The sequence below is a fragment of the Xenopus tropicalis genome, chromosome 8 (assembly GCF_000004195.4).
Source record: "Xenopus tropicalis strain Nigerian chromosome 8, UCB_Xtro_10.0, whole genome shotgun sequence".
NCBI lineage: Eukaryota > Metazoa > Chordata > Amphibia > Anura > Pipidae > Xenopus > Xenopus tropicalis.
In genome coordinates this window covers 88,183,342-88,327,520 of record NC_030684.2, presented here as the reverse complement: position 1 = coordinate 88,327,520, position 144,179 = coordinate 88,183,342, and the positions used below count along the sequence as shown (strand labels likewise).

Here is a 144,179-nt window from a genome sequence, read left to right as displayed (position 1 = left end):
TTAGTTCGCCGGCGAACAGTTCGCTACATCTCTACCAAGGGGTTGGTGAGCAACATGTTGCCCCCGAGTCACTGGTTGGGGATCACTGTTCTACCTACTCTAGAATCTGGTCTGAAAGCAGTGCTCTGTACATTTGGAAAAAAGGGGGTTGGTTCCAATTCAACAAAAAAAGAAAATAAATTGCATATGCACAGAACAAACTATCCCATGGGGGTAGGAAAGTTTTTCACATATATTTTTGTTTTGTACCTTTAATTAATTGTTTTAAATTGCATGTATTATACTGAAATGGCAAAAAATAATAATAAAAACTTAACCTAATATGCTTTAACATATTTAATATTACTGCAAATATTGTTACTGATTCACTGAATTTCCTCCTCCCCTAGGCAGTGCATAAGGTTCTAGTAAGCATTGATGAAACAGGAACAGAAGCTGCAGGAGTTACAGTCATGGAAATTGTGCCCACAATGTTACCCCCTCGCATCGAATATAACAGACCCTTTGTGCTGATGATTTATGAACCAACGCTAAGAGCCAACCTTTTCATGGGAAGAGTTATGAACCCTAAGGAATAGTTTCAAATAGATGTTTCTTTCTAAATAAACTGGCATCTCCAAATTGTGTCTGTTACTTTTTGTCAATGAAAAAAACGTACCTTAGAAATACTGAATTGTTTCTCATGTGTGAACAAAGCATTTACTTCTGCCTGTACTTTTAGTGACAATGTATGTGCCTTTTGCTTCTCACAGTAATATAGCTCACAATTGTTGCATTGTCCTGTAGTGACGAGCAAATCTGTCCAGTTTTGCTTCGGTGAAAAATTCCCAAAACTTTGAAAAATTTTGTGAAACAGCCAAAAATTCGTAAAAATGAAGTTCCAGACAATTTCTTTGACGCACGTAATTTTTTTGTCTGTGTGTGACTTTTTTTGTGGCAAATTTTTTCAGCAAATTTTTGTGGCTGCTTCACTTTTGTCCTGCTATGTGTGGCACTGGGGGGTGATATATAGCCATTTATTGGGGATCTCCTTGCACTGCTAGCCTGCTCTATATTGCTCTATTGTATTATATTGCTCTCTCTCTCGGATTTTAGGCAACCACACATATAGACACACACACAGGCAGACACACAAACAGACACACACATACAGGCACTATAACAAAGGCAGGTAGGGCACCAGTTACTAAAGATTCACCCATATTGCTATCTTAGGCTTCATATAAGGGCAAGACAAAGGGTGTACAGAGTGTAATACTACCAAACCTCTATACTCTGTTTGTTTTAGTGACTGGTTAGTATTATATTTGTAGCATAGGATTAGGAAGTTTTAAATTATTTGTAAATTTGCTGGTGAATAACTACTGAGGATGCAGGGGCTGTAACTGCACTTGGCTTAGGGATCTCAGGAGGGCCCATGGACATTAAGAAGTAATTCTTTCCCATTCATCCTTCATTAAAAATGTAAGTATCCTGACAGGTAAAGTTGCCAATGCACAACAATAAACCTATGCTAAAGGATATGAGTTGATTAAGTTATATGGGGCTTGGAAGTTAGAGGGAACCAAAAGCATAAAAATCAGGGACCCAGTGTGGTGTCTATTAATGCTGATCCCCTTTGCTGTCAAAAAGTTGGTAACTCTCCTTATTTTTAAAGGTTACACTAATAATGAAGTACCAAGGGGATAGAGGTAGTATATATTAAAGCCATACAACTTTGTGCACTCATTTATGCTTGATAAATTCTAGGATGAACAAAGTTACTTTTGAAAATATATAAACTGCTAAGTAGATTCCCATGGTAATTACCAAGTGAATACAAGGTTTGGCTTGTACTTCAAGAATGTGTTATGTTGAGGAAGCACTATGTATGCGTGGGGGGCTATATATATACATACAGTATATATATATATATATATATATATATATATATATATATATATATATAAAATAAAACACAGCCAACACCAAGGGTGTTATAGTTCAAAACAATCTCAAGTGTATTGCACGTATAACCGACGTTTCGGTTCCTTCTGGGACCTTTCTCAAGGTACAAATACATACAACAGTTCAGTTTAAATAGCTTCCTCCCATGAACCCAGGGAGTATCAGTGACATCATATGAAAATTAACCCCTTGTGACCAACAACCCCTGAGAGTGTCCAGTTAAAAAATTCACATATCACACTGATATATAAGTGCACCAAATATTATCCCTGCTCTTAAAAGCAGCACATTCACTTGATTTCCCCATACAATATAAAGTGCAACATTTAAAGTGCAACTTTGTTTAAAAACTTGACAAGGGGATCAATTGCCCTTCCCCTTCAGCCATCCCTCTGAACTCCATTGTTACATACCTTAATAAAACACCAGGAGCCGGAAATGGGTAAAAAGAGGACACAGCATTTATTTACATTTTATCAAATAAATAGGACCTTGCCAGCCTCACCCCAAGGCAATATTCAAAGCCAAAATTCCATAAGAGATTGCTGCTATACTCTGCTGTTCCTTACTGAAGACTTGAGATCAGCACTATGTCATTATATCCACCACTGAGTATTAGGCTGCCGCTACCTACAGAGAGGATGGCCCCAAACTCTGCTACCAGCAGGAGCTGCATCTCCCACCATGAGAGAAGTTCAGCAGCCCTGCTGCCAGTCCTGAATCTGCAGTGCATCGATAATAGGAAATCCAAGCAGGCTGTCACCTAGCACAAGCAGTAGTAGCGTCTGTATCAATCAACCTACCGTGCAGTCAAAGGAGAGAAGCTCCTTTCTCCCTCTTCTAAAATTTCCTGTGCAGTACTCTGGCAAGGTCCTACCGCCACATCGAGCCCAACTGAAAACCTTCAGTTGGGTTCGTCCCCACCATAAATTTATAACTATGTTATAAAACATTTCTTTTTGTATCACACATACTGTACCACAGGATAGAAACAAAATTGGCCATTAGCTCTATAGTATGAATATATATCATTTTTTTTTTTTTTTAAATATCATATGTATGCAAAACATAAATAAATACTTTACTTTATTGAAATACCTTTAAATCTATGACCATGTGCAATAACCAACATGGCCAGCTATGGATGTATATTTTTTGGACATGTTACAGCAAGACAAAACTTCCCACTAGGATGCCTGGCATATCAGCCCAAATATTTCTCAGCTAGAGGATTTGATGAGTACAAAAAACAAAAACCACTGGAGCATTGTATTGGCCAAGAGACTAAAACTTTGTAGCATTATTTTGCTGCAAATTACCATGTATTCTGCCCACATGGTAGACTAGGATGCAAACACGGCTTTTCAAAGGCAATCTGATTCCATCCTGGATACCAAACTTGCACTTCTATTAATAACAATGGAGCACAAGTCAACCAACCACTTACCATGCCCTCCAGCTGTACACGCCTAGCTCAGAGGGTAAGATCAACCAACCACTTACCAAGCTGCTCCCATAGCTGCCTGTCCTCTCTGTGGAGACCTCCCTCCGGCTGTACTTGCCTAGCTCAGAGGGTAAGGTCATCCAACCACTTTGCCATACTGGTCCGGTAGCTGCCCATCCATACTGTAAAGACCCAGCTCAGACACCCCAGCTCTGAGAGTAAGGTCAACCACCACTCCACCATGCTGCTTCCATAGCAGCCCTTCCACACATGTGGAGACCCAGCTCAGAGACCCCAGCTCTGAGGGTAAGGCCAACCAACCACTCCCCCATGCTGCTTCCATAGCAGCCCTTCCACACATGTGGAGACCCAGCTCAGAGACCCCAGCTCTGAGGGTAAGGCCAACCAACCACTCCACCATGCTGCTTCCATAGCAGCCCTTCCACACATGTGGAGACCCAGCTCAGAGACCCCAGCTCTGAGGGTAAGGCCAACCAACCACTCCACCATGCTGCTTCCGTAGCAGCCCTTCCATGTTGTGGATGCCCAGCTTCGAGGAAAAAGTCAAACTGCTCCTGTCGCTGTTACCTTAGACTCGCTGCTCCTGCACACACTACCCCAGCTCTGAGGGTAAGGCCAGCCAACCAACCACTCCACCATGCTGCTTCTGTAGCAGCCGTTCCACGCATGTGGAGACCCAGATCCGAGGGTAAGGCCAAACTTCTCCTGTCGCTGCTCCCTTAGACTCGCTGCTCCTGCAGTAGCAGCGTTTTGTCCTCTGAGCATGACCTGAAATCTGTGACTCAATAAATTAGAGGTAAGGATCCTACTAAAGGCTGCTAAATCGAGAACTATATCTATAGAAATACCATGCAATGTACAGACTTCTTAAACCAAAGCCTGAGAAAGTTACTATATTCAGGCTTTGCCCTATTCCTGACTAAGCTCCTCTCTGTAAACTCAAACTACTGCTCTCTGTGTACTTTGATGAGTTGCAGTAGCAGCAGCTCAGTGTCACAGCCTGGATTTCTATATTTAATAGAGAGGATGCCTTTTTGGACCCAGGCTGACTCCCCTGCTGCCCAAGTGACTACAGTGCAATTAACTGCTGTAACAACAACAAGGAAACGACTATTGAGCAGCCTGCCCAAATAGTTCTACCCCCCAATGCTAGCAGTATAATGAGGAGTAAATTTGTATATACTGCAACTAATAACATTATGTAAAAGAGAGAGGTCTGTACATGGTTCATGATACACTCACAGGGGCAATTGTACTTTAATCCCCTCCTCCCTCTCTCTCTCTCTCTCTCTCTCTCTCTATATATATATATATGTGTGTGTGTGTGCCGAAACATAGAACTACTTCTGCCCTAGGTACACAGCCTGAGTGACAAAGTGTAGCCTCTACAGGAATGTTGTCCATATAACTAGATGGCTATCTGGCAGGTTCTGCATGGGTTAATAATATATAGATAGATGACATCTGCAACTGGATCAGGCCCAGTAAATTTAGAGGTGAAACTCTGACTGCTGAATCAAATGACTATATCTATAGAACTACTGTATAATATGTAGTGTTAGTAAAGCAAAGCCCAGGAAAGTTACTGAATTCAGGCTTTGCCTTATTACCAACTGAGCCCCACCTCCAACTACAGCTCTCTGTATACTCCAACTACAGCTCTCTGTATACTCCAACTATAGCTCTCTCTGTATACTCCAACTACAGCTCTCTGTATACTCCAACTATAGCTCTCTGTATACTGTAATGAGATGTAGTAGCTGCAGCTCAATGTCATAGCCTGGATTCCTATTTAATAGAGAGGGTACATTTTTGGGCCCAGGCTGACTTCCATGCTGCCTGAGTGGCTACAGTGAGATTAACTGCTGTAAAACTGTAAACAAACAGCAAGAGCCTAACAAGCAGCTGCCCAAATAGTTCTACCCCCAAAGCCAGCAGTATAGTGAGGAGTTAGTGTGTATATACTGCAGCTAATAACATTATATTACAGAGAGAGCTCTGCCTCATGTTTCTACCTGTTCAGAAGATAGGAAGTGAACTCCTTCTTTTGTGACATCACATCCCTATCCTTCTCCACCCCCCGGCCCAGCTTTTCCCCTCCTTAACTTATTGTTTCTCACCCAATCACAGCTGCATCTGATTTTTCCAATCTTTAAACATAAACCAGTGTAATCTGGCTGCTGGTCATTCGGATCCCTTGTCATGCAGCCCCTGCGTTTATAGCTTCAGGGCTTTCCTTTCCACTCCAGTGGTTGATTATTTGTGTAACATTGTAACAATCTCTATCTATGTGAATATTATAAAGTGCAACATAGTTAAAAACAGTTTTAAAACCATTCCTAGTCATACATTCTATTATGTCTGAAATTCTGAACCACTTCCAATGCTAACCCATTAATTACTAAACTCCAGCGATTCCTGTAATGCAATCATTATTTTCATAAGTAATACATTGATACAAGTAGTAGGGTATGCATTGTAGAACCATATTTACATCCTTATAAGCATCACTTTTGTAACTGTAGTGTGGTGTTAAGTCCCCTGGGCGCAACACATCCCAATTTGTAAGTCCAAAATGCCTCCTTTTGTAACAACCACCAATTAATATCGCCTCCTCTCCTTGGGACCTTCACACAATCTATCGGCATACATTTAATGCAGAAATAGAGTGTTTTGCTTTTGCCCAATATTGTGCAATTGGTTGTTTCGAAATATCCTGTTTCCCCTTCTTTTTACCATAATTAGGGTCCAGTGCTGCTCATTGTGGATCTGTGCCTACTGATTCTGTCCTTCAATTGTCTGTTTGTTTTTCCACAGTATATCAACCCACATGGGCATTTTATAATGTACACCACATTCTGTGACAAACACGTTAGTCTGTGCCTAATTGAATAAGATTTTCCAGTGTGTGGATGGTAAAATTTATCACCAAGAATTTCCACACTTAAACACCCCACATTTTTGAGAGCTGTTTCCTGTAGTTGTTATATACTTGCCCACCGGATCCGCTGGTGTCAGTAGCTCCCTCAAATTTTGATTTTGTATATATCCAAAATGTGGTTTCTTGTTAATCAGTTTGGACAATTCATTGTCAGTATGTCAGTGAGAATATTTGGTGCACTTATATATCAGTGTGATATTTGAATTTTTTAACTGGTCACTGTCAGGGGTTGTTGGTCACAAGTGGTTAATTTTTATATGATGTCACTGATACTCCCTGGGTTCATGGGAGGAAGCTATTTAAACTGAACTGTTGTATGTATTTGTGCCTTGAGAAAGGTCCCAGAAGGAACCGAAACGTCGGTTATACGTGCAATACACTTGAGATTGTTTTGAACTATAACACCCTTGGTGTTCATGGGAGGAAGCTATTTAAACTAAACTGTTGAATGTATTTGTACCTTGAAAAAGGTCCCAGAAGGGACCGAAACGACGGTTATACATGCAATACACTTGAGATTGTTTTGAACTATAACACCCTCGGTGCTGGCTATGTTTTATTTTGTATTTTGTAATCCGTGCACATGGGCGGCTATTTATTAGCATTTTGGAGAGAGGTGCTGTAGTGAGGAATTTTATATATATAGCAATGATTGAACTCTGGGCATTTTACTTTACAAAAAATTTGTAAAACCATTACATTTTGCTGAAATGCATTGGAGTCAATGGGAAGGAGAAATTACATTGTGGTTAAGGCAGGGCTGCCATCGGGGGGGGGAGTGGGGGTACAATTGTGTGTGGTCTCGTGAAATCTTCCTTTGTAAGGGGACCTAGTTGTGTTGCGAAAGTAATGCAAATTGCATAACTTACACATAAAGTTTCCCAAAAACTTACACAATTTAACTAACCTCCGCAAAAACTGCTTAGAAAACTACATAACTTGCCTAACTAGTAAAATCACATTCTACTCATCATTTTCAAGGAGTCTGCCAAATCTTGAATACATCTCAAAAACTTAAATTAATAGCCTGAATTTTGCTAATACATTTCCCATTGACTTCTACATGAACTTGCAGCTTTAAGATGTCAGATTTGTTATATTCCAGTTTTTGCATTTTTTTCCAACAATTGCACTTCGCAGACCACCAACTAAATTCACATATTTCTCTGAAAAATTGCGATAACATTTTGAATGTACATAAATCTGCCCCATAGGGGCCCGTTCATGAAACCACAATTTTTTTTTTCAGAAAAAATCGTATTTTTTCTACAAACCGGATTCCAAAAAAGTTGGGACACTAAACAAATTGTGAATAAAAACTGAATGCAATGATGTGGAGGTGCCAACTTCTAATATTTTATTCATAATAGAACATAAATCACGGAACAAAAGTTTAAACTGAGAAAATGTACCATTTTAAGGGAAAAATATGTTGATTCAGAATTTCATAGTGTCAACAAATCCCAAAAAAGTTGGGACAAGGCCATTTTCACCACTGTGTGGCATCTTCTTACAACACTCAACAGACGTCTGGGGACCGAGGAGACCAGTTTCTCAAGTTTAGGAATAGGAATGCTCTCCCATTCTTGTCTAATACAGGCCTCTAACTGTTCAATCGTCTTGGGCCTTCTTTGTCGCACCTTCCTCTTTATGATGCGCCAAATGTTCTCTATAGGTGAAAGATCTGGACTGCAGACTGGCCATTTCAGTACCCGGATCCTTCTCCTACGCAGCCATGATGTTGTGATTGATGCAGAATGTGGTCTGGCATTATCTTGTTGAAAAATGCAGGGTGTTCCCTGAAAGAGATGACGTCTGGATGGGAGCATATGTTGTTCTAGAACCTAAATATATTTTTCTGCATTGATGCTGCCTTTCCAGACATGCAAGCTGCCCATGCCACACGCACTCATGCAACCCCATACCATCAGAGATGCAGGCTTCTGAACTGAGCGTTGATAACAACTTGGGTTGTCCTTGTCCTCTTTGGTCCGGATGACATGGCGTCCCAGATTTCCAAAAAGAACTTCGAATCGTGATCGTCTGACCATAGAACAGTCTTCCATTTTGCCACTCTCCATTTTAAATGATCCCTGGCCCAGTGAAAATGCCTGAGCTTGTGGATCTTGCTTAGAAATGGCTTCTTCTTTGCACTGTAGAGTTTCAGCTGGCAACAGCGGATGGCACGGTGGATTGTGTTCACTGACAATGGTTTCTGGAAGTATTCCTGAGCCCATTCTGTGATTTCCTTTACAGTACCATTCCTGTTTGTGGTGCAGTGTCGTTTAAGGGCCCGGAGATCACGGGCATCCAGTATGGTTTTACGGCCTTGACCCTTACGCACAGAGATTGTTCCAGATTCTCTGAATCTTCGGATGATGTTATGCACAGTTGATGATGATAGATGCAAAATCTTTGCAATTTTTCGCTGGGTAACACCTTTCTGATATTGCTCCACTATCTTTCTGCGCAACATTGTGGGAATTGGTGATCCTCGTCCCATCTTGGCTTCTGAGAGACACTGCCACTCTGAGAAGCTCTTTTTATACCCAATCATGTTGCCAATTGACCTAATTAGTGTTATTTGGTCTTCCAGCTCTTCGTTATGCTTAAATTTACTTTTTCCAGCCTCTTATTGCTACTTGTCCCAACTTTTTTGGGATTTGTTGACACCATGAAATTCTGAATCAACATATTTTTCCCTTAAAATGGTACATTTTCTCAGTTTAAACTTTTGTTCCGTGATTTATGTTCTATTCTGAATAAAATATTAGAAGTTGGCACCTCCACATCATTGCGTTCAGTTTTTATTCACAATTTGTTTAGTGTCCCAACTTTTTTGGAATCCAGTTTGTAATTTTTAGATTTTTTTTGTAATGATCATTATAATATTGTTAAAATAGTACGACTTTTTTGTAGTTTTCATTAACTTCAAGTTAATGTTGTATTTTCCCCAAAGACTATGACCAGTTCGGAATTCATTCAAGCTTTGGTATCGTGACTATCTTTTGGCCAGGTTTGAGCTGCAGAGTGCCATTGAGTCCTATGGAAGGCTTCCAAAATCATGCATTGAAGTGTCAAATCAGAAAGACTTTTGTGCCGTTTAAAATTGTTCGGATCCATAAATTTTGTGACTTTCGGATCACAACCACAATATTTTTCTACAACCAAGAAAATCATTTTCTCGCAATTTTCGCACATCAGAAATTATCATGGTAACTCCGAATTTTTTCCAATCGTGCTTTTAACCAGCGAAAATTTGTGGTTTCATGAATGGGCCCCATAATGTCTTTTGTTGCATTACCCCATAAAATTGCAATGCTAATGCTAAAAATATCTCAGAAAGTGCTAAGTTTACATTAATTGTTTTGGGCCTAGATCCCTTTTAATTTGAGGTTGTGACAAAAATATATGCTGCACCAATATATATTTTTTTTTTAGACAAAAACTAAGAGCCACGCTTTTTTCACCTTTTATTTAATTAAATAATAAAACCCTTCTCCAACATGAATGATATTTTTTATAAAATATTGTTTTAAATACTGACTGGGGAAGCAGTAGAGTTAAATCAACAATATTATAATATTGTAATAACTGAAAGATTGAATGATTTATCCAGCCTGTTCTTTGCTGGGCATAAAGTCAGCTATTGGCAGGCTGAAGCTGAGTAACCTGTAGGACATTTAAGAGAGGATATTTGTAAAACCTTCACAGGCTGAGTGAACTGGAAAAAGTCCAGTCTTGCAACATGCCACTTTTCAAAAAATATTTCAAAAATATTGTTAAACCTATTTTGAGGACACATAGGTTTGAATGCAACAAATGGAAATGGCACATTTATGGAGGAGGCAAAGTGATAATCCTGATCCACAACATTACATTATCACTTGTAATAGAGCTGGTCACGTTTGATCCCTATATTCATTGCACTTACATCTCTATTCCACTAAACCAAATACTATTATCAGATCCCTTGTAATGATGAGTGAATCTGTCCCATTTCACTACGCCAAAAAATTTGCTGGAAAATTCAAGAAATTGATGAAATGCAGGTACCACACGACTTTTTGACATGTGCAACTTTTTGACGTGGCCATGCCCTTTTTTGATGCAACTGCGCCTCTTTTCACATGTACGCGCCTTTTTTTTCTGTGCAACCATGATTTTTTTCATAGCTAAAGTTTGAGGCAGTTTCACGAAACAATTCAGCAATGGCAAAATGTGGAATTTTGCTGCAAATTGACTCATCATTAATCCCTTCCCCAAAAATTCGAATTCATGTCTGTGTACAATAATTTTCACAAACAATTATTTTTCTTATTATTTGTAAACTGTCTGCTGAACATTATAACTATTTTATATTACATATTACATTATAGACAATGCACATGCTTTAAATTCTCTCAATGACTCATTGAGCAATGCAGCACTTAGGTACAGCACCCTCTTGTGCTTTGCACCCCTCTGGGGCTTCTTCCTTGTGCTTTACAGATGATGTACAAGGAAGGAGTGTTCCCAGTGCGCCCAGGTTCTACCCACCCCTGGGTCTCTGCATCCACAAACAGCAAGAATTCCCTTTACTTCATTCTTGGAGAGCAAAGAATTGAGCCTGCAATTATTGCTCCACTAAAGGGACTGTGTTTGCCTGCTCAAAGCCATTAAACACACTTGGATGTGCTGACACACCTTGTTTTATTATTGTGTAAATTTATTAAAACATATTTTTGTCCTGACAGTAACATTTTCAACAGTCAGTGTTAATAAATGGGGTGAATTTCAAAGTGCTGGAAATCCCTTTGGATTACCAAGAACAACATTTTATAAATTTGCCCCTTAACATTTTTTTTTAATTCTAAGACATTAAGGGATAAAGTACTTTCAATATGAATTAATTTCTCCACAACAGCCACCTGCTGGTCAGCACCATGCACTACAGCATTATCACTTATGTTCTTAGAGGCCTTAACTCATTATGGCACATCCTATATATAGGATCCTTGATAAAGGTCCTAATGTGGACCAAAATGTTGGACACAAGTGGTATGTAAAATAAAGATATTTTGTTGTTTTTATATTTGAGAGTGCTGGTCCTTACCAAACATATGTATTTATTTGACCGTACACCTCAATAGAGCGTTTGGAGAAGAGAGCAGGCACATTTTCTTTGATATATTTATATATATCATTGTTCTAGCCCATGATGTCACCACCCGCCCCCTGCCCGGGTTTCAGAAGGGGGAAAGGTGACAATCCTAGCCCATATTTTCCTTTTGTACTTAGGTCTGGTGTATTTTTCACCTTCTCTTCTAAATATATGGGAAAGTATATCAACACCCATTTAACTGCTAATTATGTATCATTATGTGAAAACATATACTATAAAATGATTTTATAGCAATCCATACTTCATATGTAATAAAAGGCATATATTTGCCCAGGAGCAGTAACCTATAGCAACCAATACGATATTTGCTTTTAAACATGTAACCAGGGAATGCTACTAGAATTCAGCCCCATATTTGTCAGTGTGCTCATGAAATTTTTTTCAAAGCAAGGAAACTAATAGTTTGATATGATTATATTTTACTGATAATTGGTGCTTTATGTTTAATTGTTTCTTGCAATTAGCACCTGGTAGTTGTAGCTTATCAACACAAAAAGGGAGGAGTTCCAATTAAATAAAGTTTGGAAGATGTTGTGGAAAGTTGTGTGAATGGGATATTGGCATGTCTATTTAACTAGTTTCTCCTCTGTAAGGTATAAAGGGGCCAAGGTGGTTACCGTGCATGCTTATCCAGCTATTATAGAAAATCTTTGTGACATGCAAGGGGATGTTGAAGGAGAATACTGCATTAGATTTGCTTTTTTATGAAAAGTGTATAAACATGTTTTCAATCAATTTGTATGATTTTAATGATCTACAAATCACTGTGACTGGTATCCTTTGCCATGTGTGTGTTTTTATAAGCCGTATGTTAAGCATAGCTTGGCACCCACTGCATTTATTTCTGATTGCAGTTTTCACCTTGCCTCCACCATGATAAATGAACCCTTAAGAGCTGACAAAAAGAGTGACGTTTAAACATTTTCAGTAAAGAAGTATATTTGGGATTATAACACTTTAAACATGTGAAAAATGTGGTTTTAATAAAAAGGCTCCTTTTCTGTAAAGATTATTATTTAGTAGCTCCATCCAAAGGAGATCTTGCAAAAGACTAAGCCACATATTAATCTCTACCTAGAATGGTGCCCTCATCCTGTAGGTGACCAATTGCGTACATTAGCCTTTAGAGTGCAAAGGGATAAAAAAAACTTCAGAAATCCAGGTAAATGATTTACAAATGGACAAAGATAAAATTGAGTAATGAGATTAAGTAAATAGATTTTCAACAGAGAATTTAAACAAAATGATTTGTCAGCTTTATAATAGTGATTTTCTTCTACCTAAATAATATTATTTTTGTGTTAGCATTTATGGTTGGGAAATAATCCACTAAAACATATAAATAGCCTTTTATTGGGTGAAGAAGTGCCTGGCAGCCCAAAGAGGATCTTTGTCTCCTGACGGTATTTAAGCCTTTGGTATCATTATTTTCTTAATACCAATGTTAATTGTATTGAATTTTGTTACAATAGTTTATGCATTTAGCAAGGTATATTTTGGAAAATAAGATGTTTTAAAATAATTAACACATCAGGTACATAATTGTGCAGATATGGACTTAATGAAAAAAGTGATGGAACAGTGTATTTTTATGCAAGACACACACATTAAACAACATGATGCTTCTTCTCTGGTATTCTCAAATCCACTGGAGATACACTCTATCTGGAGGAAACATTATGAGTCTGGTTTTCTGATATTGTCATCTGTTGGAAATTATTAAAAATAACAAAATAGATTTTTGTGGTTTTAGGGTGAAGAAACACAGCTACTATTTCACGGCCACTAAACTCCAGAAACTTCGCTGCCATAGACAATACTGAGAATTACAGTACTTCTGCTAAAACACACGTAGAGACAGTTATCAGTAAATGATCAGCATTGTCTATTTTAGTAGCCACTACAAGTAGCTGCTACTAGTTGCTCCGTGTGTCTTCGCCCTTAGGAAACAAAAGAATCAAATTCCCTTACAATTTTAAATGTTGTTCTCTTTCAATATTCACTACTGCCTATCCCATATTTTCCTTCCCACCCAGATCTGGTTTTTACCTACATCTTCTTCAAGATTTAGGTACATGGGCAAGCACCATTCTTTATAAATACCTGTTCAAATGTTTACTAGGCATCACTAAGTAAAAACATATACAGGTATAGGACCTGTTATCCAGAATGCTCGGGACCAAGGGTATTCCGGATAAGGGGTCTTTCCGTAATTTGGATCTCCATACCTTAAGTCTGCTAAAAAATCAATAAAACATTAATTAAACCCAATAGGATTGTTTTGCATCCAATAAGGATTGATTATATCTTAGTTGGGATCAATTACAAGGTACTGTTTTATTATTACAGAGAAAAAGGAAATCAGTTTTAAAATTCTGAGTTATTTGATTAAAATGGAGTCTATGGGAGACGGGCTTTCCGTAATTCGGAGCTTTCTGGATAACGGGTTTCCGGATAAGGGGTCCGATACCTGTATATATATACACTATATATTTTCCTTGTTCTCACAAAACATTACATGAACATTACATGAACATTACATGAACTCATATTTAAATTCAAATCCTTAAATAAAAAAGCTGATTCATTTGCTATGTTTATTTTTGAATATATATATTATTATACATGATATATTGATCCTTTCTGTTGTGTATTCTGCAGGTGTATCACAAGTGAGAAGAGATGAGGGGTCTTCCTTACATTTTGTTCTTTATAACCTGTATATTTGCATCGCACAATGATAATTCACATCAAGAACATGCTAATGGACATGCTGGAGGCAAGATTGCACAAGAAGCACTTGGGTCAGCAAATATAGATTTTGCACTAAATCTGTATAAACACCTTGTTACTAAAACACAAGCAGAAAAAGAGTCCACACAGAAAAATATCGTTTTCTCTCCTCTTAGCATTTTAACAGCATTTTCTATGCTTCTGTTGGGAGCCAAATCTGAATCTCACCAACAGATCTTAAGTGGCCTAAGCTTGAACCAAACACAGGTTCCAGAAGAAGATATGCATGAAGCATTTGAACACCTTCTACAGGTCTTAAATAGACCAAAGAGTGATCTGCAAGTCAAAATTGGAAATGCTGTCTTTGTAGAAGATACATTAAAAATCCTAGACAGTTTTGTTCAAGAAATAGAGCATCATTACCATGCTGAGATTTTCCCTTCTCATTTCAAGAACCCAGCAGAGGCTGAGAAACAGATCAATGACTTTGTAAATAACAAAACAGAGGGGAGGATACAGGAGCTGGTCAAAGACTTGAGTGAAGCAACTAAGCTTGTTGTGATCAACTTCATTCTCTTTAATGGTAAGTGCACTGGTTCCCTAAGCAAAATAATTAGTGTAAACACAAATGACTACAAATTACTACTCCAGTTTTTTAAGTGTGTATAAATGCTGCTAGATTAAAGGCAAAGTTCTGCTTTAAATAATCATTTACTATGTTGTGTACTATGAGATGGGCCAGTTCTATAAAAGTTTTCAGCAGGCCTTCAGTACTTATTGTGCCTGGTTTTTAATTTATTGGAATTCCAATTTTAATTTTTTTCTATCCTGCAACTGAAAATATCTGTTTGTTGGTTGTCAGGCTTTCCTATTAATATCTCATTCTTACTTCTAAACTGCTACACAGTTGCTAAGGGAATTAACCCTAAACAACCAGGTAGCAGTTGCAAATACAAACCATTGAGCTGCAGAATAAAACCCACAAAATAGTTAAAAATAAAGACTAAGGGGCAAATTTATCAAAATGTGCATTTAGAGCTTAATACATAAAAACTGACCCACGTTCTATTCATTCCTATGGGATTTGTAGAAGTGTATTTATCAAATAGTGAGTTTGAACTTTTACCAATTGATAAATACACTTTTAAAAATCCCATAGGAATCTGCCCCTAAAAGTTAACCTTAAGGTGAACTAATTTAAGAATGAAAGCAGAAGAGACACAAGGTGCACTAGATTTAACTATTTGATAAGAGAAAGGATTTTCAAGCAATACATTCATTCAGGTAATAAATGGCTGCAATTAAGTAGTTTATCATACATATCTTTTGACTAGAGTGTCAATTGGCAGCATGGAAGAACACACAGTGTAATGTTTGCTTTATTACTATGATTCTCATTTCTATTCATGTAGAAAAGCAGCACTTATCCTAGCAACGCAGGAAAAATAAAACGGTTGTTTTTTTTTGTACTTGCAGCTGAATGGCAGAATCCTTTCAGTTCATTTTTCACACATTCAAGGCAATTCTCTGTAGATGAGAATACCACTGTGGAGGTTCAAATGATGTCTAAAACTGATTTATATCAATTTTACAAAGATGAAAAGATTCCATGTTCAGTTCTTCAGTTGCCTTATAAAAATAATGCATCTATGCTTATCATTGTACCTGAACTGGGAAAAATCCACGAAGTAGAAGAGGCACTGTCTGTAGAGACATTAAAACGATGGACAAGTTCAGCAGAGAAAAGGTTGGTAGCAATTCTAAAGCTATGAAGGCCTCCTTTGCTGAGAGATAGAAAGGTATAAATGTTTGAAGACTGAGCATAGCATGACTGCTAGGCAACATAGCAACATATTCTACCCAGTTACCTTATTAGTGTGCACAGTGAAAACTATGTGAAACTATATGACCCTGGGCTATTGAAGAATCATTGCTGTTTTTAAGAACCCATTAAATTATATTTATTTTTATTTAATTTGGTAAAAACACAATAAATATAACATTTTGGTGTTATATGGTGTTATGGTTATGGAGTTTTGCATGTCAGCAGATCTTCCACTCATGGTATCACAATATAAGCTTCTCCTATTTCATCTTACCCTTCCCACAAATGATACCACTTCTTGGCTATGGTGATCCCACTTCTGGTCTACACGGACATCACCTCTGGTTTTATGGTGGCCAGTAGGTAGTGGGTCAGGTTTGTGACAAAAAAGCAGTTGTGGTTCAGGTGCAGGTAAGGAGTAGGTCTACCCAATTAAACCCACCCAAAATATGTCCTGCATATTGTAGTAATAATACCAGACATATGCCCTCTTTTTGAATCAAGCTACATTATAAACTCTCTTTGTCTGTCTGTTATAGTTCTATTTGTAGCATTAAGGATCCAGGTCATTGTTTCAAAAAGACCAGCTACAATTGATTGGACTTGCACCACATATATAACTATCTTCAGAGTGTTGATCTAAAGTGGCAGTAGTCTTTTGCCTTTACACATAAGTTGAAATCATATTCTTTTGGATTTCTACTACTGTATTATATAACTAGTGATGGGCAAAATGTTTCTCCAGGCATGGAAAAATTTGCCGCGCATCCAAAAATTGTTGCCTGGGACAAAATAATTGTTCGCTCATCACTATATATAACCAGTGACCAATATTTTAAATGATGGGTGCTTAGCAGCTGATTATGACAATCATAAGAAAACATGTTGCGAACCCTAGCTTCAAAATAATCCCCAGGACTCACCTGGCAATAATAGTAGGTGACAGAGCTCTAGGTTGAAGAGAAAGGTAACATACATTTGAGTTTTGTTAGCAAACAAAGCATTAACAAAAGTTTGTGTTACAGTCTGATTTGTAATGAGTATTTATCCACTAACATCTGCTAATTAGAATGTGTTGCCATATTTGTACTCACAGCATGTGCTTTATATTTGCTTTGGGTTCTGATATACAGTCACATTTGTAAGTAGAGCTCATGCAGTTGTTTAGATCCACAAGAAGCACAGTAGCTCTCACCTCTCACACCACTTAACCCCATTTTCTCTGCCTCTTAGCTTCTTTGAACTTTTCTTGCCCAAGTTTTCAATCAGCTCCTCTCTCAAACTGAAAGACATCCTCACTGACATGGGAATGGGAATTATTTTCACTGATGCAGCAGATTTCTCTGGGATTTCAGAAAACAGTCGTTTGAAATTATCCAAAGTAAGTTACTGTCTTGGCTACATACTCAATACTAGGGTATAGCTACTGAAAATACCATATCTCATTCATAATTATAACTGAAGTGTTGGTCAATCAAAATCTTTGTTTTAATGGGTATTATTAAATAGATATAGATTATTGTACTATTGTACTGTAATATTGTCACTTTCTAATGTTTTTATTTTCTACCCACAATGCATGTTTCTTTCCATAATTACAGTGTAACTGTAAGTGACTGTAGAAACCCTGAAGCTACCACCCCTTTCCTAGGTGGCAATGGGTCAATAAAATGCACTGCACTTAATTTGGAGCATGGGAAGCGACAGACCTAGCACACCAAGCACATCTATAGAGAAGTGCAATGAGCATTTATTTATATATATTGGGCCCCTTAGGATGGGTTCCTTTATGACAGGCACTAGAGGACGGCCCTGTGATATTTGGACACCTAAGGTGGTCCTGTGTGTTTATCAGTTAAAATGGAGTTTTCCTGTAGTTCAGGCAGCAGCCACTGGGTGGTGTGTTAGGATATAAAAAGGGAAAGCTCCGATGTTGAGCAGGTTTTCCAGCCCAGGACCTCCCTCTGGACAGAGGTGTATAACGGGCCTGTGTTAGACAGCAGTGTGGGAAGTAACAGATCACTCTAGGAGTGGTAGATAGATTATTTAGACGGCAGACATCGCCCCAACAGGAGACAGTGGGATTAAGATCCCCCAGCACTACATTGCTGGAGTCAGGGTGTATAGTGTTCAGTTTAGGAGATTCCTAATCCAGTGGGTGCTCAGACGTGAGTACCGGGGTGAGGTCTCAGGGGGGTGTCTGCCTGGCGGGAGTACCGGGGAGAGCCCTTGAGAGGGTCTCCTGGCGTGAGTACCGGGGGGAGCTCCCAAGGAGGGTCACCTGGCAGGGAGTACCACGAGTAGCCCCAGGGAGAGAGGTTCTCCAGAGGAGAAGTGTGTTACCTGACTTGTAATTGTGCTTCTGAATAACCTGCCTGTCTGCAAATAATTAACTAAGTTCCACTGGTTCAACACATCAATGTCCTGGTCTCTTCATAAAAAGAGGATCCTCAACTGCTCGGTAAGCAGCTACCCCAAGGGAAGGGGCAAGGTACCGGGAGTTGCAGGGAGTCCCTGACCAAGGAATACAGTCCAGTATCAAGTTTCCCAGGGAGGGGAGTTATAGTCCACCTATACCTACCCTGGGTGGAGGCACGCCATTAAGTTAAGTAACACCTGTTCCCCCAAGTAAGCGGGGGCTCAGGGCTCCTGTAGCACCAATTGCATCAGCAGTAGCGGCACTGTCACGAAAGTGAGCTACATATACAGTATATATATATTTATCTCAGAGCACAGCCCTTAGCTCTTCTTTTTTAAGGCAGCTATATTGCATTCTTTTCTTTTTCTGACACAAAGTGATTTTTATCACTACAACCATGGGTTTTCCACAAAAAGAAAAAAAAAAAAAGATTATAAACCACAGATGGTCACCCTACAGTCCTACAATCTTTTCAACTAGAATACCCAGGACACCTGACCGTCTCCAGTTGTTGTTTTGAATGCTAGAAAATCCCTTAGGTTTATCAATAGTATAGCATCTTTGTTTTACCTTTAAAAAAATCTCAGCATCCTCTTTTCCATTTCAGTTTGTTACTTGGCTCTGATTTGGTACCCTATTACATGATAACATATAGGCAGTAGTTATAATAAGAACACATTCTTAGCAATGCTATACTTACTGAGAACTGACACATGCCTCTGCCTATGTATGCACTCTAGGTTGTCCATAAGGCTGTACTTAATGTTGCTGAAAACGGCACAGAAGCAGCAGCGGCCTCAGCAGTTGAAGGAGTTCTGACATCACTAATGGTGCAATTTGTGGTCGACAAACCATTTATCACCTTGATCTGCAGTCAAGAACCATATTCCATACTCTTTATGAGTAGGGTTATAGACCCAACAGAGAAATAACCAGCTACAATCGGTTTAGCCAGTGATCATATTCATAGCAATATAATAAATAAGTCAAAAAAATATTGTGTGTATTACTTTTTTAATATGTTATACATTTATAAATGGATTATCTATTCAGTAGTTATATTTTCTACTACTGAGGGGACAGTACACACAAGGTTCTTTGATAAATTCATATGTTACCTTACTATAATAACAAGCCTGAGTCCTTGGCCAATCTGCAGGGCAGAAGTTCCACAACTTGAACAACCTTATAACTTAATATCTGCGTACATATGTGATGCAGCATACGTACACATTCATGGCGCACTTCCACATGCCCCGGCTTTGTCGCGGCCCACCGGAAATCCGTGGGGGATCGACTGGTGTACTGTGATCGATGTCTTGGCCACCCCTGGGTTAGGGTGTGTTTATGCACAGTCACAGAGCTTTTTGCTATTCATTACAATATACACATTACATTTGAGCGTTATTAATCTTTATCTGTTTCTGTGTTGTTTCTTATTTCTGACCACTGATTTGTCTTAATGATTAATGTGTCTAAAAGAGCTACTTTTAGTACTGGCCAAAGAGATAGTATTATGGGGCTCATTGCTTAACCCCAATCTGAAGTCAATCTAGAGCTCATGGCATGTCATCATTTGATTTTTAAAAATGCATGGGTTAATATGCACAAAAGATAATTGCACAGTATTACATGTCATTTATATGTCATTGGTAATATTTCTAAAGCTCATTGCATTGTACTGATAGCCTACCATATGATACTTTGGTATTATATAAAAATAGTATGATTATTATATTGGTCTTTTCACATTTTTACTGAAACATCAAATGAACAATGTATTTTACCTTAAAAATTAATTATTTAGGAGAACTGTTCTATCACATTTTATATAAATACAGTCATAACACTGCACACTTCACACATCATCTTCATCAAGGAAAATTCTATCAAGGGAACATTCACTCACCCTCTCAAATTAGTGTAAAACTGCTCAGTTCTCTTGTGGGCACTTTTTGCAATCTACATTAATTATTTTTTTCTTTTGATTTTCATAATAATAGCAGTTTTTCACTGCTGATATCATGAATTATATATATATATATATATATAGTAAACTTGCGGGATCCACAACAGACATGTTCTTCACTTTAAGGCAATTTTCATCTTTAACACGGGGTGACCATTTCAGCATACAAAACATAAATCATTAAAATAAATCCTTCCCTCTGGGAGCTACCTTCTACCTTCACACATTTCATGAGTTCTCTCACTACACTCAGCCCCTTGTAGACTACCAGCAAATCCACACCAGTGGTTGGGTTGCACAGAGCAGCAAAATTGCTACTAGTATAATGGTATAATGAAGAGTGTACCATACATGGACTGATGATCTTTAACTTAGTTTGGAAATGTATCAGATGTTCTGGAGTTAATGCATGATAGGCATTACACTTTGGACAGCGGTTCTAAACATAAGGCAAAGACCACTGCATAGAGGGGTGATTTGAGTGATCTTGTTGAAAGGGCTTTGAGCTCTTCCCTCTAATATTCTGAATTTTAGTGCATATGCCATGAATCATAAGAAATGAATACAGGGGGCATTTTCAAAGGAACAGATCTTAGCTACTACTGAGTTGATAAAAAATACCAATAACATCATCAACAAATATCAAAAGCTTAATTAAGGAGCAAGAAAATACATGTACAGATCTCTTATAAGGCCTCGCCTTGAGTATGCAGTGCAATTTTGGAAATTGGATATTAATGAGCTGGAGAGAGTGCAGAGACGTGCAACTAAACTGGTAATGGGGATGGAAGATTAAAACTATAAGGTTAGACTGTCGAGGTTGGGGTTGTTTTCTCTGGGGACATGATAACTCTGTACAAGTACATTAAAGGGGATTATAGGCAGATAGGAGATGTTCTTTTTTCCCATGAAAAGGATCAGTGCACCAGAGGCCTCCCCTTTAGATTAGAGGAACGGAGCTTCCATTTGAAGCAGCGTAGGTGGTTTTTCACGGTGAGGGCAGTGAGGTTGTAGAATGCCCTTCCTAGTGATGTGGTAATGGCAGATTCTGTTAATGCCTCTCTGGTGAGAGTGCAGAGACTGCAACTAAACTGGTAAAGGGGATGGAAGATTTAAAATATGAGGTTAGACTGTCAAGTTGGGGTTGTTTTCTCTGGAGAAAGGGCGCTTGTGAGAGGACATGATTACTCTTTACAAGTGCATTAATAGTGATTATAGACAGATAGGGGGTGATCTTTATTACACATAAAAAATTAGAAAGAACCAGGGGCCATTGAGGCTGTTGTATTTTTTTGGAATAACTTCTTAGACCAGCATAATATCCAGGGCTATAGTGATCTTTAGATCTGCAGATAGTTTAGTATAGGTATGTGTATAAATATTTTTATATATGTGAGTCTACAGATTGCCCTGTATGTATAATGGAATGTGCACTGGGGGTCCTATTGAGTTGATAGACTTATCTTTTTTGAATCCGAATTAACTATGTAGCTATAAGTAAAGATAAACAATTTATATAACCCATCCACCCAACCAAATCCATATATAAAACGTTGTTTAACTTGTTTAGCTGCCTCTGTAGTAAAGAGAATCACTGCAGTCCTTTAATCCACAAATCATGGACTCTATGATCTGTGGCTCTAAGAACTTTATTTATCTCCCTCAAAATAATTGCCACAATTTGCCAACAGAAAATGCTTTAAAAATGTTGAAAAGGATTATTTTGTATGATATTCCTGACACAATACATACTGTTGCATTGATTAAAGCCATAAAAAAAAGATAAGAAGACATTTGTTACTAAATAACTGCAGACCTCTTTGGGGGTTCTTCAAATGCAGGACAGTAACAAGAACAGCGACAGGAAGAGACAGCTGTGCAGGCATAGAAGCTTCAGGTGTGACCAAACTTCCTGCGGAATAAGTCTTCTAACATATACTCCAAGACTTAGGTATATTAAACTGTAATGGAATGGAAAAAACTGTAGCTCTGTTTTTACAAGCAACATTCAAAAACCCTTTTATTAAAATACCCAATCCCCCTTCAAATAGTTAAGCAGATGGGAACATTTCAAACATAAATAGCTTTATGAATTAATTAGACTAGCCTAGTATTTTCACAAGCAAATATCAAGCCTACCATAATAGATAAGCCTTTGGAAGCCAAATATCTACTCTGCAGCACAATGTGCCTTCATCAATATGCTCATTAGGATGTTCAGTGATGTACAATTACAGCATCTAGAGAGCCAGGTGTTAGCTATATTGACTATAATGTTTTCCTCTTCTTTGCCTATGCACTGTACTGATGTAAAGAAAATAACTGAAAATAAACTGAGATAGATAATTAGATACTAGACAGACAGAGATAGATAGATAGATAGATAGATACTGTACATGATAGATAAATATATAAACACTTTTTAAACGTAGTTTATGCCATATTTTTGTTTTTTATCTTATCCTGGTTATTTAGTCAGTGTCATTTGTGGCATGGAGTTAGTTCTGCAAGGTCAGGTCATGATGACACATTGATAAATAGCTTTATGTAATTGTTTGTCAGAAAATATAAAGAGCTTATCCCAAGAAGACAATTGCTTTGCAGTCAGAGGATTTTCACCAAACTGAAGGTATTTTGCCTATCTTCTTTTAACATAAACAAATTTGTTTTTATCTTCTGTTTTCTTAATTCATGCTTTACTCTTATTAAATTATTAACATAAAATGTGCATTTGAACCATATGACATGAATTTTTATGTTCAGTTAAAACAATGGACTTTTTATTCAAACTCAGAGCACTCATTCTCCCTTTTGTGCAAACTGTAAGCTAATCACGAACTGGGGATTCAAATTCCGTATTTTAAGATGTGTTTTTACTTTATAAAACACATGTATTTACAGACATAGTTTGGATACAGTTAGGGGCTTACTGCCCTAACTAATACTACTAAATATTATTTCACCTTGCAAATTAAATTCCATGGCTTGGTTCAGCATACTTATGTGCAATTATGAAATTAGTTCGAATATTTAACCCCCAAAGTGGTTTTGCTAAAGTTAAGATTAGTAGCCGGCAGACCACCTACTCCATAGCAACGTTCAATAGCAACGTTCTAATTAATCATTTTCCCCAGTAGTATCTTCCCAGTGCATGAGTGAAGAAAGAATGATGGCTGGGGAAATGTTTATTCAGCTGTGTTAGATTTATTATATATATATATATTGTTCAGAGCATGGAAAGACCCTTAAAGTTCTCTGTAGTAAAATACATGACCAACCAATTAAAAATCAAAAACCCCCAAAGATCAATTTATTCAGACTATCATTATGTTCAACATTATCCATCCCCAGTGATTTTCTGAACTATTATAGTTAACCTTACAGTATATTGCATTAAGGGATGTGCCCTAGAAGATACCCCTCTTTTGCCATTTTCCTCTACATACATACAGCACTTTTATTGCATTCAGCCACAATAGTTTGTTCCTTTGTGTATATAAAAGATGATTTATACGTGTTTTCCTTGAAAAATTATTTCTCAAAAATATATTGTAATGATGCATATCACAACTGGGAAGGAATTGACTAAATTCTGTTAAGGCAAATTTGGACATAAATGTGAGTAATATATTAGTTTAAACAGAAAATCATTAAATACACAATCGTTTGCATGCCAATTTTTTTCTTACTCTACCCCAAAGTCAAAGTGTATTTTTTTACATGTAAAAGTTGGAGTAAAGCAATTTCACCAGTTTAAAGCTACCTGAATTTGAAACAAGACTTACACCAACTTCAAATTGAATCTGAGATTTGTTTGAAGCACTTTAATACTCCTTTTTGTGAATACTGCCGTTTTGTACACTTTGGAGTTAATTTAGCAGATTGCCACTGAGTAAGACTTTTGTAAATCTGACATTCTATAATATTTCTTACTCCAATTTCAGTTTACTTCACTTTTGTAAATTACCCCTGTCCAGATATTTTCTATGTATTTATTCAATATTTAGGGGACATGTTATAGTAAAAATAATGCCATACAAAGACATCTATGGTGTCTGTTATTAGTAACAAAAAAAAGAGACTTATTAGTTCTAATACCTTGCTGCTTTTTTCCCACTATTATTTGTATAGACTCTATCTGCAACATGACTTCATACTTACATGTAAAAAAATCTTTTTATTTCACATTCTCTTTTACATCTAAAAAGTGCATAGCTCTAAGCTATGCAGTAATACCAAGTATGTATACTCTTTACTTTTAGTAGATAGAGACTTAAACAGTCTCTTATCATTTGTTTTATACCCCCCTCCCCATTCCTAGTTAAGATCTCCTTGATATTAACAATATTCTGTACATTTTCATTATTAGTGCATTAATTCAGAATTGTTTGAATTATTTACAGGTTTATTCACTCTAAGAAGAAATGTATCTTTTTGTTTATCTCTCATTATTCATTGCTCTGACACTTGCATCGGTCACTGATATTTCCCTAAATAAAAAGCAAGGGAACAAACAACAACACCATCATGACAATCCTAAACATTGCCACCAAAAAGATAAACAAGACCAAACTTGGAAAGCCGAAGGGAAGCTGACAAAAGACAAGGAGGTTCTGTCAGAGGAAAATTATGATTTTACTTTTAACCTTTTCAATGAACTTTCTGCTGAGTGTAAACGATCTCCTAAACAAAACATATTTTTTTCACCTATAAGCATTTCAGCAGCTTTTTATATGTTAGCCTTGGGGGCCAAATCCAAAACTCACCAACAAATTCTACAAGGTTTGGGCTTTAACAAAAAGAAACTTAATGAAAGTCAAGTGCACGAAGCATTTAAGGGTCTTATTGAGGACTTAAATAATCCAATGAAGGATCATCAATTCACCATTGGAAATGCTCTTTTTGTAGAGCAGACCGTGAATATTCTCAGAGGTTTTGAAGAAAATGTGAAACATTACTACCAAGCAGCAATCTTCCCTATAAATTTCAGGGACCCAGATAATGCAAAGAAACAGCTCAATAACTATGTGAAAGATAAAACACATGGAGCAATACAAGAAATGGTCCGAGATCTTGATGCAAACACTGAGATGGTTTTGGTAAACTATGTCCTCTTTAAAGGTATATACATGTATATTGTGCTTTACAGTAGCACTGCAGAATATAAAGTATTTTATCCTACCTCACATTAGGTTGGGGAAAAAAGTAAAACTAATTTGTCCCCAGAATTAAAGGGAAAAGGTCAAGAGTATTATGCAATAATGTAGTACCTAAGCCAGAAATGCAGAGTTAGATAAATACTCAAGTATAAGCCTAGTTTTTCAGCACCCAAAATGCGCTGAAAAAGTCATCCTCGGCTTATACTCGAGTCGGGTGCCATGGGTCCCTCCAGACTAGCACCCTCTGTCTTTTGTGTGCAAATTAGGCCACCGGCAACCAGACCCTCCAGTGCCCTGGCCTAGGCTCCCACTAGCAATACTTATTTCCCCTTACATCCCTCCGGGACCGCGTCTGCTGCCAGTTTGCCAATGTGCAATGAGCTTGGGGTAGTACTCATATTGTTTTTGTTGACCCTCTTCTCCGCTTACAGAGCTAGTTTACTGTTTTTCTTTTAAATAAATATTGAAAAACAAATACCCCACTGATGCCTCAATTTATGTAATTTTATTGGTATTTATTTTGATGTTAAAACTTAGCAGTAGATGCTGCATTTCCCACCCTTGGCTTATACTCGAGTCAATAAGTTTTTCCAGTTTTTAGTAAAATTAGGTACCTCGGCTTATATTCGGATCGGCTTATACTCGAGTATATACGGTACTAGTTAAATAACTGATTGCTACATTGCATTGATTTAAATATGTAGATAAGTTGTGAATGGATTTTACTAGAAAAGTCCCACCACATGAGCTTGCAATGTTATATCTGGCAACAGTTGTGGCCATAGATCATAATATAATTCATCATCTCAGGGTTTGTGGAAAGACCAAATATTCAATAGTAAATAGGCAAGTTGGGGACAAGGAGGGGAATAAACCCACAGCACCTCTTTTTCACCTTTCTAACCATAAGTAAATATATGTTTTAACACTATTTCCCTTCCATTGATAATATCCTACCAGGTTCAGCATGCTTGTAAACCCCTAAATGGTTTTACCTTTGCAATAACACACTGCTGAGTAGTTTTCTGAACTTACTGCACAATCTGGAGTCTGATATGAAGGCTTGTGATTTGGGGGCAAACAAATTGCAAATTGAAGCTCAGCATCTTTCAAAACTTCATGGTACTTGTTTTGTCCTTCACCACAATGTGCTGCTGGGTATTTTGTTGATACAATGCAATAGCACAAAGTCATTGGTCAGATGGGAATTGCTGTTACATTAGGGTATTAGGGCAAATGGGTGGTAGACAGAAGCTCAGGACCTTTGAAAACCCATAGGTACATGTTTTGTTTCATTGTGAAATCTAATATCCAGATAGATTGGTGGACCTCTGTAGGAAGCGTACAGAGGTTTTATGAACAGGAAGTAATTGTGACTTCCTTCTAGATAAAAGGAAACCCCCCTGCTGCATTCCCTATACAAATTGGATATGTGTTAACATGAAATAACTGCAGGTGGGTGCCCAAGATACATATGGCTATTGCACATAAAGGCAAGTAGTGGGTGATCTTCTCTTAAGAGGATAGTCCATACGTTTATGTATAAGATATTCTATATATTTATAGTAGGCTTAAAAATGAAATCTGTAGTTTTATAGATCTGGGCCAGGCAATATTAATTGTGTGCATTGGTAAATGATATATATTTGGTGCATTTGTAAAAGAAATGCTAGAAAAAATGTGCTCTGATTTAAGAGTTCTCTTGCATTTTCAGGAGAATGGGCTGATACCTTCAATCCAAGTCTTACTCAGAAGAGTATTTTCTCAGTGGATAAAAATACCAAAGTTACAGTTCAAATGATGAAGCGCTTTGGTCTTTATAAAACCTACCGAGATGAAGATTATAATTGTAAAATTATAGAACTGCCATACAAGAATGATTCAGCAATGCTACTTATCGTTCCTGAACTAGGAACAATCCAGGAGCTGGTACTGACACCCAAATTAGTAACCCACTGGTATGAGTCATTAACAAATAGGTGAGTACCCCATTCCCCAGCTGCATAAGTGCCCCATTTCTCCACTAGCTGAGTACCCCATTTCCGTAGCATTTCCAATAGAAAAGTCTCAAGCACAGCTACTGGGCACTTATTAAACAGATATGATGTTACCGGAAAAATCTGCTCTTTATTTACATTTTTTTCTATTCCTTTGTACTTTCCTTCTATTTTTTATCCCATTTTTTGTTATCAAAGGTAGTTCACTTTAAATTTATTCCACATGGGGTGAATTTGGGGCCCTTGGCCTAATGGCTTTTTCTGTAATTAAAACTCTACACCAAAACACCCTGCATTGCTGCCAGAGTAGCCACATAGCAACCACATAACAACCACATAACATATTAAATTCCAACCTTTAGGGGCAGATTTGCTAAAAATCAAAATTTTTTGTTTTTAGAAACTCACATAAACTCCTGAGAGTTTTTTGATTAAAAATATACAATCAGTGATGTATGTATTGTCGCAATAATTTGTAAGTTGATCACATAAAAGTTTCTCAAAAATGCAAGAATTTTGTTGAGAATTTTACAAAATTTTCAAAAATATATTGCCATTTCTCTAAAAAAATCATGAAATTTAAATGGCCATTCATTTCCTTGAATCCTCTTTATTTTTCCCAAACAGGAAGTGCTCCAGCGGCCATTTTAGGAGCATTGGCACTCATTCTTGGAAAACAAAAATGTGTTTACATTTCACTTGAAAGTGTGTGAAATAGAAAACAATGATGTGATTAACTTCCCCTTGAAATTGTGTGAAATAGAAAACAATGATGGGAAATTTCACAATTTTGTAAAACTTTCACCAATATTTTTAGATTTTTTGAGAAACTTTTGTCCTATCAACTTACAAGTTATCGGGACTATTAATAAATATATCACAGATCAAATTTTTTCAATATAAAAACTTTTAGTTTATGTGAGTTTCTAAAATAAAAAAAATCCGATTTTTAGTAAATATGCCCCTAGGTGTACTGAAAGAAATTATAAGTACAAACACTTTTTTTCTCTTTCTGCTATTTAATAAGTTTTATAAGGTTTTTATTTTGGTGCATTTAAGATGCAGGTTTGAGTGCACTTTAGCAGTTATTTGACTTCATTTCATTCTGCCTGGTTTGCCCTTAAAGGAGAAAGAAAGGTAAAAACTAAGTAAGCTTTATCAGAAAGGTCTATGTAAATACAGCCATAAGCACTCACAGAAACGCTGCACTGACTTCTCTGTGAAAAGATTTCTTGTGTCTGTAATTCCTGTGCCAGAGACACGCAGCTCTCTGCTTTCTCCTCTCTGCTGCTCCCACCTCCCTCAAAAATGCTAAGAAATCACTCCCCCCCCCTTAGGAATGTGGATCTGAGCCAATCAGCAGGAATCTGACTCTTAGGGGCTGATTTACTAATCCACGAATCCGAATCCCGAATGGGAAAAAATCGGATTGGAAACAAACATTTTGCGACTTTTTCATATTTTTTTGCGATTTTTTCGCCACCGTCGCGACTTTTTCGTAGCCATTACGACTTCCGTGAATTGTCGCAACTTTTGCATAGCCATTATGACTTTCGTGAATTGTCGCGACTTTTGCATAGCCATTATGACTTTCGTGAATTGTCGCGACTTTTGCATAGCCATTACGACTTTCGCGAATTGTCGTGATTTTTTTGTATTGAGCGCTCGAAAAATTTGCGACAATTCGCCAAAAAGTCGCAAAATACCGATCATTACGGAAAAATGCATTCGGACGCTTTTCGGACGTTCGTGGATTATGTGCCCCATAGTCTTACTAACTGAGCATGTTCACTTGGTCTGGGTGTCGGTGCAGGAGTGAGGCATTATGGGAACTTTCTTTACACAGCTTAGCGTTTTTTCTTCCTGTTTGGCTTTCAGGTGAAATATGGGGAGACTTAAGGGCACTATTGAGAGAGGTATGCCTGCAGATGGGTCTGCATTTTAGAATAATTGTATTTGATTGCAATGTAATTGCAAATGTAACAAGCTTGTAAGGAGCTGAATTAAATTTTATTGTACTGACCATATTTAAGTGTAGTTTCTTTTGAAGTAGGTTGCAGCAACCACAAAGATTGGGACTTGATTAGGTCTTTTACATAGGCTAGGGCACAGCTAGAAAAGGGGAGGACCAAAAGGTTTAGATCCTATATAAGGGGCATGGTGCTTTTAGAATTTATTCATCTTCAACAGAGAAATCATTTTTGCTTTTTACGTGGGCATAAAATAGATCTTTATTTCAAAAGAGTATTCATCTCCCTTTACAATAAATACATTTCTTCTGTATTTTATTTTCAAAAGCTTTGTGGATCTTTATATGCCAACATTTTCTATCAGTGGAAAAATTGTTCTGAAAGATACTCTCCACAAGATGGGAATATCAGATATATTCACAGATAAAGCAGATTTAACTGGGATTTCTCAACAAACCAAACTGAAGGTCTCCATGGTAAGTTTTTCTTGCTGTTGATATTGCCAAAAGTTGACATTATTGTAATGTTGTAATATTTGCAACTGATTCAAGGCATATAAAGAGGGTTGCATTTGATGTTGTATTAGGAGGGTTTTATAAGGTGATCTGGCTGGTTGTACAAACAGTTGCAATAGGGCATTGAGGAGCTAGGTTGGCTTATGATCTATTCTAAATGGATTTTTGTGGTTGCAAGCAACACAGCTTGATAGCCCTATCATCCTATTTGGCAGTGATGATTGTCAAAGTGTCCTGCTGCCCCACCATGAACTCTGATTTTAACCCAGTAGTCTGTGCCCCCCCCCCCCCCCCCCCATTTCTCATGGCAGCTTGCTAGAATGTGTGCTTTAATGGGTCAAAGTTTTAAAATCTCCTACAAATTGAAAAATAACCCTCCCAAGACCAAGATATTTTATAATCAGAGCTTTTTTCTAATTCATTCAGCAACAACAATCAGGTTTTGCTTGCGTATGGCAAAAGGCATTTATAATTTCATCAAAATGTATACTAAAATAATGTTATAATATATGTTACAACTCGTTTGAGATAAAATCCTAAATTGTTGTTGTTGTTGTTAGAAATAAAATCTTTGTTAGATGAAAACTGGTTTAATAAGTTTCAAACAAAATGAAAAATAAAATCCTTGTCCATTTAAATGATTTCTTTATTTCTTGTTTTCATAAAGGCTTCTCACAATGCTGTACTGAATGTTAATGAATTTGGAACAGAAGCAGTCGGTGTGACATCGGCCCAAGCTATCCCTACTACATCATTTCCACCATTCCAAATAGATAGTCCTTTCCTAGTGTTGATTTATAGCAGGACTTTGGGCAGTCAACTTTTTATGGGCAAAATTATGGACCCAACTAATGCAAAGTGATACAAAATTGAGATTTGAATGTCACACCCATAAATCTACACATAATCCTGTATTGTGTTAAATGTTTTTGAAACATCTAATCTTGAAGGATCTGAACCATTTCATTATTAAAGCAGACTTAACCATGCTGAATGTCTCTGTGCCTTTCTCATTAAAAATCCCAGTGTAGGACTTTTCTGTTGACTTTTTTTTTTAATAAATGTTGGTGGCAAATAAAATATGTTGGTTATTAACTGAAGTCTACCATATTAGGAAGATATATATCATTATTTTTCTATGTGTGTAGGTTAATGTAGGCTTTTATCTATAAAATAAAAATACTGAAAAGATTGTGTGAAAGTTGGGAGCCATGACTGAACCCTTGAAATCATATAAAAAATGGACATCATCATAGATGTAACCCAGTGCTGTCCAGCTTCTGTGGTATAGACGGCCAGAATTTTTCCGGCCTACATGATGGAGGGCCGGTAATGGAAGCCTGTTTTGACCACTCCCCTTTTTTTTAAACTGCACCCACTTCAAACCATACCCATGTTATCATAAGCTTTTAAGACCATGCCCACATAAATGGTGGTAGCACAGCAAAAACCCAAATGATTGGTGCTCACTGTAGCGATATCACCCTTGATTCAAATGTGAAAGAATTATATTCGGACACACCCTCAAATCCATATGCCTCATCCTATCCTGTGGATAGCACAGCAACCTTTAGCACATAAGTACCTTAGGGACCATATAATGACTATTTCCAAATGCTAACAAACTTCCAGAACAAAACCCCTGCCAGGTTCACCTGCCACAGGCAGCATAGGGCAGGCAGAGTATGGCACACATAGGCAGCATAGGGCAGGCAGGGTATGGCACACACAGGCAGCATAAGGCAGGTAGAGTATGGCTAACACAGGCAGCATAGGGTAGGTATGGCACACACAAGCAGCATAGGGCAGGCAGAGTATGGCACACACAGCTAGTATAGGGCAGGCAGAGTATGACACACACAGACAGCATAGGGCAGGCAGAGTATGGCACACACAGACAGTATAGGGCAGGCAGAGTATGGCACACACAAGCAAGGCAGGGCAGGCAGAGTTTGGCACACACAGGCAAGGTAGGGCAGGCAGAGTATGGCACACACAGACAGCATAGGCCAGGCAGGATGGGCTGCCAGTTGGACAGCACTGTCCAACTGCATTATGGGGTATATATGGATGAAAATGCAGCTCTTCATAAAATAACCCCCAAAACATTCCTACACCCTGTATAATTGTATGTAACACCCCCAGAGTCCTTGTGAGACTCATTCAAATCAATGGTAAAAATTCAGGCATCAAGAAAATACCAGCATAAGAAACCATTTAAAGAAAGAATGTATAAAAACCAATTATGATGAACAACATTTTCTGCAAAGCAATGGCCACTGTTTATCTTACAGCGGCCTTCGTGCTCACCTAAATATACCAGCCCAGATGTATGCTGCAATGCTTGGTATTCAGCCATTAATGTGGGGTGTAGTCACCTTAATTTGGATTGTAATTGCTTAATATAAATGTGGCCTTATATGTTGTAATATTTCCCCACATAGCAGGTCCTATACATGAAAAAAAATAGCTATACTCATACACCAGGACCATCCACTGGAGTCAATTAAAATCCAATTTTATTTGCTCATTTAAAACAACAGATGAAATGCGTAGGCACACTTAATCATAGGCATAGCAGGTCCTGTTTTCTAATCTATATGTCAGCGATCCCTAACCAGTGGCTCGGGGGCAACATGTTGCTCACCACCCCCATTGATGTTGCTCCCAGTGGCCTCAAAGTAGGTGCCTATTTTTAAATTTCTGGCTTGGAGGCAAGTTTTGGAAGCAGAAACACAATTAGAATTATCACTTGCCTTGAGCAAATGTTAGTCCCATGGTTGCCCCAGTTAAAGTATATGTGACTAAAACATAATTTGTTAATATTATGCTAAATGACAGGGTTATAATACTAAATGACACAGTGTCCTGTAATTACTAACTGCATAGTCCTGATACTAACACCATTATTATTATTATTATTATTATTATTATTATTATTATTATTATTATTATTATTAATAAATTGTGTGCCCTGGAATAAAAAGAGAAAGAACAGTCCCTCTATTTCTTTTGATCTCATTAGAAAGGGGGATGAACCTAAGAAAACATTTGTTTATGTTTGCTTATTCTCTTTTGGATTTGTATTAACTGTCACTTGCCACAACAGTAAATGGGCATAAGTTGTTCTCAGAACACAACTATATTAAGTGATGAAACCTTCAATAAGTGAAGTATAGCAATCCTGTAACATGCAAAGAGGTAATAATGGAAATCTATCTACGTATATACAAAAAAACTGTTTTTGATGTTGTTATTAAAGGGGGTGGGAGTTATGGGGGGGTCTCACTTTTTTATACAAATGATTAATGGTTGCAATACAGCATGATGTAAAGGTACAAAAGTGTATTCTAGGTTGGAGTAAAGGACAGTTTTCTTTATAAACATTCAACTCTGCAGGCAGTGGATAATGGCAGTTTTTTTTATTATAGTTTTTGTACTTATTAATTGCATAAATGTTCTACACTGATAAGAACATGGTTGAAACAAAGATCTGAAAAACAGAAGTTAATAGTGCATTGCATGTTTTTATTCACACTTATTATGGTGCATTACTGAATAATTTCAAAGCAAGACCAGGAGATGTTACTGCAACACTAGCAGTACTTAACTTGTAGCTTGTGAGTTGGCTGGCTGTTCAATGCACAGTTTACTATTTGTTGTCATAATAATAGATCCAAAAGTGAATTAGATATTGCACAATAAAATAACATAGCCATTTTTTATCTTACTTATTCCAGCCACGGTTTCTGCACTGAAAAAATGTGTTAAATATTAAAAGTAAAAATAGTCTACAAGGCTCTCTTAAAAATTGTTTGACTCTTTGATGTGAACCCAGGAGGTTTGTGTACCCACTGCAGCTCTTTAATAGAATACTGAAGCGCTACTTATTAAAACAATACATTAATGGAATAGAAGTGGAGCAGTGTATTCTTTGCTTATTTAGCAGCCATGATAAAGAGGACTGTTCAGGATTAAGTAAAACAGGACTGCATACCAAATAAATACCTGTCATAGACAATGATAGGTGAATACCTATTACCAAGAGGTCCATGATATCCTAACAGTGTCATTGGGCATCAGGTAACAGAACCATAATTTAATGTAAATATAGAGAAGACAAGTTGCAAAAGTGCACTAGGACTAGAGTATACAAATATAGACCTGGCTGCTCTGGGGAAACTGGTAGGTAACTACTAACAATACCCCCAAGATAGAGACAAACATATGACCAATTTTGACAATAACATAAAACACAGGGTGTAGTTTATGAACTGATAAAAGTAGAAAATTAAGTTTCCCACAAATATATATATTTAGTCAGTGGACCTAACAGTCTGCAAAATTGGTTTTATGTTCTTATAATATCACCATTAAGATGGAAGATCATCATGCAATACATTCAGAGTATAATCCAAAAGTGTCACAAAGACCCAGGTGCTCCAGATATCATCTGAAGCTAGGCTATATCCTGCAATACCATAGCATATTCTAACTTGTTTAATCCAGATTAAAAAAGTCAAATTTGTGTAATAGCAAAAATCTCACCACTTAACAGAAAATGGATGTCACTCACTGCTCTTGCACTGACTCTGCACCATATGCTATGGATCTGCCAGGTATCATCGGGACTTGAAAGGTCTGCTCATCAGCCACATGACCCTGCATGATGAGGATGCCAAAACCACCACACTTTAATATATTGTATCATGATCTGCCATCTTAATGGTGATATTATGATATCATGATATTAGTTTGTACACTGCTGGTCCCACTAACTAAAGATATGTAGTGGGGGACTGATTAGTGGGAAACTTTATGACCTCCATTTACATCAGTTCATTAGCTACACTCTGTGTGTTTTGTATTATTGCTTTTAATTATGTATTATTATCACGATTGATGATATGTGTTTGGCTCTATCTTGGGGGTATTTGAGGGTGGCTGCATCCAACTGACTTCATCACTTGACATTAGTATTTTGGACATTTGCTTTTGAATTTGTGTTGGACTTTTGATTGGGACTTTTCTTTTGTTTTTTTGAAGATTCATACTGTCTCAGATTATTGGACAATGTGTATATTCTGTTGTTCTATATAAACTTTTGACTCCCCCTTCTCTTGTAGAGGCAGAACCTTCCTGAATTTTATGCACCCCAAACATTGGATTGGATTATTGTGTTGCTTAAAAACAACCCTCTCTCTATCTGCCACTACCTTGCGTGTCATTTAGGCGTGCAAGGAAACAAGTGTCAGAACGTGCAGCCTGCCTCAGGGCCCTATTAGAGTGTGTAAGTACATGACTATCTGTTTAGTACAGAAAGGCACTGTCAGGATGCACATCGCAGCCCTGTCCTTACCACCTGTCTCAGGACAGACTAATGCGAGCTGCTCTACATGTCCTGGTGGTGCTCTCTGTACTATACGCTGGGATTTTCATGATCCTTATAGTCATGATATTATACCATATAATAGTCACAATCTCTAATTAAAATATTTTTATATCAATGTAAGCACAAACACGCACCCATACACATAATCCTACCTATGCAGTGTTTCTTTTGGCTAATCCTGCATGTGGAGGACAGGAAGGGCAAATTAGACAGAACAAAGTAAATTATTTACAACTTGGCTAATGTAAAAACATGGGAAGTAAATATGCCTTTCATCCCAGGATTTGATAAACCTCTGTTTGCTTTGTAAAAAAAAAATAATTGAGTAGTTTATTCGTTTTAAAAACACAAAAGATACAAAGAGACACCCTATGAATAATAAGGCACCAGCAGCAGTGGAGGAGCTTTTACAAGTGACGGTATTCTTCTCTTCTTTTGCTTGAATTGCACCCTCTTATGCCTGATACTGACTCTCTCTCATGCAGATTCACACACTGACAGTAGCATTGCCCTTACTTCAGTGCACCATCCACAGTGCAGACTGATATCCTTCATTATCCCTCACTATTCATTTATATATGTATCCCCATCAGTGTTTTTGTGCAGATGTATAGGCTGAGATTATTTTGCCTTCTCACAGGCTGGCTTATATTTGTAGTGCATGCATACCAATGCTACTGGTGGCTCAGGCAAGAGAAGGGACTGTATATGATTACAGGAAACAATGACTATCAGTAGGAGTTGTCATTTTCACTCTATTTGAGATTTATTGAATTTGAACTGATGCACAAAAATGTTCACTGGGTAAAGGCAAATTTCCATCAAAAGCACATTCATTTTACTTAAACCTTTGATCTGTAGTTTATTGCCTAATTAGAGAAATTCATCTGTAAGAGCAATGTCACATGAGGAAATTAGTCACCCCACGATTATTCTCTTCTAGCAGTGGCAACTAATCTCCTCTGAATGCTTTCCCACCAGCGAGAATGAAAATCACCAGTAGAAAAACAGATGTGTCACTTCGGCTTTCTGAAGTCGCCCAAAGTTGCCTTGTGAAGAAACTCATGCATATGAGTAAGTATATGTTTTCCTACCGGCAGTTTACATTCTCGCCGGTGGGAAAGCACATTTAGTCACCATCGCTAGAGGAGAGTAATTGCGGAGTGACTAATTTCCTTATGTGACATTGCCCTAATGTAAAATTTGACAAATCTAAATGGCTGCAAAGATTAATAGGCAGATTTACTACATTTTAAATTAGGAAGTCCTAATGAATTACCAGCACTTTGCTATCAATCACATTTATTAACTTTTATCAGCCAGGAAATGTGAAAAGTCGCATTTACATTGGATCTCCTGCTGTGAATGACTTCTTTAATACTAATGTTATAATTGCTGGGGAATGCCACTTTATTAGGCACCCATCAGTGATTATAATCACTTACCTGAGACCCTGGGCAAGTGTTTCTGTTCAATAAAAACTGTACCAGCCCAGAATACAACTGTAGAAGCACCAAGTCGACATCTTTTTCTCACTCCCAGGGTCCCCTTGCGGCTCCTGTGTGCATGCACAGTAAAGGGAAAAACTTCTCTCTCAGTTGAATTCAATTCTTTCCTATGTCGTGTTTTAGTTTAGCTGCAGCAACTACAACACCCAAACATATCAGTGCTTTCGTTTCCACTTCTATCTGAAGTAGCACAGAAAAGATATTTGTAAGTATAACAATTTATCATTGTTACCTCTTTGAATTCAGACTTTTTTTATATCTGTTCTTTTGTATATCTAAGCAATTTAAATAATGGTGGAATATTTAATGGAGCAGGAAAGGTAAAATCCTTGTGGTGCAGAGTTTTTGGGCACCGCCATTGAGTCTAGTAGCTTACCTGCTACCCCAGGGTGATGTTCCTCTCAAAAAAACACCCAAAGAAAAGTTTGCTGAGCACCACGCCACCTTCTTCCAATATTCCTGGAATACCCATCGGGCTTTGGCAAGGGCATGCGCAGTACAGAACTTTTTCCAAGATTTCTGTACTGCCCAGGCGCCCTCCTAGAACTCATGCAGGGACACCTGGATCACCATACTATGTCTATTTATACAGATAATTATCATACCTGTCTTCATTGAAATGAATGCTGTAAAATGTTGTGTTGTGTTGCAACCGTAGTGGTCAACATATGTTTTATTTGTATCCTGCTTGACTTATACTCATTGTAATATACAGGTACATCCTTAAAGAAGAAATGAAGGGCATTTGTCTTGTTCTGCTGATCGCTGTTATTGTAGAATCGGACAATCACGATGATGGAATTAGTGAGGATAACAAGGAACTCAGTGAAGAAGAGCTCAAGGAAATACTTGCACAATTAAATATGCATTTTGCTGTCAATATCTATAAGCAGGTTGCTTCTTCAGCCCTAAAGGAGAAAAATTCAGAGCCAAAAAACATATTTTTTTCTCCAGTAAGCATTTCCACTTCCTTGGCCATGTTAGCTCTAGGAGCAAAAGCTGAAACGCGCCACCAAATTCTTAATAGTTTAGCCCCAAAAGAAACACCCATTCAAGAAGTCAAGATACATAATGCCTTTAAGCATTTACTCCAGACATTAAATAAACCAAAGAAAGACTTGAAAATTACAGTTGGCAATGCTGCATTTGTAGAAGAGGAGCTAAAGTTCCTTAAGAGTTTTGCTCATGAAGCAGAACGTTATTACCAAGCAGATGTTTTTTCCACTAACTTCAAGAATCCTAAGGATGCTGAGATACAGATCAATAATTATGTTAATAACCAAACAAATGGCAAGATAAAGGAATTGGTCCGAGGTCCAAGCATGGATACTAAGCTGCTACTGGTGAACTACATCCTGTTTAAAGGTAATGAAATTAATTCTGTGAAGGCAAATGTCATTTGGACATTTCTAAGTATGTATGTATGCATGCATGTATTTATTATTATAGTTCTAATTGTGTATTCAGTACTGTACATTAAAACAATACAATAATAGAATTGGTAACAGTGCTCAGAGATAATTGGAAGAAGGTACTTGTTTAATAAAGCTTACAACCTAAATGGGTGGATAACATACGTTATAAATTGCTGTAAACATTTGTGGTAATGGTGTCACTTGGAGCACAGAATAGAGGGGTGATTCTAGCCCAGGAGCCACCCTGAGGCTGCCCCCACTTACCCCCACTCTGCGCTAAACGTTTCTGCACTGGAGGGGTCTGGGGGGCCGCATCACTAGCTCAGAGAGTGCAATTGTGCTCTCTGCACTGGAAGTGCTGAAATTGCGGTTTAATAAGCAGAAATTCAGTTCTTAAAGTTATCCTATTTGGATGGAGTAAGTCAGTAGTGCCTACTAACACAACAGACTAGTAAAACCCTCAACCTACCATCATGTCTAAGCTGGCAGTAATTCTATGGTTCCCTTGCATCAGATTGTTCTCTTGTACAATGGACATGGTGCACTGATGCTGACTCCAAGTTGCTAGGAGCATGCATGGGCATGAGTATCCTTGTGAATGGTCTCAACAATCACACAGTTTTTGTGTTCATTTTAGCACTATGCCCATTAGACTGTAAATGAGACCTTTTCTAACCTCTAATCCTATGTCTTATGATGTCCCAGCCTTTGAGGTGACTTTCAGGTATATTCAAACTGTGACCTTCTTGTTGTTGTTAACTACCAGTCACATATATAAATTAAACAACAGTAGAATACAACAAACCCCATATAGTATTGTACCTTATAAAACCTTATTGAGAAATATCCAGTTTCTGCAGGATACACGTAGAATCAGGATTATGTCCAAAAGGTAAAAATATTGCCTTAACTGAGCAAACAGCTGACTGATGAGAGCAAACATCTTACTACTTTGGGTTCACTGTAATACTGGTCATTACTCTGACTGTCCTAAGCAATCATTTTACATTCAGTGGGAAGATCTTATGACTTATGATTTATAACTCCAAAAGGGGCCTAATGCCAATGAGGCAACAAAGGTTTTAATATCATGGCATGCCTTTATTTTGCAGAAGGCAGGACAAGATGTGTTTATTTAACATTTGTTTAAATTTCAAAGCTGTGTGATTTTTCCACTTATTTTATAGGAGAATGGGAGTCCCCTTTCAGTCCAGATTTTACACGTTTGAGTGTGTTCTCCATTGACAACAGAACTAAAGTGGAGGTAAAAATGATGTCCCGTATGGGTCGTTTTGATATTTTCCTGGATAATGAGCTTCCCTGTACTGTACTCAAACTGCCATATATAGATGATGCTTTAATGCTTCTAATTATGCCAGAACTAGGCAAAATCCAGGAGGTAGAAGCAGCATTGTCTAAAGACACCATATTAAGATGGAGAAATTCAACATCTAAAAAGTAAGTGTTGGGTTTCAATCACTAGCAAACTACTCTTTCCTAGATTATTCAGAAAACTTGTGAATCTATTTATAATATTTCTTTAAGAAAGGCAATGTTCCTAATACAGTGCTAAGCAACCTTTCATTTAATTTAAAAGATGCCGATGATGTTGTTTCAATCCCTATAGATTTCTACGCCTCTACATGCCCAAATTCTCAATCAGTTCCTCTCTTAAACTGAAAGAGATCCTCAGTGACGTGGGAATGAGCAACATATTTAGTGACCAGGCGGATTTCTCTGGGATTGTGGAAGATGGGAAACTGACGTTGTCTAAAGTAAGTTATCTTGGTATATTTTGTTACTATAATAATGTTTATAAGTGACTTACAATTTACTGCATTGACAATTTGTTTCAGTGAAAAATCCCTTGTTTTACAAACCGCAAGGTTTTCTATATTTTTCCTCATCATGCAGTATCTTTGAGGATGCTATAAGTTATTTGTGGCTGCCATATTATTGTCACACAAAAGTAGCTAACTCAGAACAGATAATTGAAAAATAGTCCTTATTAGAGTATTCTTTTGTATGCATGTTATTTAACCCACCTACATAACAAGCAAATCAGGGACTGGGTAAAATGCCGAAATCAAAGCTTTTTTTTGAGGTAACCTTCACTGATATTTTTGTTTCATAAGGAAAAATGAACACTGAATATACAGCCCCTTTAACATCATATTGGCATTGCACAGATGTGATTGTACCAAATTCATAAACTTTTTTTTACACGTATACATAAACAATCTCAGTTGGGCAGTTGGGAGGTACTGAGCTGGATGGTATATCAGATCCCCCTACCATATACCTTTTTTAAGAAATGGTAACAAATGCCAGGTTTCAACATTAATTACTGACCCCTTCTCATTTTGAGATCCCTTGTCCACTAGGACCCTGCAGGGGTCCTGTCAGAAGTAAAGCACTGAATCTAGGGTTAAAAGTGAGGTCAATAGACATTTCAGGATTTTTTTTCTTTATAATTAGAAAAAGCCCAACACAAAGACACATAATAGAAATAAAATACCACAATCATGTTCTCTTTTAAGAATAAAAAATAATCACTTTTCTTACTGTATGTGCTTATAGGAGAAATAGAAAATGATCTACTAGAAATGATGAGCTGCTAAAGTTCTCCTTTGCCATCTACAGAGTAGAACCTTCCTATACCTCGTTGCCAAGTTAGGGGTTAAATGGGTACATTGAACTGGGTGGCATTCTTTTTCACTGTTACTAAAATAAAGTCAAGTTATTCTTTACTATCCCTCAGCAATCTGTCTCTCTACATGCAGATTTGTGTTGGAGTTGGTTATTTTAAAACAACTCTAATGCATTGTTTAAACAAGGGAAGCACACAACAATGTTTTTGACCTGTATAAGCTGACAAATAAATTGTATTTCCATAAGATGAAGCTCATATTAAGTATTCATTTTCATAATCCTTTTAAAGAATGTTACTTCTGTACCCTATCCTAATGAGGGTTAGCAGTTTTTAGGTAAGGTATGGGTAATTTTACATTTCAACCAGTACCACTTAGATTCAAACCCACCAAAGAGACATTATGTTACTGTAACCATTCTTGGGCATTTAATAATTTTCTTTACATTGCATTAAAGTATACCTGTAAATGCAAAGAACGCGTTAGCCAATAATCCAAGCATGTGTATTGCTATCTTTAAGCAAGCTAGTCTGACACGTGATCAATTTTTGAGTTTGCAAGTTTTCTCGAGTTTACTCGAATAAACTCACACTTTTTTAAGTTTTTGGGGCTTTTGCACTTAATACATTTTGGACATTTGAGTTTTGGAACCATTATCTCCAATTTTTTAGTCTTCTTTAAGCTGTATGCTATGGGTTAGCATTAAAAAAGGGATTGTCAGTTCTATATATTGCAGTGTCTATTTCCCATATCTGGCAAGCCCTTAGACATTAATACACCATTAATTTAGATTTACAACACCATTGTTGTAATGATTTATTTATTTATTTATTTATTTAAGCTATGTTGGATTGCTATCCAAAAATAAACCAAAGCATACCATAAAAGCATTTTCTTAAAAATATATCCTCTTGCTTGATGTTTCGTTTAATAACATATAAATATATACTGTGGTTTTGACACTGAACATGGTATGCTTTCCTGTAGGTGATCCACAAAGCAGTTTTGGATGTTGATGAAAAGGGAACAGAAGCAGCCGCAGTAACAGCTGTTAATGTGATTCGCTATTCACTATTAAAATCTCAGAAAGTTGACAGACCATTTTTGGTGGTTATCTGTAGCAAACAAACTGACACCATACTCTTCATGGGCAGAATCGTTAACCCAACCGAGAAGTGACATTTGCAAGTTGAATGGATCTGACTCCTGCACATAGTGGATTTAAGGCAACTGTAAGGTTCCAGATTATAGTGTTAACAACAAACATAGCTGCCTTTCTGGTGATACAAGGTCTAATTCCATTATCTATAAAATATTGTTTTCTAAGTGTTACGTACCAAAAGATTTATAAGAAAAACAAAATAAACATTATAAGACAGATAAGTGGTAGGAAATCTCTACTATCCTTACACCAGAGTTATATACTGGAAACAGATTACTTCTGTCTTATAAATGGTCCCACTGGTGCTCTGTCTTCGGTACCATGTAAGAACAATTGCAGAATAACTGCTATAATGCAACTTTATTGCAACCCACATAACATGTTTCGGGCACCACAGGCCCTTTTTCAAGCGTGTTCTGAATAGCGCATAAGCTTTACGTAACCACCACTTTTTTCAAGGGCAAAGGATCTAATCAAAGTACATTAAACATGTATGTTTAAACCAGGGCTTGAAAGACCTGAGCTGAGAAGATGGTGAAAAACATGGTGTAAAAATTATATTAACACACTGGGGGAGTAACTAGGACTAAGGAAAACAAGTGTAATGCAGAAACACAATAGCTTGTATGGTGTAAAACATAAAATGATTTCTGCAGGAATATGGCATGACATGTAAACCATAATAAAGTATATTGTTATAGCATTTAATAATAATATACAGGTAACTCAGACAAAATCACTTACAAATGTTTTTTGTAAGTTTTTAACCAATTAAACAAGTTGCAGATAAAACTTAGTCCTTATGAAAAATGTATAATGAAGCTACAGAATTCTTCAAGCTGGTCTAGTTGACTAGCTTGAATATATTGCAATTTATGAACAAACAATCCCTGGCAGGCTCATTTCAGTAACTTAATACACAAAATGTCTTAATGTTCTTAATATATTGAACCTCTTGTATTTGTCTGTATGAATTTTGGGGAGTCTCATCGCACCCCTGCCTAATAGTTTTTTGCTATAGTATATATAATAGTGGAAGTTTCTCTCTAATAAAGGGTACCATTTGACCTTATTTTTTTGTCATGCAGACTGAACATTTGCATATCACTACTAATTTTACAGGACAGGGTTTTGTAAATTATTAAATACAAGATACATTTTGTAAGATAAAGTACCTGCAAATGTTGAATGAAATCACCTATTGTGGTTACTATTGCAGTTGTTAAGATGATTTGAAAAACAGAGGCTAACATAGTGAAAACCCATTTAAGTTTTTGTTTACTTCTAAAGTATATGTATTTCATAACAGAGGATTATTTTGTCACATGTGCTGACAATGTAACAAAGCAGTTTATTCTGGGCTCTTGTGCAAGATATATATATATATTTATCAAATGTATGGTTTGGAAACTTGTAATTTTGTATTTAATAAAATTATTACAAAACTACTTTTTGCTTTTCTTCTTTGAATTAATTTTGTGTTGACAGCTGGAAAGCGAGAGAGAAAGTGCTGAGAATATAGAGTTAGACCTGTTTTTGAATATATTTATATTGTTTTTGATTATTCAGGTGCTTTAATGAGAGGTGTGCTGAAATAAACTTTAATATAAGTTGATTAATTGCAATTTAAGCTATATATTCATTCAGGTCTGGGGAAGGGGCGGGCCAGTCCATAGCATCAATGCCTTTGTCTTGCAGGAACTGCTGACACACTCCAGCCACATGAGGTCTAGCATTGTCTTGCATTAGGAGGAACCCAGGGCCAACTGCACCAGCACATGGTCTCACAAGGGGTCTGAGGATCCCATTTCATTATCTAATGGCAGTCAGGCAACCTCTGGCGAGCACATGGAGGGCTGTGCGGCCCCCCAAAGAAATGCCACCCCACACCATTACTGACCCACTGCCAAACCGGTCATGCTAAAGGATGTTGCAGGCAGCAGAACGTTCTCCACGGCGTCTCCAGACTCTGTCACGTCACATGTGCTCAGTGTGAACCTGCTTTCATTTGTGAAGAGCACAGGGCGCCAAACGTCCTCCACGGTGTTGGGCTGTAAGCACAACCCCCACCTGTTGATGTCGGGCCCTCATACCACCCTCATGGAGTCTGTTTCTGACCATTTCAGCAGACACATGCACATTTGAGGCCTGCTGGAGGTCATTTTCCAGGGCTCTGGCAGTGCTCCTCCTGTTCCTCCTTGCACAAAGGGCGAAGGTAGCAGTCCTGCTGCTGGGTTGTTGATCTCCTACGGCCTCCTCCACGTCTTCTGATGTACTGGCCTGTCTCCTGGTAGCGCCTCCATGCTCTGGACACTACACTGTCAGACACAGCAAACCTTCTTGCCACAGCTCGCATTGATGTGCCATCCTGGATGAGCTGCACTACAGAAGCCATTTGTGTGGGTGCATGCCCAGGCGTTGTAGGGAGGCCATACAGACTTTTTTTAAGGACATTACATCAAAGTTGGATCAGCCTTTAGTGCTTTTTCCACTTTAATTTTGAGTGTGACTCCAAATACAGACCTCCATGGGTTGATAAATTGGATTTCCATTGATAATTTTTGTGTGATTTTGTTGTCAGCACATTCAACTATATAAAGTACAAAGTATTTAATGAATTTAATGAATATTTCATTCATTCAGATCTAGGATGTCTTATTTTTGTGTTCCCTTTATTTTTTTGAGCAGTGTATATATATATATATATATATATATATTTTTAGTAAGAAAAATCTTAACTTTTAATTAGCATCCCCATCTCGGACCTTTCTCCAGACACAGTTTTCAGTTAAAAACAATAAATATATACATATTTAAAAGCAAAGACTCACCAATCATTGTGCAACATCCACCTAGGTTGTGACATCAGCAGACCCACCCACCTGATTAACAGAGGAAATGCCTGCCACCACAGGTGTGGAACACGTGTTAACTTAAAAGGGAAAGAGGCAAAACACATTATAGCAAACATCCACCAAGTATGAGCACGTTGCTAAGAAAACGTCCTTATGTAAACATTCTTTTTATCTCTGGTTTAAAAACATGAGAATGAACATTGTTCATTCAGACCATACGGTGACAATGTATTTAATTTTTTAATCCAGAAGACTTCCCTCTGGAGTAGTATTTTAGCATGGTCACCCCCACGTTTAAGTGGGGGGATACGGTCAGTAGCCATGTATTTAAACATAGGTAGCCTATGCCCTAGCTCAATGAAATGTTTAGCAACTGGCTTGGAAGTTTTCCCATCCCTGCACTGCATTTAGGGATGGGAATACCATGTGTAAACCATCAGGCAGGGATGCAATGGAGCTGTGAACACAAAATTCATACAAAGACAAAAGATCCTCTACACTCACCCATTATCAAAATAAACAGGACATTAAGATATTCTGTACATTAAGCTACTAAAAATGCCCTCCCCTTTAAGCAAAACAGTGATTGTTTGTCCATACACAATAATACATTCAAGCCAACTCCCTTGTCTGGCCAGACCTAAAGAGGAGGGCATTAATGTAATAAATGCGTGCAGAGGATTTCTTGCCTTTGCATGAATTTTGTGGTTACAGACTTATTGAACCCCTGTTTAATGGTTACAAAGTTAGCTGTGAGAACAAATTTCTTGTTTGATATAGTTTTTACAGGAGCAGGGGCCAGCTCCATGTTGTAGCTCCCACCCTTCCCAGCTACACTCAGGTGATCACAGTGGTGGGCAATAAAAAGGGAAGCCATTTGGCTTTGGAAAGCAAGTTGCAAGTAAAACTTAGTCCCTGTGAAAAAAGTACAATGTTGTAAGAGAATTCTTAAAAAAACTATATGGTATTAATTTATCATGCTTAGTCTCGGTATAATATTAAATGATTAAATATAGATATTGATTGAGTTATTACATTATTTCAGAACTAATCATTCCAAATCAATCTACATTGTAAATGAATTATATTTGTTATTTGGAAAGATAAAGACCAAACTTCTATTTTATCTTTAGGGGGGGGTCACACAAAGCTCAGATCCGCTTCTCTCAGCCCTGTGTTTTTCCATCAGGCTGAGAGAAGCTTTCCTACGCCGCCCATTTGCCTGCACTGAAAACTACAGAATCTGCTTCAGTGCAGCCACACATGGCGGCGTCTGCCAAAAAATGCCTGATTTTGCTTTTTAAAGGCATACCTACGCTCTGCCGCGTGTGGCTTCACTGAGGCGGATTCTGTAGTTTTCAGTGCAGGCAAATGGGTGGCGTAGAACAGCAGATCCTCTTCTCTAAGCCTGATGGGAACAACGCAGGGCTAAGAGAAGCAGATCTGTGCTTTGAGTGACCTCACCCTGAGAATCAAAAACTCTTTTTTTACTTAATCTTAATTAAGCTGTGGACTTTGATTAAAGATTTGAGTTGGGGATATGTTGTACAGTCTATCCTACACAGGTCTTTATGGTGATTATTTTTTTAACTGCTCCAAGCAAGTTTGATGTGTAAGCTATACAGTGCTGTAATATCTGTATTCTGAATATCAATTTTCACACAAACTTACATGGAAAACTTTCCCTTCTACATACAGCATGAATGGCTTGTTAGAATTCTGCTTTTCTGTTCATATTTATTAAATGTAATAAAATAGTTACATGGCGTAGGGTATTTAACCTCTTGATCCAAATCAAATGTTATCCAAATCTTGTTCCTGAATCTGCAAACAACAAACAAAGGCCAACTGCAGAACAAGTAAAAAATTGACAGGCTAGCAGATTGCACATGGGGTTACCGGGGCCATCAGTACGAGTTGGATTAGAAGGTTTCAAAATTCTCTCTCCTTATTTATTTAGCACTTACATTTGGCTTCCCAATAAATTTTGCTTTAGATTTACATAAAAAATTATTGTGAAACAACCGGGAACAAGGTATAAAGAACCACCACCTCCACTTTAAAGAAAAAGCACTTTTGCTGAAGAGGATATTTACCCTTGACGGTATTTCCATTATCACTTGTATAGCGATATTAGGAAGCCAGATGTCATTTATAAATAAATGTTAATAATAATAATAATAATGTAGCATGTTTTGTGCACTCTAGCAAAGAGAATTGCATGCGCAGGTGTAGAAATGTCTCTGTACTAATGTGAATGTTTTACCATTAGGGGCAGATGAGGGTTAATGTTGCATAGAATAATGTACTAAAAACTACCATTTTCTATTGCCTTTAACTCTTATGCTCCACCATCTAGAAGAATAGATTCAATGTTTAATTTTAGAAAAATATTTTCAGCAGTGTGGTTTGTTCTTGAGAAACTATGGGTGACAATTATTTAAATTGTGACCAAATTTTGTTTGCCACAGTCTTGCAAATAGTTTTAGAAATATTGCAAATCAGCTCATTATGATTAATTTGGAGTAAAATTGCAGTAAGTTACAAATCACATTTTTCCATGCATGGATGCTGGAGATACGCGCTCTATTGGCTTCTATGCCATCTCCGCAGATTTTAGTTTGTTTGATTTAAAATCTGTTTTTTGTGATCATATTTTTAACTTACTCAAAAAAGTAACTTACTCAAAACTTACTCAAAAAAGTATAAAAAGGACAATGTCCTGCAATGTTAAAGAGATTTACAAGTAGAGTTTTGCTGCAGTTCTGTTTGACTGGGATTTTTGTGCTGAGTTTAAGGGAATTGTGTGATTTCCAACTGCTTCCTGTCAGTGGTTTATGGCACAGTGTTCCTCATAGCCCCACACTGACTTTCACAATCAGCTGCTCTAGGTGCCAGTGCCCTGGGTTATCAAAGTTTATCAATGTCTTTCAGCATATTTTAGTAGGAGACGTGGGACATTTTTTAGCAACAGGGAAAAATAAGTCAGAAAAGTAAAACTAATTATCAATACATTATTTGCGTAGAGGCAATATCCTATAAGCAATTGCTTTGGCAACCAGCCATATCTAATGCTTTAAACCTAATTTCTTTAAGTGTTAAGTGTACATTCTTACCATGCTTTAAAATATGACCACCACCAAGGTCTCACACGTTACTGTAGTGTAGACTTTTAAACCTTAATTTAAGATATTACAGATGGCCTTCTCATCTCAGACATAGGCACCCAGAGTAACATAATATTATCTATTAATGATTACATTTTTCTGATCTGGGATTATGTTATAAAAGGTGCAAAGTTTGCTACCTATACCAAAGTCACCTATAGCAACCTGGAATAGTATTTACTGGTCACCTGTTTAAAACCAAACAGCTTATTGGTTGTTACATATACACTCACATACATACATGCATACATGCATACACTGCATGTAAGGTACTTAAGGCATAAACCAAGGAAGTTTTGGTGTTTTGTTTAAAGCAGTTTAATAACCATTATACCCAATATATCCACAGGTTTAATCTTCAAAAGAAGATATGAAAACTCTATTTCTGTTTGTGATATTGTTGCCTGTGATGTTCGCTACAGAACACAGCCTCTTTAACAAAACAAATCTCAAGATGAAGGAGGAACACCATGAACACAAAATCAGAGAGGCACAAGAAACAATAATACAAGCAAACAGGCATTTTGCTATAAATATGTTTAAACATATTGCTTCTGAATCCCCAAAAAACATTGTTTTTTCTCCTGTTTCTATTTATGCAGCCTTTGCCATGTTATCTATTGGTGCTAGATCTAAAACAGAGAGAGGAATTCTAGAAAGTCTGAGTTTCAACCAAACCCATTACCCAGACCAAATTCATCCAGGCTTTAAAGATTTTCTCTTAGCATTAAATAAGCCAAAACCCAATCTACAGGTCAGCACTGGCAATGTCCTTTTTGTTAAAGATAAGCTTGAAATACTAAAAAGCTTTTTGCAGAAAGTGAAACATCACTACCAGGCAGAGATTTTTACCTCTAACTTCAAAAACCCTAAAGAAGCCAAGGAACAAATCAATGACTATGTAAAGAACAAAACCAATGGGAAGATAGAGGAGCTGGTGCAAGACCTTGATATTGAAACTCAGCTTCTTGTCATCAACTACATTTTGTTTGAAGGTAAATCAATATATTTATTTTACATATATTTATATATTTTATATATAAAAATATAATATATTTTATATATTGAAACAGTTATTTAGTATTCCTGCTATGTAGAGCTTACATTACATTGCTGGTGTCTGAGGTACAGGGAGAATAACTGACTTGCTATAGGGAACTGAAATAGGAGACCTGACCAGGACAGGAATCCAGGTCTATCCAGTGACTTACCCACTGCAACATTTCAGTGAAAGGGCCACCCTATGATTTAATAATGGATAGTCAGCTGCAATTTTCTAGGTCAAGGGGTTATATAATGCTAAAACCAAATATAAATGCAAGTCTCATTTTCTTATAAAATTACCTCGAAATTTTACAAGTGAAGGTTTAATCAGGAACACAGCTGGATCACTAAATTTGCAGTTTCTGGTCAATATGTGCTGTTGAGATAGGTGAACCAAATAGTAAATTAAGTAAAGGGAAAAAAAGCCAGGAAAAAAAAAAGGAAGGAAGGTAAAACAGAATGACATGTTGAAGAAAGAAGTATACAATACATGAGAGGGGAAGAGGAATTACACAGAAAGAAATAAAGGAAAAGATGGCAACTAGCAGGGCATACATACTGGAATATAGGCAGGGGGACAGTATGGAGGAATAAGACATGGAGAGGGGGGGATGAGAGAAGTGAAACAATGGACAATAGAAAATATAGTACAGGTTTGGGACCTGGTATCCAAAATGTTTGGGACCTGGGGTTTTCCAGATAAGTAGTCTTTCTGGATAAGGGGTCTTTACGTAATTTGGATCTCCATAACCTAAGTCTGCTAAAAATCATTTAAATATTGAATAAACCCAATAGGGTTGTTTTACCTCCATAAGGATTCATTATATCTTAGTTTGGATCAAGTACAAGGCACTGTTTTATTATTACAGAGAAAAAGGAAATCATTTTTAAAAATTAGAGTCTATGGGAGATGGCCTGGATAACGGGTTTCCGCATAAGGGATCCCATACCTGTACTTAGAATTTACAAATATGTAGCAATATTTTATCTCTTTATTTTGGGGGGGACAATAATTAAATGTTGTTCCTTTTTCAAACTGTTTTACTTAAATTTTAAATTCCCACCTAACACTCTTCATCAGATCTTTATTTATCTGTTTATTGGTGCAGTTTCTATATACTGTGCCAAAGATAATCAGCATAAAAAGCTGTAAACTGACATTGAGATTTGAGAGGGGTCCAGTGTCGGACTGAGATGGCAGGGGCCCACCAGAAATCCCTGGACAATGGGCCCACTCTCAAAATTTTAATTCCTCCTCTCCTCCCCTTAAAACTCTTTATTCTCTTAGTCTCTTTTCTCTACATGCTATACTCTATTCTTCCATCCATCAAGCTTCCTTGTTCCCATACAGAAATAGGGAATGACCATGAAATTGGCTAAATAGTTAGAAGCAAGAGCCTGGCACATGGGCCCACCGGGAGTTTTCCTGGTATCCTGGCGGGCCAGTCCGACACTGGAGGTGGTCTCAAGATCTTGCCTGCATAAAATAAGCATGTAAATAGTCCTTCTTTGCATAGCTGTTATAGATACCTGTAGAACATGTACTTTTTACTTTACCTTAGCTCTTTATCATGTCCAAAGCTCTAAAGTCCATTCTGCTCATTTTTGCAGAAAGAACGAGACGAAAGGCACAAGGTTTTCTCTGACTCTAAATAGTGCTTTTTCAGACATGTACTTTACTGTACATTGCTCTATTTTTCAAATACCTGTTTCATTTTCAGACACACAACTGTAAAATGATATCTGCTTTGTTATGGCAGGAAAATGGGAATCACCTTTCAGTCCTGAATCAACACATCAAAGTAAGTTCTCTATTGATAATGCTACAACTGTGGAGGTTCCAATGATGTCCCGCACAGGCATCTATAACATTTATGAGGACAATAAGATTCCATGCATTGTTTTTCAACTGCCATACAAGGATAATGCTACCATGTTGCTCATTGTACCAAAACTGGGAAAATTACAAGAAGTTGAAGAGGCATTGTCTGACGAAACAATAACAAGATGGGAAAGTTCAGGGGCTAAAAGGTAAACCCAATAATTAAGTTTGAGTTGCTTCATTTGTGCAACACAATGTATAATTAACTACAGCTTAATATAACAATCCCCATACAGGGGAGAATAGAGAGAGAATCAGTTACAACTACATGAATAATTTTATGTACAGCTATGGGACCTGTTATCCATAATGCTCCAACCCTGGGATTTTCCAGATAAGAGAGTTTTCCGAAATTTGGATCTCCATACCTTAAGGGGCTGATTTACTAACCCACGAATCCGACCCGAATTGGAAAAGTTCCGACTTGAAAACGAACATTTTGCGACTTTTTCGTATGTTTTGCGATTTTTTCGGATTCTGTACGAATTTTTCGTTACCAATACGATTTTTGCGTAAAAACGCGAGTTTTTCGTATCCATTACGAAAGTTGCGTAAAAAGTTGCGCATTTTTCGTAGCGTTAAAACTTACGCGAAAAGTTGCGCATTTTTCGTAGCGTTAAGTTTTACCTTTACCTTAACGCTACGAAAAATGCGCAACTTTTCGCGTAAGTTTTAACGCTACGAAAAATGCGCAACTTTTTACACAACTTTCGTAATGGATAGGAAAACTCGCGTTTTTACGCAAAAATCGTATTGGTAACGAAAAATTCGTAAAGAATCCGAAAAAATCGCAAAACATACGAAAAAATCGCAAAATACCGATCATTACGAAAAAAACGCAATCGGACTCCATTCGACCCGTTCGTGGGTAAGTAAATCAGCCCCTAAGTCTACTAAAAAATAATTGAATCATTAATTAAATCCAATAGGCTTGTTTTGCCTCCATTAAAGGGGTTGTTCACCTTTAAATTAACTTTTAGTATGATATAGAGATCGTCATTCTGAGATAATTTGCAATTGGTCTTATCTTTTTATTATTTTTGTTTTTTAATTATTTAGCTTTTTGTTCAGCAGGTCTCCAGTTTGGCAATGTACAGCTATCTGGTTGCTAGGGTACAATATACCCTAGCAACCAGTGGCTTGAAAAAAGACATGAATATGAATAGAGAAGAGCCTAAATAGAAAGATAAGTAATAAAAAGTAACAATAACATTGTAGCCACACTGAGAAATAGTATTTTGTCTGCTAGGGTCAGTGACCCTTGTTTGAAAACTGGAAAAATAGGAAGTCAAATAATTCTAAAACTATACAAATTAAAAGATGAAGACCAATTGAAAAGTTGCTAAGAATAGGACATTCTATAACATACTAAGGATTCATTATATCTTAGTTGGGATCAAGTACAATGCACTAGGGAAAAGGGAATCATATTTAAAAGTTTTAATTATTTGCTTAAAATAGAGTCTATGGGAGGTGGCCCTCCCTTAATTCGGAGCTCTCTGTTAAATGGGTTTCAAGATAACGGATCCCAAACCTATACTTGAAAGTAGATCTTTTACCCGTAGCTATCAGAATAACTCAGTGTTGCTGAATATGTGGCCCTGTAGGGAAATGTTTTATATTTTTTCTCGTTTGAAGTGAAATTTGCATGCTATATCTGACCATTTAAAATGATTGCATTACCTTGTGGAATAATTTATAACCTCTATGTTAATGGTAGAGGAAAGGGGATGCCAATTTGTTAGACACCATCCAGTGACTATACTCACTTCACTAAAAAAGGTACTGCCCTGGGATAATATTAGTCAGGGCTGCACCACCACCTTCTCCTGTCCCCTTGTAGCTGTGTACATACACAGTAATATAAAATTGGAACTCAGGTGCGTAAAAGCCTAGGACTGTGGCAAAGATCCCAGGGTAAGTAGGGCCAAAACTAGGGGTAGGCAGAAAATTTTGCAATGCACATTCTTAGGGTGCAAAGGTGGGGGCACACGCTGGGCCCCCACTTCTTCTGCCTGAATTCCCCTTGGTTCGGCCCTTCTATCTGGAGCACGTAATCACCACACTCGTTGATATGCTCCTGTCTTGATGTGTGGGGATCTTACTGTGTATGTACACAGCCACAAGGGGACAGGAGAAAAGATGGTGGTGCGGCCCAAGGTGTCAACCAGGGAAGGGGGCTTGGGGGTGATTGAGAGGGGGGCTTGCCTAGGGTGCCCACAGCTGTAGGGACTGTAACATGACTGCGTGGCCCTCACTATTTGTATTTTGTATTTGCTTTTAATATAGATAAAAGATAGTTAAGCTCTACGGGGCAGGGACCTCCATCCTCTTGTGTCTTTCAGCGCCGGATTTGTAGTGGGGACGCCCCGAGGCCGCCCCCATTTGGCGCCCCCTATCCCCCCCCGCCGCGCCAATACGCATGCATGAAGCCCCCCTTCCCCCGCCCGCCGAGTGAACGCGCATGCGCAAGCGCCAAAGTTGAAGCTCCCATACGGAGCTGTGGGGAGAGTTCCCCATTGCTCCGTATGGGAGCAAAATGTTAAAATTTGCCTGCAGCGGGGCGGCATGCCGCCCCTATGCTTGTGTCGCCCTAGTCCCAGGCCTTTGTGGCCTCGCCACAAATCCGGGCCTGGTGTCTTTGACTCTTAACTTATTGCAACTGTAACTGTATCTTGTATTTATTTGTATTTATTGTTATACTTTGTATTTATCTATTATCTTATTAACCCCCTGTTTGTATTAATGTATTCTACTGTACAGCGCTGCGTACATAAGTAGCGCTTTATAAATAAAAATATACATACATACATACATACATACATACACTAGAATAGTCCCCAATGCCAGTGCCTTTTTCAGCAAAGATAAGCGCCTGGGTCTGAAGAAAGCAATTATAATCACTTTGTGCCTAACAAAGTGGCATTCCCCCAGTAATCAACCCTTTCCTTTAAATGCACAAAGTTTTCATATCACTGCACTTAGATTTGTTCAAACATAGTTTAGTCTAATGCTCAGCTCCTGAACAACAGACAGAACAAAAGTTGAATTTGGCCTTCTCTGACTCTTGTCTTTTATACACAGATCCACTGTACCCCCTTTCTTTTAGCCAGGAACTGTAACTGCATATTATTTCCTTACACGTGCATTGAATTCTGGCTTCTTCTTGTCTTTAGACGGATAGAGATTAATATGCCGAAGTTCTCAACCAGCTCTTCTCTTAAACTGAAAAAGATTCTCAGTGATATGGGAATGAGCATTATATTCACAGATGAGGCAGATTTCTCTGGAATTACAGAAGATGTCAATCTCAAAGTGTCAAAAGTATGTAACAAAGAGTTGGTGTAAATATTATTGAATTTTTATATACATTTTTCACTTACACTATGAATTTCTGAACACTGCTTAAAGGGGTAGTTAATTTATAAACTAACTTTTATGTATGGCATAGCCAATGGCAGAACCCATAGGTGACATAATCCTGCATACTATATATTTTACTTAAGGTGTACATCAGGTTTTTTTCTGAATATTGTCACTAAAAGGTAGACAAGAGTTTAGAGCCTCTTGAGCAAGTTTTTCTTTTACCCTGCAAATGGTATCTAACTAGCTGTCATTGTTTTCTAGGTTATCCATAAAGCTATTCTGAATGTTAACGAGGAAGGAACAGAAGCGGCTGCAGCCACAGCCACAATTGAAACTGTGCCTATCATGTTATATCCCTCCTACAGTGTTGACAGGCCATTCCTGGCGTTACTCTACTGCAAAGACACAAAGACAATACTCTTTATGTCCAGAGTTGTCAACCCACTAGAGAAATAAATATACAATTTCAGCAATGAGATATAATGTGTACACTTTTTTTTGAATGAAATATACCTCAGCAGCCTTGGCTAAATTCTGACATGGATGTGTCAGGGACGTATATGGTTGACAAAGTTTGGTTACCCATCTTTGGCTTTTGTGTAAGAAATCAATTACTATTGCCAGGACTTGATAACTACTGTTAGGTACTCCCCCTAGTGTTATTAAACTGTAGAGCCGGCTGGGCTGACCAGAGTAAAGGAAGCTGACAGACATTAAAAGAAAGTAGATACAAGTTCAGGCTATAGACGTGGTTATGGCACACACCAGACAAAAAACAAGCAATAGAGGATAGACCAATGTTAAATCAGGGACAGTAGTAAAATAGGGGACACACAAAACAATAAACGTGGCCACACACGTGGCGATTTTAGATCTTTCGTGCAACCATCGGTCGCACAAAAGGTCGTACAATGAGCCACTAACCGTTCAGGGCTAAAACGGCAGATAAGGAGGTAGAAACAATAGATTTGTACCTCCTTCTGCCGATTCAGCCCCGAAGACAGATTTTGCTCAGGCGCCTTCTATGGTGCCCGATCAAAATCTTTAAACCGGCCCGATCGGCGAGTCGACCAATATCACCTGCGATATCGGTCGATATACAGCACTGTTCTTGTTATTAGGTAACCCACACATGCTGCATTCACTAACACATTGAGGCCGTTACCACCTGTATCACCATATATGACCCAAATAAGATAAAGACACTGCTAGGGCACACTAAGGGGCACATTTACTAACCCACGAACGGGCCGAATGCGTCCGATTGCGGTTTTTTCGTAATGATCGGTATTTTGCGATTTTTTCGGAAAATTATCGTGACTTTTTCGTTACCAATACGATTTGTGCGAAAAAACGCAAGTTTTTCGTAGCCATTCCGAAAGTTGCGCAAAATCTGGCGATTTTTTCGTAGCGTTAAAACTTGCGCGAAAAGTTGCGATTTTTTCGTAGCGTTAAAACTTGCGCGAAACATCGCGCCTTTTAAGTTTTAACGCTACGAAAAAATCGCCAGTTTTTGCGCAACTTTCGGAATGGCTACGAAAAACTCGCGTTTTTTCGTGCAAATCGTATTGGTAACGAAAAAGTCGCGATAATTTCCGAAAAGTCATAAAGGCTCCGAAAAAATCGCAAAAAATACAAAAAAGTCGCAAAATGTTCGTTTTCCAATCGGAATTTTTCCAATTCGGATTCGAATTCGTGGGTTAGTAAATCAGCCCCTAAGGGGCTGATTTACTTACCCACGAACGGGTCGAATGGAGTCCGATTGCGTTTTTTTCGTAATGATCGGTATTTTGCGATTTTTTCGTATGTTTTGCGATTTTTTCGGATTCTTTACGAATTTTTCGTTACCAATACGATTTTTGCGTAAAAACGCGAGTTTTCCTATCCATTACGAAAGTTGCGTAAAAAGTTGCGCATTTTTCGTAGCGTTAAAACTTACGCGAAAAGTTGCGCATTTTTCGCGTAAGTTTTAACGCTACGAAAAATGCGCAACTTTTTACGCAACTTTCGTAATGGATACGAAAAACTCGCGTTTTTACGCAAAAATCGTATTGGTAACGAAAAATTCGTACAGAATCCGAAAAAATCGCAAAACATACGAAAAAGTCGCAAAATGTTCGTTTTCAAGTCGGAACTTTTCCAATTCGGGTCGGATTCGTGGGTTAGTAAATCAGCCCCTTAGTGTGCCCTAGCAGTGTCTTTATATGTTTGTATTTTGGTGAGATAGCCATGTACTTGTAGTACCCCAAACCTGACACTTAAATGGTGATATTATGCCTTTAAAAATGTGTGATGACCTTCAAAATGGGGAGAATCAGTCTGTAGGACCATTGTGTTGGTTTTATTGTCAATAACCTTTAAATAGTGGGCAAATCTTCTGACTTCCACTTCCTAACTGTCACAGCCCAGGCAGCAATAGCTATAGGTGAAAACATACATTTACCACTTTTATTGTTTTTTTTAAAATCAAATTGGCAATTAATGGAGTTCAGGGTTATATTGAACTGCTCGTTTGAACATAATATGAAGCTTATGAGATATTCTGTTGTAAGTTGGAACAGGATAAGAAATTCTGCTACACATGTATTATATATTAGAAAGACTGATTTAATATATATATATAAATATATAAATATATTTTTGAGTTGCAAATTGTCCCATTTTAACTGTAGATGTAGAACATAGAGCCTATCTGGCAACCTGCTGTGATACAATAACTTGCCTCTTCCAACTATTGTACTGTACAATGTATTTCTCTACATGAAATCTCTAATAACTTGGGTTCAATTAATTAATTTTCAGTAGTCTTAGGGGGGCATTTATTAACATTTGGATTTTAACCACAAATAAATTAATTTCCATGAATTGAAATGTAATTTATCAAAAGATCCAAACTGAAAAACTACAAACAAAAAAAGATGCAGAAAAATCGCAAAAACTCCAATTTTTTTTTGTATTTTTTACATAAGCCAGCATAAAAGAAACTCTAAAACAACAAAGCAAAGAAAGATCTTCCATTTCTAAAAGGGACATCTGCCACTGACTTCTACATGATCACAACAGGTTTTAGATGATTTATTTTTGCATTCAGATTTGTTGTTGTTTTGTTGCATAATAAATCGTAAAAAAATCAAATTTTTTATAAGACAAACTCATATTTTGGTGACAAAAACCCCAAGCCAAAAAATGGGGTGTTAGTAAATGTATGGAGACCCAAATTACGGAAGGACCCCCTACCTGAGCATTCTGAATAACAGGTCCCATACCTGTTATAGCAATAAAGACTGCTCTGCAGGGTCCTCTAGGGGCGTAGGACCCATTTTCCATAGCAGATAAAGTAATTCAAATGCAGTGGTTTTGGTACTTGTGTCAATAAACAAGATACCAAACGTAATTCATGGCTCGAATAGCGCAAAGGATAAAAGCCTTAATTATGTATAATAGGACAGAATTCTCTCAACAGTTTCTGTGCTTATTTTGCACCACTGCAGTACAGAATAGGAAATGTGAGAGAGTCCTGATAAAAGAGAAATGCTAGTAATAGATATACATGCATTGGCGTTTTTTTTCTCTTGGGAAATGTTTTGGTGACATATCTGTGTGCACAGCTGTTAATAAATAAAGGAAATGACTTTGCTCATTCTTTATACTTTGTATTGCTAAATATTTGTCAAAGACCACTGATGTTGGACATTAACCTTTGGCTGCATTAGTATTTCTGCGACTGAAACAAGGCAACACTGGTAAGAACTCACAATATTTAGTAGTAACTATCGATAACTATAGATACTTGGTGTAGGTCCAAGCAAGCATTGTCAGTGCGGCATTGTTTCTGATTCTAAAAGTAATTCAAAATATATTTTGAAATAGAAACCATTACAGAGAGTAAACATTTATAACAGTAAAATGAAATATCTTTTACAGACTCCATTTAAATGATACCCCCAGGGTCACATTATAAATGGAAGACTGCTTGCTTGACGTTACTGACCAATGCATTGTTCAGAAATGATATTTTATTATTTTACATAACAGGAAATTCCATACTATGCAAATAATATAAAAATATATATAAAAATAATGTCACTTTGTAAGATTTAAATGAAATCCTAATATAGATGTTTAAGTGAATCTGCATTATAAAAAGGCACAGCCAGTGTTACTCACACCTTCCATTCACTGATAAGAACAATAAACATAATAATAAGAGGAATGAGAACAATCTATTAGAAGATGTTTTAAAACTAACAAAAGCATTTTGAAGCTTTAAGTATCTCTTTTATTAACTTTTTAAAAGAATTCTACAATAAATTGTTTGAGTAACATGATAATCACTGAATAAAATGACAATGAAGCCACTTTCAGGGTGTTGAAGCCGGTAAAACTAGCCAGCAGATTGGAGATAGAAATGAAATGAATGGCATTTACACTAGATTTCCCTGAAAGTGACTAATGCTCTTTAAAGTGACAATGAAGAAGTAAATGTGCTGGTTTTACTATGAATGGTGTATTAAGGATAATACAAATACAGCCTACACACAGTATATCAATTTATAATTTCTCCACTATTCCTAAGTGATGTTCATAATTGCAGTCTAATTGAAAACTAAAGCTCCACCCTAATTTAACTTAAATGAAATTGCCTCACTAACACTGGAAAATGTCTAAGCAACGTGCAGATGTGCAGAGGTGATGGACCAAACTGCCAGTCTTTTTCTTTTTCCTTTCTCTTTCTTCTGCCTTGACATTCCCATGCTAACACCCCTTTGCTTTCCTCCCCTCTCCTCTGCTTAGGAACATAAATATGCTGTTTATTTAGATATCTTTGTGGCCTTTCGCATTTGCTTGTCTGCAAAAATCAAAATACTGTTTTAACAAATTTCTTAGTATTAATAGCCTGACTCGAGGGTACACTGGCATGGTCATAGCAATTCTCATGTTAAACTTTGAAGAGGCGAATATATATTGTGACCATTGTCCTTACGAGCTGAAGTACTACTAATGTTTTGGGTTTTTTTCATGAAGCTCAGCTTTTTCTGTGTAGGGGAGTGCAATAGCTACTCCACACTGTAACATGAAATGTAATCAAATTCACAAACAGAAACAATGGCGCTGAAATAAGAATAAAAAAAATTTCATGTTACGATGTAATATTTTTCATTTCATTAAAGGGGACCTGTCACCCAAACATAAAAAGCTGTATTTTAAAAGTCATTTTCAAATTAAACATGAAACCCAAATTCCTTTTTTTATTAAAACACAAATTATAAATTTAAAAATTCCAGCTGTCAATCATATATTGACTACTCCTCACTTATGCCTTAGGTATAGAGGCGAGGCATAGAATTACTTCCACTTTCCACTGAGCAGTTACTACACCATGTAATTGTGTAACCAGTGCATGGGCATGGGTATCTGATCCCCACATTCTGGCACATATACAAGCTTTTGGGGTGATACAAAGCTTGCCTTACTAACAGTGTCCACAAAATGGCACCTGCCTGCTTCCTGTGATTTAATCATTCATATAGTGTACGTGAAGTTTATTTTACTTGACAAACACCAAACAAAACAACTTGGAATTATTTTCTAGGGTGACAGGTCCCCTTTAAGAAGTTTTATTACATGCACAGCACACTTGCGCAAACTAAAAAATTAACAGTTGCAAACCTATTGTAGCAAGAAATGCAAAGGGTTCGCAGACTGTACACAATTTGTGTCAAAGCAATATTTTAGTTCCGTTGTGACCCTTTTTTCCTTTATGAACAAATATTACGTTCCCCATAGCCTTTATATGAATATCTATTATTAAACTCAACCCGTAAATATAAAACAGTTATGGTTTGGTTTTATAACCTAAGTGGTACATGTAGTGAAAACTAATAGCAAAGAAATCCCTTTAGAAACTGCATTTCTAAAACAAAAATCAAGCCCTCTCAGTATTCTTATCACTTTATTATCAGGCCTAAGGAATACACATGACATTTTCTCTGCCTATATATTAACATTACACTTTAGTCTGATAGTGAAGCAATCTGTTGCCTTCTACTCCATCTTTAGTATGAAATGACAGACACGGCATCACTCTGTCAGTGCAGATTTGAAATTATACTATTTTATGGCGAATTGTATACAAAAGTGCACACAAAAGATCAGTAGAATAACGTTGTTATATGAATGATTCAACTAATAATAAGCAAGTATTAGTCGTGGTAGTGTTATCAAAACTGTTTAGTTCTATTCTCTCCTATATCAAAGTGAGTAGCTAATAACACAAAGTAGTAAATAAATCTTGAAGTATAAATAGCACTAGTGTTGTGATCCATATACAAGGTGCACTTGATACATATACTAACTGACCACACAGATAACATCTCTTGTGAGCATCAGATTAACATTTACAATACAAATGATTTTACTAAGGTCTCATTCTGTAATGTATGTTAACAACATGTGAAGGCTAATATTTGCATCTGGCTAATGGAAAGTGAATTTTTATCTAGCCTGAGACACAATTTTTTTTAATTAGTAATGGAAATGAATATGTTTAATTCTGAAATATTTCACTGAAGTCATTTTAATTATAATTCATAATGTACTGTAACTGTATTTCCATTCTTAGCAGAAGAACCACTATGAAACGCACACTGTGGCTACTTCTTCTCCTTCTGATTGGACTGTGCATTGCTGATCATGCTACTAAACAACAAAAACCATCGAGGAAACAGAAAGTGGATCATTCAGAATGCAGCAAGCAGACCTCTGCTGCAACACTGATGAACTCTAGTCTCCCATCTGGAAATGAGGAGCAGATCCCTACAGTGCTTTCTTTTGCTAATGTGTCTCAAATGAGCAGTGATTTTGGGTTCAATCTCTACAGAAAAATTGCAAATAAACATGACAATAACATCTTTTTCTCGCCATTTAGCGTGTCATTGGGACTTTCTTCTTTATTGCTTGGAACAAGAGGAAATACATATGACCAGCTATTACATGGGTTGAACTATAACCCATTTAAAGACCAGGAAAATCCCTATTTGCTGCCAGAATTGCTGAAAACAATTAAGGAAAAAATTGCCAAAAATGAGGAGTTGGTATTGAACATAGGCAGTCTCTCATTCTTACACGAAACGTTTTCCATGAAGGACGAATTTGTCAACCTGACCAAGAAGTATTTTGACATGGAATACGAACTTATCGATTTTCACAGCTCAAAGGCAAAAAACGAAATCAATGCTTATGTTGAAAAACTGACAAAGGGGCTAATTTCCAATTTTTATGATTTTATAGATCCACAAACTAAGCTTCTCCTCCTTGACTATATCTTCTTCAAAGGTAGATTACCATCTATTATGTGCAGGTCTGTTGTGTAATGGCACAACATTTACCAAATATTTTCAGGTACAACAATGATAATGTCATTAATTATACACACACAGTGAAATATACCATAACAAAACTAAATGATTTATATATTTCAGAGAATATTTGGAAAACCAAAGGTTTTACATTACTGACCTGCTAGTGCTGTTGATGCACATCTCTTATTTGTATATAGGGGAGATTTTAAGGTCAAGAATGGAGCAGAGGGAAAATCAGAACGAAAATGCCCGATTCACACTTTTTAGCACCTGTACTCAGACGGAAGCTATATTTGTCAGTGCAGATACACAGAGCTGCGAAAGAGATTGGGTCTGCTTCTGTATGCCTGCCGTAGAAACGCAACCTGAGAGCAGCGGAGCCAACGCTCTGTGTGCCCTTGCCCATATTACAGAGAAAAGATAAATGTTTAATATATAGTATATTATAATCAAACTTATAGTGACTTTAACCCTAAACTGGGCCACTTAGCCATTGATTTTGCTAAAGGGCTGGAGCAGCACAGCAAGGACATTGATACAGTGGCAGTGTTGAACTGAGTTGAGCTACAGTGGGATTAAGCAGTCCATATATATTGCAGTGCTCTTCTCCATGGGAAACAGAAAATGTAATTTACATTTTTATTCTTCTTTCTTAGGAAAATGGCAGTATCCATTTAATCCAGCATTAACTGAAGTAGACTCATTTTTCATTGACAAATACAATTCTGTGACTGTGCCAATGATGTACAAAACAGACAAAGTGGCATCAGTATTTGACAAGGATTTATCCTGCACTGTGTTCAAGCTACCTTACAGAGGCAATGCCCACATGCTAATCATCAAGCCAGAGAAAGAGGGAGATTTTGGGATTTTAGAAGATCATCTAACAAAAGAACTAATTAACTCTTGGCAAGCAAAAATGCAATCAAGGTACAGTATGGACTCTGTTGGGAAGATTGAATCAATGGAAAGATTGTCTCTTTAGATAGATCCTTAGATAGAAAGAGGAGTGCAGGGAAGGGCTCTGATTTCATTGGTTGATGAAACTGGTAGATAGTAATGACATCTTCATTTTCTTCCCAGGGCAACAGATCGCTTTTTTCTGACAAAATAGACAGCATGGTAAAATTCTAGCACTGATTCACAAAAAAAATTTGATGCTGGCCTAGTTTGCTCTTTTTTAAAGAAAATGTAGATAGTATAGAAGCACAAATGCTGATATTTGCAGATACATAACCAGTGTGAGTTAAAGGACATGCAAACCTACCTACCATGTATATAAGTTGGGCACATCTCCCCCCACCCAAACCACACCATTTGTATTGCAAATATCCCCTTTGTTGTCCAGTACTATCACATTTTCCTAAAACACCCAGCTCATTTTCTCATTATAAGTGGTATTTACATCTGCAAAGGCTTAGGACCGGAGGTTAGGAGAAAAAACATATTTCTCCAGCAGAGTGTACAGCTAAAGCAAAATTTGTATGGAAACCAGCAGAGCCATCTCTTCACTGGTTGCCAGGCTGGAGGTCATTTTTAGTAACCTAAGTTGAGAAGAACTGAGCATGCTCAGTAGCCAACCAAGTTCCTAAAGGAGGGGGCTGAGTGGGTTACAGGAGAGAAGTAAGTAAGGGGATTCTGCAGCCTTACTATTAATCTTTTAACAACTGGAGTGACAGGTATTGGTCTGTGCTCCCTCAGAGATTACCTGACAGGAAATAATGCAGCTTTACCTGTAACAGGAAGAGATTGGCTGATGTGACCTAACATGTATGGGTACCCATAGTACTTAAAATGGCAATTTTCTATTTAGGAGTACCCAATGGCACATACTACTAAACGTAGTAAGTATATTTTTTATGAAAATGGTTTATTGAGGGTTACTCAAAATTAACACTTCAACTGTGTCAAACTAAATTCCAACAGCGGTAAATTACAAAGGCTTTACATTTGTTTTCTTCCAGAAAAACCGACATTTTCTTTCCAAAATTTAAATTAGATCAGAAATACAAACTAAAATCATCACTAAATGAATTAGGAATAAAAGAATTATTCACTGGAAAAGCAAATCTGACTGATCTGACCGAAGAACGAAATTTAATGCTAACGGAGGTAAGAAAGTCAATATTAGCTACTCAGAGAAAAACTCAGACAATTACATAGCTTTACTGCTTTTGTTCTATGCCAATAAATTGTATAGACAAATTGTAAGACAAAACCCTTAACTGTGTAATTTTACAAATCACCACATTGTACATGGCACCTTGAATTAAGAATATTCTCAGCATATCAATTCTCTTTGCCCTTTGTGGTCCTTTTCCATCCACTGATATTAACTCATACTGATAGGACAGAGTATATGCTGGGCATACTGAAAATATATAGTGCTATAAATATAGAATATTAAATGGGTTCAAATACAAGCTTAAAACACCATAGGGTTGATTCTCTAAAGTCGCTTATCGTGTGCGTTAAATAGCGCGCAACCGAATGCATTAATTTTACCGCATTGCGTTAATTCTCGTGCAGAAATAATACTAACGCATGATTCACAAACACTTAGAAGCGCTAAATATCGCATTAGTCTATGCGAAAATTAACACCTACTTGGGGCAGGCGGTAATTATAGAAAAGTACAGTTCATGAGCTTTTGGCAACACAATATGGACTTTGCAGTGGGCTTTATTCAAGTATGTGTTGGCCCTAGAGTGATGCAGCCTCCAGTTTGCAGGGAAATGGTCATTTTCTGAAAAGTAGTTTTACAAACGTAATGGTGTGTATGGCTAATATGGCGTGCGCACGATAAGTAGCATTAATTAGCGCGCACGACAAGAAGCGCGCTGAGTTAATTAGCACGCGTTGCATCGAATACCGCACGAAAATAGTCTCCGCGACTCAAATAACCCAAACAGCATCGCGTCTAAATTAACACAAATATACATTTAGTGAATCGTGCGTTAAGACGCAAAAAATAAGACGCAATAAAATTTTTACGCATGCTATAAATAGCGCTAGTTTTAACGCACTTTAGTGAATCAACCCTCATGTTTTTTTTGCCCACAATGCAGCTCATCAGTGGTGCACCCACAGGTTTAAAGGACAGTAACACCAAAATATGCAAGTGTAGAAAAGTAATTACAGTAAAATGCACTGCACTGGTAAAACTGGCCGCGTTTGCTTCAGAAACACTACTATAGTTTATATAAAGAATGCTGCTATGTAGCCATGGGGTCAGCCATTGAAAAGAGAAAAGGAACAGGTTACATAGCAGATAAAACACCATTATATTCTAAGGAGCTTATCTGTTATCTGCTGTGTAACCTGTGCTTTTTTTCCAGCTTGAATGGCTGCCCCCATGGCTACACATATATACACTTTCATTTTTTGGAGTAACTGTTCTTTTAATGTGCACTAAATAGACATCTGTATCCATGAATGGTGCGCTGGCAGGTTCAATTTTCACTTACCACACAAGAGGAGGCGCTTTGGTGGACAAACCCAATGCATACTACTTGATTAATTTTTAAGGTGCAACAAGAAGTGCCTGTGTGCAAGGAATACATTGGGAGCTTTGTACCTACTGTCCGTCTGAAGGGACTGTATTGCTCTATTTTCAACATTGGTGCAATGAGTAGCCTTCTTATAATAATTTATAATTAGTAAATGGGTTTGCTATTTCTTGCTCTAAATAGGGCAAAATTAAAAAAAGAAGCCAAAGCCACATTCTACTGCTTGATTCCAATGAGCAAAGTCAAACAAACCAGCAGTTGAGTGAGAAGCCCTGTGTACACTGTTCATTAAACTACTGTATTTTGTCTTGGGTTTTAGATTACACAGCAAGCCATGATAGAAGTAGATGAAAGAGGGACTGAAGCGGCAGCTGTGGCCGGGGCAGAAATTATTGCATACTCATTGCCTCTGACCATCAGAGTGAATCGTCCATTCCTTTTTATGATATTTGAAGAAGCCTACCAGTCCTTACTGTTTCTTGGACGCGTCATGGATCCAACAAAGCTTTAAAGAGATTGTCCTCAATAACAGAGAATGGAAAAGACATTTATTAAAATCCCATTTGTATTGTATTTGGTGGCAGATAATCACTTGATATGTTTATGCCTCTCATAGCAGATCCCCAGTTATGGTAACACGGGGCCACGTCAGAAAATGTATAGATTTTTTCTTTTTAAGAATTTTTTTTTCCTAGCCATGTGCCATTTTGTCTTGAGGAGTCAGGTGTGAAATGACTTGTGCTTATCTGCCACGAAATGATGTGTTTGTGTTTATCTGCATTTTAGAAACCTCTAACAATAAAAATCACCCACAGCCTCTAGCCAAAAAGGAAAATTTACATATAGAGTTAATTTAAATCGATTCATGCGCTGAAAACACTGAACAGCGGAAACCTAAAAATGTCAATAAGATTTAATTCACTGATTAATTCATTCAGCTCCCCTTTAGTCAAACTCACTATTCATCATAGGTAATACAAGCCGTGAACCTCACCTCTTAAAAGGGTAGTTTTTACATTAACTTTTTGTATGTTATAAAATGACCAATTTTTAACAACTTTTTTTAATTGGTCTTATTTTTTTAATTTGAATAGATTTGTTTTGTTTTTTTTAATTACTTGTCTTTACTCTCTCCAGATTTAAATGGGAGTCACTGACCCTCCAGCTAAAAAACTCTGTTTGAGGCCACATTTTTAGGGGCAGATTTATAAAAACGTATTAACAGAATATATGCTTTAAGTCCAACATTAAGTTCCAACTTCTGTGGTACAGAGGGCCGGAATTTTTCTGACCTACATGGTGGAGGGCCGATAATGAAAGCTGGTTTTGGCCCTTCCCTTTTTTTCAAACTACACCTATGTTATCACATGAGCTTTTAAGACCATACCCACATTAATAGCGTGGTAGCGCAGCAAAAACCCAAACGGTTGGTGCTCACTGCAGGGGTATCAACCATCATTCATATGTGAAAGAATGATATAATGTCATATTAAGACACACCCTTAAATCCATATGTCTCCTCCTCCTGTGAGGATAGCACAGCACCCCCCAGCATATAATTACACACCTTAGGGCCCCCACACTCAGGTTGAGCCACTCTTAAGTAGTAATCTTTGTGCTTCTGAAATGTGCCCTTCTGTGTATACAGTGCTTTATGCAAGATTTTTGTCACCTACTATGTCCCTTCCTTGCATGTCATTCATTAAATGCAAGGTATGAATGCCAGGGGATAATACGAGCACCATAGCCATGTACTTAATGCCGTCTTAGGTCAACTACTTTGCTCTATCATGTACCCAGTAATTAAATATTTATATTATCAATATATGTGAGGGTACAGTAATGCTATTTACCTACTCATAGGTAAAAGGAAATGGCTCTTTGCTAACTTTAGAAAGTGTATGCAACTATTTTGCCACGTTAAACAAGGGTACTTGCACATGTAAAAGACACTTAATACAAATGTTGATGCATGGTAAGGCCTACTAAGCCTTCCGCAGTTTCCCAAAAAAAAGTGGCCATGCAAGTAGTGGAAGAGATTTCATTAATATGGGAAATAATAAAAAGTATATTAGGCTTCACCTTAATACTGACTAATTACAGTTGTTGAGGACAACTTTTGTAAAGTAAACCCATGTTGAAGGAATGCTCTATTTCCTAGGACACACACTAAATTAGATTTTTGCTTTAGCTCACCTTACTTGCTGTCTACTCTGTACTACATACTAGCAACCTTCTTTTAAAAGGCTTAATTATGAAAAGACCAATATGAACAGTAATAAAGTCTAATTAAGATCAGGACCTCAGCAATCTCTTTAAACAAGCGAAAAAAAATAGTTGTTTTTCAGTTCCTTTAAAGGGTGCCTTTTTAGGTTTGAATTTCTGTTATGAAAACATTGAAAGGGATACTGAAACTAAAATCATGAAGGTACATTATGACAAAAAAGCAGTTTCCTAGGCATGATGTTCACTGGGAGTTGGGTTGCACTCTGCATTCAGCTATGTAAGTGTGCAGCAAATCCCCTCAGGAGTCAGGCCAGGAAATCTGAAGGGCTTTGCTGCCAGAACTTGGACAGTGAAAAACAAAAAGGGCTCATCCAAAAAAATCAGGTCTTGGAGATGACATACAATGATAGAGTAAAAGTGTCAATAAGAATCATTCGCATCAAACACTGAAGTAGCAATCATGCATATATAGGCACAATGGTTGCACAACAAAGGTGTATTTGCGTCTAAAGCTGTTCTTTGCTGCTCCTACTTGGTGCCACTACTTCCATCCTGCTTCCTCTTGTGAATCATGCACAGTGCACCTACTGACAAAGGGAACCCTCCTGCCTGCCTCAAAGGACACAGCAGCTTGGGGGTTCCCACTATGGCCTAAGCTAAATGATGCAGACAAACAGATATTCAGCTCAATTTTGTTTGATTATCATTAAACTGCAAGTGCAACTATGATTGTTTTAACAAATTGGCTGCATTTGTGTCAGAAGCATTGTCCCCTCAAAGCCACAATGACACAGGACTTACAAGAAACAAATCTGAATTGTGGGTAATAAAAACAAGGCAACTTGCACCAGAAATTGCACTTGCACTTGTGATTGAGGCCTATATTTTAACAATGAAATATCTAAATACTTTCTTGCTCTTTGCCCCTAGTATCTATGAAGATGTTACTGGTTCAACTTGTAGTTTTAGCCTTGTCTACACTGCCACTGTTGCTCAGGCTGACTTGCCACAAGCTTGATTATCACCTTGCATAGCCCTCCTACATTTCTATAATCTCCAAAAATACAGTAACAGTTCTGGCATGGCAGCATCTGAACCAACTATAATAGAACTCTGTGCAGAAAATGTGAACATGCCAGTTTTTATAGAGCTTTGTGTCTTTAATATATACCCTTTAACAGATATGAACTGTGTTGTAAATCCCATCATTTAAAATGTTGCATACTATGAAGATAATAAAATGCCTTCTTACTACTGAATTATGAATGATACATAACTAAAAGTTGTATTAATGTGTTTGTGTTTTATTTGGAATCATGCATTGTGCTGTCCTAAGTATTCAACAAATCAGTGCTTTATTATTCACTTTTTAAAAAGGAAGAGCACACACATTTAGAAACAACAGAGAGTGGACTGACTTTTTCTGTAGAATCTTAATACAATGAAAAAAAATACTTCTTTTATATGAATATACCTATTCTGATTTCACTGCAAATATGGAAGCTGACAATAGCTTCATATTTTTTTATAGATTTGTATTTCCAGGTAAACTATGTTCTTGGAACCAGGAAATATTGAATTAATACAAGCAATTGTAAGGGACATAGCTAAAGCATGGTACAGTCATTTGTAGTAACAGATAAAACTATATTCAGCATATTTAACCACTAGATAAAGAGAAAATACTATCTGAAATACTCCAAAATATTAAATAATGTATATACAAAATAAATGTTTGGTGATAAAGGGGAACGGTTTGTAGAAAAGATATTTGCACTTAGACGTCACGGTATGCTTCCAGGTGCCTTTGTGCTTCTGAGAGATGGCCCATGTTCTGCTGAACTGCTGAAGTACAGGAAAACTGCTGAACTGCTGAAGTACAGGAAAACCTCTGCTTGGGGATTGCTTCTATAGTTCTGCTATAGCGAGAAGTAGGAATGTCCAAGCTAGAGGCCCACCTATTGGCTTTGAGCTTAAGAATGCATACATGATAATGAGGCACCCATCCCAATTGGCTGCTTAGTAAAGCCATCCCCACAAGCAAATACACTATTCGTAAGCAATTTTCTCCTTCCAAGTGGAGATCAGCTAGGATATTGTTTAGCACAGCAACATACAAGCTCATCTTTCCATTCAGCGCTAGCACTGGCTGTTGTTGCAGCAGCTTTGTGCATTACGTTTCTTTGGTTTCCTTTGTTACCTGGCAGGCAGTTACGCTTTTGATTTTCTGCTTTTCCTTTAAAAAAAAAAAAAAAAAAGAACAAAAAGAAAAGAGGGAAAATTACAGCTGACACCCAGCATAGCAGGATACAATATATGACACATTTCTTCTTTAAACCAACTTCACTGACAAAGCCTTACAGCATCCAATTCTGGCCTGGGTGTCATCTATGATTTACTTTCAACATTTGCCCATTACAGCCTATGTTTATAGCTGTCAGATATACTAGAGACCTCTAATTGCTTCATATTATGTTACATATGGACAACAGGCTGTCGATTGCTAACTAAGAATATCTTTTCCCTTCTAATATGATCTAAAGCAGTTTCTACACTGACTATCAATTCATTACTATTGCTGGTGGCAGAGCCAAACTCATAGGCATCTTCCTCTAAAAGGAAATTAAAAAGAAAACAAGCAAAAAAATCAATTTCTGTATATTTGAAAAAATAATTTTACACATTGGCCTTAAATTTATATTTACACTTTAAAGAAAAATATAATATTGCATGCTTCCTAGCAAGCAAAGCAAGATACTGATGGAGCATTTGAACCAGATCTTATATCTCATGCAGCCTAACATACAGTAACAAGCAAACGTTATTCACTTAAACAGAAAAAAGCTCTTTACACCCTTTCACTCCTAGACGCAAACAGAAATGTTACCTATTGAATCAAATCAGTACTTAGAGACTTACAAGCTAAGCTTTCGGGACTGAGAGTCTTTGCTGCCATTTGACTTCTGGTCATTTGATGACACCGTGTTCCGTGGAGCAGATGCTGTAGAATTAGTGAAAGTAACAGACCCACCAACACAGCTTGTACGACTTTTAATTGCATCGTCTGAAAGGGAAAGAGAGAAAATCACAGGCAAAATGTGACACAATGGTGTTTATAAAGAGCTATTTGTGCCCAAGGTAAGTACTGACTGTCTCTACTCTCACTTGCCCCCTTTCATCCACTCAACCGTCTGGCACATCGGTAGAAACAACCCCTGTACCTTCAACAGCAATCACCCAAAAACCCCAAATGACTCCCCTGCTTGCCATTTCCAAACCCTAAAGAAACAGAGTGACTATTCTGTAATTTTTTCTTTTAAATTTTTTTTTCCATGAACCTCCCCTTCCCCAGCTGTTCCCTAGGCAGCTGCCTGTTATGCCTACACCTAGTTCTGATCCTGCTTCTGGCAGTATTAAGATATGTTAAAACTATACACATCTGTAATTGGCAACAAAAGGAAAGCATGTTTTAAAAGAATTTATTTGGTAATGTAATAAACCACATATTTTTGTACATCATGTAGTATTTTGCAGATGAAATTGCTGTATGGTTTGTGTCGCTATCAGGAAAGAATAGGAAGGCAAATACACAAATGCCCAGCCCTCTCCCTGTGTGAATAGCCAACAAATAAAAACAATAAATCTGAAATGACATAAAGAAAAATATATAGTATAAATATATATTATATCATATACTTACCTACATATGGAAGCAACATATTTTTCCCAACACCTAACATGGAATTACTTTTGCTGCAAAAAAGGAGAGGGTTGAGATATCAGACAACTCATTTAATGTAGCTACAGTACATTGCGTTGGTAAAATATGATAATTAAAACAGGTAAAAGACTATCTTTAAATGTTTTACCACATTTTGGTTTATCCTGTAGTTTGGGGTTGGTTCAGCTTTCTATGAGCATGAAAAAATGACTTCCAATTTACATGCTGCACTATAGGGAAGAAGAGCTCCTACACGGCATCTCTTAAAAGGGATACTTTTAACCCTCTCTAAAATTAAATTCATATAGGTTTCATCTTCTATCCCATGATGCCATAAACAAACTTCATAGCTTTTTATTATCTCTATCAATGAAACAGAGTAGAATTAGCACAGTGAAATCCATGGGCCATCATTCTTGGTTCTGCCCCTCCACTAAATCACTGTATAAAACCTGTCTGTGAGAAACAGCTACCCCCAGCAACACCCAGGTCTCATGCAAAGTGCCCTCAGTCTCAACAATACGGTAAATTACAAGCTCTATGAATCACAATTTACTTTTATCTGGAAACATTGCTTTGCAAATCTGGAAGCGTTAAAAGGCACTTGCTGCACTGCATTATGGGGCATGAAACTTCAGATTATAGAAGAATACTCACCTGCACACCCTGGCCTTTCCAAAAAAATTTGCCTAGTGCTCAGTACACAAGAGTGCAAGTACATTAGTGCAAGTACAAAATTAACATTTCGGGGCACACCCCTTTGTCAAACATATGGACGTGCACCGAAATGTTACTTTTGTGCTTGCACTAATAAACACGCAGGGGGTTTCCACAATTTAAATTGCCACATTGTGCCAGGGCATTTTCTTTGGAACTACATAGCATTACACTTCAGAGCACCTTATTTTAAATATCCTCCATATTTTATGTGCTCTGACAGTTCACTCCTGGTGAGGCACCATGCTCTGCAGTAATTAGAGGAAATGCTGTCTAGATTGCTAATTTATGTCCAGGGATAAATGAGGCCTTCAGCTGGTGTGAAGAGGAGGGTGAGCCTGAAGAGCTGTGGCAGAATAATGTTGCAATCTGAACTCAGTGTCGAATGTGCAAAAAGTAGAACTTTTTTCAACCTCAACTATGAATAATAACTATTTAAGAACAACACATGACATAAAGTATTTACTTTGAACATTTCTCGATGGTGCTTTGCTTGGGATGAATTACGTTGCTACTGAAAGACTGGCTGCGCATTAACTTGGTCTTCTTGCCTTCTCTGCTTACAACTACAAAGAAATAGAATAATGTCATTAAACATGGGAGCCATTTGTATTTGTGTTACATGGATAATCTATGTAATGAACCCAAACACTGAAACTTAGAACATTACATATTTTTAACTGCTAAGCTGTGTTTTTAGACTCAAACCAGACATGTAACCTGAGAAAAACCTAAATAATTTAGCTTTACCAATTTAGTGAATCATGATACCTAATTACAAATATATAATGCTACACAACTCTTCTGAGCAATTCAGAGAACTGTGCTACAGTTAGGTAGATCTAAAAACAGCCCACATATTAATCAGTGAGCATTTTTTAAGCAGTAATCGAATGACCTGCAGGTGCACTGGATAGGTAAGTTTAACAGGCAGAGCTGTCCGCAAAGAAACAAAACCAAGCATTTTGCTGCCTGCTGAGGTGGAAATCATGCCATAAGCCTCTGTAGCTAGACACATTTTTATTCAAAAAGTGAAATATAGCCATATTTTATCCCAAATTTATTTGTATGGGCTTTTAAGGACATATGTATCAAAGGGTTAATTCTCACTTTTATCCATTGATAAGTATGCTTCCAAAAATCCCAAAGAAATGAACAGAGTGTGGGAATTTTTTTGATCTGTGAAACTGTGGCCAGCAGCACTCCAGTACTGGGGCATAATAAATATTTCCCATAGGTACAGATGTCAAAATTAGTCTCAGTCCCCCAATGTGGGAATGGAATAAATAACTCTGCACAATGTTTAAACATATAAAGTAAAAAATGAAAAAAGTTGCTTAGGCAATTCCTATTTATCCAAAATATCCACTTTCTGTAAATACTGCCCTACGCAGTAAGTGGTATATAAGTAGAATTTCACAGCTTATATTACTGTTACATACTGTGGCTTGCAAAAGTATTCGGCCCCCTTAAACTTTTCCACATTTTGTCACATTACAGCCACAAACATGAATCAATTTTATTGGAATTCTACGTGAAAGACCAATACAAAGTGGTGTACACGTGAGAAGTGGAACGAAAATCATACATGATTCCAAACATTTTTTACAAATAAATAACTGCAAAGTGGGGTGTGCGTAATTATTCAGCCCCCTTTGGTCTGAGTGCAGTCAGTTGCCCATAGACATTGCCTGATGAGTGCTAATGACTAAATAGAGTGCACCTGTGTGTAATCTAATGTCAGTACAAATACAGCTGCTCTGTGACGGCCTCAGAGGTTGTCTAAGAGAATATTGGGAGCAACAACACCATGAAGTCCAAAATATGGTGGTGGCAGCATCATGCTCTGGGGGTGCTTCTCTTCAGCAGGGACAGGGAAGCTGGTCAGAGTTGATGGGAAGATGGATGGAGCCAAATACAGGGCAATCTTGAATGAAAACCTCTTGGAGTCTGCAAAAGACTTGAGACTGGGGCGGAGGTTCACCTTCCAGCAGGACAACGACCCTAAACATAAAGCCAGGGCAACAATGGAATGGTTTAAAACAAAACATATCCATGTGTTAGAATGGCCCAGTCAAAGTCCAGATCTAAATCCAATAGAGAATCTGTGGCAAGATCTGAAAACTGCTGTTCACAAACGCTGTCCATCTAATCTGACTGAGCTGGAGCTGTTTTGCAAAGAAGAATGGGCAAGGATTTCAGTCTCTAGATGTGCAACGCTGGTAGAGACATACCCTAAAAGACTGGCAGCTGTAATTGCAGCAAAAGGTGGTTCTACAAAGTATTGACTCAGGGGGCTGAATAATTACGCACACCCCACTTTGCAGTTATTTATTTGTAAGAAATATTTGGAATCATGTATGATTTTAATTCCACTTCTCACATGTACACCACTTTGTATTGGTCTTTCATGTGGAATTCCAATAAAATTGATTCATGTTTGTGGCTGTAATGTGATAAAATGTGGAAAAGTTCAAGGGGGCCGAATACTTTTGCAAGCCACTCTACATGCAAATTGTAGGCATGCACTGCCCATCTTACAAGTCACAGAGGTTTTATATAAAATAATAGAGTTGCTTCCAAGTACCTACAGCTCTATAAAAAGTTTATCTTACCTGTTGGAGTGCTTGATGAGTTTCCTGGAATGACAGCAGGAAGATTTTTTGGCAAACCTAATCCTGTTTTACTGTCTCTGCCTAAAACAAAGGTGTAAGTTAGTGCCTGTTTGGGATATCCTAAACAATATAAAAAGTCCTCCCACTATTACCCATTGTATAAGAATGTAGCAATCAGTCTTATATCTTGTTTACTCACAGACCACAAATACAGAAACATCACAATTTAGACTGAAAACAAATATTTGTCTATAATAGTTAGAAAGGATAATTAATATATAGATATAAATAAAGCCTAAGAGCAGATTTACCACATATCCAACTAGGGAATCCTTCAGCAGTTCCATATTTTTCCCCATTTATCAAAAGTTTTCCGACTGACAAAAGTCTTTAAAGAATTGACACATTTATCAGACTTAATACCTATATCAGTTCGTCAGAATGTGTTTGACTGCTTAGAGCAGTGCTGTCCACAAACACCCATCCAAATCCCTGTGTGCCCCCGATACACTTTGCATGCAGGAAGAAAAGATTTGGACAATGATTTTCCATTAATTTCCATTTTAATTTAAAGCACGGTATGTGTCCTTAGCTCTAAAAAGAGGAGACATGTAGCACAACAGTCAGTGAAAGTATGAACTTACGTTTCTTATCGAAGTTCTTTTCATTACTAGATCTTGATTCACTCTGCTGTTTTTCCCTCTCTATTTGCTCCTGAGGAAAGAAAAATATGTATCAAAACTGGAGAGGAAGGATATATAAGGGGTTAATGCCAAATGCAGCCACATTATGCAAAGTGAAATTTCAGATAACATGCAACATGTTATTTAACCCATAATGTAGATTTTTTTTTTTGCCACAATACCAGCATAACTGCAGCCAGGCATGGGTTTGTTTGTGATGTGTCAAAGGGCTCATTTTCGTTAAGCATTTACTCACAACTGTCCAAGTGGGGATAACCATTAAAATTACATTTGCACAATTCTTTAGGCGAATTCTGTTGCATGCTGGTAAGGAAATGTAATAAGTAACAAAATAACCCACCTCACTATATATATATATAAAGTTGGAAAAATGCTGATGCACACCAGGAATTTATACAAAAGTATACTATTTATTGGATCAACGTTTTGGTCCTCAAATTGGACAGTTATCACTGTACAATAAAATAAAACATGAAAGTGCTTTATAGACTCACCCAGCAATAAAGCACTTTCATGTTTTATTTTATTATATTTTGATATATATAGCCCCAGTGAGAAATGTTATAATCATTATTTTGTTTCCACTGCATTTTTAATTACCATGGCATGAGTACAATGCATAATGATCTATGTTCTCATAAAAACACATAGATGTTCTATAGTTGCACCATGTTAATAATTAAGATTACTGAGTATTGTTCTGTAAAGACAAACTCTACACAGTTTAATTAAGAAGTGGCAAATCCTTAGGCTCATGGTCTTGATGCAACTATAAGTGCAATATGCTGTGTAGGGTATCTGTAAACCAATTCATTGGCTGACCTTTTCTTAAACTCTCAAAGCAATTAAAATACACAGGTTTTCTAATTATCTGTAATGGAAGGAAACATGGTTTGGGCTCAATATTTATATTCTCCTTAAGTGTAAAATAGACATAAACTTTGCTTTCCCTTGAATTTAAATACGTCAATCAGAATAAAAGAGGTCAAAACAAAATAAACCATTGGAGCAACCAGGGGAAAAAATTGGGTTGTTTTTGTAAAGCTATGGCCATAAATAATTGATAGACTCTGGTCTTTTTTCAACCCTATGTAACTATGTATGTAATATAATATTCCTTGTGTTTATAAAGGACACAATGTTCAGTTTTTATGCACCAATCACAATTTACCATTTCCAGAAGAAGGTGTTCCTCTCTCTCTTTTTCTTGATCTAGCAAGTCTTTTTCATAAAAGCGTTTCTGGAACTAGTTAAGCACACATAGGATCCAAATATGAGTGTCACAGAGAATAACAGGTAACTATGCAAGACATATAATCATTTATACTTACTGCATCCATAGATAGTTCCATTCTGTCCAGCTCTAGCACAGTCTGCAAAAATTGTTTCTTAATAAGTTACTTGTGCATGATAGGACAAGAAGAACTAACATGTTCTTATGTTTAGTCACTTTAGTTCTTAAGTTAAAGTCACCACTTTGTGGTTAAACATTTGTTTGGTTCTCGCTCAGTATATAATATAGTTACACATTGTACAGTTCTATCATTTTGAGAGTATACAGAACAGCAAATTAACATATACATCAAAGTACGCTCCTGGAGCAGGGCTCCATATGTAGGTGCTTTAAGCCAACCCCACAGTTTATAAATCTCTGAGACATGCTACAGGCAGAGTAGTACTTTCCTCAATAGGGCTCATTTACATCCACAAGAGCAGTGGGCAACTTGCACTTTTCCCCACAGTGAGTTGCGCCTAACTAATTTTGATTAGAGTTACTCTTCACACTTCCATATTGCTGTGCTTGTCGCTGCTCACTCCTTCTTGCCTTCTGTTCCAAATTAGGCTCTGCTGTGCCTAGTGACGTGGGGGAACCCTTGAGCTACCGCCACCTCTTGACCAGGCAGTAGCTCCAGGGTTCCCTCAGTGCCCTGTGTCAACAGAGGCAGCACATTTGCACTAAAAGAACAGGGCCCATGGGTCACTCACATGCCAAACATTGGAAATGATGCCAGGTAGAATTGCCTGTTTGTGTCCACAATGATACTGGAATTCTAGGGTAAATTGTGCATTGTGGAAAAAAAACATGGCAATTGTACACACAATTGCACTTTGTACACTGCATCTAGTGAATGCACCCTAATGAATTTTACAGCTGCAGGAAACAAACACCAATCAAAAGTAACAAACCACAATCTCACTGGATCAGTGATAAGCATAAGTATAGTATAAGTACATCACTAAAGCAACAAAATGTTTTTTTAGATTGTTCTCGCTCACTTATTTTTCATTATACAATTACAATACTTGCATTGATGTAAGCACCCAGATTTCAGTGGATGCTTAATTATGATTATTTTTTTTTCCAATGGTTCCTGAAATATAAAGGATTTATAGGAGTGTTTCATCAAGCTAACATCCTTAGTAGTACATTGCATATTGCTGACTCATGGTCGAATTAGAGCTACCTATTAGCAACCCACAGCATGAGTACATTAGCTGCAGCCAGGACAAAATGTCAAAATTATTGAATATAGAAACACTTGTAAGGAAAATCCAGGACATGGATTGAATAAATACTCACTATAGAGGAGGTTCTCCAATAAAAAGTAAACTAGTGTAACTCCTAGGAAGTGGCAGTCTTGGAAAAGACTTTTAAACAGACAATAAGACATACAGTACAGAGTTTTTAAAATTTAACCTCATAATGTAAGCAATTATGAATAATATACGGTATGTGATTGCAATCTGGGCTTAAAAGGACTGTTTTTCTATAAAAATTAGAGCTTCCCATAGAACCTCTCTGGTCCCATTCTGTGTTGCAAATAAGTGGGTGGTAAGCAAGGACCCCTACAGAGACCCTTCTGTTTATAAAAGGTGAATAATATAATGGCAAATACTTGATCCTGAAATTATGGGGGTCATTGACTATACTTTTTCTTTACTAATCGATTTTTGATGCTGGTTTTTATATATTTTTATATGTGTATTTATATATATATACAGAAAATACAGGCCCTATATGGAAACTATGGCCCTACTTATTCGAACCAATCAATGCGAAGAACAGTAGATTTAATAAACTTTAAAGTGCTTGACAAACTGGAACATCACTCACCTTTTTAACTACAGCCAGAACATCTTTATCTTTCTCCTGGCACAGCAATTTTCTCACACACATTTCTAACTGCTGTAGCAAATGCTTATCCCCAGGGAGCTTTAGGGTAGATTTCAACTTTGGCAACATGTAGCAAACTTTCATTCTATAATAAGGAATTTAAATTAGTTGAAGGAGAAGGAAAGTTAAAAATAAACAAGGCTTAGAAATGCCTGCCTTTGTACAGTACATAGATACTAGGCTGCATTTGGTCATTTTTTTTTTTGCATTCTATGCACTGCATTTGGCTGTGTGCAAATAGCCACAGGCCTTTGTGCTCTATTTCTCAGCACAAAGACCTGCTGCTTCCCTCACTAATACAGTGCTGGGCTAGTCAGCACTGTATTAGTGAAAGGCAGGCAGAAAAAGGCAAGTAGGGACCAGTCCTTCCTGCCTAGCGCGCAAGAACCAATATGGTGTAGCTTCGGTATCCTTTTTTAGTCCAAGGAATAACAAATATCATAGAATTTTTGTGCTTAAGACAATAGGCCAAAAGTATGTCATGTTTAACAAGAGGGTGTGCTGCCCCTTTAATTATACAACTATGTTGAATGAAGAGGCATATACAGAGAGTTTCTGCAGAATTACTAAGGCCAACAACGTGCCAACAATTCTCATTTAAACACAAGAGGGGTCACTTATCAACACTGGGCAAATTTGCCTTGCCCGTGGGCAGAAACCCATGGCAACCAATTACATTTTTGCATTCTAACTGCAACTAGCTAAAATAAGCCAATCACTGACTCAGTGTTGATAAATGAGCTTCTTTTTCAACAACAAAAAACATCATCCAAACCAACCGAATACAAGGCTAATAAAACATAGAAACCACTTATGATGTGAACTGCTTTTTTAGTCATTATCTTGTAGCAAATACAGTCTCACAGACAAGAATGCATGAATATATTCAGCTTAAAAACCAAATTCAGCTTTAAAATGCTAAAACATTTAGCGCCATAAACACTTTCCATCATACTTTCTTTTTTTTGTACCTTTTTGTCAATAAAATCTTTTAGCAGTCAGTGCAAAGCTCCCTTACACTGCTATTTACTAGCGATACTTTTTCTTCAGTAGCTAGAACCTGCTATTACTCCAGATGAAATGCCAAGACCAGTTACTTTGATCACTACAGTAGGTTTCCTAGTGACAGCAGGAGGATGTGTCAAATGATATTACTCCAACATAACTTTCTTCGCATGAAAAACTTGCCTTGAAGATAAATTCCACCGTGCCTTAAACCATTTTTTATTATTGCTGATTAAAGATTATTTTTCTACATATGAAGATAAAAGGCATTCTATAAAACTAATCAGGAATTATTTACAACGTAGATGGGCTTTCATAAGTGTTAAAAGGTTTGATGCATTGCGCAGTTACTTAAAAGAAACTATTTATCAAAGAGGGAGGCTCTTTAGAGAAGGCTTTACACAATTAAAATGCTTTTACTGGCTGCAGAGTGCATTTAAGTTCTTAGTGTTCCACATGCATTACTTTTAATTTATTTTTATAAGGGTAGAAATAAAATAGCTCTTGTACCTGATATTAGCGACTGGGTCATTCGTAAGCTCCAAGACTGCTAAAAAAAAGTATTTACAGAAAAAAGATTTCGAAAAAAACTCCATAATGTATTCACAGGTGTCTAAAAACCGCTGTCTGTTCCAGTAGCTCTTGCCTTGGCCCAGTTCTGAAATACAACAGAATATGTTTGTAAGAACCTTCTTTTCTTGAAGGTCTTTCTATGCAGTGAAAAAAATGAGATGGTTTAGGGAGCAATTGACAAGATTACAGGTAAAGCCCTTCAGTTGCAGAACTATTGCATATAGTGTATTTGAAATCATTCAGTTGCTGAAAAGCCTTTGAACTAAGGTCAAGGAAAAGGGGCCCCAGTGGCCAGTGGGTTTCAATGTTTTCTTTGCTTGCACCCAACTGTCAATAACTTTTTAGACTTTAAGAGGCCAGACCTGTATCGTCTTACAAAAGCTTTAACTCACACAACGGCACAAGCAATTCATATCTATTTTGTAACAGCTCTGTATTACTTATACATATCTTTACATACATAGGCCAGGTGTTAGAAACTAGAAGGCTAGAGAATCCTATCTGCTAAAGTCCACATCAGGCCATCAATGCAGTCCTCTCCCAAGGTGTCTGCACAGGTCCAAATTTATTATGATTTGGCCCATGGTCAAATCAGGCAAAGGTCTACTTCCTTGGTAACCTTGCCAAAGTAGTGAAATTTCACCAAGTTTGATGGTAGAAGCAAAGAGAATAATCTAGGCTGAATAGTCAGGAACAAAAAAGGATAGGTGGCCTGAAAAACCATCTTTAAATTTCCAGCAAACTACAACTAATGAATAAACCAAAAAATATGTACCAGGAATAGTATATTCCTGTGCTAGAAAAAGTGTGGGGATAGAAATTGAAAACACAAGAGATAGCAAAGTTGAGATAGTCAAAGGGAAAATGTGAGGGGTTTGTATGTAAAATAAAAAAAAAAAAGAAGAAAAAAAAAAGCAATTCCAAAAATAGTGGCACTTGAAGAAAAATCGCTACCTACATAACTTGTTCTTGTCAACAGCAAAGGAATGATTATTTTTGTTAGCAGCGGTAAGCTTTGAAATGACACTTACGTTCAATTAATTTTTGAATAATCTCGTGTCTCTGTTCTTGTTTACGGTTATAACGCAGGAAAATACACAAAGTCCGAGCTGCTGCTTTTTGGACCGGCAAGACATTCTAAAGATAAAACAAGATATTTCTGATTGACTTCCATTACATGTTCCAAAGCAGCTAAAAAAACACCTTACAGAAAATTGATAAACCCCACAGTCATTTTAGGCTGCGCTTATATTTCATATACAAGTATGCAAACATACAGTAGGTGACTAGGCCCATAAGAATATAAGTGCTACCAGCTCAGGATGCAAACTTCATAGCGGCAGTAGCAGTACAAAATCTTTTGCCTATTGTAGAAAAACATTTGCACTCTTTTTAATATGACAGCTTCCTTGGTGCATAAATGCAAGTAGAGCAACATGCTACTATAAACAAGGGGCTCACACTACACACTGTGTACATACTAGCATACAGTATGCTCCATCTCTCTTTCCATGTGCTGAGACAAGCTCTTCCACCTTGCATAACATGTGCCTTAAATCAATAACAATATAAAGGAAAAGCAATGCGCAGTCTATCCCTGTAACACTTAATGCTACTTGTATTTCTTTTTAACTGAATGTGCAAAACCTATCTTTTGTACAATCTTTTTAGAACTATGTGCACACTTTTAAAAACTGTATGCAAGAAGAAGAGAGTGGGTCAGATTAAGAACAAAAATATGGGTTTTCACATAAAGAGTCAGATTCAATTTAAAGGAGAAGGAAAGGCAAAGTCACTTGGGGGTGCCAAAATGTTAGGTACCCCCAAGTGACTTTGATCACCTACCTTTTACCCCGGACTGGTGCCCCTGTTCGGAGAGAACAGCACCAGCCCGGGGTAGCTGCAGCGCTTCCTGCTTCGCTCGCATGCGCAGTAGAGTGAAAAGCTGAACTTTAACAGAGAAGTCGGCTTTTCACTCTACTGCGCATGCGCCTGTTGTGGGGTTGCAGCAAAACAAAGCAGGAAGGCGGAAGCGCATCGCTCACAGGTACCCCGGGCTGGTGCTGTTTTCTCCTAACAGGGGCACCAGCCTGGGGTACAAAGTAAGCGATTAAAGTCACTTTGGGGTGCCTAACATTTTGGCACCCCCAAGTGACTTAGCCTTTCCTTGTCCTTTAAGGACCAAAATGTTTCTCCCTATTCAATTCCAAATTTACAGAAAACAGAGTTTTCACAGGATACATTTTTCCCGGCACTGGAAGGTTGATGCATTCTAATATACTTTCCATATAAAGTACACAATCGTTTAAGGTCTCACATTGGTTAAAATGATAGTAAACATTCTGTGCAGAAATCGGTAATATATCTGATCACTTGAAATGATGTGTGGAAGGCAGGAATACTTCTGTAGTAGTTTCTCATGACTCCTCCATTTTAAAGAGTTAGCGACTCTCTGCTCTGCTGACGTCAGGGCTGGAATCAGATCTGGAACAACCATAAGCTGAAAAATAATGCAGTTTCAGATCAGTGCTCTAAAATCTGTTTTGGCCATACAGTAAGACAGTGATCCCCAACCAGCGGCTCATGAACAACATGTTGCTCACCAACCCTTTGGATGTTGTTCCCAATGGCCTCAAAGCAGGTGCTTATTTTTACATTTCTGATTAGGAGGCATGTTTTGGTTGCATAAAAACATAGTGTAATTGCCAAACAGAGCCTTCTGTAGGCTTTCATTCAACATAAGGGCTATCAAATAGCCAATTACAGCTCTCATTGGCACCTCCAGGAACTTTTTATTTATGCTTGTGTTGCTCTCGAAAACTTTTTCCAGTTGAATGTGGCTCACGGGTATAAAAAGTTGGGGATCCCTGCAGTAAGGTGTCTAAAAAGCCACAATGGCACCAAAATGCATATTTAGTAAACTAAACACTGCTTTATTTGGTTACCTCAGGTGGCAAAAATGGTAGACTAGTCCCTGGGCAAAGTGTATATTTTATGTATATTTTCTTGGCAGCAGTGCATAAAATAATGAATTGAACCTAAGTACTAATATTACTGAATGTAACATACTGTATATGCTTGGATGTAAAGCTTTTCACGATAGGTTAACTGGGCATTATTCAATACATTTCAGACAATTCCTATATAAAGAGTGTACAGAATAAAATTAAGCAGTGTAAGGAATGAAAAATTATTTCCCACACCTGAAATGCTTGTGGCTTTGGTGTCCAACAGAAATGGGAAACAAGAATAGATTAAAAAATGGATGTTATCATAAAAGTCACCTTGTTCTCTAATGCTGAGTTTTCACCGCTGCTTGTCATTAGTTCCAGAGTTTCAGGAATGTGATCTAATAAAGCATCTAAAATCTATAATAATAGGAAATATGACATAAGTCAGCTCTGTATTGTATACCTTATTATAACAATTAGGTTGATATCAAGAGGATATTAACCCACAGAACTGCTAGCAAATATAGTAACGGTGTAACAGAAGTTTATCAAAGGCAAAACCTTTTTAGAGAAATGTGTTTATACAAACAAAGAAACAAAAGAGAAGTAAAACAAAGAAAATTTCCCTAGACAATTAATGGACATGTCTGGAATATGTTTTAGCAAGAAAAAAAAGTTAAGCTGATGGTATATGGGGACTTTTCAGCTGGCCCATAGCCACCCCACTGCCTTTTATCATTAGACTGCATTTTGGTGAATTTTATTTTCTATTCCCTGTGTGCTATTAGCCTTAGACAAAAAGATCGGAATGTACAGTCTGAACTTAGCCAGTCCAAGAAATACTGTTACTTTATTTTTAAGCAGGAATATATAAAATGTGTTGATAAGAATGATGTGTATTTTAATGGACAAATAGTGCAATATTTGATAATGCAGATAGTACTTGTAGATAAAATTATTATGATATTACAAAATTATTATATTAAGATATTCAAATTAATATGATATCAAGATATTATGATGATCTTGGACACAAGTAAGGCAAGTGCTTCTGATCACAGGCATTGTCCTCTTCATAGGGGAAGAAAAGTGGGAAAAATATGATGGCTTGCACTTCTTTTCGCACACTTTTTTGCCCTCCAATGAGTACTAAACTGTGGAAAATATATAAAGGGTTTTTTTTTGTTTTTTTTTATTATTAAGAAGATCATCATCATCATCAAGATCAGCTATGATGCTGCCTTCATGTATAGAGCAATGCGGCAGCTGGAAGTGAAAGGTACCCCATACCTCTAATGAGTCATCCTGTAATAGAGCTACCAGCTCCTTGTGTATTATATACACACTGGACCCCAAAAGTTTACTGACCTGAGAAAATAAAAAGGTGATTAAAAAAAAAGCAGAGTAATAGAAGAATATACCATTATAGACATTAATGCAGGCTTAATAGAAGACTGTGATCTACCAATAACTCTTACTCTGGTAGCTAGTAAATCACAGCCGAGTAGCAGTATCAACAAAGAACTCAATTGGATCACTTCAGACCATTCATGTGAAAACAAATGCAAGTGCAGGTCCAGTTACACTTATTTTTATGAGATTAAACTAAGCAGTAAACTGTTTTTGTACTTTTTATAACAAATTTAAAATTATACATTAAAAATAAACAATATAATAAGGAGGCAAACGGCTTACAAGCCATATCATTTTTACTCATCAACACTACTAGGTTGTAAAAAAACTGTCAAGCTTGGTAGTGCTGACATGTACAAGTAATATGGTTAGTAACACCATGCAGTTTTTATTTTATGTTTTCAGGAAAAAAAATCATAATTTATATCACTAAGTTGATTCTCTACTAGCTACAGCAGTTACCAGCACTTACAATATATGGCCAAAAGAACCTGGAAAACTAACAGTCCAGCATCTTATTCTCAAACCAATGGAACCGATATTAAAGTATGACTCTCTTGCTGCTATAACGTCCTCTAATCTTCTGGGAAAGATTTTTACTAGATTTTGGAGATTTGCGTCCAGTCAGCCTTTATCTGAAGGCCAAGAGTATTAGTGGGGTTGAGCACTGATGTTGGGGGATCAGGTCTGGCTCACAGTTGACCATCTAATTCAGGGATCCCCAACCTTTTTTTTTAACTCATGAGCCACATTCAGATGTAAAAAGTGTTGGTGAGCCACACAAGCATGAAAAAAGTTCCTTGATGATGCTAAATAAGGGTAATGATTGGCTATATGGTAGCCACATGTGGACTGCTAGACTTTAGGAAGTTCTGCTTGAAATAAAACTGCTTCTTTATGCTTCCAAAACTTGTATCCAAACCAGAGATTTAAAAATAGGCAGCTACTTTGAGGACAGTGGGAGCAACATCAAGGGGGAGGGGTTAGGAACATGTTGCTCCTCAGCTACTGATCGGCATCACTGATCTAATTTATCCCACTGGGGTTCAGTTGGGTAGAGCTCAAGGCTCTATGTAGGCCACTTAAGTTGTTTCACCACTTTCTCAGCAAACCCATTCTATAAAGACCTCACATTGTGCACAGGGGCATTACTGTGCTAAAAAAGGCAAGAGCCACAAAGCAGGAAGTATGTAATTGTAAACAATGTCATTGTATGATGGATTCTGTCATGAGGGTATGAGGGATTCTGTCATGATTTTTAGGGTATACTTTTTATTTCTAAATTACATTGTTTACATAGAAAATAATTCACTCTACCATTTCAAATGTTATTCTTGAACCAACAAATGTATTTTTTTAGTTGTAATATTGGTGCCCTTTCAGTGCATTGTGCCTAAACCTGGGATTTCAAAAGGAACCAGCACTACACATTAGAACTGCTTTAAGACACACTATTGTTTCTCCTTCTCCATGTTACTGAAGGAGTCCCAAGCCGGACTTGAATTCTTTACTATTGAGTGTGGTTATCATCCCACTGTTCTGCTGATTGGCAGCTGGGAGAGGAAGGGAGTGGGGTGATTCACTCAGAGCGCAAGTGACATGACTGTGGCACCTTGGGAAATGATTAGAACATGGCTAGCCTCATGTGAAATTTTAAAATTAACTAAAAAGAAACTGTTTGCACTTTTCAAAAATGTATTTCAATGTAGGATTCTGCAGGAGAAAAAAAAACTTGTTTTCGCACAACAGTATTCCTTTAAGGTTTGCTTTCAGTGGAGCCAGGGGTCTCTAGACCAAAGCTTAGAAAACACTAATCCTCCAATAAAATTGTGCATTCAAGCAGATAGTGTTCTAATGGCATCTGCCAAACCTAGGCTTTTCCATCAGACAGCTGGATGTCATTTATCACTAAGGAGTCCAATAGCAGTAACATCTACATTACTTTAGCAAGTGCCTGCCATTGCACATGTCGAAGTTGATTTGTTTGCCTCTGTCACCCATTAAAACATAAAAATAGTTGATGGGACGCAGCCCAGACAGGTTGAGTGATTTCCTTCTTTACTGGCAGAAATATACTGGTGGATAATCTGCCCAGTGTGAAATTAAACTCCAGCCTTACTGTCATCTAAGGCAGTTAGAAATATTTTCTTTGTCTCCAAATGCTGTAATATTTTATACAAATAAATGTTAACGTCATTTAGCAGAAGGACACTTACTTCATAGAAGCCAACTGCCATAGTGTATCTTACTGGCACATCAGGATCGTGACAAAGGCAAAAGAATGTGGCATACAGATCTATATGAAAGTTTTTTGAACCAACAAAAATAGCCATTGCCTGGAAAAACAATACAGTAAAATAAGTTTCACATAAACATTTATACCTAGATTGTATACTGATCAAGCTGCTTATCTGAGAAAACTAGAGGAGGAATATTTAGGCTGCCTGTTTACCTAGTCCATACACACCCTGCACACTTTTCCCCCTAAAAAGCACTGCCCCTTTTTGGCTAAGGGAGTCAGGAAAGTTCCAGCTACACAGAGAGAAAGAAAAGAGGTGGATAGTAGGTAGAAATATAGTAAAAACAGAAGCACTGATCTTCTGCAGCCAAATAAAAGGGTTTGTCACAAAGCACTCAGATCCAATATGAAGATCTGAGTAATAATTTGGGTTAGAACTGCTGCTGGCATAGGGCCTGGAGCAACAGATCCTGTTTAAATATAGGGGCATATATACTAAAGGGCAAAAGTTAAAATTTGGAGTATTTTTACCAAAAATAAAAAAATTCGCCACAACATCGCCAGTTTACTAAAATGAGAGTCCAATAAGTTCTGGCTAATTCAATTTTGCATGAAATTTTATTGAACATTCATATTTTTTTCCTGGTAGAATGTCTTTAGTGCAAACTTCAAGTATTTGCTAATTTACCAAGATTACAAGACAACAAATGTTCCCCAAGACTAATATCTCCAAGATCAAGTGGACAAAATACTATTATAAAGACAGAGCAGCCACTTTTGCATATATTTATCTACATCATCTTCTCCATGCTAATATCCCTCATATGTCATTTCTTTATGGTGAAAATTCTCCAGAGGATTTCCCCCACTATAATTGTAGGTGTAAAAGACACTGGCAGATTTTAACAGAGAATTTATGACCCTGAAAAAATAATTCAGGGGCATCTTTATTAACCTTTCACTATTATATTTAGCTGTAAATTGCACATGGGCAAAGACAGAAATGCACCCAGGTGTACCTAGCTTTTTGGAGCCTATGATGGCAATCTCAGTTCCTTCCCCCAAAATAATACAGGATTCATATATCAACACTGAGAATAAATTAGACCAGGGGAGTAACATATAACAAAACAAACCCTAAAGCATTGTTTTACATAATATATATCATAAAATACATAAATCTGTTACTTAGGGACAGATTTATCAAAATGAGAGATTAGAGCTCACTCCAGAAACATTCACCCACTTTCTATTCATTGCTTTGGGATTTCTAGAAGCATATTTATAAAATGGTGAATTCTAACTTTCACCTATTGATAAATACACTTCTAAAAATTCTATAGGAATGAATATAAAGTAGGTAAATTTTTCTGTGGTGAGTTCTAATCTCACATTTTGTTAAATTTGCCCCTATGCTACGGCAAAGCATTAATTCTCCACTGCTATCTTGGATTTGTCACAAAGCAGTTTCCCTTCCCAGCACACATGCATAAAAGTTTCAGTGCCCTAAAACGGTCTTATGATGCTTCCATAAAAGGCAGGCTTACGAGGGTCAAAGGTGATGCAGGTTTTCCCACTTACCATAAGTCATCACTAAAGGGCCATGTCTATTACCTAAAGAGAGCATGTGCTATCCATGGATTGGTTGCATGGGTTTTTTCTTTTAAAGAAAAAAAGAGAGAACTCACTGGGAAGTTGTAAGCACAGTTCTTTCTCACGGTTAAGTACTTCTTCTCCAGCTCCAAGCTTTGAATCTGATTGTCACTGTGTCCATTTTCTTGGTGTAGGCCCAGCCTGCAGAGCTTCTTATAGAACTCCAGGAACCAAATATGCTGCTCCTGGGTAAATATTCCTTATAAAGAATTGCAAAATATAATGGCGATCTACAAAAGTCACTCATTTGTAACAACAAATGAAATAACCAAAATGAAACCTCAAAATAATGCAGTAAGGTGCAAAGTGCAATAATCTAAAGTCAGCTTTTTGCCCACATTGCACCATGGCCATATGCATCTTACGCCTAACATTTAATGGGCACTCACAGTGGCAGAACTTTACCATGCGGCCACCCTGCCCACAACTATACTATGCCCCATTTCCTTCTCGAGACATTACTATTTATAGATCCCCACCTACATGTCCCACCCTTTCGTGACATCAGACAGGGGTGGGATTGGATGGGCCGATTCTAGCTGTCAATATTGGTCCTTTAGATCATTTCAGTAGCTTATCTGCCTGTGTATGGGCACAAATGATGGGCCGCGCGATTTGTCGTGGGGCGACTAATTTCCCCGTCTGCCACTGCACTAAACAGTACAGCATAAATGAAAAAAGGGGTGGAGAATCACATTTAGAATTTATTTATATGTACAATTTAAAAAAATAAAATAGAATGAGATTAAACCCATTTGTGAATCATATTGTTCAAATATATCCACTAAAGCTGAACACTGGGTGGGTATACTGCATTATGATCCCAATAACATTAAAGGTACCTTGCAGACCATGGCAGAGTTTTCCCAATTGCAAAGATAGAGAAGCAAGGACTGATTCGTCTGCTTTAAAAGATTTCTCACAGAAAGACTTCACTAATGGAAGGACAATCTGACTTCGGTCTTCTGCAGTAAAACAAGGAACAGACAAAAGACAGTGATATAAACAGTTCTATGAGTCTAACACACAATGATTTGAAGGTGTCAAGAAAAGGTAAACATGCCTGGATGTCAGAAAGTGTGCTAGCTAAAAAAAGTCAAGTATAAGGCTGATGCCACACCAGGCGTAGGGCTGATTTTTTCGGCAAGCGGAAAAACGCTTGCCGAAAATTCAGCCCTACGCCTGCTACTTGTGCCTGCACCCGAATGAATGGGATACGCTCGGGTGCAGGCACATGTAGCCGATATACGCATGAAAACGCGAGAGAATGCAAAGTCTCGCGTTTTCTTGCGTATATCGGCTACATGTGCCTGCACCCGAGCGTATTCCCTTCATTCGGGTGCAGGCACAAGTAGCAGGCGTAGGGCTGAATTTTCGGCAAGCGTTTTTCCGCTTGCCGAAAAAATCAGCCCTACGCCTGGTGTGGCATCAGCCTTAAGTCAATGAATACAAGAAAGTTGTTCACAGTGGAAGTTGTGTGGGACTCACTGGTAATGCTTAAATAGCTTACCTATTAAAGCTCCAACATGGGGCCATACCTCCCAACATTTTGAAAATGTAAAAAGGGACAAAGAAAAATGCTGCACTCAGCACGGCTAAATTTATTTGGCTACGCCCATTTTTGTGACCATACCCCCTAAATACCACTCCCATTTGACTAAATTTTGCAGTTGATTTAAAGTTTGAACACATTTCTGGGAGTTTTGGGGTCTTATTTTATGTGTTATTACAGTATTGTTAAAAAAGCTAAAATTGCCCTTTAGCAAGTCTCAGTTCCCCCAAGAGACCTGTTTAGCTTATTAGTTACAACTGTATGCAGGTGTGGCTTGTTAACTTTCTGGGCTCTCTGCCAAAAGTTACTTTTTAATTAAATTTGTATCTTTTTTAGTGTTCATTGCAGGAGATCAAAGGAAAATGAGGGACTTTTCAGTAAGAATCTGGGACTGCAGATTGATCTGTTAGAAGAGGGACTGTCCCGTGAAAATAGGGACAGTTGGAGGCTATGCATGGCTAACTACTTACAGAAAGAAGAAAGTATATTTAACCATAGAGAGCAAGCAAAAGTCAGGCTAGAAAACAACAATTGGGCATGCAGCTCCCTCTAGTGGTACACAACAAAAGTAAAATGCAATGAAAGAAAATTTACCATGGTCAAATATAGGCAGCAAATTAACCATTGTTTCAAAGGCTGCTAGACGCACACTACTGCCTTCATCTCGAGCTAACTCGACTAGTTCAGGAAGGACCATGGTTTTGGTTAATTCTGCCCTGTAACAGAGAAGTGGTTACATTATTAATAGCATATACATAAATGCAGGGGCAATGCTGCAATGAGGCAAGCTGAGAAACTCGCCTCAGGCTCCGTGCCCCTGAAGTTACCAGGGAAGGCAAAGGGTCAATGCTGGTAACTTAAAGAGCCAAAATAATTAATTTTTAGGTCGAAATTACGACTCATCTAGTGCAGATCACTATTGCTCTTTCTGCACTAGTGAAAGAGCAATAGCTTGCACCCCCTCACCCCCTCAGGATGGCACCAGGGGACAAAACATCCCTGCATAAATTCAAGTTGTGAGACAAATTAAAGGGAAACGTCACCCAAACATAATGTAAGCCTTTTTAAAAAGTAAACATAATTCCAAGCAACTTTGCAATATACACATAAATTAAAAAATATATTTTTATAATTTTAATATATGGTTTGGAACATATAATGAGAAGAACTCCTTTGTTGCTGGATTTTAACATATAAAATTGGTATTTATTCTTACTTTTTGAAGGTACAGATTACAGTGATAGGTATATTATGGGTTTCTGTGTTGTGTGGGGCTCCCTGATTCCACTGATTCCACATCAGTTTAAGACACATAAAGGCTGATTCACTAAGGTGCGTTAAAATGAGCGCTATTTATAGCATGCGTTAAAAATGTTATCATGTCTTATTTTTCGCGTCTTAACACATGATTCACTAAAAAGATATTTGCGTTAAATTAGACGCGATGCTGTTTGTGTTATTTAAGTCGCGAAGACTATTTTCGTGCGGTATTTGACGCAACGCCCTACTTGTCACGCGTGCTAATTAACACACGTGCGCTACTTTTCGCGCGCACGCCATATTAGCCATACACACCATTATGTTCGTAAAACTACTTTTTTTGAAAATGACCATTTCCCTGCAAACTGGAGGCTACATCACTCTAGGGCCAACACTGCAAATCCATATTGTCCATATTGCGTTGCCAAAAGCTCATGAACTGTACTTTTCTATAATTACCGCCTGCTCCAAGTAGGTGTTAATTTAGCACGTCTGTTTGTGAATCATGTGTTAGTATTATTTCTGCACGCTAATTAACGCAATGCGGTAAAATTAATGCATGTGGTTGCGCGCTAATTTACGCACACGATATGCGACTTAACGCATGTGATAATACTTTAGCGAATCGCACAGGTTTTTTTGCGTCTATTTGAACGCAAAAAAACATGCGATAAGCATTATCGCACTTTAGTGAATCAATCCTATCATTTTATGAAAACTGGAAACTTAATCTTGGCAAGAGTCAGTCTGTCACTACATTGTCTCTCTTGGGCAGTGCATTTCCCATATATCTCAAGGGGAAACATTTACAGGTCAGTATTGGCATTTTGTTCAGAACTGTTTTCCACCTGATAACAGGGAAGATTGCAACGTCCTGTGTGCAATAGCCTTTTTTTTCTTTTAAATTATGACACATATATTGCAATAAAGGAAAGATAAGTAATGATACATATGTATAAATATATATCAAGTACTCTCAGCTTTGCTTCGTATAATACACACCCGAAAAAGGCCTATATAATTCTAAAAGCCTTTATTTCTACATTAAAAGCCATTAAAATGTATCCTACGTGTTACTTTTGTTCCCTGGGCATATGGCATTTTGTGTTGCTCATATAAAAGCATCTTTTTATGAACTAAGTATTTTCAAAAACATTTGGAGGGCACTGTTATTATTCTTTAAACCCTATTTCAACTGTATAGTGTAAAGCACAAAGTCATATGAGCAGAAACTGAACACCTCAGAATGACTTCCTACAGATGCTGAAACTGGAGAAGCTGCACTGTTTATAAAAATACATTGCATTGTATGTAAAGTGCTCCTATTTGATTCAGTACAGTGAAATATATATTTGGCTTGAATATCTAAAATTAAATTTGAAAAAATCTGATCAGTATACAATGCGTGTAGGCATCTGTTCATCTGAGCCAAGGGCACTCTGTCTAGATGAAGGTGAACTGCTTAGTCATGCAATTGCAACTGAATGGTTTTCAATACCTTTGTGGATGACATTGTGGCTTGTATCCCAAGCACATAACATCACGATGGTACAATCATTTGTTCCAAGCCATTTACTAAAAGGCTGTAAGCCGTGAGTCATCAGCTGAGAAGGAATCTAAACTTAACACTTTGCATGTTTTGAGTGGTATGAAATCCACTCTGCTATTTTCAAAGAGGCATTTTCTTCATTGTTTTCATATTGTAGGTTGTTTGAATACTAATGGCCCAAGGTGAGTTTCTCTTAATGTATGCATTATTTATAGAATGTAAAGAAAGGAGGCAACCACTGTCCAACTTAAACGGCCAGTAACACATCCACTTGAAATGAAATCATCTCTCCGTTCACTTGTCAAGATAAACTATATATGTGCTAATGATGGTCACATATTTTGCATAGAAGAAAGTTTATTTATTGCAGCTGGAGCTGTCATTTGGGATGCCATTTGGCACTGACTGGAAAGGTGGTAAGGCACATTTAAAGACCTCTTAAAGACTCTTGTCTAGTTTGACCCAAATGTTGGTTTATATACTGTAGTAAAATTGCACTAAATAACACATGTATCATAACATGTATCATAAAATCCCCTGACACTAAATGAACCACATTTTAACTACATTTTTAAATGACACTTTCTGAGGTATTTTGTTTTTAATTTCCCAAATCTTCTGCAATTTGCACTACCAAATCTGCATGCACCGGAAGAAGAGTAAATATACAGTAGCTACACCAAACCCATTTGGACACTGCACAACATATTAAAAAACGTAAGTCAAAGGTACACTGTTTATAGCACTTGCATTGAACCTCAAATCTGTTCCTAACTGTCCCAAATTCACTCACCATTCCCTTTTCTTCTCTAACTACATGAACGCCAGTTATTTCCATAAAGCCGAGGTTCCTGTATTTTATTCTTTCAATCAATTGCTCAAACATGAACGCATATTCTATCCCACCAATTACTGCAGTCTTCTCTTAATTGGCCTCCTTCACTCCCACCTATGTCTATTTCAATCTGTTTTTAAGTCTGCTGCTAGAATATGCCTCTGTTTAAAAAGAGCTATTGAAATGTTTGCCATGGTTCCAGAAGCAAAGAAAAACTTACTAAATCTATATATTGATTTCCAAAGCCTTTCCCTTCTTAACAACTCACTAAATCAGCTGACTGTTTTCTCCATACATTCTGGTGTGGGTTTAAATGTAAAGTTCTGTATATATATATATATATATATATTATATAAGTATATAAACATATACATACATTAAAAAGAAGGAAGGTGCGTTTGTTTTCTTTTATACAGTAACCATTATGGGTATGTCCTAACTGATATATTGACAAATTTAAGACATTTAAAAAAAAAACAAAAAAAAAACAATTGTTTCTTTAATGCATACTTAAGCACATTCATTTTACAAGAAATTATATTAATGAAGTGATCAGAAACCTAGACTTTAGGATTGCAGTGGTTGTGATTTGCTTAGATTTCACTAAAGCATATGATATAATGAAGGTGCTGTTACTCCTTCCAGGCCAAGATGGCAGCTTATTGGCCCATGTATGGGGTCCCCAGGAGGGACTGCCTAACCAATATCTGGATGAAAAATCAGTCACATATCTGTCTGCAGATTTAAAAATCGTGTGGGGCAAGGATTGCAACGGTACTTTGATGCCGTCCTTATTTGACGGGTCCCCGTGACTGTATGATCCAATTGTTATATCTGCCTAAATTGACAAATGAGCAGATCTCAGCTATATATGGGGTACCTACCAACAGGCGATTAGGCATATTGACTAAATAACATACTACAATTCAAAGCACAGTTTAGTTCCCAGCCCTTCGAAAGAGCTCTTAATACCCCCGGTAGTGCTTCATTCCCCAAAATATATCTCCTTGGCAAAAATGTAGCTGCTATAATGTAGCAGGCATAAACACAAGCCGTGTCCTCACAAAGGCCACAAGCTCAGAGACTCGCTCACTGTGCGCATGCACGCCACTTAATATGGCCACCCCCACTTGCAGGTGCCCTTTAAGCTTGACCTGGGACTATAAAGACAACAACCTTTTTAATCTGTTTTCACAGTGGTGTACAGAGAAGAAAAGAAACAATTCAAAAGGTCTACTTTCCTTCTGTTTCCATCAACCAATTTGGTTGCCTCTGAGACTTTTACTGGTCTCAGAAATGCCCTTTTTATTGTCAGTTTTTACTTCTCATTGCTCATAGCCTCATTACTTTTCCAATTATTCCATATTACCCAGTAAACCTGAATTAATTACATTCTCATTTTCTCTTAACAATTTTAATGCTAACCTTTCAAAGTGTTGGAGATAAATTTGACAGTTTAATTAGCTGGCCACACACCTAAAGAAATGTTTGAGAGGTCACCAAACTACATCTTTGTGCAATTTGGCCTTCCTGGCAGTCATGGCCTTCCTGGAAGTCATGTTAGACCATAATGCAGCCTGTAGATTTTATTACAAAGGAAAGACATGCATGCTGCAGTTCATGTATACTATACTCACCCTATACCTTGAGCAATGAATTCAAGCTGCCGGCACATGCATGATCGCACTTCATACTCTACATCCTGGCAGAGGGATTTCACCAGTGGGAGTATCTCTCTTTTTATTCTGCAAGCAACACAGCTTTATTTAATGCACAAAAACTCATGTTACTAAATAAACAAGTGCACTCAAGTAACAAACCTTTTTTATAATCTCAAATTAAAAACAATTCTAAAATACATGAAGTGTTACACCAATCACTGAAATAAACTATTGCACATACTATAATATAGTTTGTGTAATTGTTAGGGCAGCACCTTTAAACTATTAGGTATACATATGAATGGAGCCAGATTTATTTGTGAGTTTGACACAATACAAACCCATTACAAACACAATACAAACCCACCAGGTGGGCTATATGAACCAGGTACTTGCCAGTCCATATATGTTGTAGAAAATAATTTAAAACAATACCGTGGAACCATAGCAGCAGCATTACTATATGGAAATCAGACCCAGGAACCCTGCTGAGAGTAGGGCCTGCAATGCTCTATTGGTGCAGGGGGGGGTTCATCTAGTGCTAATGTCCATCATAAGATGTCAGAATGCTCTATGTTTCCCTCCAGTTCTTTTGATAACTACTTCCCACCCTATATCCAAGACATACAAAATTCCAAAATACCATCTTGTAAATGTCGTAATAATGAAACAAGGTAATAGGGGAGGAGTATAGAAAAATACAAAGGTGTAACTTACACATGAACTTCAAACTTGCTTGCAAGTTTTCCCAAGATTTTACAGCTAGCTAAACGAGATTGCAAAGTCTGGGAAAGCTGGGCTTTTGAAACAAGTGGATTTAATATCTATAAAAAATACAGAGACATACATGAACAAATCATAATGGTTAGAACAAACCATAGCAGGCAAGACAAGGTAAAAAAAAATAAATAAACACATAGGTTATCCAATGCAGCCCCAGCAAAAGTCTACTTTTACATGACTCCGTTGGGGTTATATCCAGTGCTGTGGTTTAGCAGAAAACTGTCCTTCTTACTGTACAAATCTAGCTGATAGATTTTTTTCAGTTTCAATAAAGTAAGCAGAGCACTGTCTGCAAAAAGGCAATAGTATGTAGTATGAAAGAAATTCAACACAGACCCAGCAGCAGTGTCAGAGGATACCAGTGTTGTTGTTCTGTTTATTGATTATAATTTGAAAAAGGCTTTACTTTTAAAATACAAACCATAAACTGAATTTACAATAGCACCTGGATGTAACACAGCACTGTACACCAGGAGAAGGATAAATACATTAAACTATGTTTTAGTGAGTCGTGAATGACATCACTAAGCACCAATTATAACTGAAGACATAACTAAGCACTGTTTATAAGAATATAATTTACAGGATATTCATGGCTCTAGGTGTATTATATACAGATACAGACAAGCACAGATTATATAATAAGAGAATAATGTACTCCCTATTGTATATTATATTGTACTGTATATTATAAGTTCCATGAACATATAAAAGAAAGAGGGCAAAGGCTGAATACTTTTATACAGGTCATGGAAGTAGGTGGGCTGGAGGGAGACTTAGAGGCTCATTTATCAAAGTATGATCGCTTCCGAATACAAAAAAATCGTTTTTTTTTTTCAAGTTTTCGTACTGTGCGTATTTTTTGGGACTTTTTCGTTAATTTGCGCAACTTTTTCATACTTTGCGACAAAAAGCGAGACAAAATCGTATTTGTCGCGCAGAGTATGACAGTTTTGGATTCATTCAAGCTTCAGTATCGTGACTTTCCTTGGGCCAGGTTGGAGCTGCAGAGTGCCATTTATTCCTATGGGAGACTTTCCTTGGGCCAGGTTGGAGCTGCAGAGTGCCATTGAGCCCTATGGGAGACTTTCCTTGGGCCAGGTTGGAGCTGCAGAGTGCCATTGAGTCCTATGAGAGGCTTCCAAAATCATGCACTGAAGGATCAAAGTCAGAAAGGTTTTCCCGTCATTTACGATCATTCGGATATGAAAATTTTGTGGCTTTCGGATTGCCAATAAGATCTTATCATGACTAATACGATTTTTTCGTAAGCATTTTCGTATTATTTGCGATCATTAAAAATTATCATATCTAATCCGAATTTTACCCATTTCAGGATTCGAACTCGTACTTTGATGAATCAGCCCCTTAGGGTCTAGTCTACTCTTTCCAAGAGTGCAAAGTAATCAGCTTGAAAAAGGAACTAGAATGTTCTGAAAGCTTGCTATGGTTATCTTAGTTAGCCAATACAGGTATCACCTTTATACCACTTTTGTTATTTATTTAAAAAGGGGTTACCCTGTAACACTCTTTCCAACACATTGCTGTCAAATTAACAGGCCTATAGTTTTATAGCAGGATCCCTTTTTGAATAATTACACCACGTTAGGAGTTCACCAATCTCTATGTACTATGCAAGGCCTCAAAATATCAGGAAAGTTAAATAAAGAGGTTTGGTAATCACAAAGCTAAGCTCTTTTGGTACTCTGGAAAGAATACCATCCAGTCCTGGATTTTCGTCAGCTTTCTGGTGTTCTAGTCTCCTTTGAATTTCCTCCTGCAGTCATCCATCAACAGTAATATTATTAGAATTGGGTCTAACAAGGAAGCCTTCATTAGCTGGTTCCACAGTTGTGTAAACAGATAAAAAATAACAGTTCAGAATCTCTGTTTTTTTCCTGCTCTCTTCACTTCGCTATGATACTATGGGTCACACCACTTCTTCCTTAAAGGGACAGTAACACCAAAAAATGAAAGTGTATAAAAGTAATTACTATATAATGTAATGCTGTCCTGTACTGGTACAACTGGTGTGTTTTCCTTAGAAAGACTACTATAGTTTATATAAATAAAGCTTCTGTGTAGCCCCGGGGGCAGCCATTTACAGGAGAAAAGGCACAGGTTACTTTGCAGATAACAGATAAAACCCCATTATATTCTACAAAGCTTATCTGTTATCTGCTATGTGCCTGTGCCTTTTCTCCTTTTTCCCAGCTTCGATGGCTGCCCCCGTGTTGACATAGCAGCTTATTTATATAAACTATAGTAGTGTTTCTGTTGCAAACTTACCAGTTTTACCAGCGCAGGGCAACTGTACATTATATTTTAATTACTTTAAAACACTTTCATTTTTTGGTGTTACTGTTCCTTTAATGTTTTTTTATTATTTACATATTTTAATATTAGTAATATTTTGGATTCATTTTTCATTTTGTCTAACACAATAAGCAGCAATTATCTATTTTGTTGTTATTTGTGGCAGCAAATATAAAGTGTATGACGTGCTAACCGCCACAATGATTTTACATTTAAAAGACAAGAAAAGTCTAAGTCACTTGGGGGTGCCAAAATGTTAGGCACCCCCAAGTGACTTAAATCGCTTACCTTGTACCCTGGGCTGGTGCTTCCTTCTTCCCTATTCGCGCTGCAGCCAATTGTCCGGGACAGGCGCATGCGCAATAGAGTGAAAAGCTGACTCCTCTGTTCAAAGTTCGGCTTTTCACTCTACTGCGCATGTGCGCGCACGCGATACAGGAAGAAGGAAGCGCTACAGCTACCCCGGGCTGGTGCTGTTCTCTCCCAACAGGGGCACAATAGGTGATCAAACTCAGTGTGAAAAGCAAGAGCATCATGCTGCAGCTTTAGTTGTTTATTTTGTTCCTTGGAAAAAGTGTCCCTGTTCATAGACCCTGACTGCAGCTACTTTCTCAAGAATGTCCAGGTTTTTTGGCTCACGTACCCTGTGATTCTGCTATAAGAGAGGTGCAGTTTGACAGTGGCAGGAATGTGACAGCGGCAACAAAGTATAACATGCTAAAATATTTATATTCTGCTTGTTATTAAATGAAACTATGTGACCGTATGCTGAAGGGGGAATCATCAAAAAGTATGTTTGCCTAAATAACAAAATTGTGCCACAAGCTTTGCATGCCGGGCTTTTGTTGGTGTCCTCAAATTTTACTTCGGAAATCTGTAACCTTAATGTAATGTCAAAATAAAATAAGTAAAGCAGCAAGAGATAAAAGCCAATGGTCTTAAAGACTTGCACATAATATTACAAATAAGCAGAAATGTAAATAATTCCAACAGTGAATCAACTGAAAGTTTATATTATTTGTCAATTTAAAGAAGATAAACACTTCTAATATATTAGGTATATTTCTATTTGTGTCAAATAAAAAAATGCTTTGAATTATCATGTTCCAGATAAATCTGTAAGACTTCATTCCAGTTGCCCCTAGCATAACAAACATCACTTCAGAAGGTGAATGCATCCCAGTCTGCTAAATACAGAAATGATTTAACATTTTTTATTTTTTACTGGAAACCCACAAATTGTCCATTTGTGCAACTAAATACAGTACACCCTCTGTATCTGAAAGCCTGCATGAGTTAGCACAAACAAAATCATTCATTTATGGGCCTAAATTGGTCTCTTGGCAACTTCACTCTGTCTGCCTTGAAAAATGTACTTCATAAGTACTGTATAAAGACACAAAAAGCTTATTTGCAATGCAGATGCCTCCTGCGAAAACTTCCTGTTGCCAAGGAGCAACCTTAAGTGTAATTAGAAAGTTTTAGCCAAAGAGACAATTATAAATTGTTGTATTTCATTGGAATAGAATTCCAAACTTCCTGCTGAGCTAACATACAATAAAAAGTAAACACAACCCCCAATTGCTATTTGAAGACATCACTGATGTGTCCATGCATTGGTTTATTCATTTTTACACAGAAATATTAAGTAGGGATTATTGTATCTCATTAATAACATATATATAAAATAACCATGTTATTCTCTCTTAGTTAAAACAGTAGGCCGTTTCTAACATTACCTCATGCCTGATGGTCTCCTTTGGTGAAACTTCTATAACTGCAAGAAGGGTATCCAGCCATGCATTGCTAACCCCTGTCTCACAAAGACACACAAGAGAAACAAAAAGGAATTAAAGACAGGCACAACACCAATATTGGTAATCAAGCGGGCTTGATTGGTTAAAGTGCGCTCATGAAAAATGGCTTCAAACCACTAGTATTGAAGGATACTAGCCCCTACTGAACAAATATGCAGTTTTGAATGAAAAGCAGTACTTTGGTCATAATATATGTTGTGCTTGTTGACATCATTCAACTAGCAGAACACTGGATTTTCAAGGGCTATGGATTGTTTTAACATCTCTTCTACAATACATGAGACCCAAGTGAATGGATTCCAACTGGTCATTATCTGCAAGGAATTTATATGCTCTTCCATTTCTGCCCATGTTTCCCCTATCCAAACCACACCATTTGTATTGTATATATCCCCTCCATTTGCCAGGACAATCACATTGTCTTTAAACCAATAGCAGCTTTCACCCAGGCAAATATTTTCCTACTATTAACCTTTTACCAACTGGAGTGGCTGTTCACTGATTAGGGGGTTTACATTTCCTTTAAGATAGGTGTACTTTTAGCATACTTGTATCAATCAGTCAAAGGAGAGTTTGTGTCACTAAAAAGCTGGCAGGTTGGGTGCTAGTCAGACTTCAAAGCAGAACATCAGCAGTTCATACAGCAAACTGTAAGGGGCAGATTTAGCAAAATGTGGCAAAAAAATCACCCACTTTCTATATATTACTATGCAATTATTAGAAGCATATTTATCAGTGGGTGAAAGTTAAAATTCACCATTTGATAAATACACTTCTAAAAATCCTATAGGAATTAACAGAAAGTGGCTGAATTCAGGCCCAGATTTGTGGGCAGGCCACAGAGGGACAGTGCTAGGGCAGCGGAAATCTGGGGACAGCATGCCACTTGTTGGTTGCAGCTGCAACTTTTGGAAGTGCACACTCTGGTATGTGTTTGGATATGCTCTAATAAAAAACAGATGAAAGGGATGGAACACTGCAAGAGGGTACAGTATACTGGAGATGTAGTTTGCACTTGCAGTAGGAGAAGATGGGGAGTAGAGGTAGAGGTAGAGGTGCGGAGCACAAAAAAGCATGGTCTGCTGGTTAGGTAAAAAGGATGCATAGTGGGGTTCACATTTTTTTATTGGCAGTGAGTCAAGAATAGTGCTGAAAGATTATATAGAACTTTATGATCTAAAAGACCGGGAATTTGAGGAAATTGAAACAGGCCCAAATACCAGCGAGTTGCCCAAAGTAGTGCATAGAGGGCCTAGATAGGGAATGAGGATGAGATTTAGGGGAGGATCTTTATTTATTATTATTACTATTATTTATATAGCGCCATCACTTTACGCAGCGCTTTACAGAATAGAGGGGTACAAAAGACAACACTTAACATGTACATATAAACAATTCACAAAAATGGTTTGCGGTTACATTGGATGAGGATCGGAGACACTAGGGGGAGGGCCCTGCTCGCAAGAGCTTACATTCTAAAAGGGAGGGGTGAGACATAAGGTCAGGGTAACTAGCATGGCGTTGGAGTTCATGCAGGTGTGTAAAGTGACAGTAGGTGCAGAGTGAGAGGTGAAAACCAGTGGTTAGTGAATGTTTGGGGGGTTTAGGTTATAGGCTTGAGTGAAAAGGTGCGTTTTAAGAGACCGTTTAAAGGCTTGGGGAGTCTGGCAGTGCCTAATGGGACTGAATCATTGCTAGATATGCATATCTTCATTTATGTTTGTCATCATTATGAGCTATTTTGCATAATAACAGTACATTTTTTAAACAGTAATACATATCATTGCAATTTAAAAACATAATGTGGACCTCACCAGTGTCTCTGTGCTCCAGATTCTGTAAAATGATTTGCAGGAAGGAGTGGCAATATGAATGGATTGATACTGATTCTTCTTGTAAAATAGCCAGGAAAGAATAAGCCGCTGTTAGCTGCATCTCCACTCCTGCAACATGGAGAACCTCCTGTCAACAAGGGAATAATGTAATGGGATAACATTAGTAGCACTGTTTATAAATCACAAGTTTTAACAGAAAACTCAAAAAGGGGTGGTTTTGAGGCATAAAATCACAAGTTTTAACAGAAAACTCAAAAAGGGGTGGTTTTGAGGCATTGTGCACCTTAAATGCCACTGTAATGCCAGAGGCAGAATGATGTCTGCAGTACAGGTACAAGGGGGCTACACAAGGTGCCTTACTGTTGTTCTGATCATTTGTGTAAACAGCACAAATGACTGGAATAGCACTGGTAACTTCGTGCATAGGCAGATCGGATCATAATTGCTCCTATGCAGGTTGTCGAATTAAGCACTGCATCAATGCAAATATGCTTTCTTTTGATCTGATTTTAGTCAGATATTGGTCATTAATGGCCAGTCTTTTTGCACCACATATGGGCCAATAAGTGTCTGATTTGGTCTGGAAGCTGCACCTTGTACCATACTCTGGATTCAGCACAAGGTACAGGCTCTACTGCAATCTCCTGATGCAAGTGCGCTCTCTAACTGTACACTAAAGAATGTGATTTTGTGCCCCTTAGTGCTCTAGCACTTGCAGCAGGGGATTTCATATGTCATATATAACCCCTCTTAATGGAGAAGCAAAGTTAAAAAAAACTAGAAGGTTCCAGTGATTATAACTGCTAACCTGATACCCTGGGCCGGTGCTCCTGTTAGCAGAAAACTGCACCTGTGAATGATGTCACAAAAGGGGCAGGGTGAGCACGCGTCTATAAATTAGAGAGCCTTAAGAGGAAGCCGGCAGTGTTAGGTCACAGGCGGGGAGGGCGAGAGTAAGAAGAGGGTCCTGCAGGAACCCGCACATCCCTACTGCCCAGGTACTTCTGTATGAGCACCACAGAGCCATCTTCTTCCACTTCTTCTGTTGCCTTAAAGTTTGGCTTTTCATTTTACTGTGAATGTGTATTTGTGGACAAGAAGCAGGAAGCAAAGTAGATAACGTGTACTGCTGTTCCCTGGAATGGTATAATCAGGCATGATTATAACCACTGTGGAATGTCTAACATTTGGCACCCCCAGTGACTTTAACTTCCTTCTCCTTTAAGTTTGAAAATGCAAGTTTGCACAGTAACTTTTCTGGTCAAATAGATACATGTAGCTGCTCCGCCACAGCTGAAATGGTGTAGTGCCAGTCTGGGGGGGGGGGGGGGGGGGGGTTCTGTATAGGATCTGCCTCCCCAAGCACCTAGGTGCGTGTATGATAAATATGTCCTTGATATTGATTGCAAAATGCACAGATTTGCTTTATCTGCTTTGCTTTGGACAGATAAAAGGATGGAGGTAAAGCACGTGCTAGTTCTGTGTTGCCCAATGTTCTCATATACATGCCAAATGGATGTCTCAATACAGTCAGTTTCATTTTTCAAAACCGAGCACATCTGCACATGGAAACCTGTGGCAGCCACTTCAATATTTGTTCTTAATGCTCTATGTCAAGCTAACTGAAAAATGCTAATCATTTAGGAGTTGCTGCCCAATTATAAATTTGCCAGTGCTGATAAACAGTCTCCAGTAGGACTACTATCTGGATTGGCCATCAATGATCTTATGGGATCATAAGATGGTCTGCCAAAAGAGTTATTACAATGCCACAACCATAAACTTATTTCATAAATGTTCTTCATAGCACAGATTTTCCAGCAGCTGGCACCTTTTAAAAATCTGTATGTGTAATTTGCATTGGCTATTGTGGTTGCTGCGACAATATTAGATCCTCTCATCAATAGAAAATGATAAACTACATTTTGTTTTCATGCTGACCTAATTAAATGAATTGTGTGTGGTGTGTACTAGATACAATATGCATCTAGTCTGTTCTTCAAATTGTACATTTATCTATATTAGTATTTTGGGCTTGTTAAAGTAGAAACAGCATAGCTTTACATTTTAAACCAAGTCTATTTCATCAGATAATTTTAAATTAAGCTAAATGTATCAATATCTATATTATTATGCTGATCATCCTGGAGAAAAGAGAATGGAACAGAATGAGTACTGTTTGTACCAAACTTACTCTGACTTTTGGCACCACCCTCCGCAATGTATCTGTAGGACTCTGACGTATTAAGATTGGTAGATTGGCAACAACACTTGTCCCCTGAATATCTTGGCCAGAACTGCAATGATATATAATAAATTAAATGCACAGTAAGAGGTAAAAAAAAAAATCTCAAAAAGTGAACACTCAAAGAGAATAATTGGAGCACAAAATTTCGTTATTAAAAGTATATTATCTATAGCACAGCAAATGTATGAGAAGAGTATAATCCAAAAATTCTTTTGTGTGAAATATTCATTAAGATGATACTGTTGCTAGTGATAATGCTAATGCATGTACTGTATTACATTTTCTGATTAGCATGCAGACCCAAGAGAGTAGCTTCACATTACAGCACATTTATAATGAAAATAGCAGAAACTGAGTATGAAGAACAGCAGCAACTCCTTGGCTGCACATGTGCTCCTTAGGGTGAAGACACACAGAGCTACTAGTAGCTGCTACTTGTTGTGGCTACTGAAATAGACAATTTACTAATAGTCATCTACTGATTATTGTCTCTACGTGTGTTTTAGAGGCAATTTTCAGTATTGACTATGGCAGGGTATTTTCTAGAGTTTAGCAGCCATGAAAAAGTAGCTGCTACTTTTAGCTCAGTGTGCCTTCACCCTTAGGGTTTTGATATCAGATTGATGTCTTGCTACAGTATGTATAATATATATATATATATACACAGTGGTGGGCCAACCACTGACAGCACTGAGGTGAGCCGCAATAAACGATGCCTCGCCTCCCGCAAGGTAACAAACATGAGGGGGGCACTGAACCCGAAAACACCCCCTCTGCATGCTGGTCACATTCATGTATAAAAATTTTGGCGCACCTCAACTGCCACTTGTGTGTGATACAAATTTTCCCCTCGAGAGGCAGAACTGGGGGTAGGCAGAAAAGGTATGTGCAACCCCTCACAATAAATATAAATATATATATATATACACACATATAGACACATATTTTAACCACTGTTGCATTTGTTTTTCCAGGTCACTTACCTTGTGAAAAGATCCAAACATCAGTTGAAATGTTTAAACTGTTATATTTTAAGCTCATTGTTCAATCTAAAAGGAAAGTGCTGGGCATGTTTACATTTGTATGCAGGTATTATTACATGCAACATATGCATAAATGTGTATGTTAAGGATTACAACCATCATTGCGATATTTTCACTAAATATATTTATTTAAATATCATCTTAATAATTGTCTGTTAATGGAATAATAAATATTCCAACACACAATAACTTTTTAGAGGGAAATAAAAAGCTTTTTTAAAAGTCTAATTATACTTATGCATTATACCTCTAAGTCCTAAATGTCACATTTTGATCTTTGATTTTGATTCTTAGTTTGCAAAGTAGATAAACTTTCATCTACAGGTCCTTTTAAAATGAATCAATTTTTTCAGTTGTCAAGGTAACGGTGTTTCTAAAATAATCTTAACACAGCCTGGCCATTTCCGATGTATACTAAATCAAATCTATATTTGTCTGCAAAAGCATGAGGGTTTATCAAACACTTAATGGAGGGAAATTGATTTATAAGTATGCATTGTCACTGTGGCTAACAGATGTGTACTTCCAAAGCAACAGAGCATCTTCTTAGTGTTTTATATTTGGTTTTGCATTACTTGAAGGGAATATTGACAAAGCCCCCACAAAAATCTGCAATGTACAAAAAGAAACTGGCAATACTAAAACACAGACGTGCCATCTTTTGTCTCCTTTTAGAAAGTTATTAAACCTTAGAGATACCCATTATAAAGGCATGCCTCTTAGTAAGGGTGCATAGCATTGAAAAATTAATAATCATAGGAGCAATGCCCTTCAGTGTGGTTCACTGGTCAGCACTAAAGAAAAAAAAAAACCAGAATAAATAACGGCTCATTGATCTTTATGGCTTTTCTACAGAGGGACCAAAGTAGTCTCTGAACTCAGAACGCTGTCCCAAAGGGTACTAAACTACAAGGATTCAAGAACCTACATTAAAAGGCACCACATTTATGAATGGATGCAGACTACCCAAAGGTTTACTTGAGGAGGGAAACCTCCTGTCACGCTCTATTGACTTTATAAGAGAGAGAGAATAAATGTTGAGCTATTAAAGATCCAAATATTACTAATACCTGCAAAATCCAACTTCGAAAACCAAAACCATTCCATCTTTTGCATTAGTATATTAGTTCATCCTGATTTTTTCTGTTTTAGATAAAAACAAAATTAAATTCCAAGCAGTTTTTATGAGGGTAGCCTTACAACAGTTTTCACTGATTATTTTGTACCATTTCAAACAGAAAAATGCCATCCAAGTGGATAAGGCCTACTGATTATGAAAAGATACACACAATCAATGATTCCAAGCAATTTTTATTAGTAGTAGTATTTATATAGTGCCATGATCTTCCTCAGAGCTTTACAATATAGGGCCTACTATAGTGTGTAAGCAACCGGTGATGTTGCCTATAGCACTATGGGACTAGTGTTTTGTATCTATTCCATACTCAATAACCAAAAGTAGAGTTCTGGCATTTATGTTAGACATCTGGTCACTACAGTCTTTATTAGATTCCATTTTACCCAGTTCCATTTTTAAACTGAACTGTTCCTTTTAAAGCCCTTTTTCATATTTTGCTATTGACTTGGTTAACTGAATGAAAAAATGACATGCTAGTCACATGCATTTTAGTATCTGCAACTAAATATGTTTGGTTAAAGTTAATTTGCAATAGTTTTATTGCATTTAAGGGATTAAGCCTCACATATAATGGAATCATACACTGTTGACAGTATAAATGAAATGAATGCGCATTATGAGATCGTCAGGGCTCTGAAAACCTCAAAAAAGGCAAAACAAAATGTAATTCCACAACAAGCCTCTTTTGTGCAAGGAGAGATACTTTGCGGAAGGTAGTGCAGAGCTTTCAACCTCCGGCATTGAGGGACCAGGGGATCTAAAGCATGACAGCTCTTGTAGTGCTACCCAGGTTAAGAGGGAAGGGACATATTGAAGAGGACTAAACTGTGCAACTTTATACTGCATTTATTTATTCCATCCAGAGTTATGTGCGGGGCTGTGATATTTAAAGGACTGCGCTCAGCCCCAGATTTCTCATTCCCCCGTTCCCCCTCAGGATTGTGCAAGCGAAGCACTGGAGACAGGACATGCTTAGGTTTTCTGCGCGTCCTGTTCCCAGTGCTCCGCATGCAAGCAAATTTATGTGTGGCGGAGCAGCATTCTGCCCCTAAATTTGTGCCACCCTAGGCCGGGCCTTTGTGACCTTGCCACAAATCCGGGACTGACTGTGCTAGTTAAGAGTATTTTTCTGCCAGTGAGACAGATAGACCCCCAGGAGTCCCCATTTCATGATTTACTAATTGTACTAGATGCTGTTGCATATTTACATTTCGGTATAATGTCTTTATCCCTCAGTGCCCACTAGGTGGAGGCACTGCACAGTAAAATTCAATTTTCCCAGTATTTTCCACATAAGAAGATGCCAGGTCTGCCACAGGTAACACACCAGGTCATACTGAGTGTGATCCTATCCTACAGGAGTGTGCCAAGAAAATATACATATATAACATATGTTATAACTAGATGATGACATCATTCCCCACTTTTCCCGCCACTGAATGTTTATTAGACACTGGTTTTGCTGTTTGAGTCACTTTGGGCTAGTAATATAGCCGAAACGTTAGTCTCCTCAATAAACACCAGATTAATTCTATAAGTCCTGTGAATGTGGATCTCTTCGTTGCTGTATCTAATTCTACACCTGGACCTGCACCCAGGCTGTTGTGACCCGATTGACGTGAGTGCTGGCTCTCTCCTGATGTGTGTATATATATATATATATATATATATATATATATATATATATATATATGAGTTTTAACCTTGAAAGCAAGAAAGTTTCAGATAGACCAGACTACTTCATTGTGTTTAATTCAGCCATAGGGTTATAGTAAGCACAAGGGTGTTTTGCAACAGCTTTGTAGGAATGTAAAAAGAAAAAACCCTCAGATTCACTCCCTATTGATTGCAGTGCAAATAATCTGGGCACCTGGATGCTATTAGTTGCCCTAGCAACATAAAGCCAGGAATCATGCCGTCACAGCCATGCCTGCCCTGAAAGTCTCTCCGAAAACAAGTATAGGTATTTTTAAGTAACCACTGCATCTTTTTAGTAATAATGTAATATTTTTAAAATTCAGACTAAATTAATACCATGTCAAAACAAAGTTCGTTAGTTTCCGATCCTTAGCGTCAGGTGATTTTAGTTTTGTGTCTTGTTGCCCAAGCCTTTGTCAGCTCTTGGTCTGCCCGACCTAAAGAGTCCATCACAGCTGCTTATTTATCTGTAGCTGAAACCATGCTGAGACATTTTCATTTGCTAGTCAAAGAAGAAATATCCTCCCCCCCCCCCCCAAAAAAAAAAACTAAAAGCAAACCAGTGTGCTCATTCTGCATGTCGTGGAGAAGCTAGGAAGTTTAATGCACTGGAGCACAGGCACAAGAAGAGGTGTGGAGTTGATGATTAAAATGTAAGATACAGAACAGAAATACAGTTTGTGAAGGTGAACTGCCCCTTTAAAAGAAATCCATATGCTCATAAGTTCCAACAGAAAGTATATTATGTAATATTCAGAAATATTTATTTCTATTTCCATTTTATAAGAACACAGAATAACAAAAAGATTGACAGCAGTACAAAAGCACTACTGGGTATAATAATAAGCATTACAGGAAAAGACACACAAAGACAGCAATATTATTTGAGTTTGTTAATTTTCTTTATATGTAACAAACAGGTGGGCAGGAAAAAAATCTTGTACAGTATAAGTGCTGCGGGTAGGAAGAGGAGAGGACTAAAAGGAGACTGTATGCTTTAGCCTTCTTTTTCAGCTGTATGAGATATTTGAACATGGAGAGACCTTGAGGTTTGGTGAGCAGCAGCAGCAGGTATCACATAAGTAAAGTGTATGAAGCGTGCATTGATATTTACCATCGTGACAACACATTGACTCTCAAGGACTCTTAAAGTGGACCTGTCACCCAGACATAAAAAGCTGTATAATAAAAGTCCTTTTCTAATTAAACATGAAACCCAAAATAATTTTTTTATTACCACATCCATACCCATTATAAAAGCATTTTAAATTCCCAGCTGTCAATCATATAATGCCTGCCCCGCCTCTATGCCTTAGGCATAGAGGTGGGGCAGACATTTACTTTCACTTTCAATTCAGAACTTCTTAGATGTTGCTGCACCCCTCACATTCCCCCTCTCTCCTCACCATCTAATTGTGTAACCAGTGCATGGATATGGGCATCAGGTCCCCCCACACTGGCACAGAAACAAGATTTTGGCAGGATGCAATGCCTGCTTTGATAACAGTGTCCACAAAATGGCCCCTGCCTGCTTGCTGCTATTGTGAATTCCAAGGCTGAAGAAGATAAGATTAAAATAATTCGGGCTCTGGTACACGGGGAGATTAGTCGCCCGCGGCAAAACTCCCTGCTCGCGGGCGACTAATCTCCCCGAGTTGCCTTCCCCCTGCCATCCCACCAGCGAACATGTAAGTCGCCGGCGGGATGGCAGACGCCAACAATGAAAGGTTAATATAAATTAAAAGTAAGTCTAAAGGCATTCTTTTTAAGTACTTACTGCATATCTAAATTCCCAGATCCCTGCTTGCTTCTCTGAGATATGGTGCTGGCAGCCTACAGCAGTGTGAAGACTACAGTGACATCACTGAAATCTCTCTCCCCTTCCTGTAGGTGCCAGTGGCAGCCTTCCTATTCTCTGAGCATGTGTGTAACTTGATCCTGTTCTGAGCTACACATGCCCACCAGCCAATCAGAAGCAAGGAGGGAAAGGAAGGGAGAATACCTTTTTAGAGATGGATGCCTGTTCTAGAAAATGTGAAGTAAGTGTGACTGAGTAAATATTTGATTAGGTGAGCCAAAAGTGTGGCGTTTTTACTAAACAATAGGAGGACTATTGGGCAGTATGCCTTTTAAATTTTGACTTGCATTCTCCTTTAAGTCCTATGGAAGGCTTCCAAAATCATGCATTGAAGTTTCAAAGCCAAGGTTTCATGCCGTTTACGATCGTTTGGATCCGAAAATTTTGTGACCTTCGGTTCGCAACCACAATATTTTCGCACAATTTTCACACATCAGAAATTATCGTGGTTACTGCAAATTTTTTCCAATCATGCTTTTCATTAGCCCAAAATTCATGCTTTAATGAATGGGCCCCTTATTGTTGCTGAATCTGGTAGTCTCTGGAATCCTAAAACTAATATAAATGCAACCACACATATCTTTTCCTGTATCCAATGTCACTGCTTTTGCAATCAATTTCACAAAACAGCTTGGTCTTGTTTGTCATTCAAGGTGGTTATTTAGTCATGCAAGTGGCTTGTTCATATTATACAGTTTATAGGCTTACAGACAAATGATTTGATTATTCATTTGACAAGTTTACTGTAAGAAATGTATTTATGGAAAAGGGAAATATTTACTCCCACAATCTCGTTACTGATTGAATTCAGGATGTCAGATATGTCAAATGTTTAGATAATGTGCAGCTGATTATATTAAGTGTTCCACAATGATTTATGAAAAATCTAGGAATGGCCAGCTGTATAAATAGTGTCAGACAAGCAATATAAGCATCACAAGAAGACTGAGGTACAGCCACCACCTAGGGACAACAAAGTTTATGTCACTTCGTTCACCTCACCCCCACCCAATGCTTAGGTCTGCAGGAAAAAATGCTCTAACATTTGTTCAAAAACAAACACTCTTAAATGTGTGTAATAAGTGAGTCAATGTGATATTTTCCTAGTCTGGCCCTTTAAGAATATTGGGTAGGAATCATTTGAATGCATTTCTACAGGGATTGTTGGCAGACAATGTACATTCAACTCTGATCAGAGATAAGTTAAAGGTGTATGGGTCACTGTGAACATTTTCTGTGAGTCGGTAAGGAGCTGTGATGGGAGGTTGATATATTATTAGAATTTAGAACATCAGTTTAGGAGTAATTAACAGTACCTATGATTACTTAAGACTATTTAGAAAACATTTTGTTATAAACTTTCCGTATTTAACACAGAGAGATTGGTTCTCAACACGGAGAGCTGTTCTTTTCCTGGAAAACAATACTTCATTGCTATGAATCAGTGTCCCCAGTGCTCAAATGTACATATGCTGCATGTTTTTAAGTAAAAATAATTTTCATCAGGTGGGTCTCTTAAACATGGCAGTCATCTTGTTATATTCAGAAAGAAAACTGTGCACAACTGAAATTGTTTTCAGAATAGTATTTTTAATACAGTAAATCCCGCCACCCTGATACGTTTATATGTGTGATTTGAAATACAACTAGAAATTGAAATACAACTGTGAAATTGCATCAATTATTGCACCAATTTGCAAGAAAAAAAGAAAGAACATAATAACTTTCAGTCTTACAATAAACACTTATGAGCCAATAAATACATATGGGGAGCTAAAGTGAATAGTCAGTCAGACTGCTGTCAAGACAAAAAAAGATAACATGAAGAGGCAAGAGGTTGGGGCAGGCAGCAGACACCAGGAATAAGCACAAAACAGGAAACAGTAGCTAAACCCCACTTTAAGGAATTCAGTTGCAAGTCTTTTTTTTATCTCTCATTTTAAGAATTCTACCTCTAGTGGAAAGATAACATGTAATTTACACATTTATTATACCTTTGTTTCACTAGTATTTTGTTAATGTAAAAAAATGAAATAAAATTTTAAGATTTCCCCTTAAAACCCATTAATAAAAATAATGAACTTTGCCTAATCATCTACTTTCAATATGTTTTCCAGTTATTCAAGTATTATTATAAATGTCACACATGCTTCTCTTATTTAAATAAGCCTAACATACCTTTCCTTATCCAAAATACTTGCCCCCTCTATGGCTTACCCACAATCTACTGCTGTCATTGTCTGTCCTTTTGCAATCTGCTTTTATGTCTTTCCTGTGTCTGGGTGGGTTTCCTTCAGGTGCTCCAGTTTCCAGCCATATACTATATACAAAACCATACAGGCATGTTCATTAGACCCTGATGAAATTGCCCCAAGGTGCTTGTGGTAGTAACCACAGAGCCCAACGTTTAGGAAACTTATATATCTCTGTAAAGGACTGCATAATATGTTGGTGCTATATAAAATACAGTAATAATAATGGTCTCTCAGTTAAATTTAAAAATACATCAGAACATTTATTAAAAAAAAAAGAGTTTATATAATCCATGGTTCTCTTAACTTGTAGATCTCTAGCTTCCTTGGCATATATAACTGCAAGAGTGCCAGAGCTACTTCTAAACTGCTTCATATTATAAATCTCTCCTAGCCAAGACAGCAAGTGGCCATAAATACTCAGGAAGTTGAAGACATGCTTATGATGTTATATTACTGCCATTAAACCTGTTACAACATTTTCTTGTACATTCTTCTACATTTACTGAAACACTGCACTAATTATACAAGACCCATGAAGCCAAGCTCCAAGCTATTTATTGCATCCCCATTTCCAGCAGTTAATCTGTTAAACTAGATGAGCCATAAAACACATGGTGACGGTTACTGTATTGTCCCAATGTCTAGTAACAGTGGGTTACCATGGCATTTGCTAAGAGAAAGTGCAGAACAACCAAAAGTGAGCATTGTAATTTTGCTAACAGTAGGCGGAATCTGAATCCTTTATTCATTTTCTAGAAGAAAAATTTTACACTCTGCTAATCAAAATATTATATAATATATATATATATATATATATATATTATCTTAAACAGCTATGAAATACACAGAGTTGATAAAATAATCACATTTCATTGCCCTATGGCACATGAGACTTTTAGCAAGTAACGCAGATCTGGACTTTGGCTACTAATAAGGTGAGGTCAGATGTGAAGTAAGTTACCACAAAAATACTTAACACTGCACATTAGTGTCAATATAGTGGTTTTGCAGGTATTACACGGAAAGTAGAAGTGAAGGGGTCACTCCAAACTCATGGTGTGCCTATGTGGGAGCAACTGCCTGTTCCAAAGGGAGAGGTACTTTGGGGCAGGTAGCGCTACCTGGGGAAACTGAAAGAGCTCTGGGGAAAGGAGTTTGCAAGGACTGAACTGGGAAAGGGTATTTTCTATAGGAGTGGAGTGTGGAACTGTGTCCTCAGAGAGACTGAGCCAGTAGTGGCTAAACCCAATCCAGGTTTCCCAAAGCAGGGTTTATTACTGTTTGCATGTGTAGGGAACTTGTACCTTTTCTAACTTTGTGGTCCCCTAGTATTTGGACAGCTATGAAGGGTCCTTAATGTAATGGGAAGTAAGTCCCTTGTTTCTGGGTCAAAGCATGACGTCTTGTGCAGTTCCACAGTTTGGCCATAAGGTGGCACTGTGGTATAAAAGGCTGAGCAGCCATGAGGCTGGAGGCAATTTTGTGAAGTCTCTGCCTGAGCAAGCAGGCAGAGAGAGACTGTGGAATCTGGGAATAGGTAGGTCCAGACAGAATAGGGAGCTCCTGTTATAGGTCACACTAGGGGGGAGATTTACTAATCCACGAACGGTCCGAAGGCGTCCGAATGTGTTTTTTTTTTCGTAATGATTGGTATTTTTGCGACTTTTTCATCGACATTGCGACTTTTTCGTATGTTCCGTGATTTTTTAGTCACCGTTGCAACTTTTTCGTATATTTTCTGCGTCTTTTTCGTCGCCGTTGCGAAAAAATTGGATTGGTTTTTCTAGCGTGTACAATCGCTCAATACGAAAAAATCGTGACGGCGACAAAATAGTTGCGCAAAATACGATAAAGTCGCGGCGGCAACGAAAAAGTTGCGACATATACGAAAAAATTTCGACGGCTAAGAAAAAGTCGCAACATTTTCGTTTCCAATCCGATTTTTTCCCAAAGGTTCACCCCTGAAGGATACAGTCTCATCCTGAGTAAATTAAAGTGTGGTTTGTGGTAATAGAAGGGCTAATTTACTGCCAGAGAAGAGAGCAGGTTTATCATCACTGATGCATAGCTTATTTTCTGTGTATCTTTAATATGAAATAAATGACACAAATGCTAAACAAATTAACATTTACCTATTTTTTCCTGTTCAGTTTAAAATTGACACGTTTTTAATGTTTGTTTCAGCTGAGCCATGTATTCTTAAAGGTTCCCCCAAACAGCAGGGTGCAGCCAAATCATTATTTCCTTTTAATCTATCTATCAGCTCCAGCATCGAACCAAATTACTCACTGCATATAACAGGGGGAGTATAGGGAGGCAGGAAGAGAATAATTACTTTCCAAAACATGACTAATTTGAATGTTTTCAATTATCCTAGAGAGATTCAGTACTAATTGTGAAAGTACACATTTCTCCTTTACGTTAGGAAAATTGAAAATCATGTTTGGAAAAAATGTTTTATTCTCTTCATTTAGAAGAAACACATTCTCTTTTTTAGATAAAGTACAACAACTACATTGTCAGTGCAATACCCTATAACACTCATAGATAAGAAGTACATCCAAACCCTCATGGTGTCAAAGTTGTCAACACCACCACCCGAATTTGTCCTACCGGTTTTACAGGCTGTCCGTCCCTTATCCCTGCACGGTTAGGGACCAATGACATGCCGTGTGTGCAAGCAGAGGGGGCATTTAGCTGCTTCAAAAGCACAATTGCATGTGCAAAAATAAAATTGTGTGTACTTGGTTGACAGCTCTGTGGTGTATAAATTAGCGTTGGAGTAAAAATTGGCAGCATTGCTAATTTACACAGAAATGCAAGTGCAACTTGTGAGTACATCCTCACATTGCCCTTTTCATTGCTTGTACTAATATAACCTTTCCTCTTTCTTTGAACTACATACTTTGTTCATACCTGAACTACCTTTATAATTTTTTATTTTTTTATTAATTTTAATGAAAATAATGGATACATTTTATTTCAGCAATTCTGTTTCACTTTTTGGCGTTTCAAAGCATCTCAGTAAAACCTTACCAGTGCACATAACTTTAAATATAGCATGCAAACTGCCACATTAATTCATTAACTTCAAGTTAGTGAAGCCTATCCTTTCTGTTGGGAAGCTCTGGAATAGCAACATATGTAATGTATAAGCACTGCTATGTGAATAAGGACTTATGAAGTTAGAAAAATTTATTAGAAAAATCTAATATTGATAAATCACCTCCTTTGTGTACTAGTTTCTATAAAGGTTTAGTGGCCAAAATCTATGAGCACGTTGTCATTACTTAAGCATGATCCGTGACTCTTTTACAGAAAGATGATTAAAAATTACTCAAGAATATAAAAAAATGTAAACATTGTTTTTATTTACAAATCAAAAGAAGGATATGAAATAAGATGTGAGAACTAAAATGGCAAATAATGAACAAAATTAACTGAATGTAACTAAAGGTAAAACTGGGCAACTACTCCTCATGGTATACTCAATATAGGAAAAAGAGTCAGGGTAAAAAAGTAAAAACAGGGAAGAGCTTGCCTACAGTTGAACCCCAGCTTAAAGCATTGACTCAGGGAACTAACCACCTAGAATATGAGGTAGTGTACTAGTGGGTAGAAATGGAACTCAAATGTAAAAGAAGAAAAAATACTTGGAGAAAATGATTAAAATTATAAGTATTAAAATACTTATTATTACAGGCAACCTAACAATTCCTAACACCTAACAGTTCTTAGAAGTGAAATAGTTCCCTTTCCTGTGACTTTGGCCTTCAAGAAATTTATTAAAGGGACATGTCGGAAAATCAGCTTATAAGGGAAATGCTGCATAAAACCATAGCTATGAGGACCAAATGATATTAATGCAAACCGACAAAATGCCAAAAGTTAAGCTAGTCATATACTCTTGAATAAGTTAAGGATGATCACTTGAATATGACTTTTGACTGGTGTGCACCAAGGCAGAACACAAATATTTAGCCTCAGCTAATCAAACTGATCTTGGTAAACAAAGTTACTAAGAATACAAGATATTTCCACTCATAAACAAAAGTCAATCAGGATGAACATAAGCAGCACACAAAAACAGGCATACACGGATGTTTTTTTCTTAAAGAGATACTGACACCAGAAATTAAACCTTTTTTTACATCTATCATAACATTGTCTTTGCATGACCTTCATTTTTGCCATAAAAGTATTTGCCCAATGCTTTTATATTACCTGTCTGATCCCCCATGTTCCCCTATACGGGGGCAGCCATATTTGTGCAGCAGTAGGCTGTTAGCATTAGAAGCTATAACTGACAGGCTGAGAAGGGACAGTCAGGTTGGTAAAACAGTCAGGTTTAGGAACTTCAAGTAACAATTATTTACAAAAGCAAATCTCTCAGCGAAAATCAATCAACATGACCTATAGGCAACTTTTTATGTACATTCATATTTTGAGGAGTCATTTTATAGTGTCAGTATCACTTTAAGTGATTGATTTCTACATATTACAAAGAAACTGAGCCACACCTTTAGCCAATGTTACACAAACAACGCTTGCAAGGCTACTAAAGTAGGGACACATCAATGCCCTGGGGAATGCCCTGAGTAGGTGACACAGCACTAAGCTGGTTGCAGGGATGCTGCTCCTCCAAATGCCAATGCAGTAGCATATCAAGTGGATAGAAAACACCCAATGCAGGATGCTTCTGCTTCCCTCATATACAGGTAATTAACCCCTGGATCCCCAGCCCTCAAAGCAAACCTCTTTAATACAGGAACTGGAAGGAGAAAAGGGGCTTTTAAACCTTTTTATTTTTTATGTCATCCAGGGTCGGACTGGGCCGGCCGTAAAAAAACGTGAAAAAATAACTAATTCTTCTACTCGAATGCTAGATTATTTTTAAAAAAAAGCAGAGTGCGGGAACAGATCGGAGGTCGGCCTGAAAAAATGTCAGTCTGCTCCACTCTGTGTGCCTGCACTCAGGCGGTTATTGCAGACTTAAGTGCAGGCGCATGGTGCAACATAGCCAAGCAGATCTGCTTCTCTCAGCCTAAAAGGAAAAATGCAGGGCTGAGAGAAGCAGATATACACACCATGGGGGCACATTTATCAAAGTCTGAATTTCAGACATTAAAAAGCTCTCAAAAAAAGCAAATTTCCAATTGTGGTCGTACAAAAATATCATGGTACGATCTGAAATTTTCGTATCCGAACGATCGTAAAATGCGCGAAAAACTTTCTGACTTTGAAACTTCTGTTTCTCTCAAAGGACTCAATGGCACTCTGCAGCTCCAACCTGGCTAAAGGAAAGACACAATACCGAAGCTTGAACTAAACTTTCATACTCGCTGCGACATATGATTTTGTCGCACAAATTGTCACAAAGTACAAAAAGTTGAGCAAATTAACGAAAAAAATTGCAGAAAATACGCAGAGTTCTAAAACTTGGAAAAAATAAGAATTTTTATTATTCTGCCTCAATTGTACATTGATGAATGTGTCCCCATGTGTCCTTGCCCTAAAACCAGGTATAGACTACCAGGAATAGTAATAAATCCTTTTCCTAATGTATTTCGAAATCTACGCACCATTATGACAGTCTCTAAACTTAATTTAAAAAAAAAACAGTATAACCCATTGCGCAGTGTAGTATATAGGGCTTGTGTTAAACTTTTTGCCAATTGTTTTTAATTAAGAAACATCCCTTGTGCTTATGGGGCAAAGACTGAGATTGAAAGCAGCATTACTTAGGGGCGTATATATTATGCTGTGTAAAACTAATTCGCCAAAAAACAGAGTAAAATGCTGTGTAAAATAAATGTAAAAGATCGCCGTCTGAATGCCGCATATTAAGCCGTTATTTTCCATAAGTTCCGGTGGAAGAAAAACCGCATAAAAAAATTACGCCGATTTTATGCCGTTTTTACACGGTGAAGCTTGGCAATGTGTGGCGAATTTTCTCGCCGTCTTTTACACAGCATAATAAATATGCCCCTTAGTGTGCAGTTGGTGTAGCGTTGATGTAAATATTTAGTCTACAGAATCATTCTACAACCCGGATTCCAAAAAAGTTGGGACACTAAACAAATTGTGAATAAAAAAACGCAATGATGTGGAGGTGCCAACTTCTAATATTTTATTCAGAATAGAACATAAATCACGGAACAAAAGTTTAAACTGAGAAAATGTACCGTTTTAAGGGCAAAATATGTTGATTCAGAATTTCATGGTGCCAACAAATCCCAAAAAAGTTGGGACAAGTAGCAATAAGAGGCTGGAAAAAGTAAATTTGAGCATAACGAAGAGCTGGAAGACCAAATAACACTAATTAGGTCAATTGGCAACATGATTGGGTATAAAAAGAGCTTCTCAGAGTGGCAGTGTCTCTCAGAAGCCAAGATGGGTAGAGGATCACCAATTCCCACAATGTTGCGCAGAAAGATAGTGGAGCAATATCAGAAAGGTGTTACCCAGCGAAAAATTGCAACGATTTTGCATCTATCATCATCAACTGTGCATAACATCATCCGAAGATTCAGAGAATCTGGAACAATCTCTGTGCGTAAGGGTCAAGGCCGTAAAACCATACTGGATGCCCGTGATCTCCGGGCCCTTAAACGACACTGCACCACAAACAGGAATGCTACTGTAAAGGAAATCACAGAATGGGCTCAGGGATACTTCCAGAAACCATTGTCAGTGAACACAATCCACCGTGCCATCCGCCGTTGCCAGCTGAAACTCTACAGTGCAAAGAAGAAGCCATTTCTAAGCAAGATCCACAAGCTCAGGCGTTTTCACTGGGCCAGGGATCATTTAAAATGGAGTGTGGCAAAATGGAAGACGTGGTCAGACGAGTCACGATTCGAAGTTCTTTTTGGAAATCTGGAACACCATGTCATCCGGACCAAAGAGGACAAGGACAACACAAGTCTCTGATGGTATGGGGTTGCATGAGTGCGTGTGGCATGGGCAGCTTGCATGTCTGGAAAGGCAGGATCAATGCAGAAAAATATATTCAGGTTCTAGAACAACATATGCTCCCATCCAGACGTCATCTCTTTCAGGGAAGACCCTGCATTTTTCAACAAGATAATGCCAGACCACATTCTGCATCAATCACAACATCATGGCTGCGTAGGAGAAGGATCCAGTCCAGATCTTTCACCTATAGAGAACATTTGGCGCATCATAAAGAGGAAGGTGCGACAAAGAAGGCCCAAGACGATTGAACAGTTAGAGGCCTGTATTAGACAAGAATGGGAGAGCATTCCTATTCCTAAACTTGAGAAACTGGTCTCCTCGGTCCCCAGACGTCTGTTGAGTGTTGTAAGAAGAAGGGGAGATGCCACACAGTGGTGAAAATGGCCTTGTCCCAACTTTTTTGGGATTTGTTGACACCATGAAATTCTAAATCAACATATTTTTCCCTTAAAATGGTACATTTTCTCAGTTTAAACTTTTGTTCCGTGATTTATGTTCTATTCTGAATAAAATATTAGAAGTTGGCACCTCCACATCATTGCGTTCAGTTTTTATTCACAATTTGTTTAGTGTCCCAACTATTAGCACATATTTATAAAGTGCCATTATACTGTGAAGCATGGTACAATAGAAGTGTGTATAAACATGTAGGATAGGTACAAAAATACAACTGATGCAAGAGGTAAAGACTGCACTGCTCAATAAAGCTTACAATCTAATGGGTGTTAAATTGTGGGACTATCAGTTTAAGAGACCGTGTTAGTCAGTCAGCCTGTATTTTGCTAGTCAGTAAGAGAGACCACCAAGACATTGTCAACATTGTAGGTGTTTTTTATTTTTTGGCATGCCAGTTTCAATTTTTGCTTTTTACTTGTGTATAGCCATCTCATTTTTTAATTAATTTTCAGAACATTATAGAAATATGAGAGTATCATGCATCAACAACAGCATTTGGAAAATTCACCCAAATTATTTATAAACCCTTCTTCATGCAAAAAATCCTTAATTATCTATTAACCTAACTAATTTAAGGCTATCCTGTCTGTGTTTTTAAGGAGTTCATTAAGTTTTAGACAGGGGGCCTCTTATCTAACTAGCAAAAGGTGAGTAACACTAATAAGATCCTCACACCCAATTTTACAAACTTTACATAACTTCCCCATGACATTTAATGCTGTAAGGAAGTCCATAATCTGATCTTAGTCAAACAAAACTAGGATTTATTGACTAATAACACGAATTACCGGTCTTACAAGTCTTTGGCTCAACAATTCCATTCAAGAAAGTACATTAAGTACAGAAAATAACTTACTTTGTAAAATCTTTGCAGAGATAAACTTTTAAAACATTTAAGAACACATTAGTTATAATAACTGTGTAAATAATTTATACAAAAAAATGGATAACCGCCTAGGACTAATTGAGAAGTGATCAATACAAATTACTTTGAGGTGCATAATCGTAGGGAAAAACACATCATGACAAACAGTTCATTCGCAGATACAGGTGTATAATAGGGATGCACCGAATCCACTATTTTGGGATCTGGCCAAACCCCAAATCCTGAAAGATTTGGCCGAATACTAAACCGAATCCGAATTTGTATATGCACATCAGGCTAGGATTCAGATTCAGTTTGACCAGGCATGTGGATTCCACCAGATCCGAATCCTGCTGAAAAATGCAGAATCCTGAACCAAATCCTGATTATGATATTTACTCTTTTTTTTAATCACAGTATGGATCAAATTCTAACTGCTCTAAATGTTCTTATCACAGCATGCGATTTAGAAATTTGATATCTACACTCCTTACACAATAACCGGTAATCAGTATTCTGCAAGTCATTTGCAAGACATTCTGAAGTGGTCATGGAAAGCAAGAACTACTAACAACACAAACACAGATACTGATCGTAGTCTTATAGTAGGATATTGAAAACAGACTACGATCAAAATGCCAAACAAAAGAGAATAAAAAATCTGGGCAGTAGAGGTCCAAAGGTATCTTATTAAAATGTACTCAGATGTTTGACTGTAGCAATCAAGAAATCAAGAAAAACAAAAGACACACATCCATTGAGTTCAAACTTTTTTTATTTAAATTAAATCTTCCTAAATGCTAGTTGATCCAGAGGAAAGAGAACAATCTTACTTATATCCATCTCCAAGTTGCTTTGGAGCAGGGATCCCCAACCCTCTGTACCCGTAAGCCACATTAAAATGTAAAAAGAGATGGGGAGCAATACATGAATTAAAAAAAAGTTCCAAGGGTGCCAAATATGGGCTGTGATTGGCTATTTGGTTGGTTTGTGGAGTGGCAGGAGATTCAGTTTATAAGTACATCTGGTTTTTATGCAACAAAAATGTGCCTCCAAGCCAGAAATTCAAAAATAACAACCTGCTTTGAGGCCACTGGGAGCAACATCCAAGGGGTTGATGAGCAACATGTTGCTCGGGAGCCATTGGTTGGGGATTCCTTCCTGACCCAAAGATCACAATAGTACCAGTCCATGGATTACCTTTGTACCAAAAGTACATTTCTCTGGCAACCTTGGCAAAGGAGCAGATATTTAGGTTTATGGCTAGCTTTAGTTCAATACATTAGTTTATTCTGATTCAGATAAGTGTCCTAATCTCACTTTTATAGCGAAATCTGCTAAAGCCCATCCTATTAAAATTTAATAAGCCTTGATTGCACAAAAATGCCTTGGAGGATTCATATTTTGCCAGCAATTGCACAGCATTTCTTGTTGTGACATATATACTTACCTTTATGCTTTAAGTATAAAGGTAAGTATATATATTATATCTGTTCATGACAAGCAAGGTGTTTTCTCTAGCAGCAGATAAAAGCCAGCAAACAAAATAACCAGCTACCCCATGTGTGTAGTGACAGACACCACCTCTCACTATATGCATTTCTGGCCAAAATCTGCACAGTGAAAGCAGATCTCATTAATTTCTGTTAATATATACTATAACCTGATATTGCCTTACTTCTGCTTTGTCCTGTGGGATTCGGAGTGTATATCTAAAAACTGTGGCATAAAGCAAGACAGTGCTTCTGTTGCTTGTCATAACCATGCAAGTAGACTCCTGCATCCCTTAGCACTCATTTGTGCCCTGAGGAACAGAAAATTATGCCTTTTGTATTCTGACTATAGTGTCTGTCAATTTAACGGAAAGAACTGATAGACCAATAAGTTTATTACACTCTGTGTTTAAAATTCAATATAATTTTATAATTGCTACCACTTAAGTGCAGCACAGCCATCAACAGTTAGTGATAAACTATAGCCACTGTGTAGAGGTAGCCTGACAGCGTCAAATGATATATTTTTTCCTGCTGCAAATGTAACCTTTTCATTTTGGATCATGGTATTTTTTTCTTTACAAACTTTCTGCAAATCAGAGTTAATTTTAGTTTGGATCAAAAAAAGCTGTTTGCATGCAGATACAAAAAGAAGTTGTGTTGACAGAGGGATTAAGCTAAGTGCAAACAGCATGCTTTCCCGCTGGGAGTCTATAATCTCGAAGCAATATTAAACTGAACTTGGCAGAAGCCTTCCAACAGGAAACCAAAAAAGTTCCATATTCAGCTGCTATACTAATTACAATACTCCTTAAATATTAATAAATTAAACACAGCAAGGTTTTTTAACTATTTTTTTTTCAAAAAGAACAGCAACTACAATTCAAAATACATTTCTTTTTATGTTTTCATGTCTATTGTAAAAGTTAGAAAATAAGCTTTTAAAAGAGGAGCAATTTGCATTTTAGCCATTGGTCTCGTTAACACATTATAGATGGGTAAAATGAGTGAAAGCTTCTCAGATTAAAGGGTTGCCATATGTTCTTTTGTATTTGGAGGAATAAAATACAATGCCTTCCAATTTTACCAGTGCAGCTTGGCATACCTCCCATTTCTGTAATAAGAGCCCAGAATTAAATAGCTTTTGTTGGCTGTAATTAAGTCAAACATATAGCCACAACATTTACATTATTTTCCTACAACCCGGGGGTCAGGAAATATTTATTAGCACAAAATGTAAAAATATAGTAAAGATACTGTTGGTCTGCAGTCCTATACAGAACATTATGGTAAACTGTAATGTCTATAGGACAATTTAGACCCACTAGCTCCAAATCTATATTCTTCAGTGGCTCAAAGACATTTGTTGTTATAAACAAAAATCTCCACAAATGTTCCAAAGGGCAATTAAAAGGGGATGCAGGAAACAGAAAGAATGTATTGCTTGTATTTTGTCTGTGCATGTATTTAGATGGCAGTGTTGAGCATGGAAATATGGCTCTTTCTGTGTGCACCTTGTGGACTTGCTACACATGAGTGCATATAAACAGGTGCATGCATCCACATACAGGGCTTTTTCTATACTGTGCAAGTATGTAGGGGATTGACTATGTTTGAGTAGATCCTGACAGTGTAGAAATGTATCCAGCATTTTTATATGTCCCAGGGTCTAGTTTTAGCAGGAACTAAGGCTCTGTAATTAAAGTGTAAAAAATAACCTAGTTAAATAATTTTTCACAGAACCTTCCCTAGCCCTGGTCAGCTCATGTATGTGTGTGTATTTGCACAGTTAACATATGTAAGCACAATGGAGCGAAGGGGATGGTATCACTCTCAGGGCAGCCAATATAAATGATAGGATGGTGACAGACGCCTTGCAGGCAGGTAACAAGCAGGAAGGGGCAGTGAAATTGAAACTCTAAACACTGTACTTAGGGACTCCCTGTATAGTAACTGTATTTTTAATACACATGCTACAGCTCACTATATTTTCATGGGGCTCTCTTTAAAATGTAACTGAATACAATAAACGTGTACTACTGTTTCTCAAAATATTTGTTTAAGAGGTTGGCAGTTACATTTATAACCATTCATACTGAAGTGGAGTTCAGTCTATTCACACAATGTAACTTCTTTACCTTCTTGTTGCTCACTTCTGAAAATAGCTAACTTATTGTATGTTAAACAATAGTGCTTGCGGCAAGCAGCAGTGGTCATTGTGTGTAAACAAAATGTTTCCTTGGGAATAGTCATGTTCCTCTCAAAGAGTGGACTGCAAAATTACTTTACACACACTCTGATGCTTTTGAGAAACACAGTTGCTTTACACAAATATTATAATATATATTATATCATGTGTAAACCTTTTAATAGGGAAACATTAAAGAGCAACAAAGGTATGCAAAATAAATAATTATCATACTGATATCAAGTACATTATAAAAAGCTGCTACAGAATTTCTTTACTGTAGAAGTTCAGCCAATACATTAATCCCTACTTACTCACCTTCATCCATGCTCTGTGTTGGTGACTTAATGCACATTATTTTTACATATTAGTTACATTTAATGCAGATTTACATACATTTATTGCACAATTAATACATTCCTCACGTTAACTGACAGATAATTTCTCATGCTCATTTCTAAAACTGGTCACTGGTGCACCAAGACATTACCCCTCTATCTCCCCTCATATTAGGGTTGCCCTTTACCACTTTAATGCCAGCCACATACCGAATCCATATCCTGCATGGTAAATTAGCAATAAATATAGATGTATGCTGCATGGCTAAACATAAAACAGTTCAGTCTGCAGAATGCATCTAATTAGCATATATATTATTTTCATGCTTGTGTGGCTCATCACACTTTTAATACACTTGAGCATGGCTCACAAGTAAAAAAGGTTGGGGGTAACTGCTCGAGGTTTTCAATAAAAGGGGCTGGTACATCCACATCTGCATACTGTTGGTCAGTTATGTGAAAACTAATGCATTCATGGCAACAAAATATCATGAAGAGATATCCAGAGATTTTGTTTCTGTGGAATGATGGGACAAGAGTACATTTAGTTCAGTATGCTGAAACACCTCTTTAGTGCCTTTCGAAGAATGAAGTCTATTCTACATTGTATCATTGCTAGAAAAGGATGGGGGGCATCAATTTAATTCTGTTCATTGCTTTTAAGGAATCTGTCTAAAATGTATGAATGGTTTGCTGTTCCTATGCAAACAAAGATTTAAGTGCTTAACACTTACACTGGAAGGCCAACCTACAACTCACTCAAATGGGAATAAATACAGCTCTCTCTGGCACTGAAATGATTAACAGAACATAACACAGCACATCTAGGACAATGGAACAGAAAATAGTAGCAGAAGAAGCCTCATGTGCTGATTAAATTAAATCTGCTTTTGACTGCAGGCTATTATAGTTTCTGCAGGGCTGAAAACAAGTGCATCTTATATAATGAGCATTGTGTCAGCAGCAGTTGTTTGTGCAGTGTTCAAGTACTTCAACTGCTGTAAGTACCCCTCCCATGATTTTTTTTTCAGTGCTTATATAGAGACGTGTTACAATGCAGCATTTCACAGACTGAGCACCATTATCTTGACCTATATCTCTGTGTATACTCTGAAATGGAAACATTTATTCTAATACCACATATTACTATTTTTATAGAAGATTTCTGGGTAAAATATACTTTACAACAGGGATTAATAAACTAGGATTGGGGAGCCAAATATGCTGTTTACCATGGTTATTATGATCCTTCTGGATATATTTCTTCCAACAAAAGAAAATAGTAATAAACCAGATGCATTACTAGCGATAAACACATTTTTAAGTTGGGACTTATTTGGGTCCTTTGAAAACATTTTATGCAATCTAATTGATCAGAAGTCAACATACCATAAGGAATGACCAATTAATCTCAACACCCTTAAGTGTCATATGTTCCATCCAATCTTATTTTTATTTTATAACCATCAATCCTTACATTATTGTAAGACCCCTATTTGTATAAACTATTAAAAAGTGCTACATTAATTGCTGGCCCTATAAAGATAAATTAAGCTGATGATAAACATGTGTAACCACATAATGGGAAATATGTAGCATACAGATTGCAAGAACTTGCTAATAGTTGAAAGGCAGGATGGATAAAGCAAAGGTCTTTGGTAACAAGGGTGTGGGGCTGATCACAAGTAATCCAGGCAAAAAGAAGCTCACAATTCATGGGACAAGCACAGCAGCAGTAGTTGTTATGGGCTTACAATACATAAAATTGCAATTTATTAAAAGGTCCAACCACTGGTGACCTGGGCCCCAAACTGAATTTGGCCCCCTACAGCACAACTTAAGATAAAAAATTGGAAAAAAGCGTACTATTACAGTAGAGGCAGTGCCTGTGGGACAGTAAAGTGTTTTGGAAACAGTGGGGTTCATTTCTTAACACTGGGCAAATAGCATTGGTAACCCATAGTAACCAGTCAGTGAATGGCTTTGTACAGCCAACTGCAGACAGAACAATAAAAGCAAAAATTGCAAAAGTGCCTATTGTTGAGAAATTAGAAAAAAACAAAAGTAATCAGTGCTGCTAATGCCATTGCCTTTCAGTTGTGTTTGAATTGCAGTTTCCAGCACCCAACAACAGGCAAACATGGTAATCTAATAAAAGGAGCAAAATTTACTTAGGTCTAGTCACACACTGCTAGCCAGCTAATTAGTTGCTATGGGTTATTAGAACAGTAACAAACTCTGCACCTTTTATTACATTACCCTGCCCCCAAAGACTTTTAGGGGCTCTGAGAGCTGCTCTATAATAATAGGCTATAGATTAAACAGTCCTGCTAAGTCTCTTTTGCAGAGCTGCAAAATATAAGCCAAGTCACTAAAAATTGGGCATGAGAATGGCTGATTTTTATTAAAAAAAAAAGTGTTTGAAGTAAAACTACATTATAAATAACTATATCTTTGTTAATAAATCTAAAACTACAAAGTGCCTGCTATCAGTAAAAAGTTGCAGAATGAATGCAAAACAAACAGAAGCAAGCCCCTTCTAAATGGCAGTTTCCATGGCTCCTTAGGAGAACCTGAACATCAGTAGGCTTCACACACTAAGTCACTTGGGGGTGCCAAAATGTTAGGCACCCCCAAGTGACTTAAATTGCTTACCTTGTACCCAGGGCTGGTGCCCCTGTTAGGAGAAAACAGCACCAACCCGGGGTACCTGCAGCGAGCGCTTCCTCCTGCCGTCTTCATGCTGCCGGCGAAATCCCTGGGCCGGCACATGCGCAGTAGAGTGAAAAGCCGACTTCTATGTTTAAGTTCGGCTTTTTTACTCTACTGCATATGCGCAAGCGCACGAATACGGAAGAGGAAGGGCTCGCAGTTACCCCGAGCTGGTGCTGTTCTCTCCTAACAGGGGCACCAGTCCGGGGTACAAGGTAGGCGATTTAAGTCACTTGGGGGTGCCTAACATTTTGGCACCCCCAAGTGACTTAGCCTTTCCTTCTCCTTTAAGAAAACAGAATAAAAAGCACAATTTATTACCCTAAATTGACAGCTTTTATATCCAGATTTGTTAAAAAGGCAGCATATTCTCCTGAAGTTCAATGAATTGGGTTGAACTGTATTGAACTCTTACCTATTGTTTTAATTAAGAAAAAAAGAGATGGAGAAAACATGTTTTCTTGTTATTTTTGCACTAAACAGGCCAAAGACGAATTAAAATGTAAGGAAAATATGGAGTTTTTTTTATAAAAAAAAAAATAAAAAAAATAAAAAAATAAGCACAATGCATTTTCAATATGTATAGTTTATTGTGCTTATGTTGAATAAAGGTGTATATAGGTGTATACTGCCCCTTTAAGAGGGTTATCATTATCTCAATACCCCAGTCCTAAGAATATGAAATTAATGTATGGCTTTTAAAGAAAAAATGTAACGATGTAAGGAAATAAGTATTTTACCAAAAGGAGGATACAGTGATAGCAATCTCACAAAGTCTCAGGAAAGGTACAGTGTATAATCCACATAGTGAAACATAGAGAAGATAAGAACACCTTCCAAACAGAGGAAAGGTTTGCAACACGTCAAAAAACATCCTGACTGACCCCTCACTGGCAGCCTTAAAATAGAGTCCATGGGAGACGGGCTTTCCGTAATCCAGAGCTTTCTGGATAATGGGTTTCCAGATAAGGGATCCCATACCTGTATATGTGTGTGAAATAAGAGCTTTTGCAGCTTACTGGTTAACAATAGATCCTCTACGTAATGCAATACAGCTCTGATGTTGTATTTCTCACGGGACCTGTAAGCATGTTGCATATTGCATTGAGTTATTAAGAGTATTCTATACTTGTTACTAAAGTTACTACAGAGTATTCTATGTATTCTTTACATAATAACTTGTCATATTAAGCTCCATTGCAATTCTAAATATTCACTGTCAGTTGTTCACAAGCTAATGCAAGGCACACTTGGTTTAAAAAGGAGTACTCAGTAATATAAATGCTGTCATGAAGCCAATAATATATTACTAATTTAATTTCTGTTAACACACATACCTATTGAAGTTGGCAAGGCTATCCAGTGTTGTAAAATTGTAAAGTACCTAAGGCTTGGAGCCACTTTAAAGTAGAAGGAAAGGTTCAATCACGGGGGGGGTGTCAAAAGTTAGGCACCCCTGAGTAATTGCAGTAACTTACTTGATACCCTTGGCTCCTGTTAGCAGAAAAATGCGCTGGCCAACCAACCTCTTTCTTCAAAATCCCAGGGCCGATAAATGAGCAGTAAAGTGAAAAGGCTGGATTTTTTGTTAAAGTTTGGCTTTACACTCCGTATGTGCACCCACACTAATACAGAAGATAGAGGAAGAGCACCACTCTTCACAAGTACCCTTGGCTAGTGCAGTTTTCTGCTAACAGGCCCAGGTTATCAGGTAAATGATGTGCCCGATGTTAGCACCCCAAGTAATTGAACCTTTCCTTCTCCTTTAATCCTATAATAAACACTGGTGTCTGACCCTTCTGAGCCAACATAGTGTACACAACACACCATGTGTATTTACCCTGCAAATTGTCAAATATACCTTTTGAAGACAAAACCCATGTTAATGCTGATAATAGGCATTTAGAATTAAAATGAACACTTTAATGGCATGTAGGGGTAACAAAGTTTATACACCTGCAGAAATACACTGGTGGAGCAAATGACAGGTGTACCATGGACTTTATGGAACCAGCTTTCTTTAGTGGGTGGTTCTCAGATTCTCTGGAAAGCAGAGGCACTTCAACCCCCAGAATCCATCACTTCACAATGGCACAAGATGAGGCAGGGGTTGCATTACACTGTGAGCTTAAGGGGGGAGGGAAACTAGACCAAGTGAGCAAGAAACAGACTAACATTATTTCTTTTTAATCTGTGGAATCTCTGGAATGTCTGTATTAGGGATGTACCAAATCCAGAATCCATGCTTCTGATGGAACCAAATCCTTAAAATCACATGACTTTTTATCACATAAACACAGAAATTGAACATTTTTCGCCATGCGCAGTTGTCTTAAAGAGAGCCTGTCACCCTAAGAAATAATTCCAAATTATTTTCTATATTGTTAGTTGAGAAAAATAAACTTTACTTACTCTATATAAATAATATAAATCTTGTTTCCTTCCATCTTGGAATTACTAAATCAAAGCAAGCAGGCAGGCACCATTTTGTGGGCACTGTTATGAAGGCAAGCTTTGTATCATACCAAAATCTTGTTTATGTGCCAGAATGGGGGACCAGATGCCCATGCCCTTGCACTGGCTACACAATTAGATGATGAGGAGGGAGGGGAAAAGTGAGATATGCAGTGTGATCTAGGTAGGGCTGAACGGAAAGCTAAAAGTATTGTGGGGCAGGGCAAGCAATATATGATTGACAGCTGTCAATTGCCTTTTAATTGCCTTTATAATGGGTTTGGATGTGTTAATATAAAAATGAAATTGGGTTTCATGTTTAATTTGAAAAGGACTTTTATTATACAGCTTTTAATGTCTGGGTGACGGGTTCTCTTTAATACCTCCCTTGTTGGATTCAGATTCAGTCCGGCACTTGCCCGAATATTTCACAAAGGATTTGGGGTTTGGCCCGGATCCTAAAATAGTGCATTTGGAGCATCCCTAGTCTGTATATAAAAAAATACATTTAATTTTCGAAGTTGAGAGAGTGTTTATGCGCAATTTCTACATAAACCTAAATAAATCAGCTCATGTAAAAAAGGTGGGTATATTTTCTGTCTAAAGGTTGCATTATAAAAAGAAAACTATTTTATCTAACATAATATCTATTTCTATTTAATTCTATTTCCTGTACAGGAAAAATGTTCTTCTTTTTTAATGCAGCGTTTGTAATCAGCTCTACTCTTTTTAGCCATTGTTTATCTGTTGCCTAAACAATGCCCCACCCGGTCTGTCATTTACAGTAGAACTTTCTATAACACATACTCATAAACTGCCCCAAAAGCTGGAAAAAATACAGATATTTTTACATAAAAATATCATACTTTTTACAAAATTTAAAAAGTGCAGACTAACTGAAAGTAAATATTTTATCCCTTTGAAGTGAAACTGACATGTTGAATTCAATGCTCTGACTTCTAATATTCTAATCAAATCCAAAACAAACATATAATTTTCTCCAGATAACTGACATCAATAAGATAAAAAATGCTATTTTTTCTTTTCTTTCTCTCTTTAAGCTGATACTTGTCATATGTTACATTTATTTTATTATTCAAACTATCAACATGCTAGAAGGCTCTGCAACAACCCACAAAGGGTACAACATGTACAAAGTGTTGTTTTTTTTAGTTGGAGGCCATATCACCTGCCTCTGATGAGGTTTTCTCCACATGGAAAAAATATATTTTTGGTAATAATCTATTAAAGACTAGGAAGACATTTTCACCTATGTTTAAAAATACAAATTTGAAGAAAAGAAATATTTCATGAACAGAAAAACATATACCTTTAAGAGCAAATTAAAGGAATATAGGCTATATTATTGAACATAATGTATTTTTATTTAGAAAAACATCTGATAATGTTGTTCTTGAAGAAAAAAAAATAACTTGACTAAGATAGGTGAGAGTATGGTGAAAATCTAGTGGAAACAGCCATTGACAAAATGACCCATTCTGTCTATCATTGTTCTAATTGTTTCCCAGCCCCATGTACCATTAATACTACCTAGAAGAAAAATATGGGTACATATATGTAGATGAAAAAAACAGTGGTGTGCAGACACAAGGACAAACTGACCATTATGGGCTATACTACCTTCCCAGTTAACTAATTAGCTGGATATACATATACTTTTTAGACATTTCCCCAAAGAAACTAAGCTATCGTCTGATAAAAACGAGCAAAAACCAATTTTTTTTCCTTGATACAATAACTTAAATAATGTTGGACAACAGATTTCAAAGGCTACTTAAAAATTATATTTTCCAAGTTGAAATATTTTACAGTGGAATATACCTGAGAAGGAATACAGCCCTTTCAATGTCATTTAGTTCTTCATCAACTGTTAACCTTTCAATTTCTTCAGGCGTCTGAAAAAAAAATATAAAACATATTTTCAGAATGATCTGTTATTTGTATATCCTTATGGGCCACTATACAGTAAACAAAAGGTCCAGATTAACTTTGGTTAGGGCATGGTAAAGCCTAAGATGGCCTTGAGTCATGGTTTCTTTTGATCAGATGACTATGATCATACTTATGTGCTTTCTCCTACCACAGCCATTCCTGTATAATTTAGTGGGCAGTTGTGCAAGAATGAAAATTCATGCTGAGTTAGAACTTCATATAAAGCATACACTAGAGAAAATAAAACAAGAAAAATCCACAATATTTCCAAAGGAAAAATTAAAATAAAGGTACTGTGGCCCATAAGGAAGTCTGTCCTTGACCAATGAAATGCATTGTGTCACTGCTGTTTTTAGCTCTGAAAGTGACTAGTGACATTAATGATTATCCTCATTTTTTTTTAGAACAGGGCTGAGGAGTTGGAAGCAATTTTGGGTATCTGGAATTATAGTTGGAGTCGGAGGTACCACAAACTAAGGAATTATTAGAGTGAGGGTCGAAGAATTTTTGTACCAACTCCACAGCCCTGCTTTAGCTTGGATATATTCTGCAGCACTACAAGGATTGATCATCACTGACATCAGTCCCTGCCATAGTGCAGTTTATAATGCCTATCACAGTCACACAAATAATACAAGCTGGGGTTGATGATGATGAGTCTGTGTGTTTTTAGAGGGTGGGACTGGGAGGAAACTGGACATTTTGAAATAAAAGAATGTAAATGGAAAAAAGTGTCACACAAAGAGCAAGCAAGCTTATATACTGCTGCTGGGGTGGTTTCTAGTGTTCCACATGATAGGCCACCAGTTGCCCTCAAATGTCTTTTAACAAACCCTGACTCTGGGATTTGTGGTGGGAAACTCATGTATGCAACCTTCAATCACCATCACAAATAGGTGGAACACAGAGCAAGAGTTGTTGAACTACAACTATATTGGACTCTCAGGTTGCTATTACAGATTCTAGCAGCAGTAGATCAACTATGACTGTGAAGTGTTAGTACCAGATCATCCTTTTCAAAGTGTGACTGAAGCAGGACAGAAAGTACAGTACAAAGGCGGTTAAGAGTAAGAACTAAATTGTGTTTGCTGCCCTGGAATCGAATGGTCGTTTCTAATAATAACTACAGATATATTTACCCTTGTATAAAACAAATAAATACAAATCTTCTATGGCTGATAATCAGTTTAGGTACAAGATGTACACTACTATCGACGCCCATGGTGTGTTCAGCTGAATTACTAACCAGCCTAACTGCGTGCTAATTTGAAATGGATCTGGATATAATGACTGGATCCAGCACCCCAACCGGTCTGTTCTACCCTGCGCCATCCTGTCCAAATGATACCTTGAGGCTTCTGCGGACCGGTCTCTCGATGATCGTCAGTCCCTCCAAGTCCTCTATGTAGCCAAACAAGCTGCCCTGGCTGAAATCCATCCTAAAGAAGCCGGTGGGATGCATGGGAGAATCTGCGAGTCTAACTGGGCAAAACATGAGTAGGCAAAGAAGCCAAGAGAGAGCTTCACATGGCAGCGCCCGAAGAAGATCCGAGCAGGGGAATGAGGGGCGGAGGCGGGGGGAATAGAGAAGGAGGTGCGAGGGGAAATCAGCAGCAGCAGCGCGATGCCATCGGGGGTAACTGGCAAGGGCTCAGCTGGCCCCACTGCTGACACACCTAGTATTGGTGCAGTGTAGGGAGTAAGGAGTGGTTAGCAGCCTGCTGCCGGATCCCTAATCCCGGGAGTGATGCCCTTGGGTGCCAGGCTAACACCTGCTTCTCTGATGCTCGCTGTGCTTCAGCCACCGCAACGACATTGACTTTACAAGAGCGCCATGCGTGGGCTGCCCACAGCTATGCCAGTCCTACGCGAGTCCCGTAGGCTGCAACATTCACACGCTGCCAGAAGCATTCATTGGAGCTGTCATGCGTGGGCAGACGCCTTCGCCTCCTCTTTTGCGTGGGATCCGTGGGCTGCCGCTTTCACCCAGTGCCAGGGACATGGGATCCCCTCAGCAGCGACACGGCGTATGTAGCGTTTGGCAGCGCGGCTGCAGGGACAGCAGGCGAGAGAGGGGTTTGGGGGAGGATCAGTATAAGCGGATCAGAGAGGCCAGAGAGCAACGCGTGCTATGGTGCTTCCCGTTCCCATAGCAACGCGCCGCTACAGCGAACCCCGCGGCGCAAACTTCCTCGCTGTGACGTCAGTATAGTGAGCGCCTTTCCCCCTCCCACCTGAAGGGACGGGAAACCCAAATGGTTCCACTACACTTCGTGCCCCTTTGGCCTTTCCCTGTCACCACTCACTCGTTATTTTACTTGGCGAGGGTAACAAGGTCACATGAGTACGCTCACAAACCCTGGCAACTTCTTTATATTGTATGAACGTGGCGATAAAAACAAGAAAAGTCGCAAATCAACAGCTGCTTCTCTCCCTGTGTAAATAGTCTTGGAAACCAATGGCCCAAAGTCGTTTAACCAGCTAGAATCCTCCAATCAGACATCTGTTTTAAGTAGTAGGACAGCCAGATTTCCTACAACCCTGATGGAAATAATGAAAATATTTACACAAAATGATATGTCTCTTGTAATGTAGTTTACTTTTCCCCAAAGGGTGCCCTATAATGCTAAAGGGCCCTGGGCAAAGTCATTTACTGCTAGAGGAACTTCTAGTCATGGGCGTCCGCAGAAAATTTTCCAACGGGGCGGGGGCAAGTAAGCTAGCATCATCCTGCAACAGACAAATATATATATAAATATATATATATTTTTTTTTTGCAGGATGATACTAGGGGAGGCTAAAGATGGCCCATACACAGACTGACCTACAGCTAATGTGACACTTAGTGGATTCGCTGCTGGCGTAAAAAGTTAACCTCCCAACTACCTCTTGCCGTTCCCACTGACTCCCAGGGGTACTGTACAAAAGTGCGGGTGGGGGTGCTTTTTTTTTTTACCCTAAAATGTTTAGTATGTAAAAGTATTTATAAGTGCACTTCTGTTAGGGGATCTGCAAACATTTGTGTTTGTGATCAGTTAGCTTAAAGGGCTAGTTCGCATTCGAATTCACTTTTATTTTTAATGGTTTTTCAGTTATTTAGCTTTTTGTTCAGCAGCTCTCCATTTGGTATTTCAGCAGCTATCTGGTTGCTAGGGTCTTATTTACCCTAGCAACCAGGTAGTGGTTTAAACAAGAGATGGGAATATGAATAGTTAAGGGGCCTACTTGGAAAAATAAGTAATACAAAATTATAATAATAATAAAATTGTAGCCTCACAGAGCAATATTTTTGGCCCCCATTTGAAATCTGTATAGAGGCAGAAGAGAAAGGCAAATTATTCAAAAAAATTAATTAGGAAGACCAATTGCAAAGTTGCTAGGAATAGGCCATTTTATAACATACTAAAGGTTAACTTAAAAGTGAACCACCCCTTTAGATGTGTTTATGTTAGTTTTATAGCAAGAAAGGCAGTGGGTACTGACTCCCCATTATATACAGTGAGACGCAGTCCGTATTTACAAACCCAGCACATTATATACAGTGAAACACAGTGGGTACTGATGGCAGATATTCAGGCCCTGGCACTATAACACTGGCACTGATACACAACATTGGCCCCACTGTAACTTACTATAAATGAACAAAACAATGACAAAAAAAAAAAAAAAAAAATAGTAAGTGCAAAAAACAACAACAAATATATAAACACACAATGAGCTTTTTCAGAGGGAAAGAGTTAACTTACCCTCCATGTGTTAGGGTAGGGGATAGATTACAAATTATTATAGATGTCAGGTCAGGCAAAAAACAATTTAATGTCAGCTAGTGATTCTTTAGAACTGTATAGTACCTGTGTATAGTGCCTGTGTATAGTACCTGGGTATAGTGCCTGGGTATAGTGCCTGTGTATAGTACCTGGGTATAGTGCCTGGGTATAGTACCTGTGTATAGTACCTGGGTATAGTGCCTGGGTATAGTACCTGGGTATAGTGCCTGTGTATAGTGCCTGTGTATAGTGCCTGGGTATAGTGCCTGGGTATAGTGCCTGTGTATAGTACCTGGGTATAGTGCCTGGGTATAGTACCTGTGTATAGTACCTGGGTATAGTGCCTGTGTATAGTGCCTGTGTATAGTGCCTGTGTATAGTACCTGGGTATAGTACCTGGGTATAGTACCTGTGTATAGTTCCTGTGGGATAAAAACTGCAGCAAAAGTTGAGAGTTGGTTCTTAGGTAAAGTTACAGCTGCAGATTCTTCTTTTCAGTCTTCATTTCTGTTTCCAGTTTGCAAAATCTCCCGATCCCTGTGTGCATCTGTGCTCTGATTGGTCAATTTTACTGTCTGTCAAGGAAGCTGTGCTCTGATTGGAGAATCCACAAGAAGAAAGATCCAATCGAAGCACAGCAAAACAGGCTTAAGGGGACAGTACAGAAACGGAGTAAGGTTTTTTTTTGTTTGTTTGTTTTTTTTGCTACTTTTCCAGGGGGGGGGCAAGTGCCCCCTCTTGCCCCCTTCTGTGGATGCCCATGCTTCTAGTATTTATCAGGCCGTTCCCGTTGAAGCTGAATGAAAGTGTACAGATTTTACAGGTATTCTGTGTCCTACCCTATAAAGAGTTACAGGCCCTTGGTTCATTGGTGGTCAGCCGGTCATTTTATTGGTTGCGCCCCGTGCGCACGGGTCGCAACCTAATAAAAGAGTAGCTGCAGCGGTGACACGAGGGACGCAGGCGGAGGAAACAGCCGGAGTAAGCAGTTGAGCGGTGGGGTAGTGGAGTACGCTGGGGGAGCTGAAGTATGTGGGGGGAGCTGAAGTATGTGGGGGAGGACGCTGGAGGGAGGTGGAGGATGCTGCAGTGGGGAGCGTCCCATAGTATGGGGACACTGGGGGAGGACCACCAATGTTTTAGGGGGTCACTGCCCTGGCACCAATGCAAAATGTAACCCCTGGCTACCAATATCTGTGTGTCCTTAGTACTGATTGGAGGGGCTATTGGGGGACGGGGCATAGGAGGAGGGGGACACGTGTGACGGCCCTGACTGTGTTACCACTGTCGGTTCTTTAGAGCATTCTTCTAAGGGCAGACGTTTTATCTGAGGGGACTTCTGATTCCCACATATGTAATTGAGAAAGATCAAGCTTCCCATTAAGTCCCTCATGGTCAGTTGTATTTATTCAGCACAACCACCTTACCAGTGCTGGTAAACAACCAACCTGAGCTCTGTAGCCGGTGCCTTTTCTTTTTTCCAGCTGGAATAGCTGTCTCCACTGCTTAACAGCAGAGTATTTATATAAACTATAGCTGTATTTATGAAAGTAAAGACACAACTTTTACCAGTGCAGGGCCACAGTACATTATATTTTAATTACTTTGGTACATGTTTATTCTTTGGTGTTACTGTTCCTTTAAACTTTTTACCTGAGCTAGAAACCTATTCTTCTTCCATAACAGGAAGAACAGCAGGATCTTGACAAACTGGCAATCTGGGCAGCTAAGTGGCAGATGAGTTATATTCCAAAAACAATCAATTGTGTATTAAAAACGCATGAACAGCCTTAATACACAATTGATTGTTTTTGGAATATAACTCGGTGTTGCTTGTCTTTTTTGGAGATATAGAGATTCTATATCTATATCATCTATATCTATATCATCTATATATCTATATCATCTATATCTATATCATCTATATCCAGGTGCGATTCTGGACATATCGCCGCCTGAGGCGGCTCCTGGATGCCGCTCCCCCCCCCCCACTCCCCAGCGCTTACCTTCTGAGCGCAGGAGCGGGTCCGGAGGCGGTGAGATCGCTAGTGCAGAGAGCGCAATTGCGCTCTCTGCACTAGAAGAGCCGAATTTCCGGTTTAAAAAATGGAAATTCGGCTCTTAAAGTTACCAGGAGCGGCTTTTTGCCGCCCCTGGTAACTGGGGCGCTTCTGCCGCCTGAGGCGAGTTTCTCAACTCGCCTAATGGCAGAAGCGCCCCTGTCTATATCTATATCATCTATATCTATATATCTCTGCATGGCTATTAAAATGAACAGACATGGATTTTAGGGAGTTTGACATTTATGAGGTTCTTACAATAATACATATACGAGAGGCCCACTAATTGTATAGTGAACTAGGAGCTGGAGCCAAGCTATTCAATACACCATCAGTAAATGTAATTTAATACACCAGCATGTATTCACCCATGTGTGAAATGAAATTTATACTGGTGTGGTCACTTTACTTTTTAAAGAAATTTTGCTGATTAATTATATGGTTTTGCTAAGAATTTTATTGTGAAATTAATTGAAATTATGCTTTTTGTTACTAATTTATAGTTTCTAACATGTATGCATTTTTGGGGAGATGGGGTAGTGGCTGCTGATTTGATTTTTGACCATGGGCAAAGTTTGCAAAAAGCATTAAATATTGGGGGTGGTTCCTCAATAAAATGCAAGATCAAAAAAGTTTCAGGGTGACTTTCCTTTTTTCTTTTGACGTAATTGTTTTATATTTTTACTTAGTTAATGCAGCACCTTCCTCTATCTAAGCTGTGAATGTGTGGGATGTAGATCACCTTTTCTGGAAAGGAGTGTGGTTATAGTTACACTTTGCTGCATATTTATAAAGTGCTGAAAAGATTAATCATGTAGCTCACTCAAAGCAAAAGAAGCATCTTTTCTACAGTGTGATTTCACAGGGAACTTCACAAAATTCTTTAAACTGTTTCTGAGAAGTTTATGAGCAGGGAAATCATGTTTGTATACCACTATTCATCTAGCACACCACGATGCAGAATGGATCAGCATTATAAGGGCAGATTGAATGGTGTTTATGGATGCACCATCATAGCAATCCATACCTCAAGATCCATATTCTGCTGGCTTCTGACTCATTTGGTGCTGACTCCTTATTATTTTGGTACAGGATCTCTGACTTTTACTATACATAGGCTGGTAAGAGGTGGATAGGCATGCAAGGCTGTGCAAGTACAGGCCCTGTAGAGCTCAATATATATTTATTACCACAGTCTACTTATGTGTTCCAAAGACTTTTGGTGTGACATTATTATTGTTCTTCAGTCTGGCCAATGAATACAATTGTGCAACCAGCATAAGCCATATGTATCTCTGCAGACTATTTGTACAATGGGCCAAGAGGTTACATCAACATTTCAGCTGTAAGCATAGCATTTCCGATAAGCAACTATGGGTGCTATCGCTATGAAAATGCTGCTTATTATCAGAACCTAAAAAAGCTGTTTGAGATCCCAGTTTCGCTGTACCTCAGTGAAACTGTTTTTGTGATCTTGGTTGCTGTGATATTACAGGATTTTAATCTCAGATGGCACCAGTTTAACCAGGATTTGGCTTTACCCCATTTCATTTCCTGCTGTCACAAATATCTTGTGACTTTGGTATTTAATTAAAGGTCATGACAAACTTGTAGGCTTTGTTTACAGAGTTTAAAATTACATGCAATTAATCACACAAATCATAACATTTAAATGGGATACTTTACACAAACAACTGTAAACTATGCTATGTTAAGAAAGGACGCCTTAATTATGCAATTTGTCTGTGCCTTCCTTTTGGCACTCCAGGTCCTCCTGGTCTCCAGCTCAGCTATACTATAGTATACATACTGTATGGATCTATTTCAACTAGGCATATACCAAATCCAACATTTTTACATTTGCCCAAATGGCAAATCCCCCACAAATATTTACCTGAATAACAAGCATACTGTCTATGATTCTTAACTTGTATTGCTTTGCATGCACTGGGCTGGAGAAGTGTGCATCTAACCATGGAAAAAATAATGAATTGCTATTTGTAGAATACCTTAAAGAAATATTGTTATGATGTTTTTTTCAAAATGCATCAGATAATCGAGCTCCTCCAGCAGAATCCTGCATTGAAATCTGTTTTTCAAAAACACAGATTTTTTTGTATTTAATTTTGAAATTTCACATGGGGCTTGCCATATTCTTCATTTCCCAGGGTGCTACAGCCATGTGACCTGTGCTTTGATAAACTTCATTAACACTTTACTGCTGAGCTGCAAGTGGAAAGATGTAATCACTTCCCTTTTTCCCCCAGCAGCTGATCATTAGAATAATGGGAAGGTAGCAAGATAGCAGTTCCCAGTAGATCTCAGAACAGCACTCAATAGTAAGAAATCCAAGTCTGGCTTTGGACCAGTTACATGGGAGTAGAAGAAACAATAGGGTACCTGAAAGCAGTTTTAATGTTTTAATTCTAAAAGCTCAGACTTAGGCACAATGCACTGAGATGGCACCTACACACCAATATTACAACTAAAAAAATACATATGTTGGTTCAAGAATAACATTTTAAATGATTGAGTGAATTATTTGCTATGTAAACAGTGTAATTTAGAAATGAAAAGTACACCATAAAAATCAAGATAGTATCACTTTAACAGCAAAACAATTAAATCAGTGCTCTGCATATAAGGGATGATAGTTGCACCAAAAGAGTTAAAATCTCTGCAAGGTATTGGGCAATTATTTTATTGATTACATTTTTTACATAAAGATTACTGTAGCAATGCTTCTTACTGCAGAGCAGTTACAACCAATTACTCATCTCCCATGTGTTTCCTAATTTGGAACATCTATGTTTAGCAGCAGTTTCAGGTAGCAGCTTAATAGAGGCTTATATAATAAATGATTTTATTCTTTTTTTCCTTTAGGTTAACAGACAAAATGCAATCTTAAGACTGTCAGTGTTCAGGCATCATCACAATCAGAAGCACTGGCAGACTAAACAATAAGTTACTATTACACTGGACTCTGCCAAAGTTTTATTTTGATCTAATATCCATAATAAATGGACTGGAACCTAACACCCTGCCTATCTACCTATGGGCCATATTATCTCTGCTTCTATCCCATGTAGATTTGTTGCCTTCAGCAGCAACTTTCTAGTTTAGTCACAACTTATGTGGCATGCAAGAGACAATAGAATAAAACAGGCTACAAACAGTTATGGTATTGTTTTGTGTCTATAAATGTGTGCTGGGGCAGAACAAGATAAACATATTGTAAGTGGGGACTATAATATTTTCAGCCTAAAATTATTATTGCATAAACGTTTCTGATAATCAGGATCAAATTGCTTTGTAACCAACTTTCTTTGGTATAAAGGAAAAATTATACAATCTCCCGGAATGTCAAGGGACATGCCAATAAGGACAAACTAAGTTTCTTTATATTTTAGGTGCACTGCTACTATAGCTTATGTATGTATGTATGTATGTATATGTATGTATGTATGTGTGTATGTGTGTGTATATATATATATATATATATATATATATATATATATCTGGTTTAAAAGCTAGGTATGGCTGCCTTTTTCATTGTGGTTTTGGAATTACTTGCTATCTGGCTGACATATATCTTAAGGTGGCTGTACAGGGGCAGATTTAAGCCACTTTATTCACATCCTTCAGACTGATTCAGCAGCTTATCTGCCCATGTATGAGGCCCTCCAACAGGCCTTCCTGACTGATATCTGGCCGTATGTCAAACGGCCAGGGTTGACTTTCCTGTTGGATCAAGGACCCCATCGATGAGCTGACTTCTCGTATGCCCTAGGGTCAAACAATCCCATCAGCATGATATTGCCCACCTTGGGCCCACAAAGATTCTAAAGTTACCATGTATGGCCACATTTAGGCTAATGTCCCACAGCGCAATTTAGTCGCCCGTGATAGATCTCTGCTACCACGGGTGACTAATCGATCTGAAATGCCTTTCTACCGGCAACAAAGGAAATTGCTGGTGGAAAGGCCTACGCATCACTTTGGTTTTCAAAAGTCATGCGAAGTTGCCTGTAGAAGGGAACTTTGCACGAAAATGCTGGTGGAAAGGCATTTTGGAGCGATTAATCACCCACCGTAGCAGAGAATGGGCAACTAAATCACTCTGTGGGACAATTAGCCTTAGGGGTTGAGGAGATATGTTAAGTGTAAATCATTGGCCTGACACCTTATCACTTATTACCTCATCATTTTAGCTCAGTGGAGTAACTACCATAGAGCAGACCCCATACCTTGCGATTGGATTTGGGGTCATCCTATATAATAGTTCTCTCTCCTCAGCTCTTGAAAACTATAAACTTTGCTGTAAGCTCACTTTTTTTTTTTACTAAAAACAGCACCACTGCAGGGGTGAAAGGGGAGACCCCTCCAGATATTATTTGTGGGGTGGCCTGACCACTTGAAGGTACACCACCGCTTTAGCTGGCTGTTATATTTTTAAGCCCATCGTTTCAGCTTCTTTTCTCCTAGCTGTACAATCTTTTTGGAACAGTATGGTCAATGTGGCCTGCAAAAGGACAGTTGCATTCTGAGTTCTTTTGCTTACCTTAACTAGTATAGTTACATAGTTGAAAGGCGAGGTTACACTTCGGGATATTTCCAATATATTTTATAGAGAGATTTTATTTATTCTGTAACTAAAACATCTGTGTCTGATACTTTTCTTGCCTTAAAGCTAATTTATTTTTTCAAAGAGTTCCTTATGTTAGCCAAGTGACTGCAGGCAAAGCCCTTAGCCCTAGAGCAGTGATCCCCAACCAGTGACTCACCAACCCCTTGGATGTTGCTCTCAGTGCCCCCAAACCAGGGAGTTATTTTTTGAATTCCTGACTTGGTGGCAAGTTTTGGTTGAATAAAAACAAGATTTACTACCAAATAAAGCCTCCTGTAAGCTGATGGTGTGCATAGAGGCTGCCTAATAGCCAATCACAGCCCTTATTTGGCACCTCCATGAACTTTTATGGTGCTTGAGTTGCTCTCCAAGTCTTTTTACATTTGACTGTGGCTCACAAGTAAGAAAGGTTGGGGACCCCTGCCCTAGAGCCAGAGGAAGTTATAGTACCCCCATGCATTTGTTAGTAAGCCTGCAACCATATAGTTAGTAACTCTCCTACAAAAAACAGTATGCAGCTGTATGGCAGCTTTGAAATCTACCACCCTCATGGTCTCACTATACCATTAACTAGTCTGGAAGAATTAGAGGCACATGCAGATAAGCAGACACAGGAAGGGTGAAAAGAGAAGTGCAGCTGATCTAATAATGAGATGCTCAAATAGTGTGTAGCTGTGCTAACCAACAGGACTGTTTTGCCAATCTGGTTGCCCAACTGACTACACACCTTCTCTTAAAGGAACAGTAACACCAAAAAATGAAAGAGCTTTCAAGTAATAAAGATATAATGCACTGTTGCCCTGCACTGGTAAAACTGGTGTGTTTGCTACAGTAACACTACTATAATTTATATAATAAGCTGCTGTGTAGCCACGGGGGCAGCCATTCAAGCTGGAAAAAAGGCACAGGTTACATAGCAGATAACAGATAAGTTCTGTAGAATACAATAGTGTTTTATCTGTTATCTGCTATGTGCCTGTGCCTTTTCTCCTTTGAATGGCTGCCTCCATGGCTACATAGCAACTTATTTATATAAATTATAGTAGACTTTCTGAAGTAAACACACAACTTTTACCAGTGCAGGGCAGCAGCACATTATATTTTAGTTACTTTTATACACTTTTATACACATTTTTTGGTGTTACTGTTCCTTTAAGCTCCTCTGCTCTGCTTGTTGATTATTTTGCATGAATGCCAATTCAATCCAGGGAGGAAGAGCAAGGAAATGAGAAACCAGGGCAATGGTTTTCAAGACCATAGATTTAGTGGCATGCATAAAGGCATATGGCACTATTATTCCCTCCCTTGAATTTAGACAAAAATAGTATCTGTAACTTTCCATCCTCTTTTTCCCAGGTTCAGGCCCTGCAGAATACCAACCCCTATATCCTTGTTGTTTGTATAAAAGGTACAACACTAGAGCCAACGTACCAGGGAGCCAAAAGAGAACTGTAATTACTGCTTGCTTTAACGCAGCACTACAGGTTGTAATTACAGTAATTATAGCTGCAAATGACACTATAATTTATCAGGAGAAATATTTGGTAACTTGCCCAGCAACTTTAAGGGGTGCAGCTTTTTATACTGCAACCCCTTAACAACTAAGCTCTAACATTTATTCAAATGTTAAAAATGTAAAGATCAGTTTTGTGCTTCAATGGGGGGGTGTATTTACATTTACTTATTTATCTGTCATATTTTCTCCAAAAAACAGTCATCCTTTGTGGCTGAAATATGTGGATACATTAAAGTTATTGGTTAATTATAAAGCACATTTTGTGATAATAGTTTTCATATTATCTTTGATTACTTGTCCCATCTTCAATTGACATTTTTATAATACTCATGCATGGATTGATTTCTTTTAGCCTTCTGAAATAGCTAATGTTATGCATCAATGTATTTGCAGAAAACATTAAACTAAAGGCCTGCTAAATAATAATAATACAAGGCTCTATAGACTGGGTATTTACTTCACAGATTATTTCTATGAATGCTTACTGACACTTGTAAGCTTTTAGCAAGCAGTGTA

At 37.7% G+C, this 144,179-nt stretch overlaps 7 protein-coding genes across 12 annotated transcripts in view; 6 read left to right on the top strand and 1 right to left on the bottom strand.

The window, feature by feature from the left end:
• The window catches only part of serpina3k (serine (or cysteine) proteinase inhibitor, clade A, member 3K), a 4,870-nt gene extending 4,249 nt beyond the window's left edge, over positions 1–621 (top strand). The window contains exon 5 of the mRNA XM_002936070.5: positions 390–621. Within this exon, the coding sequence (XP_002936116.2) occupies positions 390–578 (189 nt within the window). The 3' untranslated portion in view covers positions 579–621. The remainder of the gene's footprint in view (positions 1–389) is intronic.
• A 12,136-nt stretch (positions 622–12,757) lies between these two features.
• Positions 12,758–19,909, top strand: serpina3 (serpin peptidase inhibitor, clade A (alpha-1 antiproteinase, antitrypsin), member 3). Of its 2 annotated transcripts, none has more exons than XM_012968300.3 (5): positions 12,758–12,935; positions 14,179–14,833; positions 15,727–15,997; positions 17,309–17,456; positions 19,235–19,909. In XM_012968300.3, exons 2-5 carry the CDS (start codon positions 14,200–14,202, stop codon positions 19,424–19,426), a joined length of 1,245 nt encoding a protein of 414 aa, XP_012823754.1. In that variant the 5' UTR covers positions 12,758–12,935; positions 14,179–14,199; the 3' UTR covers positions 19,427–19,909. The 2 variants fall into 2 exon arrangements, with proteins under 2 accessions (XP_012823754.1, NP_001011275.1); NM_001011275.1 differs by having other exon boundaries at positions 12,906–12,920; positions 19,235–19,489.
• A 3,111-nt stretch (positions 19,910–23,020) lies between these two features.
• Positions 23,021–31,093, top strand: LOC116406470 (serine protease inhibitor A6-like). The gene is made up of 5 exons (XM_031892352.1): positions 23,021–23,092; positions 24,867–25,584; positions 27,337–27,601; positions 29,918–30,065; positions 30,772–31,093. The coding sequence occupies exons 2-5, from the start codon at positions 24,888–24,890 to the stop codon at positions 30,964–30,966; spliced, it is 1,305 nt and encodes a 434-aa protein (XP_031748212.1). The 5' UTR covers positions 23,021–23,092; positions 24,867–24,887; the 3' UTR covers positions 30,967–31,093.
• A 4,714-nt stretch (positions 31,094–35,807) lies between these two features.
• Positions 35,808–43,680, top strand: serpina3m (serine (or cysteine) peptidase inhibitor, clade A, member 3M). Of its 4 annotated transcripts, XM_031890494.1 has the most exons (7): positions 35,826–35,915; positions 36,440–36,570; positions 37,128–37,209; positions 37,720–38,369; positions 39,607–39,877; positions 40,047–40,194; positions 42,058–43,680. In XM_031890494.1, the coding sequence occupies exons 4-7, from the start codon at positions 37,739–37,741 to the stop codon at positions 42,247–42,249; spliced, it is 1,242 nt and encodes a 413-aa protein (XP_031746354.1). In that variant the 5' UTR covers positions 35,826–35,915; positions 36,440–36,570; positions 37,128–37,209; positions 37,720–37,738; the 3' UTR covers positions 42,250–43,680.
• A 3,292-nt stretch (positions 43,681–46,972) lies between these two features.
• On the top strand, positions 46,973–55,024 carry LOC105948230 (alpha-1-antitrypsin). Its single transcript, XM_031892092.1, has 5 exons — positions 46,973–47,191; positions 48,604–49,249; positions 51,059–51,329; positions 54,357–54,504; positions 54,808–55,024. Exons 2-5 carry the CDS (start codon positions 48,625–48,627, stop codon positions 55,000–55,002), a joined length of 1,239 nt encoding a protein of 412 aa, XP_031747952.1. The 5' UTR covers positions 46,973–47,191; positions 48,604–48,624; the 3' UTR covers positions 55,003–55,024.
• A 3,177-nt stretch (positions 55,025–58,201) lies between these two features.
• On the top strand, positions 58,202–68,901 carry serpina10 (serpin peptidase inhibitor, clade A (alpha-1 antiproteinase, antitrypsin), member 10). Of its 2 annotated transcripts, none has more exons than XM_012969464.3 (5): positions 58,202–58,289; positions 61,172–61,881; positions 62,564–62,837; positions 63,872–64,019; positions 65,736–68,901. In XM_012969464.3, the coding sequence occupies exons 2-5, from the start codon at positions 61,182–61,184 to the stop codon at positions 65,925–65,927; spliced, it is 1,314 nt and encodes a 437-aa protein (XP_012824918.1). In that variant the 5' UTR covers positions 58,202–58,289; positions 61,172–61,181; the 3' UTR covers positions 65,928–68,901. The 2 variants fall into 2 exon arrangements, with proteins under 2 accessions (XP_012824918.1, XP_012824917.1); XM_012969463.2 differs by having other exon boundaries at positions 58,214–58,289; positions 61,169–61,881.
• A 24-nt stretch (positions 68,902–68,925) lies between these two features.
• On the bottom strand, positions 68,926–133,875 carry ppp4r4 (protein phosphatase 4, regulatory subunit 4). The gene is made up of 25 exons (XM_002933213.5): positions 133,042–133,875; positions 131,583–131,656; positions 104,211–104,313; positions 101,996–102,143; positions 100,104–100,177; positions 95,983–96,089; positions 95,242–95,349; positions 90,555–90,676; positions 89,251–89,373; positions 88,444–88,607; positions 86,733–86,852; positions 84,394–84,471; positions 83,437–83,520; positions 82,470–82,652; positions 81,184–81,289; positions 80,090–80,237; positions 78,515–78,659; positions 76,731–76,772; positions 76,571–76,645; positions 75,340–75,409; positions 74,696–74,776; positions 72,547–72,646; positions 71,343–71,395; positions 70,562–70,706; positions 68,926–69,878 (listed from the first exon to the last, which is right to left on the bottom strand). Exons 1-25 carry the CDS (start codon positions 133,186–133,188, stop codon positions 69,854–69,856), a joined length of 2,625 nt encoding a protein of 874 aa, XP_002933259.3. The 5' UTR covers positions 133,189–133,875; the 3' UTR covers positions 68,926–69,853.
• Between the last annotated feature and the right edge of the window lie 10,304 nt (positions 133,876–144,179).

Coding starts and splice junctions, on each gene's coding strand:
- LOC105948230 (XM_031892092.1), top strand. CDS start 48,625: ATGAAAACTCTATTTCTGTTTGTGATATTGTTGCCTGTGATGTTCGCT. Junction 51,330..54,356: donor GAAAGTTCAGGGGCTAAAAG/GTAAACCCAATA, acceptor TCTTGTCTTTAG/ACGGATAGAGATTAATATGC. Junction 54,505..54,807: donor TCAATCTCAAAGTGTCAAAA/GTATGTAACAAA, acceptor ATTGTTTTCTAG/GTTATCCATAAAGCTATTCT.
- LOC116406470 (XM_031892352.1), top strand. CDS start 24,888: ATGTATCTTTTTGTTTATCTCTCATTATTCATTGCTCTGACACTTGCA. Junction 25,585..27,336: donor AAACTATGTCCTCTTTAAAG/GTATATACATGT, acceptor TTGCATTTTCAG/GAGAATGGGCTGATACCTTC. Junction 27,602..29,917: donor TATGAGTCATTAACAAATAG/GTGAGTACCCCA, acceptor TATTTTCAAAAG/CTTTGTGGATCTTTATATGC.
- ppp4r4 (XM_002933213.5), bottom strand. CDS start 133,188: ATGTTTTGCCCAGTTAGACTCGCAGATTCTCCCATGCATCCCACCGGC. Junction 82,653..83,436: donor ACTCAGCATTAGAGAACAAG/GTGACTTTTATG, acceptor ATTATTTTTCAG/CTTATGGTTGTTCCAGATCT. Junction 78,660..80,089: donor GACCCAGTCGCTAATATCAG/GTACAAGAGCTA, acceptor TCCTTATTATAG/AATGAAAGTTTGCTACATGT.
- serpina3m (XM_031890494.1), top strand. CDS start 37,739: ATGAAGGGCATTTGTCTTGTTCTGCTGATCGCTGTTATTGTAGAATCG. Junction 39,878..40,046: donor AGAAATTCAACATCTAAAAA/GTAAGTGTTGGG, acceptor CAATCCCTATAG/ATTTCTACGCCTCTACATGC. Junction 40,195..42,057: donor GGAAACTGACGTTGTCTAAA/GTAAGTTATCTT, acceptor GCTTTCCTGTAG/GTGATCCACAAAGCAGTTTT.
- serpina10 (XM_012969464.3), top strand. CDS start 61,182: ATGAAACGCACACTGTGGCTACTTCTTCTCCTTCTGATTGGACTGTGC. Junction 61,882..62,563: donor TGACTATATCTTCTTCAAAG/GTAGATTACCAT, acceptor CTTCTTTCTTAG/GAAAATGGCAGTATCCATTT. Junction 62,838..63,871: donor CAAGCAAAAATGCAATCAAG/GTACAGTATGGA, acceptor GTTTTCTTCCAG/AAAAACCGACATTTTCTTTC.
- serpina3 (XM_012968300.3), top strand. CDS start 14,200: ATGAGGGGTCTTCCTTACATTTTGTTCTTTATAACCTGTATATTTGCA. Junction 14,834..15,726: donor CAACTTCATTCTCTTTAATG/GTAAGTGCACTG, acceptor TTGTACTTGCAG/CTGAATGGCAGAATCCTTTC. Junction 17,457..19,234: donor GTCGTTTGAAATTATCCAAA/GTAAGTTACTGT, acceptor TATGCACTCTAG/GTTGTCCATAAGGCTGTACT.